The 121,144-nt window shown below is 41.5% G+C and overlaps 8 protein-coding genes and 3 non-coding genes across 17 annotated transcripts; 7 read left to right on the top strand and 4 right to left on the bottom strand.

Annotated features, from left to right (window-relative positions):
- The first annotated feature begins 28,647 nt into the window (after positions 1 to 28,647).
- On the top strand, positions 28,648 to 41,092 carry abcb6a (ATP-binding cassette, sub-family B (MDR/TAP), member 6a). Its single transcript, XM_035535056.1, has 20 exons — positions 28,648 to 28,808; positions 29,498 to 30,051; positions 32,918 to 33,058; positions 33,478 to 33,667; positions 34,295 to 34,387; positions 34,856 to 35,048; positions 35,168 to 35,289; positions 35,635 to 35,744; positions 36,176 to 36,241; positions 36,594 to 36,719; positions 36,914 to 36,990; positions 37,081 to 37,144; positions 37,239 to 37,324; positions 37,432 to 37,489; positions 37,759 to 37,863; positions 38,223 to 38,397; positions 38,862 to 38,974; positions 39,102 to 39,196; positions 39,276 to 39,344; positions 39,694 to 41,092. The coding sequence occupies exons 2-20, from the start codon at positions 29,527 to 29,529 to the stop codon at positions 39,851 to 39,853; spliced, it is 2,568 nt and encodes an 855-aa protein (XP_035390949.1). The 5' UTR covers positions 28,648 to 28,808; positions 29,498 to 29,526; the 3' UTR covers positions 39,854 to 41,092.
- An 86-nt stretch (positions 41,093 to 41,178) lies between these two features.
- Positions 41,179 to 45,823, top strand: cnppd1 (cyclin Pas1/PHO80 domain containing 1). Its single transcript, XM_027025800.2, has 8 exons — positions 41,179 to 41,367; positions 41,906 to 42,008; positions 42,307 to 42,388; positions 42,508 to 42,628; positions 42,892 to 43,020; positions 43,109 to 43,170; positions 43,572 to 43,689; positions 43,996 to 45,823. Exons 1-8 carry the CDS (start codon positions 41,305 to 41,307, stop codon positions 44,551 to 44,553), a joined length of 1,236 nt encoding a protein of 411 aa, XP_026881601.2. The 5' UTR covers positions 41,179 to 41,304; the 3' UTR covers positions 44,554 to 45,823.
- Positions 45,824 to 47,515: 1,692 nt separating this feature from the next.
- On the top strand, positions 47,516 to 52,967 carry prkag3a (protein kinase, AMP-activated, gamma 3a non-catalytic subunit). 3 transcript variants are annotated; one of them, XM_027025795.2, is made up of 12 exons: positions 47,516 to 47,662; positions 47,881 to 47,917; positions 48,141 to 48,247; positions 48,509 to 48,590; positions 48,683 to 48,741; positions 48,846 to 48,906; positions 49,210 to 49,264; positions 49,454 to 49,580; positions 49,925 to 50,090; positions 50,477 to 50,514; positions 50,790 to 50,936; positions 51,798 to 52,967. In XM_027025795.2, the coding sequence occupies exons 1-12, from the start codon at positions 47,645 to 47,647 to the stop codon at positions 51,801 to 51,803; spliced, it is 903 nt and encodes a 300-aa protein (XP_026881596.2). In that variant the 5' UTR covers positions 47,516 to 47,644; the 3' UTR covers positions 51,804 to 52,967. The 3 variants fall into 3 exon arrangements, with proteins under 3 accessions (XP_026881596.2, XP_026881594.2, XP_026881595.2); XM_027025793.2 differs by having other exon boundaries at positions 51,704 to 52,967; XM_027025794.2 differs by having other exon boundaries at positions 47,517 to 47,662; positions 48,846 to 48,891; positions 51,704 to 52,967.
- Positions 52,968 to 53,050: 83 nt separating this feature from the next.
- Positions 53,051 to 61,438, top strand: retreg2 (reticulophagy regulator family member 2). Its single transcript, XM_027025792.2, has 9 exons — positions 53,051 to 53,440; positions 53,925 to 54,028; positions 54,229 to 54,259; positions 54,720 to 54,849; positions 55,063 to 55,147; positions 55,766 to 55,903; positions 57,016 to 57,104; positions 57,727 to 57,862; positions 58,372 to 61,438. The coding sequence occupies exons 1-9, from the start codon at positions 53,190 to 53,192 to the stop codon at positions 59,100 to 59,102; spliced, it is 1,695 nt and encodes a 564-aa protein (XP_026881593.2). The 5' UTR covers positions 53,051 to 53,189; the 3' UTR covers positions 59,103 to 61,438.
- Positions 61,439 to 64,215: 2,777 nt separating this feature from the next.
- Positions 64,216 to 70,138, bottom strand: mdh1b (malate dehydrogenase 1B, NAD (soluble)). 2 transcript variants are annotated; one of them, XM_027025797.2, is made up of 9 exons: positions 70,109 to 70,138; positions 69,878 to 69,990; positions 69,611 to 69,745; positions 69,086 to 69,228; positions 68,101 to 68,615; positions 67,677 to 67,818; positions 65,984 to 66,159; positions 64,811 to 64,950; positions 64,216 to 64,630 (listed from the first exon to the last, which is right to left on the bottom strand). In XM_027025797.2, the coding sequence occupies exons 1-9, from the start codon at positions 70,128 to 70,130 to the stop codon at positions 64,583 to 64,585; spliced, it is 1,434 nt and encodes a 477-aa protein (XP_026881598.2). In that variant the 5' UTR covers positions 70,131 to 70,138; the 3' UTR covers positions 64,216 to 64,582. The 2 variants fall into 2 exon arrangements, with proteins under 2 accessions (XP_026881598.2, XP_035390890.1); XM_035534997.1 differs by having other exon boundaries at positions 65,984 to 66,111.
- trnal-uaa lies at positions 65,189 to 65,271 on the top strand. Its single transcript has one exon. It is a non-coding gene; the product is annotated as a tRNA-Leu (tRNA).
- On the top strand, positions 65,457 to 65,539 carry trnal-uaa. The gene has a single exon. It is a non-coding gene; the product is annotated as a tRNA-Leu (tRNA).
- Positions 70,139 to 70,398: 260 nt separating the features above from the next.
- fastkd2 (FAST kinase domains 2) lies at positions 70,399 to 77,823 on the top strand. 3 transcript variants are annotated; one of them, XM_027025804.2, is made up of 12 exons: positions 70,399 to 70,473; positions 71,351 to 72,022; positions 72,139 to 72,242; positions 72,344 to 72,452; positions 72,602 to 72,725; positions 73,274 to 73,413; positions 74,747 to 74,919; positions 75,203 to 75,366; positions 76,129 to 76,254; positions 76,523 to 76,604; positions 76,847 to 76,961; positions 77,567 to 77,823. In XM_027025804.2, exons 2-12 carry the CDS (start codon positions 71,396 to 71,398, stop codon positions 77,666 to 77,668), a joined length of 1,866 nt encoding a protein of 621 aa, XP_026881605.2. In that variant the 5' UTR covers positions 70,399 to 70,473; positions 71,351 to 71,395; the 3' UTR covers positions 77,669 to 77,823. The 3 variants fall into 3 exon arrangements, with proteins under 3 accessions (XP_026881605.2, XP_026881603.2, XP_026881604.2); XM_027025802.2 differs by having other exon boundaries at positions 76,027 to 76,254; XM_027025803.2 differs by lacking the exon at positions 72,344 to 72,452 and having other exon boundaries at positions 72,139 to 72,297; positions 76,027 to 76,254.
- Positions 77,824 to 81,847: 4,024 nt separating this feature from the next.
- On the bottom strand, positions 81,848 to 87,542 carry LOC113587232 (beta-1,4-galactosyltransferase galt-1-like). 2 transcript variants are annotated; one of them, XM_035535032.1, is made up of 3 exons: positions 87,338 to 87,542; positions 83,086 to 83,207; positions 81,848 to 82,958 (listed from the first exon to the last, which is right to left on the bottom strand). In XM_035535032.1, the coding sequence occupies exons 2-3, from the start codon at positions 83,091 to 83,093 to the stop codon at positions 81,869 to 81,871; spliced, it is 1,098 nt and encodes a 365-aa protein (XP_035390925.1). In that variant the 5' UTR covers positions 83,094 to 83,207; positions 87,338 to 87,542; the 3' UTR covers positions 81,848 to 81,868. The 2 variants fall into 2 exon arrangements, with proteins under 2 accessions (XP_035390925.1, XP_035390924.1); XM_035535031.1 differs by having other exon boundaries at positions 81,848 to 83,207.
- A 7,298-nt stretch (positions 87,543 to 94,840) lies between these two features.
- Positions 94,841 to 94,991, bottom strand: LOC118242779. Its single transcript, XR_004777033.1, has one exon. It is a non-coding gene; the product is annotated as a 5.8S ribosomal RNA (ribosomal RNA).
- Positions 94,992 to 102,252: 7,261 nt separating this feature from the next.
- Positions 102,253 to 115,515, bottom strand: LOC113587230 (GDP-L-fucose synthase-like). The gene is made up of 10 exons (XM_027025799.2): positions 115,380 to 115,515; positions 107,303 to 107,454; positions 105,355 to 105,469; positions 105,140 to 105,268; positions 104,934 to 105,007; positions 104,481 to 104,614; positions 103,187 to 103,318; positions 103,017 to 103,096; positions 102,606 to 102,705; positions 102,253 to 102,520 (listed from the first exon to the last, which is right to left on the bottom strand). The coding sequence occupies exons 2-10, from the start codon at positions 107,449 to 107,451 to the stop codon at positions 102,465 to 102,467; spliced, it is 969 nt and encodes a 322-aa protein (XP_026881600.2). The 5' UTR covers positions 107,452 to 107,454; positions 115,380 to 115,515; the 3' UTR covers positions 102,253 to 102,464.
- Positions 115,516 to 121,144: the final 5,629 nt, after the last annotated feature.

Raw genomic sequence — 121,144 nt, 5'->3', positions numbered from 1 at the left:
TTGCTGGTCTCAGAAATATTCCACTATCTGCATGTTACATTCTACTCTGTTCTGTTCTTGGACCTAAATTAATCACTAACTATTCTGCATATTCATTTCTTTTGTATTAATGTTTTTTTAAAAAGATTAATCATGCCACTGTGGCTGTGACAGTTCCTAATTAACATATGTAAATTTTGCTCTGGCATTATTTGTTAGTACACCCCCATTCCAGTCTGCTCACCTCAACTGTCCTAGCTTAGAAGACGCAGCCAGTTAAACCAGAGACATTAAATAATTTTAATGACAAATAATTATCCCTCTAAGCACTGAAATATGTAGCACATAGAGACCATTCAGTGTAACAGCTATAAACTAGTCAATAAGTGGTCCCTGCCCCTTGATGATGGGGTACCCAATCTCTGTGGTGATAGCATACAGGCTGTAACAGTAGATTCCAAACGCTACCATCTGTAGGAGTGACTGTGCCAGGCACAGCTTAAACAATGCTTTCCCCTGATGGCCTATTTGTTCCAATATGCAACTTCACAACACATTTAAAGGTAGCATTAGCATAACCATTCAAAGGAAATAATGGATTCCTGCAATCCTTCGCCATGGAAACGAAAATGGGGAATCCTGAGAGCGGAACTGGTTTTGGCGTTCATTATGAAGTCAGCCGTTTCATGGCAGGCACTGCGCTCAAGTTCATGGAACACTTGTACGACAACCATGACAGATGCACCAATCGTTTAAAACTGCTTAGCCCAGCACAGAGTTAATGGAGCTGATTTAACTGCCCAGTGACTAGAACCATTAAGCAACATCCCTTATGACACCCCTCAGTAGATGGATTTCCTTCATCTGCGTTTGCCCTTTTTGCTCAGAACCAAAATGAAACTCACTAAATATCCAAGCATTTTTAAGGCCAGGGCTTTTCGACAGAAAGCAAAATTGACACATACCTTGGTGGTTTCTGCATTGCAACAAATAAATCAGGGGATATTCAGCAGGGCCACAGCTGCTTAAACACATGCACAGTCAAATACAACTAGACCACAGCCAATGATAGAGTTGAAGTTTAGTACACAGAGGTCATCTACTTTTGGTCAATGGTCAAACTTGTTTAAAGTGCATACAATGGGCTTAGTGTAAACTAAATATCATTAAACAAAAATAATAAGTAGAAGGAGGGCCTAACCATGACTATGGTGTTATTGGGACATGGCCATATCTCACTCCATCTTCCTGTTTCTAGGCAGAAGTGTGCACTCTTAGGGTCATTCACCTGGCATGCAACTGTTGTTCACAGGAACAGAGAAGACCTGGCATCCCCTGTACTTCTGCTTAAACACAGATCAACTTCCCATTTCATTCAAGATCTACGGAGATAGTGGCTGGACTGCACTTCCCTCATGATAGTGCATTTCCATGTGTTATCAGGCCAGCTGGACAACACTCTTGCACTCTGGCTGCTTCAGCCATGCACAACATTTGGGTCTGATGTCATGAAATGCACACCAGGCCCACATGTGTGTCTGATGAGCTCCTGGCACATACACATGGACACATTGTGTGTGCACGTGTATTTGTTTGACTGCATCTATTTGCATATGCATGCATACAGCGATACACCATGCTGACATTACATGTGTCACGAAGGAAGCCTAGTGCAGCCCATTCCTCAGAGGCACTCAGCAGCAAAACCATGCAAAGATCCTTGTTGTGGAGCCTCTCACCTGAAATTTAATCAGCTCGGCTTCCCTCCTCCACATCTTCCCGGGCCAATCAAGCTGAATCAAATTTAGTTACTGCTGCCGACAGACACAGAGCCCCTTTGCTCGAATGGGGCTCAGTTATGGCTCCGTTACAGAGTGGACGGGTGTGAGCATGATAGCCTCGAGTGGGCAGGTGCCACTGGCTCATCTGTGTGCTGTTTACAGACCAAGGCTTCGTAAGCCAGCAGGACACATTTTCACTGCCCGTTTCCAACATGCAGTCTTCCAATACTCTGTATCTGGTCCCAGGCCACATCTTAGAGTTGTTCTTTTCCAAGTCTTCCCAATTCAGTGTAAGGAGTGCTTAGAAAGATACCCTGCAGGTTCAGTTATTAGATAAGTTAGTATTATGACATGATCAGTATTTACGGAGGTGTCAGACATTGAGAAATGGTGGAACTGATTACCTGGGACCCTCCTTGAAAATTGATTTTGGTTTCTAATTTTTATATACTCTGTTATTACAGAGATAAATAGTACCAGACTGTCTTCCATGATAAGTTCTGTTTATCTGTATTTTATTGTTGTCTTTCATTTCTCCCACCACCCCCACCCTTACCCCCGATTATTTCTATTCATATTATCCAACTTTATTTAACTGAGACTAAAAAGTCAATAATTGTGAAAATGCCTATGAAAGTGATGCAGAACACTGCAGACTACAAAACTATTGAGGTATGATCACTGGCCAATCAAACACTTTGTTATGAACACTCAACAGGGTCACAAAAAACATGTGGAAAAGAAAAGCTGCAAGTCGACTGCAAAAGAATTAAAGGTGAGGTTACCTGGAGTGCATTAATCTCCAGTGCCCCATATTTCAGAGCTACAACCTTCCAGGGTTGTCCAGAAGTAAAAGGTGTCAGCTGTTCAGAGACATGGCTAAGGTAAGGAAGGCTGAAACACAACCACCACTGAATGAGACAAAAGCTGAAGTGTCATGACTGGGCCAAGAAATACCAAGAAATGAGATGGACCACATGGGCAGGCGCATGGGTTGATTAGTAATGGGCACAGAGCACCAGTTCAAGTGAGGCACCAGCAATCTGGAGAAGAGATACTGCTGTGGCATGTTATCGTTAATGATGAGCTAGTTGGACCTGTTCTTGTTGAAGACTGGAAATCAACTCCCAAACTTACTGCAGGCTTCTAGAAGACACTTTGTTCAAGTAGTGGTACAGGAAGAAGTCATCAACATTCAAGAGTTATCTTTATGCAGGACAATGCTCTATCACATACACCAAGGTACATCGTTGCTTGGCTAGCCAGCAAAGGCATCAAAGATGACAGAATTATTATCTGGCCCCCTTCCTTACTTGCCCTAAATCCTACTGAGATCTTCTGGGTCCTACTCAAGGAAGAGATTTACAATGAGGGAAGATAATTCACCTCTTTGAACAGCATTTGGGAGGTTGTGGTGGCTGTTTCAGCTACAGCTGACTGTGAACAGTTCACGAAACCGGGGGATTCAGTGGATGGAAGGCTCGTGTCAATTATTGAAAGGAAATGTGGCTATAATCACTGAATAGCTTTAAAGAGCCAATATTGTTTTTTTGTTCATTGTTATTTTATCTTTGTTATTTCTTGAATAATATTTTAAGACATATAAGACACATAAATATAAATATAAACCAGTAAAAATGATTTGAAATTTAGTTTCCTAATTGTGTGGACTAAAAGTTACCTAGTGCACACTAATCATTTCCCTTGAAATAGACAAATCACACATTTCTTTGTTAAAGATTCTGTTTTGATATGAAATGAACATTTAGGTTAATCTGAAACCAGTTTGTGTGTGTGTGTGTGTGTGTGTGTGTGTGTGTGTGTGTGTGTGTGTGTGTGTGTATAAGATTATTATATTTTACTTTAATTTACTTCAAATTCATTTTTCTCAATATTTACATCTCCCAAAATGAGGGAAACTATTTTTCTAATGGGCTATTGTTCCATTACAATAAAGCCTGAATAAAATCTAACAATAAAGTCAATCTCTAACATGAAGAAAGACAAATATAACTTTTTTTGTTTTCTTCTTGACCATCCATGATATATTTACCAAAACATTTGGTATGTTTCTGATTATTCAACCACTAACTGTTCATTGCATCCTCCACAGCATCTGAGCATTTCATCACCCCAACTGAAAGCTGCAGAAATAAAGCCTGTCTGCATCCATGTTTTGAAAGGGCCATTGTGGCTCTGGGGGAACTCGTGTCGACAAGAATGGCATCATTCTTTTTCCCTACCTGCAATCATTACTCTTGGTCTTTCACCCATGCCAGAGACCCATCCCGAACAGATTAAAAAGAAGAAGGCCGGTTGATTGAGCGGTGAGATGGAAGTTGAGGTCAGAGCTGAATATTCCTCTGAAATCCTCAAACCTCCACATGATGTAAGCCATATGCCAGTGTCTTCTGAGTCTAATGCCCTGCAGCCTCTGGGCTTGTGTGCGTTTCCTAAATTTGTGCATTTGGTTTGTACAGGAAAGAAAAGGTCCCCGAAACTGCTCTTTCTGTGTGAATATACGCATGGACAGGGGAAATGGGACTCTGTATTGGCACCCCTTTGATTCTCCATTTCCTAAGTACATTAAGAACAGCCATGCGGTGAGTTCAGTGAGCCAACAGCATTCTGAGGGAGCCCTTGGCCCAACATCTCAACAAGCAGTGAGCTCTCTAAATGCTTTTGTGCTAGGATCATCACGTTCTGTACACACAAGAACAGACATTCTTCAGCTTCAAAGGAAGAAATACTCAGTCTGCTGATGTTCAGAATGGATTAACTTCTCACAACGACCTTCCCATTCAGACAGACTTCTGTACTGATTATTGTTAGACGTTCTCACAACCAAAGAAACGTAGATTAATTATGAAACATGTTAGGAATAGAATAGATTAAGATCAAGATTTCTAATGTTTTAAGGCTTTTGTCTTGAATGACCTAGCTCATTTTGCTTTCAAAATAGGGGACCTGTGCTTGACTATAGCCTATAGCTTATGGCTATTAAAATGACCTTGAGACTGACAGACATTTTGGCACCTTCGCTAACTTTCACCTGCACTTAATCAATCAAATTAATGTAGACACACACACACACACACACACACACACACACACACAAAAAAAAAAAAAAACACTCAGCAAGTCACATTCTATTGTTGTCATCTTAATTAAAGTTCATCACAAGTTTAAAGTTCAACACTTATTCCCAAATCTGAAGGTGTGGTCTTCTCAGAATTTGCAGAGCCATAGCCTCAACATGTCTACTCCTCAAAAGATCCACAGGACTGAAATTGTACCGTTTATCTAGGCCATAATGGGGATAATGAACATTTTGTAAACTCCAAAAGTTCACTTGGGATGAAGGTATCAGGAGTCTGCATGTGGAATTACCTGGCTATGCTGCTGCACAGCTGACCTTCAACACTCCTAAATTTTCCCATGTCACTCCACTATTCTGCTCACTTCACTGGATTCCTGTAGTAGCTCATCTCAGGCTTAAAACTATGCTCCCTCCCATGGCCATGGTGAAAAACCAAATCTGCCATTTGAGCTTCAAGTAGAGCCTGGCTGGACCTACCATCTCTCAAAATTCTTGAAAGACAAGCACCAAGTCTTTTCTCTTCTATCACACAGTTGGGGAACTAAACTTCCATGAAATTCATGAATAGTGGAGTCCTCCAGTGGTTGCAAATAAACTGAAAGCTCATGTCTTGGAAAATAACCTTATTAATCCTAATCAGTTAATTGTAAAGACTTTGCCTGCATGTGTATTTGTATTGTTTGTAATTGTTCTTAAATTGTATTTTGTAACATTGTATTGTAGCTCTCATTCTAGGTTTCAGCACTGACATTTTGATCTGGCAGTTTCAGTCAAGAGTCATTTTTAGCTCTAACCTGTATGTACTAGTTACTAGACTTTTGTAAGTCGCTCTGGATATGAGCATCTGCTAAATGCAATAAATGTACTTGGACACGGATGTGACAACATAAAGGAAAGATGAATGATTTTGATTGCACATTTTTATTTACATTTAATTAGCATATGTTACATTTGGGATGATATGTGTGTTTTAAATTGTATTTTAACTACTGACCTTTGATAACAATCAATTCACTGGCTATGACAGTGTAATTTATTCTGTAATCTGTACTAGGACAAATTCCACTAACCGGTACTGGAGGGCAAGAGTCTGAATGATGGAATTAGGTAATAAAACCCTCTGTCTGCCAGTGGCAGTTATTAAATGCACAACAATAACATAAACAGGAGCACCAGTGATAGCTGTGTATATCTTTCTTCCAGTATCATATTTTGGCATCAGTGTTAACCATGGAAACCCCTTGCACTTTTTATAGTCTTGCAACCGCACAGCCTCACAGATTCAACACAATGATGTTGACCATTTCAGTAAGTGTCACAGAAGTCCAAAGTCTGTGAGACAGGAGTCCACGGATTCGCAGTTCAAATTTTATTCGAGGAGGTCTGGTGCACATGCTTGGAAACTATGGCAACAGCAGGGCGAGAGTTGCATTGCTAATTACCTGACAGATTGCTGAAGATAACTGCCTAACAATGATTTGGACAATTACCGGGTATGTTTATAACTAAAGCAAACAAGGTAGCAGTAATTGCCATTATAGGAAGGCTAGCAGCAGGACTGAGATGAGCTTAAACTTGGAGAAATGGGACTGTTCAGCTTGGTGTCTAGACAGAGTGGTCTGGGTTTTTTATTAAATGTACAACTTATGCAACTAATGCATACCTCACCAGCAGATGGGCTAACTGGGAGTCTGCCATTTGAATGAACCTCGAGTTTTTCAAACAATCTATGACTCAGCAGTATCAAAAACAATATTTTAATTTTCTAAATCATACAAGACAAGCTTATCCAAACACAGTAAGGATGATTATCAGCTTAGGGCATAAATGAAAGCTTGTAACCTAAAAGCGAAGTGTAAATCTTAGGGTATAATTTCCAGATCATTCTGAATATGCCACATATAAACAGTATCAGAAGCTGCCAGTCCCAGTCTTCTAGACTCCCTATTGTAAAACACCTGATCCAGCTGACAAAGGGATTGATTATAGTCTCACTGGTTAAGGTACTTGACTAATATTAAGAAGGTTGCCAGTTCAAGCCACACCACTGCCAAGTTACCACTGCTGGGCCCCTGAGTAAGACCCTTAAGTTGCTCAAGACATAATTGTAAGTTGCTTTGGATAAAAGTGTCAGCTAAAGGCTGTAAATGTAAAAGACCAAATGAGACATAGCACAACGTTCCCAAAAGGGAGCCGTTCATCTACATTAACTTCCCACACAGCAAACCATGTGGGAGACATGCTGTCAATGAATTCAGTTCAGCTGCACAAGTTTGTCAATTCTCAATCCACTGTGCCAGTTTTGTCTTCAGCTACTGTAACAGGGCCATTTCATAGAAAGCATCTATGACCACTAAGCAACTCAAGTAGCATGAATGAAACTCATGAGAAGGAAATGTCCCACATGTAAATAGCAATCTAACTTCTATCCCAATCAGGATGAGGACCTAAGCTGGAGGGGAATGGCCATTGTAACTGCAAATATTATACATAGAATTTGTCAGGCCTGTAGGAATAAAAATACATTCACCGGTAGCGAGGCCCTGTGGAAAATCTAATGCTGGCCTCTGTTGTTACCCTTGGAAGAGTCTGGAAAGAGATAAATGACTCTTACAAACGGTTCCTTCCATGGTGGTGGTCAGGCATGGAGAGTGACTGGTTTAACTATTGATAAATGTGCAAGGATGACCATGGTGCTACTGTTCTCCTCCTTTGTCCTTTCCCCATTGCTCAGAGCCATCTGGACTTTGGCCGGCTGGGCTTTTGGGCTTTTTCCTGCCAGGGGCCATCGGGGTCCATTAGGGGCCCACTGGCAATTTCCTTTCATTCAGAGCCAAAGATGAAAAGAAAGTTAAAGAGAAAGAGGGGGTATGAGAAGCCCAAATCAAAGCTCATGAGTGTCATATGTATTGGATCCCATGCTGGAGGTGTTCAGGCCAAATGAAATAACTGAAATCACACAAACAGGAATTATATTCATCCAGACCATCAAGACGTGTGAAAAAAATGCTACCTAAGCAATAATAACATTTATCTGGAGTATTATTGCAAAAAAAAATCTGCATGCCTTTGATCAAAAGATTGCATTTATTCATTATATTACTATGAGTTAGTGTGGAAACCTTTGGCCTGAAGAAATATTAGAAAGCCTTCCACACACTTCAGAGGATGCAGAATGCAATAAACTGGGTCCACATCCACATCCAAGATCTATAATGTAGGTTAACTGGGACATTGTTACAAAACATACTCATCTGGTCACAGTCTGGCATTTATTAACCAATCCACAATGGGGCATTGAGTAAAGGTCTGGCTTCGTAAGGCACTAGCAAAACCTCTTAAGAATTCCACAGATTTCAAAATGTGTGTTTTCCACACTAAGCCTGGTGGACCTCCGGGGCATTTCAAAAGAGGAGTCATATCGATGGAGATTAGAGAGGTGCTGTGTTTCTCCTCTTTCATTCATTTAGAATCAAAGATGAAAGGAGTTCAGACTGAGCAGGAGGACCGGTGCTCTCCTCTCACGACCCCTCAGCCCAGGTCTTTGAAGCAGACCTCCAGCTCGCTCAAAGCTCAAAGGAGGTGGAGTTCGAGAGCTCCAAGCGACGTCATCTGTGAAGGGGCGAGGGGGGTGAGGCATGGAGGACATGCCGGTCAGAACAGAGGAGCGATGGAGGAGACCCTGGAGGTTAGGGAGCTGAATGGAGCTGGGGGTTACATATGGGTCTTTGACAGCTCAGAACAATCCATTTTTCTGCAGACTAATGGAGCTGAAAGACTCCAGTCTATTTTACTGTTTGCACAGCACTTTCCAGACAGATGTTTGGAAGATGCCTCCAAAACCCCCTGCTAGGTTTAGTGTTTTTTCCCTGCTTTTACCAAACTGAATCAACTCGTCGCCTAATTGTGATGATCTTCACAAGCCAAGCAAGGGGTGTTAGAGCAAAACAAAACTGAAAAAAAAAACCAGTACATGTAGTTTGACACCACCGAACTCATTTTCACCCCTGTCCTCACTGTTCTTAACTGATCTCCCAGTCACCCTCATAAAAGTGAGATCATGTGATAAGATTAAGGTTTAGTGGCAGAGTTTTCTGCCTGTCTCCTTCATGCCATTCGCAAATTCCTGACATTCCGCACGTGTTCTTATGAAGTTGTGGGAACTCTTTAGTGCAAGCTGGCCGGACTTTGCTGGAGCCCAGGGCCAGCCTCTCTGATGCCCACTTTAAAGCCTTGACTCTCATTGCACCTCCCTCCACCTCCTCTGTCTGAAATGTGACACTTTCATGATTAGGGCTTTTTATTCTGGCGGGCTTAATCTGGCTTTAGTGAGAGGAGCCACGGCCAGGGGAGGTAATGGAAAGGCCCCCTCCTCCTCCAGGCAGAGTCACAAACAAATTGCCTTGTAAAAAAGGAAGGGAGAAATATATAAAAAAGACATGAAATACAAAGTATATCCCTCCAGCAAATTGGCTGTCATTGGATTATCCACCATAAAGTGTGATTTGTTGTAGAAGACCCTCTCTCTCTCTCTCTCTCTCGCTCTCTCTCTCTCTCTCTCTCTCTCTCTTTCACACACACACCCACACATTCCCCACACACTAAGTAGCACATCCTCTGTCACTATTCAGTCACTGAACGCATAACTTAAGCTACAGCATGTTAGCATGTAGCACTCCTGCCTGTTAGTCTGGCTTATACACCATCACCAGCCATTTCTAACTATTGCACCAAAACAGACTCGGGATCTGTGCTTTTGCCCACGCTTGAGTCCTTCACCTTCGGTGACCATCACAGATATTTGTCATCACTATCTAAAGGTTACAAGATGCACAAATAATTAGCATCCTTCCAAATCAAACAGCATGCATCCACACTAAATAATAAGTGGCAATGTGAAACACTCATTAAATCAAAGCAGAAGGCAAAAGAACTTTCTCTTTCAGGCCATCACTGCCGGCCAAGCAGAAAGAACAGAGGATAAAAGTAGGCTAATTGAGTGCATTTGGAGGTGTTGGGAAAGAAAAGCTTTGTGCTCTCTTTCTCTCACTTTAAAAGTTTAGCCTGTGTTTCATTACCCCCTTTCCCTGAAACTGTTCCTTAGACAAAACACTTCATTCTCGTAAACTAACAGAGGCCTGATTTATTTATCACGTTCAAGTAGGCCAAATGAGAATCGAATGAATGTGGGCCATTGATTTACGGTTATAATTTCCACTTGTGGTAGAGGCCATCCGTGCGTAATTGTTTGGCAACCCTGAAGCAGTTTTGTGATTGATCAAAGCATTTATCAAATGTGCTTTCATGACAAAGGCAAATTGTGAATCTACTCACAAAAAAAGAGAAAGAAAATGAAACAACATGATCATAACAATGTATTGGTAACTGGTCAATGACCACGTTGATTAAGATAGGCTGTCTATTCATTTCATTCAGGCTCCAAGCTCAAAGAATTCAGCTAAAAAGCTGCATAGAACTTTCTGGGCCCCTTTAGACTGAGCTCCTCCATGTCAGTTATTTCAGAGAATCACAAAATTCCAGGACTCTGCCAACTTAAGAAGTGACTTTCTTACAGTGAAAAATTATTTTTCTGAAATTGGTTGGCAAGCTGTCTTGGAGATACATCTTCTGCTGGAAAGATCAATAACATGTTCTCAAAGGGCCTCTGGTCTTTGGAAGGGGTTTTTTAATGCGGTTATTCAAATCGCCGGTTATTATTAGACAGCATATCGAAATGTCAAGATCTTTAGGAGGCAAATGTCTCTGAAATGTCACAGGGGGCTTTTGTAGTTATTTCTCTCCTTATGTCTAGTATATTTTTAAGCAACACATTCATCTGTGAGTTTTGAAGTGAACAGATTGTATTCTGTTTCAGTCTGTTGACGTGTGCAGCTTGAACACCAAGCGAGTGGTAGCAGAAATGGTCACAAATTTTTTCTTGAAAACCGGAAGACTTTAGAGTAACACAGCTTTCCTCAGCTCCTTTTTGGTAGACCTGTCTCTGGCTGATTGGCCTGTTTCTGTTTGGATGGCCTGTCTCTGTTTTGTCAGCCTATATTTTGCAACCTGTTACCTTTTCTCAATAGCTAACATATTTAATGAGTCTTAGTCCACATAATCTACAGTATGTTACCTTCTTAGCACAAGTCTTTTTTTGCAATGTGTTAACACTTTCTCATTGTGTTCGCTCTTTTTTCACATTTTTTTCAAAGCAGTTTTGGTGGATGAATATAAAAACATAACATATAAAACATAACATACAAAAAACTTTTCACCCAGTGACAAATGATAACTTTATTACCTGTGAAAATAGGTGAACACAGTTGCTAAGCCTGAAAATCAGTTTTCATTGATTTATATACAATGTTAGAGGTGTGTGGCTCTTTCAGTAATGGCAACAGAGAGGTTTTCACACACAAGAGAAACTGGCTTAATATTTCCTTACAGCACTGCAAAAATGTATTGAATTCCCAGAGGGCATTTCCAAATGCAAGATGGAACAAGGGCAAAGTGCACAGAGGAGAAAGTGAGGAGAAAAGTGAGGAGAAAGTGAGGAGAAAAGTGAGGAGAAAGTGATGAGAAAAGTGAGGAGAAAGTGAGGAGAAAGTGAGGAGAAAAAAAACACAATTCATGATGTGATATGCCTTTGACACATTAAAATTATAAGATTATCACTCAATATTAATGGCAAAAGCACATATAACATTTGAAAGTTGACCAGGTTCATACTGATGCCTACATTTTTAGGGTTTTGTTTTTAAGGATTGAAAGAATGTATTCATTTGATTGAAGTGATATTGTTTAATAAAAGAGATTGCTTGTGCTGTGGGCTTAATGTTTTGTGAGTGTTAGAGCATTTGACAAACAATACATGCTATTTTTACCAGCGAGTTTATTTAGGGCTTACTTGTTGAGAAAATGTAACTTCTGTTAACTTGCAAATGTAATTTCTAAAATGTCAAAAATAAAAGCTGTAAAAAAAGGTTCTAAATCACTTTTTATCCCCTGTTTTTGCTGTGCTTACATCAGTGGCAGAAATCACCTGCTCTGTGACTTTTTATTACTGCATCAAGTATATCTGTGCTGTTCCATAACAAAAAACAACCTGGAAACACACAGAAAAGTGAACAGTCTGGATCTGTGCAGTGCCTCACCTCGTGTTTACACACATCCTCCAAGATTCCAAAACCCACCATCTCATTCCACACACAGCCCATTACAGAGATTTTCCACACAATGACATCATATTAAACCAGCTTCCTGTCATATCTGCAAGCATGGCCATAGTGATTTTATTACCATTGGTTGGGTAGACAGTGCCACCTATAGGCTGTCGTCAGTGATGTCTCCTCACCTGCATCTCAAAAGACCCTCGACGATCTCCAGACGCAGCGACAAAGGGCAATCAGTGGACAAACCCCCACATCCCAGAAACACTGTCATTCGGGGGGGGGGGGGTTGGGGGGTGTTTGAACACATCTGCTCCTTCAAAAGACCCTCTTCCTCATACAGGAGGTCTCGAAGGCAGTCATCTGTCCTATTGAACTTGGTTAACGAATGAACTCTGGCTGTCTCGCGCCATGACACAAAGACGCGTGTGTTCTATGGCTTTCATTAGACTCCCTTATTGACTCCGGGTTATTAGGCTTCTTCATTAAGCTCCACGGGTTTCATTATCATTTTTCATCAGGCGTAATACTGCAGAGACGGCCAAATAAACCAATAGCCATTAAGAGCGGAAAGGGAAATGATCTACAGGTCCCAAAACATACGTTGAATGCAATAACACACACACACACACACACACACACACTCAGGCAATTATAAATTCCATCATTCAACCAAGCTTATTGTGTTTGGTGATGTATTCCTGGCATACTTCGATGTAGCTAACTGTCCATCATGTCTGATTAGGTTGTCTTGGAGTAATCTCAAACCCAACTGAACACACACACACACTTCACATGGGGGAGATTGGCTGCAACTGTGATGGTCTACAGCTTTTTCAAGTGTACATGCGACATGTTACACCAGGCCTCGATGCTATTACAACATCACCCTTTTTTTTCTTTTTTCTTTTTGATAAATCAACGACAAGCTGTTTATTAAACAAACAGCAGGGTTTCAATTATTAATGCACAAGCCTCATAAAGCTCCTATTGTGGTCTGGGTGACCATGGCCTCTGGCTGCATGATTAATATATGACCAAGGGGCATGCTGGGTAGGGGTCGAGAGTGTGTGTGTGTGTGTGTGTGTGTGTGTGTGTGTGTGTGTGTGTGTGTGTGTGTGTGTATGTGTGTATAGAGGTTAGGTTTCTGGGGAGTCGGCACATGGTGTTTCTACACAGCAGGTGACAAAACGTAAAATTCAGAGGGACAAGGCCAGATACACAAATCCACTAACAGCCGGATATGGCTGGTAATGTTTGGTGTTGGTGAAAGTGAAGATTGGGGGGGTTTGAGGGGGAGTGATTTGTCTTTGTCACATTAAGGCATAGGGGGAACAAAATGGCTGCTGAGAACTGGCACAAGTATGCGTGACTTCGCTGCATCTCAGCAAAGAACAGCCTGTGCCTAATTAACCAGGACAGCAGCGTGCTTACTGGCAGTGAGTGCTGGGTGCTTAGTGCTTAGTGGCAGTGAGTGCTGGGTGCTTACTGGCAGTGAGTACTGGGTGCTTAGTGCTTAGTGGCAGTGAGTGCTGGGTGCTTACTGGCAGTGAATACTGGGTGCTTAGTGCTTACTGGCAGTGAGTACTGGGTGCTTAGTGGCAGTGAGTACTGGCTGCTTAGTGCTTAGTGGCAGTGAGTACTGGCTGCTTACTGGCAGTGAGTACTGGGTGCTTAGTGCTTAGTGGCAGTGAGTACTGGGTGCTTACTGGCAGTGAGTACTGGGTGCTTAGTGCTTAGTGCTTAGTGGCAGTGAGTACTGGGTGCTTAGTGCTTAGTGGCAGTGAGTGCTGGGTGCTTACTGGCAGTGAGTACTGGGTGCTTAGTGCTTAGTGGCAGTGAGTGCTGGGTGCTTAGTGGGAATGAGTACTGGCTGCTTAGTGCTTAGTGGCAGTGAATACTGGGTGCTTAGTGCTTACTGGCAGTGAGTACTGGGTGCTTAGTGGCAGTGAATACTGGGTGCTTAGTGCTTACTGGCAGTGAGTACTGGGTGCTTAGTGCTTAGTGGCAGTGAGTACTGGGTGCTTACTGGCAGTGAGTACTGGGTGCTTAGTGGCAGGGAGTACTGGGAGCTTACTGGCAGTGAATACTGGGTGCTTAGTGCTTAGTGGCAGTGAATACTGGGTGCTTACTGGCAGTGAATACTGGGTGCTTAGTGCTTAGTGGCAGTGAATACTGGGTGTTTAGTGGCAGTGTACTGGGTGCTTAGTATTTAATAGCAGTGCGTACTGGGTGGTTAGTGTCAGTGATTACTGGGTGTGTAGTACTTAGCAGCGGCTCAGCAATGCGGGGGTAGTGTGGGTACTGTGATGTAGTGCAGGGTAGTGCAGAGTAATGCAGGGTCTTCTGGGGTAGTGCAGGATGAAGCAGAGTAGTGTGGGCTCCTGTGGGATAGTGCAGGGTACTTCAGGGACACTTTTTTGTGTGTTTCCAGCACTGGCGAATTGCCGGATCTGAGCGAGTGTGTGTGGCCTGCCCCACTGGGACGCGTGGTGATGCATGTCTTTAATAACAGTCTGCTAGTGTGCCGCTCCAGCAGAGCAGCCGGCCCCTTCTTATCCGGCGGTCGAGTGGAAACCCGCTCACAGCTCACATCCCAGGGGCAGGGCCTTCCATCGGGTCTCCCTGGAATGCAGCTGGCATATGGGATCCCTGGTTGCTCCATGCCAGGGTCAATTTCATTTTCAACCATTTGTTTTTTTAGTTCCCTCTTTGTTGATATGCCTTTCTTTCACCCCATCACCATATTTGTGTAGTTATGCTTTTTTTTGCTCTTGGCATCTCTGATTGCTTTCTCTCTCTCTGTCTCGCTCATTCCTTCTCACTAACTTCTCTCACTATTTTTTTGCTCACTGCATCCCTCTCACCCCTCCTCTGTCTTTTTCATTTGCTGCTCAATCTCTTCTTCTTTTCTTTTCTCACTCACTCTCTACGTTTCTGTCTCTCCCTCTTATACTTTGTGGGCCCATCGTGCCTGAGAAGCAAAGAGAAACAAATTGCCACCAGGTAGTCCCAAATGACTTCACTCTGTTTTTTTTTTGTTTTTTTTAAAGACTCAGCCACTGAGCTTCGCGAAAAATCACGTGACCAAGCCTGTGCCAGGATCCTAAGAGGTTAAGTAAGGGCTCACGCTACCGCACGGAGAGAGCAGCGGCCCCCAGATCAGGCAGCGGGCTCGTAAAAATTGGGCGGTTTCACCTCTCGCGACGGGCACGCTTGTCAAGAGGCCCGGGCTCTTTTCCCAATCTTTGCTGGGCCCTCAGCAGGTACTGAAGAAACATTCCCAGGTGCACGGGTCACCCGCAAAGGCATCACACGGCAGGGTAAATCAAGTTAACGGCATGCGATGGTGCAGCTGTAGGGACAGGATGGGAAGTAACTCAAAGGCTCAGGAGAGCTCACCCATGCGTGGTTGGATTCCGGAGCCGTCAAGCGTATACACAGCTCTGCAGAGGATTGCAGCGGGTGATAATGAGTGCTGGCGTGAGTTCTGCGAGGAAGCACTGACTGACTCCATACCCCCCTCTCCTCTCACAGTCATAGCATTGCCCAAGCTTTGACACATGGCCTGAATTTTAGCATTTTGGCCCCAGTTTTATAATGGTGTACACGAGCATTCTGTTTTTGATATCCAGTATCTGTCCAAGGTCTGTTTGGTTTAGTGGTGCTGATGGGAACCCATTACCAGTACCCTTAGTACCCTGGCTCATGGCAACTGTTGTAGCACAAGCTGCAGTCAAAAACACATACTACAAGCTACATGTTACAAAAGTAGAATCCTGATTATGGACACACAGTTAGTGCATATGCAAATGCAATTTTGTACATTCTACATTTTGGATGCACATTTAACCTTTGTGGGCTAGAAGAAGATCTGAATAGCATAGAAAATCCCTATATGCAGTAGAATGCGGTTTTGGATCCTGCTTTTAAAAAATTCCGAGAAGATCTCACTGCAGCCCCTAGTGGCGGCAGAGGGCACAGCGGTGGTGACGCTCGGTTAGCGTGCCATGCAACGAGCAGCTGGCGTTTGTCGGCAGGGAGGAGACGGAGGGTCATGCGTACCTGCTTCCTGCAGTCCAGCAGATGTCCTCTGCTTTCTGGCACTGCCTAAGTCCACCTCCCCCCTCCAGGACCATATCAGCTCTCCCCTTGGGCCAAATTAGAGCCCATTACCTCAGCTACCCGCAGAAATGCGGAACCAGCTGATCTGAGATCTGCCTTGTTTGCAGGCTCCTCCATTGTCTCCTCGCAGCATGGCACGGATCCCAGTCAAATACAATACACCGCCTGACTAGCGTTGATTATAATGCCCCCCTGCATTTTTCTCTGGTGACTCCCTGAGCCATATATGTGCTGCAGGTTGAATGAGCTGGAAGTTGAAAACACGCATCTGTACACCCTGTAGATGCAACTCAACAATCATCTCAATAATCATTGCTGTCACAAATGTGAAAATGACATTTAGGATTTATTGCATGTTGTTATTTAGTGTTATCGTTTACAGCACACTGGTCCAGAGGAGGGTTACTGCTTTATATCCCTGTGCTCTTCAGCACTGTTGACAAGCACCTAGAGTGATGAGCGATCACTTATTGCAATCCCATCTGTGACCCTTTACCAGATACAGGGAATGTTTCTTCTGTCATCAAAGCATGATGGAAAGGGTGGAGTATTGAAGAAAGGGATTCCAGGACCAGGGGACGTGAAAGCTTCTGGAACCAGCTACTCGTGTTGCTCAGAAAAAAATATGTTCTTTGTCAACTGTAAGCCAAAAAAATGAATACAGAAATAATAAATAAATAAATAAATAAATAAATAAATAAATAAATAGGCATATTTGGGCTACCTCTACAGTGTAGTAAGTACATTCTCTGCACATGCATTCTGCCTCTGCTTCCTTACAGATGGTTAGTATTCAGTGCATCTATCCCAGGTGCGCATTTTCTGACTATTCAAGGACACTTTGAATCAAAGTTTGGCCGTGATTACATTACATTACAAATCCTGCTGACCTCAGCCCGTTCAGAGATTGTTCCTAAATGCTGGCTATAGCAGCAGCTATAGCCCCACTCGTTTTGTTTTTTTTTGCTCTCAGCAGAGTTGGAGAGCACTGGCTCTCTTTTTCATACCTTTGCTGAAATTCGAAGGGTTTCATCTTTCTGAAACAGATTTGGTGAAGAAGGGCAGTTTCCAGTTTGAACGCCCTTCCTATGCTGAGCAGTATGTATATAATTGGACAGTGATCGTGACTAGTATTAACTTTTCACCTTTCATTTGTGCTCATGTGCATGTGTCGGTGCTTACTTGACTCTCCAGTGACCAGTAACCAACAACCAGCTTCCAGCTACCTGAAATGGGGATTAAGCATGAATTGCTGTGATTCCTGGTTTAACCAACATAAATGCAAATACCCCAAAATAAAAGGTAGGATTCTGAATTTAACTTGTTTCATTTCATATCTAATCTGGAATACAAAGACAAAACAACCAGAATTGTATCACTGTCTAAATACTAATGAACTACACTCTGTTCCTTAATTGAAGACAGTGAGTAGCTACATAGGTTTCCATCTAAAAGTCCAGCGCAATCCTTTACAACCACTATCAACCTGTCTACCACCTTAAATTCAGGGTTGTAACAGGGTTGGATTAAAACTGCACTGATGGCCAAAAAGGGTTCCACATAAAGCAGTAAACCACACTGCCAAATATGTGGTTGCCTAGTACACCACTTTATAATCACCTTTTTCTCACTTTTCACTTTCTTATTCTTCCTTTGTTCTTATCATAACATCCATAATATCGATTCAGTTCTTTTGGCTACTTTTTCCTCTTCAACTTTTGAGCATGGCGCACAAAATTATTTTGATGGGGCTTTTTATATTTGGCGTTCGAGCCCCAATGGTTTGAGCACAGCTACAAAATGTTTTGTGCGTAACATTAATTAAAGGTTACAGTTTTACTGGTGGTAGTTAAGTGCAACACCGGCAAAAGAAAAAATATAATACTACCAACTCACATATATATTCAGAGGTTTTTAATGACAACAGACCTAGAGTTAATGCTAAGCTGCTCTGAGGTGCTCAGTTGAGAACCGATCCTGACGCTAACTATAATGCAAGCTTTTACACAGTGTAAGCTACACTCCGCCATAACATCAAAATGTCACTATTTCTGCATTCATTTTTACAGCTGGAGATATGGAGGAGTGGGGGGATGAAAAATACAGATGTCCCAACCTACTTGTCGTCATAATTAGATACAGCCCTGCCTAACGTAACTTTGCATCCCTAGTATTCTCAAAAGGTCCGGGCAGGCTTCCAATTCCAATCGGGAATGTCTGACAGGTGGATGCTAAGCTTATTTTAACTTAAAGGTCATGGCCCCGGGACAGTGAGCTTCAGTTTCAGTAGATGCCTTCAGACGTCAGTAAGATAGTAGTGGACAAGTAACTCACAACCTATACATGTCTGGGTTTGACATATCATGAAGTGATTATTAAGCTTCAAGGTACATTTGCCATCTTTAAGTAGTAAAGATTCATATACTTTCCTCTTCAGATCTGTGCCGCACTAATGTGATGTTTATCTTTGTCTTGTATTGCACACACAGGGTTTGTTTAGGTGGCTGTTTTTTTTCTCCTTGTGGATGTCAGTTTTGAAATTGGTTGCCTTGTTACCACATGTTGGGCTGAGGTAAGTAGAAATGACCAGTCCTTTGGCTGTTTCAGTGCTAGCTGTACAAGGAGAAGAGCAGAAGGTTTTCGTGCATGTTCACGCCTGTGCCTGGACCGTCTGTGGGAATCTAATGAGTTATTGTGGCCTGAAACAAATTTTCAACCTCAAAATTTAAGGCCAGCAGATGAAGACTTTCAGCTGCTTGCAGTCTGGGTTCAGAAATTGCCACTAGCCTGTGTTTATGCTAACTGCCATAAATGCAAGAATCTAACAAATCACACAGTCAACAAATCACACAGTTCATCCTTGTAATTAATTTTTCACTTTTCAAAAACTACACCTACATTTATTCTTGATTCTGGCTGGAATAGTGTCGAATGAGATTTACCTGCATTATCAGAACCCAAGATAACATCTAACTGGCTTATTTAATTTGGTTTTATCTCAGTTTTCTGCCCTTAACGCATTAATAAAGTGTCAAAAAGCTTTGGTTATGCTACAAATGGCTTATTTTTTCCCTCTCTTTCATGAATACCAATTTTGAAGGTCTATGCCTGCCATGTTCTCACCTTCTTTGGCTGAGGCCAAGCAAAAAGGAGCAGGCCCAGACCACTGGGACACCAGCCATGGCATAAGAGAAGAGATGCCTGGCTGGTTTTAGTGACTGCTTGGTCTGTGACTACGATGCATTAAACTGGTCTGAGATGAGGACTTAAGATGGGAGATTGGGCAACTTTAATATAGTAGCACTAGCCAAGGGAGAGCCCTGGCCACAAATCCAAAGAAACAGAGTTTCCAGTTCCAGTCTGGCAGACTACTAGTGTCTAAATCTTAGATATTCTAATGTTACTTTATTGTCAATTTTATTTTAGAGTTTTATACTTTTTGAGAAGCAGTTTTTGTGTGCCATGGTCTATTGTTGTTGTAATTTTTTATGACTATGCGAGATAATGAAATGCACATCCTTTCACAGCACTGTCGAGCTCGGCTTTTCCATTTTCAAACTAGCCTAATTTGGTGGAAAAACCATGAGCCTGACAACTCTGCAAGAAACTAACCAAACATCTTCAGTCATTGTTCAACCAACCATGAAGAGCATAGCAAAGAGATGGTTATTTTCAAACAGTTCAGCAGCTGTAGTGTAAGAGCCTGAGGAAAGCATGTAGTTTACCTTTGATTAATTAAGCTACAATTATTTTAGCTCTCAATATTGCAGTATTGCACTGCCACTTTCTGTCTTTTACCAGCCAGCAGCCATTGATTTTATGCAGTTGATACCTTTTATTCAATGTATTTTTATTTTTTTTTATTTCAACAATCACAGCAGTCATCCATCTTCTGCGGTATTAAACAAAACCCAAACGATTAGTACTAAAGTAACTTTCCAGTTAGCACTAACTGTACGAAACATGCAGCTTCACAGCATCAGGTATCAAAGGCTGTCACACCTTTTCAATCTTTGGTAGGAAAAATTAAGTTAATGCTTTACTACCTGAAACTACCTGACATTTTTGTATGATGGAGGCTGGCGATTTGCATACATCTTATTATGCACCATCAAGTACTACTCTCATATCAGCTTTGTAGCCTCTGGTGAGGCGTACAAAGCACAGAACATACACTGTAAATGTGTAGATTCAGTTTCAGGCACACTGTTGGATGAGCCTGGAGTGGCAACTGTCTACCTGACATTTTACCTTTTGTCCTGTCTGTTGACAAAACCAAGTTCAAGTTCAGGTTTGGTTTATTTGTCACATACATAGTCATACACAGTATAACTCGCAGTGAAATGGTTTGAGAGTGCTCTGTCCAAACTGAGGTGAAAAAAACAGAGGTGTATAGGGAAATATATATGTGTATATATATATATATACACAAAATATATTAACAATGTATGTACAATATATGTATAATGTGTTTATATACACAATGTACAATGTATATATGGATATGTATAAATGTATGTACACAATGTACAGTTCCAGCTGTAAACCAGGAGGAATACTGTCATCCTACCATGCAATAAATACAGTTACACGAAGACAATGTTCAGAAACTGCTTCGACGGATAACTTTGGTCCACAATTATCCACAGTTGTAGCATAGGTGACTGAATTACCCGCAGGTGTAGCGTCAGTGACTGAATTCGATCTAAGAATTTAGGCTGTACCTGTTGCTTTACCAAATGCTTTACATTTAACTTTGTATTCTCCATTTATGCAGCTGGGTTTTATTTATTCAGTATGTATTTTCATTTATGCAGATAAGGGTAACTACTTTTTGACTAACGACTCAGTAACTCAGTGTGCAGCTGTTTAACTCGTTAGTATTTCCCACGGCTTTATCTTCAGGACCGATTAACCTCCAGGAAAGCCTTGTCATTCACAGTTCATTATACGAGCACATGGGTTCATTGTGTACTTTAAAATGTTATTCTTGTACTGTATTTCAGAGGATGGTCTCAGTCCAGCGATAAAAGCAATGAAAGCCCTGAACTGTAACGAAGCTAACATGGGAGATGTCAATCATATCTCTTGCAGTGATGAAGAAAGACCTGTTGTAACCTTGTAACTTTCAAAATAATAATGCCTCTTGAGTTTGATTCAATGCTATTTTTTCAAGACACTAAAATTCCTTTTAAGGAAGTTTTACCATACCAAATCTATCAAGACACATGTGGGGTTTTAGCATTAACATGAATTTATTTGAAAATATAATGCCTTGTAGATTAATCTCTGGCCTGTATAACTGTCATAACGAATTACAGAAGGCTCTGTTCCAGTTTCTGATGGTGCAGGGATGACCTTTGTCAGTAAGCACTTTTGGCTAACCCGCTCCTGCCTCTGCCATAGTGTTGCCTCCAGGCTAACATTTCTGAGAGACGCTGCGCACAAACCTGCTGACATTCATCCTAAATGGCACGGAGTTCATCCCTCTCTGAAGGCCCATTACCTCACCTCATTTTCCACAACTGCAACGAAGAACACCCCTCCCAATTAACCTACCAAGCATTTTTACAGCATATCCAGTTTTGCATATTATTTTTTCCAGAAATACCATTTCGTCTCCAATTAGAACAGGAGACCTGTCACTTCCATTGGGGTATATTTCTGGTATTTATGTTTAACTTTTGGTCATTGACAGTCCCAACTAATGCTTGGCGCAAATTAGCGAAGGCTTCAAGAATATCACATGACTGCAGATGACTAGCGATGGGCTGCATTCGCCCAGCCTCAGAACATGACCCCTGTGGTCCTCACCGGGGAAGGCAGGCCGGCAGAGAAGAAGACAAAAGGCCCTCTGTCGTGGATGGAGACAAGCTGCCTGTCCCAGGCCATGATTAGCTCCCTTAATTAAGATCCGATTCAACAAAAAGAAGGTTGATAATGGAGGAAGCAATTTAATTATCATCCTTTTTCTGTCCTTACTTCCAGTCACTCAGGAAACAATTAAGTTCCTCTTAGTGTGCCTAATGGTCTTGAGTCCTGGTGACTCTGCCTTATTCTATTAATAACCTAAAAACCATGAGGGAGTTTCGAGCGCAGAGGACCTGACATCAAGAACCATGTAGTGGAGAGGGTGGAGATATGCTCTTTGTTTGTGTGATGATATGATTGAGGTTGTGTCCAAGCACATTGTCATTCTGGTTGAACCATTGTAGGATCAAAAACACTTATATTCATTAAAATTTTTAAAATATATTTATTTAATTTTATTTAGAGGAAAGGTCAACACTTTTGCATAAGTATAACACATAAAATATAATGTTTAGATGGATGGAGAGACGGACCTAGGAACAGATTGACGGAGAGATCTATCAACTTCACTGATCCCAGAGGGGATCGGTTTGGGTTTCTGAAAGTGCCAGCAGACAGAAAATATTGTGCTTGACTAGCTAAATGAATGACATGCCGGCGATCCACTGTTGTGAATGCTATTCTTCCTTACCTGAAGTTCATAGTATGCTTGTTTATTGAAACTTATGCTGGTGTGCTGGTGATGCCGTAAAAATGAGTTGAGAGTGGCAGTGGGATCCTGTCAGTCTGACTGGCCCGCTTTCTTCCTCTGAGAGCCCCATCCTTCCTCTGCGGGACAGGAAATCACTGGGACTGCAGACTGACCTATAAACCTCTTACTCGAAAAAAAAGAAAATAGGAAATAAAGAAAAAAGGCCAAATGTCCCAGGAGCCAATTGCCTGTTGTAAAATTTGTATGATTTAGATGACCAGTTTTTTGATTGTACAATAAAAATCCCTGCTATAACCAGTGTGAAAGTGGGATTTCAGGATTTAATGGAAAAAAATTAAGTTCTTTTTCACTGCTTGAGACCACATCTAGGCCACCCTATGATGGCCGATCGGAAAAGTATCCCAACTTGACTATTAAACATGTTTCTAATTCTTGGGTTTTCATCGCTTTTGGCCTAACCATTTGTCATCATTTTATTTTCATGAGAAAAACACCACTGCTCATGCAGAGTCTACCCATCTGTTGTAAATGTTAACAGATTCTAAATGTGTGGACAAAGCATAATAACAAAAACCCACATTGAAGACGCAACAAAATGTTTTCCAAAAGTGAGCATCGAGTGGTACGGCACGTACACGCTGCGGCTGCTACGTGCCGTACCGCCATCGCGCTGAGCCGAGCCGCGGCTTATAACCAAGACTAAGTGAAGGCACACAGGTAAGCTACTTACCGGATTAGCAAAATTGCTTTATCTCCAGATGAAGGCTCAGCATGCTTTCATCCCATTCATCATCCCATGTGATGTGGAACAAAGCAAGTGATGCTAAGACTCATGACACGCTGATATTGATATAAAACATATCGAAGGTTTTTTTTTTTTTTTTTTCAGGAACAAAACTCACGGCTTTGCCCTTGGGATAAAATGATCTCTGTGCCCCCACAGTAGGGTGGCGTGGGCGGTGTTGGTGGAGATGGGAGGGGTTTCCACTCATATGGTTTATTTGGACATGTCACAGACCGTGACCTCGGAACCTGACAGGCATGCAGCCGTTTCACCTGCAGGGTGTTCAGACGCATTGAGCTGTCCTGATGAGGCCCAACCAGCAACCTGAAAAAATAACGACAAATCCTAGCGCGAAACTGCTGTGATGCGAGATTAGAAACAATCGCTGTCAGCACTTCCACGTGGAAGGTGTGCTCACACTGTGATTCCAAAGCGGACTCTCCAATATCCTGTTTTTCAGTGTGAGGGCTAGCGTTCCGGGGTCTTGCTGTGGAGTTTTCTTAACAGCACAAATATTTCGAGGGTTCTCCGCTTTGGGGGGTGGAGTGGTTTTCCTGTTTACATTAAACTGCCAATATGTGCCGTTCCTGATCATGTCTGACATGAAAACAGGATCTTCTGTAGGAGCACCTATTTAACCTCTGTATTTATCTGTCTCACCCATAACTCCCTATATCTTTATCTCCTCCCCCCCACGTCCAATGACTTCCTGCCTCATTAAACAGACCAGTTGTCACGATCAGTCCCTTCCATCTTCCGTGTTCGGTGTGTTCCCTGTCTTATGTTAGTTCCATTCCATAGTTTCGTTTTGTCCTCACCATGTTTGATTGCGTACACCTGTCCCTCATTTCTAGTTTTGTGAAGTTCATGCATTTAAACCCTGTTGTGTGCCTTGGTCAGCACTGTTCATTGTTTGAATCATTGAATTTGTGAATGTGTTATGATTGTTTCTTCGTACTCTGTGCCTTTGTGTTTATCTCAGCCTTTGTGTTTCCTAGCCCTAGTTATAGCCTGCTTCCCCGTTTGCCTTCATGTGTGTGTTTGTTTTAAGTCATGTATCCTTGTACTCTCCGTGTTAGCTCTATGACCCTGGACTGCCTAAACGACTCTGATTTTGGATTTGCCCATAATAAATCTCGCTCCTCTCCGCACATGCATCCGCCTCGTTACCGCTCAACATCACACCAGTGTTACAAAAGTGAATTTATATACACCAGCTACCTTGTCAGATACATCTATCATATAGGGGTACAGTTAGAGTGTACAGCTCATCTGCTGCGAGGCACAGTTTGTGTCAGTCATCCTCTGGGGAAATGGAAAATTCTCAAACCAGCAGTGACACATGGAGAAGTCCCAGCAACACCACTGTGCCTAATACACTCAACTACCTCAGACCGAAGGCCGCCACATCATTGCTAATTCTGGGGGTCACGGCCAAAATAATAAGTGGCCCTGCGGTGGTCCTGCTTTCTGACTGGTGATGAACCAGGTGGAGGATGGCTGCCAATAAAGGCATGCCAGTACATATAACTGTACACTTACAAAATGCACCTATAAACTACAATTTCACCATTTGCCAGTTTACCATTTTAAGTGGTTTAATGACCCTGGGTGGGTTTTTGGGTTGTTGGTTTTTTTTTTACATATGTGAACATATCAAAGAAATATAGGATCTCTTTAAAATGATGTATGAACGAACATCTTTTTGTGGTTGGTATTGTGGGTGAAAATTAAATGAGCCCAGTTCGACTTGCTATTTTGCTTTGTAAATAAAGATCCCTGAGGTTTGCTATATATATATATATATATATATATATATATATATATATACCATGAGCTGTTAAGAGCAGCTTCACTGCACTTTGGTGTTGATTGTACCAGTCTCTGGAGTTGTACTAGATGGGTGGATCATCGTTTTTCCAGAAGATTCTTTCCTCAGCTGGTGCTTTGATAATGCTGTCTGGCATGTCTGTCCAAAATCTGATAGAGATGTTCAACTGGGATGAGAACTGTTGTCTGCGATGACCTGTGATGTAAGATTACAAAATTTTACATAATTACATAATGATACCATATAGCTATTTTACACATCTCTTTAGACTAGATCCTAAGGTTGTAGCACCATGGGACTCTTTAATATGGATTCATCTTTGTAATGAGAGGTTTATGCACTGCAACCTACTCTTCTAATCTGATCACGTCCCATATTCAAATTTACAGTCACCTAACGGATGATTTCTCATTTGTTTTTTTTTTTTCAAATGCACTAATGGACATGCATCATGATCACCCAGCATGTGCTTTCGACCTCAATTATCAGCCCTGTCTACAGTTGTCTTTCCAATAGATCTAAATGCAGATGTCACTTTAGTGCCTGTCTCTGATGAAACACTGGGAAGTTGTGAAGGCTTTATGGCTGAAGCTCCCATCATCGGAGCCCGGATAATAAACCCCTTTTCGAAGTCACTTTGATCTTTTCCTCTTGCCATGCTGATCCCAGATCAAGTTCACTTGGGACTAGCTAACATTTCTTTATACATGCCACTATATTAATTCAGTTCCATTCTATTGAATTGAATGTCTAATACCTATTGTAATACCTGTCCTTATTGTTAAATGCTATATAATTAAAATTGAATTGATTATTAATTTGATCAAGTACACCTGTCTGGAAGCATCTGAACTCACTATATTTCTCCATTCATTCAGATTCTTCCTTTTTTGACCCAAGTTTTCTCCTAGTGTTAGTAGTTACCACTTCTAGCCACTAGCCAACTAAGTCACTCCCATCACGTGACAACACCAAGCCTCCACCAAGGGAGGGTGGAGGCTAGCACGCTTCCTCCAATACATGTGTAGCCAGCCCATGCATCTTTTTGAGCGGCTGCCAGCATATCACTAGACAGTTTAACACACTTGGAAGAGAGCTCCAACCACCAGCTGCACCCATACGAGCAAACAGACACCCAGATTAGTTACTGTCATATTGGGAGATTGGGGGAGGGGTATGTTAGCCATCCAACCCACCCAGAGAGTGAGGCCACCCATGTTCTCATGTTATCCCAGCCAGGGATGGGTTTGACGTCACCAGTATCAAGCCATGATAGGGCTAGCACTTAACTCTAAGCCAAACAGGAGGCCATGATTTTCCTTTAATTTGCCACCTGCCCACCAATCAGATGAGAGCTGAGAAATGACTAGTATGCCTATAGCAAGAAGTATTTGTTAGAACATCAAAAGCATGTGTGAGTGTTAGAACATTAGTTTTAGAAAATAGAAGCATGTGTTAATGTTAGAACATTCCAAATATATATATATATATATATATATATATATATATATATATATATATATACATGTTAAATTTTGGTATGAAGTGTACAGTCTAGTTCTATGCTACATATTTATTTTGTAAGTGTTATACACAGACCTTTTACACATGGCAGTCCTTACCATTTTAAACAACATTTCCCACAATTCAGTGTTACACGCCTCAGAGAGTTCCTGAATACTAATGAGACCTCAAAAACAGTTACAGCTCATCTACAGTCCCCTTAAATGGTGTAGACAAGAGACCCATGCAGCTTACTTAAACAGAACTGAGTTCATTTACATTTTACATTTACGGCATTTGTCATTTACGACATTAACTTAAAAATAATTATATTTGGAAAAAAACTGTAGAGTAGACAACAGTGAGCATAAAATAACGTAAAGAAGATGTCCGACAAACTGGACGTGCTGTTGTGAAAACTATTACAATAACCTCTTCTCTTCCCTATATTTTTCATTTACATCACATCTCAGGCCCACATTAAGTTATAATTGTAAAACGTTAACCCTACAAATTTATATCATTCATAAAAATAATTAAACTTCAATGTGAAGGAGTCTGTTAGGTTTTACTATTTATTATTTTACAAAAGTTAAACCCCACTACCGAATGTTTAGCCACAGGCGGAGTAACACTGCCCTCTGCTGGATCTGTAGATTAGTTCTCTAGAGCGAAGCTGATTTTATAAATAAAAATCGGCTGAAAACATGGATCTGCTGAGCGTCATATTGTATACCGTTTTAAAAAGTGGAGGACATCTGGTAGATCTATAACTTAAATCTATAACTAGCACATGACGTTATACATCAATGCACCTCAACAAGGTTAAAATATGCTACTATCAAAATGTGTCGGGAACTGCGCATCTGTGGAGACTCAGAATGTGCAGGTATGGCTGCACTTAGGTGTGGGCTGTCCTAAATGACAAGCACTGAATGCCATTTGATTTATAAGTACAATTATATTTACTGTTTAGTACAAACAGGTCTAGCATGGGTTTCGACTGACAAACTGGGAAAAAACATAAGTCTTCTCCGCAGACTGTTGAGGCTGACAATAGATTATAAAAATCGATATATCATAACAATAAAAATCTTAATATACAGTGAAAAAGACTACCAAACGAGCTGTTCAATTTGACACAAAGAAACCACACAAACTAGTAGAATCCTAAGGTAAAAAATAAGAAAAAACAGCGTATTGACTTTTGTTTGTTTGTTTAGTACTGTGACAGTATACTATATTTTTAATATAGCACATCTTTATGCACTTTCAAACATTGGTAACGGGAAAGGGGATTGTGTGTTATTGTGTGTTTGCTGTTGTATCTCACAGCAGGTTATCAGAGGAGGCGTGATAGCGCATGAGATGATACATAATCCTAGCGCTCCCTCTATTGGTGACGGAGGAATATTTTTAATGTATATAATAAAATAACGTGGGTCACAATGTTGGTGCTTGAAAAGCCAAACAGAGGTGGTACGCGTTGTAAAAAAACAAACAAACAAACAAACAAAAAAAACCCTTTCTACCCATCGAATGATATGAAACGCTGCAGCTCCCAACATGGCATATAGGAATACACACGGCGACTGTTGTTTGTGTTTTGATTCTGTTCTGGAGTCGTCTGTTGAATCTGACAAAGCATTTGACAGAAAATAGTTTACCCTGGCGTATTCTCATAATTTGCCGTAAAGTTGTCCATTTGACTGCAGTTTCAGTGGTATCATTAAAAGGTGGACGTGGAATAAAAAAAGATTATAAAAAGTTCTCTTCAGCCTTGAGCGCTCAGGGTGGCGCTAAGACCCAAGCGGCTGGTTCTCGCTGGCTAAATAACGCTAGTGAGGTCTGGAAGCGTCGCACCGTTGCAGTGCGCAAGGTCAGAGAACGAGCTTAGTAGAAATGTTTGGCTGTAGTGTCCGTCTTTCTTGTAGCTATAATTGTAAGTAACTTTTTTTTTTAGCGTTACGGAACATTTAGCATCGAGTCGTCGAAGTCTTCAGTTTTAAAAAGGTGAGTATGATAGCTGACTTATTTGCTAGCTAATGCGAGTTTGTGAAGTAAAAGCCAGGTGATGTTATGAGACGACAGTGCGCCGATATGAAGTCTGACTAACTAGCTGCGTCTCCAGCATTATAAATATCCATTGTTTATACTTTAGTGCACAAGTCCAATTATTGTTGAATTTCTATTCCATGTTATTTATGTTGATGCCTGTCTTAGCTAAGTGGCTGTAGCGGGGTTGTTTGGTTCAATTTTCTTAGCTAGCCTAGCTGATATTGAGTTAGCCGGGCTCATTAGCGAGCTAGCGATAGTCGCGGTGATAACTTGTGTAATAGCTTTTACCTATAATAGATAGCTGACGCGTCTTTCTCTACTTACTACCAAATGTTCTAGTTAGTTAATTAATTAATTAAAAGTCTATTTCAAAGAAGTAACTTAGCTAAATAGGTGCATGAATAAAGAAACAGAAGGGAATACGGTGACGTAGCGAGTTCAAACATCTGAGTAGACTGTTAAAGACTGACTTTCTGCCCGCAGTCGATATCTTTGATTCATTATGGTGTTAAAATTGAGATCCGTGTAAATCTTTGATGGTGTAGAATATGAATAGTAAGTTGTATCAGGTGGTCGGCTGCTCTGTCGTAGCAAAAACCTGTAGTCCCTTTTGAATCACATTAACGCCCGTCTCTTTCCCTCAGGCTCCTGAAGTGCCTGCCACCTGGCCGTCATGGTGGGGCTGGTGAAGAGCTACTGCGAAGAAGGCATATCCATGCAGCAGGTGTGGGTAGAGGGCGGTGTGACACCGTGCTTCTTCTTCACCCTGGCACCATCCGTCCTGCTGAGCCTGGCCTGCTTGCTGGGTGCCATGCACTGTGTGCGCTATGTCCGCCTCGGCACCGACATGGAGCCCAAGTTTGTGCCACGCTCCTGCCTCTATGCCCTGCAGCTGGTCCTGACGGCGCTGCTCGCCCTGCAGGGCCCAGCATGGGCTGGGTGGCGAGCGGCGCAGGCCAGCCCCATGGCACCCGCTGGATACGTGGTGCTCTACGGCTGCCTGACAACACTGGGCTGGGCCTGGGCGGGCGCCTTGCTGCGACTGGAACGGTGCAGGGTGCCGACGGGCAACCGCACCAGGGGCCACAGCGCCGCCCTGCTGCTCTACTGGGCTGTGGCGTTTGCCGCCGAGAACCTGGCCTTCGTTTCCTGGTCGAGCCCTCAGTGGTGGTGGCGGCTGGAGAGCAGCCAGCAGCAGGTGGGTGATTGGGGGGGGCGTTCGCAAGCCTCTCTGTAGGCTTATGATGGGGTGCTGAGTTGGACCTAAATTACCGACTGTTGTTTTAGCAATCAGAGTAGAAGTGTTGAGAGCCGTTTGTAGATTGTCCTACCTTAGAGCCTTTTAATTTCAATTCCTAGTGATCTAAGTGTGGCTTCTAGTTTTTCCAAGTATACTCGCAAATATTTGTAACCATGTGCAGACATTTAGAAATGCTACTTAAGGCCCTTTTTGGTAGTGTTTGGTGCATCACATCCAGCTATGGCAGCATTTGATGGATGCTGCACTGTTACTGTTGTCTGAGACAAATTTTCCTCATAAGCTCATGTTCTAGCCTGGCACGCTGCACTTTTAGGGCCAGATTCCCAGACACAGATAGACAGCCTAAGATTAAAAGCAGTTTTTTAGTGATTCACCACTGGCAGTGCAGTTTAATCCAAGGCTAGGAATGTGTACTCATTAAGATGGAGTCTAGGGATACCATCATGCTAAAGCCCCCTTAGCTGTGGGGGTTTGTTTGTTTGTCTCTAAACTCACACCTCTTTTTTTCATGAGCAATTATTAAGCACTTGATTCTGAGTCTGTGTCAGAGCTATTTCTGCCGTTAACTAGCAGTAGTAAAATGCCCTGTATGCAGAAACAGAATTCTGAATTTGTCCTTTAAAAAGTGCAACCCAGACTCTTGAGTCAGTTAATGTATTAGCAAGTATAACTAAACTTTGGCAGCAGTGCTGTGATTCAGAGCTGCTTGGTAAAAAAAAGTATTTTCATGTGACCTTCAAAACTGATCCAGGGACAGTGGCTATAACATTGAAGAGTAAAAATACATGCAACTCATATGATAGATGACTAATCTTTGCGATTAGAGAGTGCTATATGATCAGCTGTGCCTAGATGAGTCAGCACATATTGGTCTATGTATTAATTGTGTAGTGAAAAGAATCAGAATAACTATATTGCCACGTATGTTAGACATAAAAGGAATGTATGTGCACACATGCATGATGTACTACAGACAGCAAGCAAGGGTACAGACAAGAGACAAGACGTAAAACTAAGGGAGCAATAAAAATAAGTATACAGTAACTAGATTAGAGAGTCTGAGGAAGCTTAATTATTACTTACAGTTATGTCAATATTATGCAGTTATTTACAGTATGTTACAGGGTTAATGGGGACAGCTGCAGAGTCATGCAGGGCAATGGCATTTTTGTGTAATAATATGTAAACAGTATGTTGCGACACGTGTCTTCATACTGCTGATTCATGGTCGCCTTTGCGGCATTCCTTCCCCACTCCCTTTGGGCACTCCCCATGGGTTGAGCTCTGACCAGTTAGATGGCACCGCCTTTCAGGAAGCCCCACCCAATGACACAGCAATTTACAGCAGATTTTGGGGACATGGCCAGTGAGCAATGTTGAACTTGGTTACTCTTATAAGTACATCCTGGCAATCTAAATTTCATTTGTTTGTAATTCACTATGGTTAATTGTAGTACTGAAAATCCTGTTATTTTGCAGCATTGTTAAAAAAAAATGAAATGCTGAAGCAAAGTCGCTGGAATTACAAGCCATTTTAAACCATTATAAGCCTTTAATCACCAGGTTCCTGTTATATAGCTGTAAATATGTGGCTGTAAATATCATGTACTTGACAACTCAAAAAAAAAAAAAAAAGTGAATGCGCAATATATTCTACACTCATTATTATGGCATACAATGTAAATCTAATGTGATTTACAGAAATGCATGGCTTTCCCCTTGGAAAACATTCTTATGCCGCTACAATTAAGATGGATTCTAGGGGTAACTTCAAGATAAAGCCCTTTTAGGTAGGGCTTTTATTTTTGATATAATGTGCAGTACTGTGTTTAAGTCTTTGGGCCCCACAAAGATGACATTTAAAGCTCTTTCTCAGGGAATAGCATCATGGTATGTTGATATTTCAGGCTGCTTCTTTTCAGTACGACTTCTCTGCTCTTTTCTCTGTCCAAGTGATTCAATTTTTAGTCTGTATAGCAGATTTACAGAGTGTTTTATAGAAAGCGGCAGTAGAAGTAGAAGAAGGAATAAAATGCAGGAGTAAGAATAAATAGTAATGTAAATCATTAATCACTGGCCAATTTAAAAGCTAATCAGAGCAGACAGGTCTTCACCCTTCTTTTAAATTTCTCTTGATTGTCAAGAGCCCTCAAATCTTTAAGAAGGGAATTCCCAAGTTTAGAGCCAGAGAAAGAAAAGTCTGCTTTGCCAATCTTTAATGAAGTTGTGGCAACATCCAGCATGTTTTGGTTGATGAATCTGAGAGCTCTTGCATCAGCATGCCTAAGAGTTCACAGAGGAGCAATGGGGCAGGCCCATTGAAACATTAAAAGTCAGGCCAACAGTTGAAGGTCGTTTAAAGTATCTTAAAGTCAGTTCTGAAAGACAATGCAGCCTAATACCTTTGCGCAGTATTATATCTCGGGCATGTGAAAGTGCAAGCTGATCACACCACAAAGCCAGAGTGCACTTAATCTGCTGCATTCTGTAACGCTAAATAATTCATGCTTCTCTTTGAATTAGTTGCTGAGTTATTCCACCCTTTTAAACAATAGTTGGTAAAAGCAGTTTAGAGAGTTGCATGCTAACAGCTCTATTCTCTATGGCTTGGTATTCAGTGTTAACAGCATTTTGCTCTATCAGTACTCCCTAAGAAACCCATTCAAATTTCTAAACTAAGTTTGAAATCCTGGGAACTGAAAGTCCACCCTCATTTACTGTAGGTTTCGAACGTGCACAACCAAAATGTATTTTATCATTTATTAAAAAGAAATGCTGTGTGTGTGTGTCTGTCTGTCTTTAGGTGGAGTTTATGTTCTGGCTCTTCCGTTACCTCAGCTCAGGGACACTGTTCTTCCTAGGCCTCAAGGCCCCAGGGTTGCCACGACGACCCTACATGCTCCTCATCAACGAGGATGAGCGCGACATGGAACATGGTGGACAGGTGGGTGTATACAGGTGTATGTGTGTGGAGAGGTGTCTGTAATAGCTGTGCTGACATTTTGGACAGTAATGAACTGTATGCGCTGTGTGACCAATAGCTTTACCAATGCCAACGATCAGTTAGCTGGCAGGCTGGTGTTATAGCTAGGGGTGCCGCAGTGCCAGAGGAAGACAGCACACACACAGATGCTAAAAATTACAGCTCTCACGTGTTAAAATATTCAATGCATGCAGAAAAACATTAAGCACTTTTACACACGGCACTGCTTGCAAAGACATAAAATAAATGGTTGGAATAATAGAAAATGCTAGAAATGTAACCAGTTACAGCAACAGGCCACCAACAGAGTTTTCATTCTTGAAGCACAGTAGACAGTTGCAAAAGGCTATAAGAAGTCTGTTACACTGTCTCTCTCACAGCCCCTGCTGGGTGCGGAGGCGAGCCCCCCCTCGGCCTGGCGGGACTTTGGGCGGAAAGTGCGGCTGCTGGCGCCGTACATGTGGCCCACTGGCAACATGCTCCTGCAGCTGCTCGTCCTGCTCTGCCTTGGTCTGCTGGGGGCTGAGCGCGCCGTCAATGTCTTCGTGCCCATCTACTATAAAAACATAGGTGAGCGCTTCTGCAGACACACCACCCGCCCTGGGCGAAAAGTGATGTGGTCTATTCACATTTTGTATATGTGTCCAAGCTGAATCTGATTATAAGTGCAGTGTGTTCGGAGTGCTGTTCCGTCTTGTACATGCTTTACAAGCTTGATTTTGGGAGTGAAAATCCCATTTTAGCAAAATTCAGCATATCATCCAAATGTCTTGTCTAGTAGGTATGTCATAGCTGTTCAGAATCACAGACCTCGAAGTCCAGGTAGATTTCTCAGGTGGCTTCACCGTTGTAGTAACTGTTAAGTTAAAGGCACTATACCTAAAAAAAAAAAAAAAGAACCAGCATTCAGAGTAGTTTAAACATTATTTTAGGGGATGTTTTGAGAGACTCTGAATAGTGTATGCCTTTTAAAGTTTATCACTGGAAGATTATTATAACTAACAGCAATTTAGAAAAATGAAACAAACTGGAGATTAGATGAATTCATTTCCAGACCAGACCTCTGACTCAAAGAACAGGTGGACTGGCAGGTTGTAGACAATAGCAGGTCCTCTGTGTGTGTGTGTGTGTGTGTGTGAGTTATTAAAAGTGTTGATGCAAGGGCCACCATCATGCTCCTGTTCTTATGTCACGCAGTGAACGATCTCACAGGCAGGAGTCCTTGGAAGACTGTGGCCACTACGGTGTGCATCTATGTTCTGCTCAAGTTCCTGCAGGGTGGTGGTGCAGGTGAGGGCGTGTGTGTATTTGGGGAATTTAACAGTAATTGGATCAATTAATTAAGTAATTAAATACTTGAAGGGGAGAAAAAACATAAACTTTTGATTTTGAACCATGGACCTCAATAATCAGATAAACTTCAAAGCAAATCCATATCCTGGGAGCTTCCTTTTCTCTTCTACTGTAGATTGACTACTTTCTATCTCTGTTGTTTTGCATTTAGCTGACGCTCTTTTCCAAAGTGACTTACAATTATGACTGAGTACAACTTGACCAATTGAGGGTTAAGGGTCTTTCTCAGGGCAACTTGGTAGTGGTGGGGCTTGAACGAGCAACCTTCCGATTACAAGTCGAGTACTTTAACCACTGAGCTACCACTGCTTTCTCTATTTCTATACAGAAAAGCACTTTAGACAAGAATGCCCTCAAAGTGCTGAAAATCTGAACGTTCCTCTCCCCCTTGTCCCTGGCCTCCAGGTTCTTCTGGCTTTATCAGTAACGCGCGCTCCTTCCTGTGGATCCGCGTGCAGCAGTACACCAGCCGCGTGGTGCAGGTGCGCCTGTTCGCCCACCTGCACTGGCTCTCTCTGCGCTGGCACCTGAGCCGCCGCACCGGAGAGGTGCTCCGCAGCATTGACCGTGGCACCTCCTCCATCGACAGCCTGCTCAGGTCTGACCCTCAACTGGCCAAACAGAAAATAGGACAAAACAAACGCTCTACAAATGTTGATTTGCATAGTATTTATTTGTGTTGTGTTTTTCTTTGTGATATCAAATTTTGCTCCACAGTTACATTGTCTTCAGCATTTTTCCCACCATTGCTGACATCATCATCGCCATCATCTATTTCATCTCCTACTTCAATGCCTGGTTCGGCCTCATAGTCTTCATCTGCATGGCCCTTTATCTTAGTGAGTACCTGCCTCCAGTTCCCCAGCTGCCTCCTCTTCCTCCTCTTTCCTGCCCAAATGGGGAAAAAACAATAGTACATTATTATTGTTGTTGCTGCTGTTGTTAGTGGTAGAATTATATTATTATATTGTTATTACTGGAAATAAATAATAGTAATAATTATAATTATTATTATTGTTTTTGTTTGTTTGTTTTTCCCAATTATTACTCTGATCTATTATTTTGCTATTGCCTCCCTGTATTTTCCTCAGAGATTTTGAAAGGACACATATAAAGCCCTTCAACATGCTTGACCTGCGCTGATCACTTTTGTCTTTTTTATTTCTGCACGTTTGACCCGGAAGCTCTCACAGTCATCATCACAGAGTGGAGGACGAAGTACAGACGTGACATGAACACGCACGACAACAACGCCAAGGCCAAAGCAGTGGACTCCCTGCTCAACTTTGAGACGGTACTGCATGAAGGTGCTCTCAGTCAGACTGGTCCACTGCTGTCCACTCATGTCTCCCAGTCCACCCCTGATCAGACATGTCACACTAAGGCCAGTCACACTAAGGCCAGCCAAGGCAAGAAACCGATTTGGCAAACTGAAACCCTGGCACTGTTTAAGGCCTTGCTGATGGCACCGTTTTAAAATTTCAGTAGGGCTGTAAATCCCAGTGACAAACACCCAGTTGTCTCGCATAGTCCTGAAGTCCTGTGGAATGTGCTGTATATTTTGTAGCGTGCCTGTTCACCGGTCTGATCTGAGTAAATGAAGGTTGTGGCACACTACACCCAAGTGCAGCCTGGGCAGAAGTTGGGGACCAAAGCTAAGGTGTAGCGAAGGCGCTAAGTTTTGTAGGTCATGGCATGCTCATTTTTGCTCATGATCGTCTGCAGGTGAAATACTACAACGCGGAGAGCTACGAAGTAGGCCGCTTCGAAGAAGCAATCCTCAAATATCAGGTATCACTACTCCATTTAGCTTTATTAGTTTACATTCATCTCTACTGACTCGTTCGTAGGCCAGCATAAACACTAATATGATGTCTTTTTTTTTGTTGTCATTATACCAGCATGCAGTGAACTTTGGTATGATTATCTTGGAAATAAAAAGTATTTAAAAAATATTTTGTATAAAATAAGCACAGCTGAGAGCAGTTTATTCTGATTGCATTTGATATTTTTATAAGATGAATATCAAATACTGGACAATAAGATTTTTTTTGTTTTTCTTCAGCTGAATTTGCTCACCATCATATTTGATCCATGTGTCTGTGTCTGTCTAATTAAATAACCTGTGTTTTGTTGTGCTCAGTTATTGGAGTGGAAGACAAACGCTTCCCTGGCGCTGCTGAACCAGACGCAGAATGCCATCATCGGCTCGGGTCTGCTGGCCGGCTCACTGCTCTGTGCCTACTTCGTCACAGAGGGCAAGTTCGAGGTACTCCTCCCTGCAAGCCCTCCAACCGCTGACAGCATAGTCACAGAGGGTAACAGGACCTCAGCCTCGTTTTGTGGATTTTGGTTTGCCCCAGTTGCTTTTCCAAGAATTGGCTCCACCCACTAGGACGTAAGGATCATTGATAAATACAAGATTAATTGTGTGTGCTCACCGGATTTGCATGGTGCCCACAGGTGGGAGACTACGTTCTGTTTGGAACGTACATCATCCAGCTTTACACACCTCTCAACTGGTTTGGAACGTACTATAGGTAGGAATTTCAGTCGGCTGCTTCAACAGCTGTTGGCCATCTTGTGTGTGTCCTATCAGTCAGGAAAAGTGTTCCTCCTTTATTCCTCAGAGTTATCCAGAGGTCCTTTATCGACATGGAGAACATGTTCAAGCTCTTTGACGAAGAGGAGGAGGTAAGGAAGATATCTTTATGGCCCACAAAATCAACTATAGTAGTTTAGGTTTTTGGGGGCTCATTTTCTTCCCCCATTCCTGATCCGGGCCTAGGTGAAGGATGACGTGAACGCAGGAAGCCTTCTCTACAAGCTGGGGAGGATTGAGTTCGACAACGTCTCCTTCAGCTACACGGAAGGGTAGATGCTCGCAACCTTGCCTATTCTTCTTCTTTCTGTAGTCGCACACATCAGGACTAACCCATCCTTTCTGTAGTCGCACTGACTCCTCCTCTTCACCCCCACAGGAAGGAGATCCTCAGGGGCGTCTCTTTCACGGTCTTACCTGGCCAGACCGTCGCACTTGTGAGTAAAAGAGACGCGCAGTCAAAGAAAATAGTCAATCTAGATACTGACTGTAGTGTCAGTAGCCACTTGATGATGTACATGTTTGTTTGTTTGTTTGCTTGTTATTTCTTGTTGGTTTGCTTGTTTGTTTTTATTGTGCACGTGCATGTCTACTTCAGGAACAGCTTCTACATATAATCATTTTCCTTTAAGGTAGAAGGTGTGCACTGATCCCAGATCAGGTGATTAAGTATTCACCATCCATTTTTTTGTGTGGGACTGTACAGGTCGGCCAGTCGGGCTCCGGAAAGAGCACCATCATCCGCCTGCTCTTCCGCTTCTACGATGTCCAAGGCGGTTGCATCCGCATCGATGGCCAGGACATCACCAAGGTGAGCAAGCTTGTCCCTGCCGAAACATGCTGTCATCACTGTGAAATTGAAAAGTTGCAGCGACTTGGACAGTGCTTTCAGCAAGGCAAGGGATGTGTGACAACCTTTATTCCTTTCTAATCACCACTCATGAAGATGGTTTGCATGTTTTTCATACATTATGCACCATACCACAAGTAATAAAATGAGGTGCGTTTCTGATCTGTGCTTGGTGTAAGGACACTTCCTGATATGCTGTAATCTCATTGGAAGTTCAGTTTTAGGCTCCAATTCTGTGCATGCATGACATTTCATATTGCTCCAGAAAGCTGGTGAACTGTTGATATAGCGTATGCCTATGTGCGCTCTGTTGGCCCCAGGTAAAGCAGGCCTCCCTGCGAGCTCACATCGGTGTGGTTCCGCAGGACACTGTCCTGTTCAACGACAACATCCGCGAGAACATCCGCTATGGCCGCATTTCAGCCACTGACCAGGAAGTGGAGGAGGCAGCCATCGCCGCTGACATCCATGACCGCATCCTGTCCTTTCCCGAGGGTAAGCGTCTCAGATAGGCTTTTTGCTAGAGCTTATTCGCATGGAAAACATAACATTTTGGCTTTACTGTTTCAGTTCTCCCATTTACCATGGGTAGCCCTCAAAAGTTAATGTCCCAGCCTTGCAGCGAGTTGAATGCACAATAGGTGGCAATCTTGGCAGTGTTAGCTCAATGGTTAAGGTACTCAGCTTGTAATTGTTAGATTGCCAGTTCAAGGCTCAACACTGCCAAGTTGCCACTTTTGGGCCCTTGAGCAAGAGCCTTAATCATCAGTTGCTCAAATTGCGTTCAATCATTGTTATAAGTTGCTTTGGATGAAAAGCATCAGTTAAATTCCGTAAATGTAAATCCAGTTTTGGCCTGGTGCACAGGTTCCAAGCACTGTATGAATCTCCAGTCTCATGTCAGTTTTGATCATAGTACGAGAGTGCCTAACTATTCTGTTGGGGTTCCCACTTCAAAGGCTACGACACCCAAGTGGGTGAGCGAGGGCTGAAGTTGAGCGGCGGAGAGAAGCAGAGAGTCGCCATCGCTCGCACCATTCTCAAGGCACCCGAGATCATCCTCCTGGACGAGGTAAGCAGCAGTATGGCTTCGTCCGTGTCTCTTTTTACGAAACCGTGATGCCCCAAACATTCCCACTCCCTCAGGAGCGCAGCGAAAAGGTTCCTTCGCCCACCACTCTGTCCTACTTTCTCAATAGGCCACTTCTGCGCTCGACACACAGACGGAGCGCAACATTCAGGCCTCGCTGGCCAAAGTGTGTGTCAACCGCACCACCATCGTAGTGGCCCACAGGTAAATAAAATGCGGGAAGCCAGCACAGTAACTTAGATAGATGGCTTGCGTGATGCCATTAATGGCGTTTCTGCTATAGATTGTCCACCATCATTGGAGCTGATCAGATCCTAGTTGTACGTGATGGCCAGATCGCAGAGAGAGGAAGGTAAGATGAAAAAGATCCGCCATTGGTTAACAACATGTTCCCAATAATGCTTCATGCCCAAAGTCACTATCAAATTTCATGCTCTGGTAAGAAATATACATGATATACCCAAGGAGATTTTATTGTATATTCCTGTTCTTTGTTATATGGTGTAAGTAAAGTGACATTTTTGACATTCTGTACTTTATTTGGGGGGGGGGATTAGATATCATTCTAATCCTGACATCATGATCTGTGCTAAAAATATTTTTCATGTGCTGAGATTGAGATATAATGGTGCATTGAACCGATCTCCCACGTCCTGCTTTGTGTGACTCAACCTCTTTCTGTGGCTTGTCATGCTGTACAGACACGAGGAGCTGCTGGCCAAGGGTGGCCTCTACTCTGACATGTGGCTGAAGCAGCAACAGGCCCAGGATTCGGACTCTGCCTCGGACACGGAGGCTAAAGACACACGGCCAGAGAAACTCCAACCCCCAGCACCATCTGTGGGCCACAGGAGTCACTGAGGGCTTTGATGCACACTACAGAGGTTTCTTGATGATGTACACCTCAGAGGGTTTAATAGGGATTGGATTTTTTTTTTCTTTTTCTTTTAACCCTATTTATATCTTAATCATTGTATACACATTTGTCCACAAACTGTTGATGAGTTTCATTATTTCTCTTGCATGTTGCATATACTTGTTTTTTATGAACAAGTTTTTATTGCCTTTCACAACAGGGATGATGGGGGAAGGCAGAGCCGTGACATACAATGTTCGGTATACACACAGATCGAACAAAGACAGCCAGACCAATTACATAATACACTTGAACACTACGATTCTTGAATAGACAATACAAATTCTCCCAGTTACTATGTGTTGATGGTATTGCTTTGTTAAGCTTAGCTGTAAGATATTCTGTCCAAGCAATATTTTGGAGACAACATTTTCAGAATCTTATGCATGGTCAATCCAAAGTCGTAAGACTTTTGGTAGCAGTAAAACCTGCTCTTGCGTCTGAGAAAACTTATTTAAATCTATACGGGTGTAGACGACTGCCTCTTCATCAGATTTCGAATGGACTGAACGAGAAATTCGGAATTCCATCAATGTTCATTGTGTGTGGAAATATGTAAGGCAAGTTTAAAACTTTAAATATGGAGGAAGCCAACACATCATTATTGATATTAGGAGAGAAAGGCGATGAGTAATGCTAAACACACATCTCCTTCTTGTGACTTTAGATTATTTCTTCATCAGAGAAATAATGTGCTTGAATATAATGCACATCAGTGCAATTACATCTACTGTGATTTCTAAACTGACAGTGCAGCTAGCTGTCTTTAAAAGTTAACAAACCTTGCAGTTAGCAGCAGTTACTGTTTTTAAACAAAATGTAGTGACTGCTCACAGCTGCATGCAAGGAGGCCGTACGGACTTACTGACAGTGTGAAATCTTATAAATGACATATCTGCTTTAGATTTGTATAATATGAAGTCAAAGAAATACTAAAAGCTTAAATGTATGGGTTCTCATCACATGTGTATTGCATGAGGGTAAAAAGATCCACAGATAATTTAATTTTATCTTTTGCTGTTATTTAGGAAATTACATTCTGCTCTCTGACAGAACAGTTTGAGGAGCAGGGTTTTTTGTGTGTAAAATGTTATTTTTTGCGAGTGGACTGTATCTATTACTGCCTGGTTTTGTACGTAATTGTTAAGATGGGTGATTTTATATTAAAATTAATGAAAACGTGACTTTCTTTTATTGACTTGTAGGGCTTCGCATTCTAACAGTTCTCTCAACTAGGGCACAACGAGTTGTAACGCACGCCTGTCAAATAGCGACTGGCGCGGTGCAGCCAGCTTGGTTAGGAAGTGCTGTGGACTGGAGGAGGCGCGCGGCGACGCCTTTAATGCATGTTTAACAGGGTCCTTAATCTTTAACACGGGTTTATTTTAGATTGAAAATGGATTTCGGCGACTTGTTTGATGAAAGGACGTTTCCTTTCTCTGACTTTCAGGAGTTTACGGTATGTATGTTTTTTGTTTTCGAAAGCAAATTATTCTTGGCAACCCCAGCTATGGCTACATTATTAGCTGACTAGCTAACTTCCGAATATTGATTATTGTTTATAGTTGTAAGTTATTTTTTTAGCTTAGATTTGTTTGTCTTAAAAATGCCATCAACAACTTTTCAGTATCCACTAAATTGAGCTATCTCAATTGTGATATTAAAAATGACCTAGCTAGGAGCATATATCAAGTTACTAAGTCAGTAGAGGCGGGCAACAGGCTAATTTAGACCGCTGCTTATCTGAAGGCCTTGTTGACGAGGGGTGACCAGCAGCACTCGGAGCTAGTTGGCAATACTACATGTCGAATTGTGTAAATACAAATAGTTTCTCTCAGACATGTTCATTTTCAGGAATCTTTTGATCAAGTTAACAGTATTCTGTCAGATAACGCTAGGTAGCCAGCCAGCTAGATTAGCTACTTAGCGCTGGCTATCTTACTGAATATTTTCTTTTCTGATTGACAATATTCCGATGGTCTTTGATCAATTTGTAGTTTCTCCCGAGGCATCAGCAACTTTCAGACCGAGTTAAGAAACGTTTATATTATGGTCTTGATCCAGACAGTTCGCTGGATGCACTGTCGTGTCCCGTGACAGGTGAGTGCATCGTTGCTATAAACAGACGTATACGTTAGTTCGAATATGAACCCAACTAACAAATATTAATATTTTCATCTCGCATATCGCTACTGTAAATACGTTTTTAGTAAACGTCTTTAGTAAAGAGTACTGTCAGTTGGTGACATTACTGACCATATACTGTAAATCTCTAGTTTGGCTACTGCTAGAATACTTTTATACAGTACACACTTTTATAGTTATTACAGTAGTGATCCAGTGGACCATGTCGGTTTTGTATACGATGCCAATTTACTTATTGACATCTTTACACTAGACATTGCTGTAGAACTCCTCCAGAAATCAGCCCCAAGTCCAATACGAAAGCTCCACAAGAAATACGCTGCACATGTTGCTAGGTGAGTGCCCTCGCCTCCCCCCATACGCACACGTGAAGTGTCATTTGCACTGTCAATTCTTACTTTATTGGTATTGTAATGTGCATCTATCCTCACGTCCTCACCTCTTTCCTTTGCAGAGAAGCATGCATTTCACCATGTGCTATGATGTTGGCCCTTGTTTACATTGAAAGACTTCGACACAGAAACCCAGAATATCTTCAACAAATCTCTTCCTCTGATCTTTTCTTGATATCTATGGTAAGCTTTTGGGTCAGAAAAAGGTCCAGTAGGATGGTGGTGTGGGGATGTTTTGTGGGTGGGTGGCTGCAATAGTATCGTCATGGACGGACCTTGGCAATCCTGAAAGAAAGATATAGTTTTTAATATTCTCACTTCCTTTTGCATTAAAGGAATACAAGCTAAAATATATATATTTGGGATTTGCCATGTTTAGGCAGCAGAGGGGAGTAATTTTTAACCTTACTTGGCCTTGTAAGTGCTCCTTTGTGCTGCCCCTGCAGATGGTGGCCAGTAAATATTTGTACGATGAAGGTGAGGAGGAGGAGGTTTTCAACGACGAATGGGGTACGGCCGGCAAGCTGGATGTCCACACTGTCAACACCCTGGAGTTGAACTTTCTCAGTGCAATTGTAAGCCATATTGATTTGACTCGGCCCATGTTCGCCATAAGATTACAAGAACAGCCTTCTCTAAAGCTACTTACTTATTGTATGGCAGGAGTGGAGCCTGTTCACTGAACCCAGTGAATTGTTCAGTGTGCTCAATCAACTTGAGAGCAGGTCAGTGATACAAATAAAACGCATCATACATTTGAAAAAAAACATACTGCATCTTTGATATTATTCCTATTATTATCTTATGTGCTATTGTTAACAAAACTATTATTGAGGTCCTTCTGTTAATGAAATAAACCCAGTAAGGGCTGGCTATCACCATGGTGTTTGTGAGTAAAGAGTGAAGAGATAAGCGGCATACCTTAGCTCCACTGACTGGTAACCCACCTGCATATGCGGTAATGCATGGGCTTAGGTTAAAATGCTCTAAGGGGCAATTTCATGCATATGCAGTGCAGTGATGAAATGGCACTGGAAATTCTTTGTAGTCTCATTTTAGCATTAATCTGGAAATCTGGACTTGTGCGTTTGGCTTCAACCTGCTGTGCTCCGTCTTTTTGCTACAGCATTGCAGAGCGGGAGGGTGTGAGACGCGGATGGTTGACCTACACCGATCTGTGTGTGCTGCTGGAGCAGGCCAACTGGAGGCTGGCACTCACCAACATCTACCAGCACTTTACCAAGGCAGGGCTTTAACTGTACACTGATGCATCCCACATGGAGAATGTTGTAATAGCGATTTAACCAGGACTGCATCTTCAAATATCTCATGTTTGTTCTGTATAATATTTAATTGCAAATTGGTAATTTTTTTTCCCCTTTGGAAGCTGATTTTAATTGTTCAGTAATAGGTAAAATAATTAAAACTGATTTTATAAAATTAAAATGGCTTCATCAAACAATGGTCAAGCAAAACCTGACCTCTGATGTGATCACACAGTTGTGTGTGTTTCTGTAAGCATTGTGATGACTTCAGTCTCGTCTCTACAGGTCACTTGCATGCTGGGCCTCCTCTACCTAACCAGTGTGGCGGGACTCATTGCCGCCTCAGCAGTGCTCCAGCAGCTCTGCCTGCCCCACTACAGCCAATCAGGCCTCAGCCCCATAGAGCCCGCCCTCCTTATGCGTCCTACCCCTGCCCACCCCCGCTGCTGCGTCCTGGTCAATGGCAGCCAGAAGCCCCGCCTCCCTATGGAACCAGACTTTCACAGTCCCTCCTCCTTTCCCCGGTCCCTCAGTCAGAGCCTCGCACCCTCCCTTTGGGCCTCTCTTCTCTTGGTTCTAGCCCCTCCGGATGCTTCGCGGGACGAAAGAGCCAACCCCCCATTCTCTTGCCGCCCGGACTACTTCCCCCTGTGTGGGGCTGGTAACGTCTCCAATGGCCGCCACCCACCTTGGTATGCCTGGCTCGTGCCCACATTACTCAGCGACAGCCCTTCGCTTCCTCATGCTCCCTTGATCCCTGTGGCTGCCCTTCAGAGACACACCTGCTGCCCGGAAGCCACGCTGCCGTTTAGCAAGGATCCCAGTCTGCTCATACCCAGCTAGGAACCTGGCTGCCGAATCCCAGTCACGGACACCTCCCTTAATGAAAAAGAAAACCAGCTTTTCTTTTAGACTCGCTCAGTAATGTTTCCTTCAGATTTCTCTGGGGTTTTGTATACTTAAAACCTTGTAATGGCTCTAACTGCACTTATGCCGCCCACTAGTGGCAATATGTTAAGGATACTGATAGTAAGGTACATATGTAAATAAGATGTAAATGAAGATTGATTTTGAGCATGTAATCGAGTGCAGACAAGCTACAAGGTGTCTTCATTTATGAAGCTTATGGCCATTGTGTTGTGTTCATAAATTGTTTTAAACTTTAAATTAGTTATGAATCAATCCATGACTACAAGTTAGCTTACCAGAAGTCCCAAAAGATACCATAGTTAATAAATGAGGTAAATCACATGCAATGAATGCCCTCACAATAAGTTCAGCTTGTATTGACAGTGATGGATGAATTTGGGGGATAAACCCTTTTTATATTATTTTGCATGTAGCACCTTCGGTTTGAGCCGAGATTTAGTTTTTCCTTCTTCAGTTTACCACATTTCAACATTTTTTGGTATTTTGCCTTTTGATACAAAAGATTTAGAATTTTATAGAATATTTTGCATCCTAAAGATTTTTTGCATCCTAAAGACATTAATTTGACTCACAGAAGCTCACACAAGCACAATAAAGAGTGGATGAGATTGCTTTAACTGAATTGGTAGCCATGGTTTGGAAGTGGTTGGCCAGTGTAGATCTGTTCCCCTGCTTGTTCTTCAGGAGAGGACAGTAGTGTTTGCTTCCAGAATTGTTCAGATGGAGAAAGTTTCCTATTGAGACTTTTTTGTGTGCGTTTGTTTTTTTTTTTAAGGGGGGTGGGGGAGGAAAAAAAACCTAGGATTGTGAAGAATTACTTAAATTGTTCCATTTTACTTTAAAAAATACTTTTTTGCCATCTATTACTATCTTATCTCCTGCTACTATAATAAAACCTGTGAGCCTGTAAACTAAGCGAACAATCAGTCTATTGGAAGAAAGGTTGGTGAGATTCGGGTGTCCTGTAAAGGGAAGTGAGGGAGTGCTGTGGATGTGATGCTGGCCTAAGGAACGCTGTATGTTAGTTTCACCTGCATGAGGTCCGCTGAATGTTTGGGAAATCGGGTCGTTATTGAGCCAATGTTTTGTTTGCTTTTTTAAAAATGGGATTTGTTTACAACCCTATCACATGGACCTCATTGTTTTGGTGGCATACACAATAAATAATTTGTTTGGGAATAAATTGGTCTAGGCCTATTTTTTTCATAGTACTTGTCAAAAGTGTTAGCTATCCATTTCGTCTATTTTTTAAAACATTGTATAAGGCAGTGGTTCTCAACCAAGTCCTTGGGCCCACTAGATGGGGCACAGTTTTATCTTAGCTGTACCAAACATTCAGGGTTTTTAATGGCTTGGGCCAGGTCATCTGATCTAGGATCAGTTACGCTAGCTGGTGAAAGTAAGAAAAACCAGATCCCAACATTGGAAGTTTTTTTGACAAGGTTGCAGGAAAAAAAAAAAATTGCAAGAAGAGAGTTGCACCTTGGTACAGCAAACATACACGTTCAAAACAATCTTAGAGCATAAATTGCAAAATACTAAATCAGAAGTATGTAAAACTTCATAGAAAAATAGCCTAATTGAATTAAGCATGCCTTGACTATGGCAAAATCATACTTACAATCCCTAATCTAATATCTGAAAAACAAGATCCCTATTTAAAAGACTGTCAAAGCTAACTGGAATCAAATCAATGGCATTCAGTCGCGTATCCCTCTGAAATGTTGCAGTGACACTGATTTTTTTTAATGACAAGATAGAAAATATTGGGGGGGGTGCTTCTTCAGACTCTGTTAATCTGCAAATACTTAACTGGCAGCTGCCTAGCTAGCTCAGATAAAGGACTAGGTTCCCTTTCCACAAGTTGTCTTGGGTAACTAATTTCTCGGATAAATTTCTGATTTGATTACTGTAACTGTCTCCTAATTGGACGCATTAAAGTTATTAAATAAACTCCAACTTGTACAGGATGCAGCATCCAGACTGTTTACAAGGGCAAGAAAGTTTGACCACATTAGTCCTGTTGTAACGATGGGAGGCAAGGCATGGTGCAGAGACGAGCCGTGGTCACACTATTAACAAAATATTGAACGAAACAGAACGAAGAACACTACACAGGGCAAACTCAACAAGCAGTTAAACAAGGTAGCCAGTATCTGCAACACGGATCAAAGACTGACAACCAACAACACTAAAACAAGGGTTTAACTATGCGTGCTAACAATGAACATATATATAGACAGGTGTGACAGGACCAATGAACACGGTAGGGGCGCAGCGCTAGACAGACACACAGGGAGGAACCAAGGAGGGGGCCGTGTCCTGACACCTGTTTTTCAGTTCTGCAAAGGTTCCCAGTTAAATTTGGAATTGACTTTAAAATACTTCAATCTTATTTATTTACTAGTTTTTTGCCGCCTGCACGTGCTTGTATTTGGCAACAAAAGTATGCATTTCTTACTCCTCTTTAATTTTTTTTCTAATATAGGCTATATTCCAAGGTCTGTGGTATACTAACCAGACTACTTTTTAATAAATAGTAATAATGCATGACGCTACAATACACTCAAGAAACCATTTATAGATGGTAAAACTAAGTCATCTGCAATCACGAATGGAGACATTCTGACCTATCTTTAGCCTCATATCCCAGAGGGCGCGAGCTGAGTTTAGATTAACCTGTGAGCGCTCCGGCATTCCACCAGTTAGCGGCTCGCGCGGGGTGTCAAACCAGCCTTTTTTAGACCACTTTTAACGGCTTGTGTGCACCAAACCGAAAATAGCTGACCTAACTGTGCGACACCGGCTTCCCAAACCCCCCCCCGTCAAACTCGCCCCTGACCAAAACGCCAGTCCTCTTTCCGCACGGCCATCTCTTCCTCGCTCCTAATATAGACCCTGCAGCTTTACGCGCAAGTGCGCTCGACGAGCGTGCTCAAATCAGACGGACGTGGTGGCGTAAACTGCTCGAGCACAACGCTATCGCGACATACGTGCACCCACCATGGAGTTTGTAAAGCAGGTAAGATAACGCTACAGCAGTCTAAAACATATCTGAGTGCGCGGAATTTCGATAATAACACAAGCTGCTCTAGAAATGACAAAAACACTACCAACACTACTAAAAACACCCGCTAACATCTCCTCACGTGAAGTAAGCTGTATTCGGCGCACGTGAACTTGATGAGTTGTGATGATTTAGGACAACTGTCCTTCAACTCAGCTTTGTTTCTTGGACAGGCGGTGCTTCCTGTGGACAGTGAGTTGAATAGTTCAGGTAGGTAAACCACAGCTCTGGAAGTATATCACAGTGTAGTCCAGAATTACGTAACTATCTGTTTACACATGCACTAGTGTTGTCATCTTCTCTGGTACTTTACATGTTTTGACCCACAGCCTTTCCCTCTGATTAGCCTATTGATATTTGTCGTCTTTAAATGGCTGAAATTACCCCCAAACAGTGCAAATATAAGGTGAGATGTAACCCTCTGTTCCGTCAGCTCCAGACTCAGCCGACGAAAACTACCTGAACTTTATGAAGAATCACTGTTGCTATGACGCTACTCCAACCAGCTGCAAACTGGTTATTTTTGACACCACTCTGCAGGTTAGTGTCTGCTGGACTTTGGCAATTTTGTGTTGTCGTCTTTTTTTGCAAATTTTGTGTTGTCGTCAGTATTGTACTTCCGTCTATTACAGTACTACTGACGAAGTTTCACCATGATACCTTTATGGCTTGTGGCATACTTAATATAATACTTCTTTTATATATATATATATATATATATATATATATATATATATATATATATATATATAAGAATGCTAAGCTAAGCATACTTAGCATGTTTTCCACATCCTCTCTCAGGTGAAGAAGGCCTTCTTTGCACTGGTAGCGAACGGTTTACGCGCAGCGCCACTCTGGGACAGCACTCTGCAACGTTTTGTGGGTGAGGAGGCGAGCAGGCCATTGTTTTATGTTTCCAAAAGAGCCACCAACCATTCCCCTAACACACTCTTTCCCATTGTACTGGCCACTTAGGTATGCTGACTATCACCGATTTTATCCACATCCTTCACCGTTATTACACGTCCCCAATGGTCAGTAGATAATAGCAGTTATGTTAACGTTCCTGATAGGACTTTTATGTTATCATGTTCCTCGGTTCCACAATAACGTTGGATTCTCTTTTTTCCACTTACAGGTTCAGATCTACGAGCTTGAGGACCATAAGATTGAGACATGGAGAGGTGATTCATTTCAAAGTAAATGAGCTGAACAATGTAGATGTTCTGGGGGTGACATGATGTATATGATCACTGCAAGAATGCTCTCTGGTCCCATGTAACGAGGATTGATGGGATCCCTGGCATTTTGGGAAGCCAGTGGGCCAGCAGTAGCTCTGTGCTCAGAATCTCTGCATGCGTTTCTCATGTTTCCTCCACATGCAGGTATGTGCTTATGCGTGTGCGGATTTGATACACTCGTGCCTCGGACGTGAGAGGACGTGCCTTACGATTTTTATTTGCTTCCTCTGCTAACTTTTGTCTGTCTGTGTCGGGGTCTAGATGTTTACCTCCAGTACCATGACCGAAGTCTTATCAGCATCAGCCCAGATGCGAGGTAACGATGTCTCACACCCCCTCAATGTCTCGTTCATAAAAAGAGAGCAAACTGTACTGTAACACTGCAGAAATTAATCTGTTTTATGTAACACTATATACTGAGAACTATATATCTGTATAGGAAATAACTATGGCCACCAGGCATTTTATGCACCAGGCATTTTATTCCCCTCCTGTCTGTTGGCAGCCTTTTTGACGCTATCTACTCCTTACTGAAACACAAGATCCACCGGCTGCCGGTTATTGACCCTGAGTCTGGAAGTGTCCTTCATATTCTGACACACAAGAGAATCCTCAAGTTCCTCTATATATTTGTTAGTAAGACAATCCCTGTTTCATTACTATTCTTATTTCAGCCTACCTTCCACATATGCAAAAATTATGTTGTAACAAAGTAATTGATATTATATACTTATCACATTAAAATTCAATGAAGAACTAGCATTTACGTTTTACACTAAGTTAATCATAGGTCCCTAACATGCTTTAAAATGTTTGTGTCAAATACAAAGATGTGTGTTAAATGTGGCATATATTAAAAAAAATAACCAACATATAAAGTCATGATCACATATTCTTTCACAGACATTTTTACATTTGTCTTTATATTTGATCCCTGTCTTTCTCTCCGTGATGCTGGATCTGTGCACGGCTACAGGGAGCTGTGGTTCCGAAGCCAAGATTTCTGCGGAGGAAGATATTGGAGGCTGGCGTGGGAACGTTCAAAGACATTGCCACGGTGCATCAAGACGCCACTGTCTACGACTCGCTCGCCACATTCGTGGAGAGGCGTGTATCTGCTCTGCCGGTGGTTGACGATGAAGGTAAGACTCGGGACTCAGAATCAAGAACCAAAGTCAGTGCGTGGCATTTCATAAAAGGGCATCTCTTCAGAAGAAGAGAAACAAACTCTGTTTTCTAGCTATTATCAAAATTTGACTATTAGGATCTTAGGTTTTAGCTCTCACAGGTAGAAAAACATTAAAGGGATCAAATAAAGACAAATATACTACTCTCATATTACTCTCCAGCAGTATAGTTTAGTTTTGCTGGTGGAAACCAAGGGACACAATGATGGGAGTAAACATGGTTATTTACTATTTTTTAAATAGCAAATCACACATTTTGGTGATATTCAGTAGGCTTTGCGATCCAGATTCTCACTCAGATCTAGTCACTAAGAGGCTCCCTAACCATTCCTGTTTCACAGGGAAAGTGGTCGCTCTGTACTCCAGATTTGACGTGATTGTAAGTAAACAACAGTGCCCATGGGCAGAACACTCACCCAGAAATGTCACAGTGCTATGTTCACAGTGCTATGGTGATAAATAAACTGTTAGTCTTTTGTATACTGAAAAGACCATTACTGCAATCATGATTTTGTGTATTACTGCCTATTTTTGCCTGTTTTTGTTCATGTTCACCATTGGCCAAAAATAGTGAGTTTAGGACTAAATTGCTCAATGTCACAACAAAGGTGGTGTTGAAGTGCCCTTTGACCTTTTCTCAACTGTCACACTTAGAATTTGGCAGCACAGAAAACCTACAACAATCTGAGCATGACCATGCGAGAGGCAGTGCAGCGGCGGCAGTGTTTTAATGAGGGTGTTATCAAGTGCTACCCAGATGAGATGCTGGAGACTGCCGTGGACCGGATTGTCGAGGCAGAGGTGAGCACGTGTTAGGCAGCCACTGATTTATACAGCCTGTTGAGGGGTAAAATCAAAATTACCAAATACTTTATCCAAGCTATGTAAGCTTGAAATATATCCTAGCTATGTAAGCTTCACAAATGTCATACTACATAGCTCTGTGCACTACGGTAGGACATTTTGACAAGGTAGGATAAATCATCAGAATACCCCACCACAGACCAGGAGTTGGGTGGATATGAGGGTGAAGCCCTTGGCATTTTGGCTCCTCTTTGTTTTATTGGTGCTTTGGTGAAAGTGGCAAAAACCGAGGCCAAACACAACAGGCTTCGTTCTCATATCAAACCGAAAAATCTAGCAAACAGCACCAGATACTACAGTTGTGTTTTGTTTCTATTTGTTTAACTGGTCTAAAATAACTAGTTAGAGGCCATTTGTATAAAATGCAATATTTAGCAATTTACAAACAGTGTGCTATTTTAGTACATTAACCCTAATCTACATAGTAATGTCTTCATTGCAGATGAGATGCAAATAAACATTAAATATCCACCTCTGCTTGAAATTATATTATAAAATGCTTACTATTCTGCAAAATAAAACTCAGGACCTCTTATGGTCCTGTTATGCAGCAAAACCATCTTTTGATTAAACTCTTAAAGTGCTCAATTGTTTCTAGGCAGACTCAGACTAGCACTGTTGGGGTTCATTCAGCGCAGAGTATTAATTCTCCAAGGATTGGGCTGTGTGGATATTTTGAGCTGATGTTCCTTTGTCCTACTCAGGTCCACCGGCTGGTCCTGGTGGACCGGGGCAATGTGGTGCAGGGAATCATCTCCCTGTCAGATCTCCTGCAGGCTCTGGTTCTCTCTCCGGCAGGCATAGACGCTCTACATTCCTAGCCAGGCATCTGGACAGCCCCCACCCCTTGGGCTCTGCCCCTTGCCCTCACATTCAGCGGCCCCTCCCCTCGAACACCGCAGGTAGGCCGCCACCTGCCTGTGCTTTTTTTTTTTTTTTTTTCACCTCTAGGGCCACCTGTAATCCCAGACCTCAAAAACGACACTTTCTTTGGACAATGTAATGTTTGGGACCCCTGAACATTGTCCTGTTCAGCAAGAGTGGTTGTCACCAGCATGAACCAGCAGGCTTCTACAACTTTTTTGTCTTCTAATTCTTTCATTACAGTATCATATGAGGCGAGTGAACTTTTCCCTAAGATTGCTACACTGAGAACTGGATTACTTTTCTTAAAACTGTCTGCACCAACAGATAATGAGTACAGTTACGGAACTTGCTGCCCTGCACAGTGCTAGGCAACACAAGCCTCTATGTAACCCCTGCACACACAACTGGCACTGGATGTGCAAGTGCCAGTGATCCTCGGGGGTGGGCGTCTGGGATGTGACCACGAGTTCCTTTTGTCATGGCAGGAATTGAATGCCGAACGGCAGTCATTGCGTGGTGAGTGAAGCCACGCAGCATGTGCTGAGACGAGAGACAATTGCTTAACCCTCCCCATGACTGCTGTTATCGTATCAGGTTAGAGACAGGCCGTGAGGTACAAAACTTAGTTTTCTTTTCTTCAAACATTCTTTGTCTGAGGTTTTGCAGAGAAATGGTATTTTCTAATTAAGTGCTGGCTGGTGTTTTGATATGACATGCCATGATGATTACACTGAAGAATGAAGAGGAACTTACGGGTATACAACTGTTTTTCACTGCAAATACTTTGTTTACATAGCTTTAGTGAAATATTGGCTTGCTAAGTATGTTATGACCTGAAATGTGAATGAATTAAAAAAAAGTTACTAAGTACTATTTATAAGTATTGCATAAGTAGTCTTTGTATATGTCTGGTATGGGCGATGAGTATTGCACAATAACAGTCTCAGTTACACTTAGTGAAACCAACCTCGTCACCATTCGTTATTCTAATGTGTTTTAAAATGCCAACTTTTATGTATGCTTAGTATGCTTTATGTGCTGTGCTTATTTCACGTTAAATCTAGTTTGCCCAACAGAAATAAATGTGCTGCTGATGTATTTTTTTCGGTGGTCCAGCAGATGTCAGTAAATCGACAGCATCCCATTCCCGTAGCGCAGTAAACAAGAGACACGTGACACAGAGAGCCTGTAATATCCGTTCCTGAAACGGTTGCGTGTGGGGGTTTTTTTTCCTCTCTAATCCATGACGGGAGTGACGACTCTACCTTAACCGCACACACCCCGTGATCTCCCAGCTTGCAAGGCATAACAAAGTGGAGAAAAATGGCGAGCGGGGAGGAGGCTAGGTGCCCCTCCGTTTCCCCCTCTCCGGTCGGCCTCGAGGCCTTGTTCCCGGCCGGCAGGGCGGACCGAGCCGGGGCGGACGCGAACCCGGAGCTCGCGCGCGTCCGCCAGCGGCTGCAGGGCTGGCTGTCGCAACACGAGCCCGCGGCGCTGTGGGTGCAGGGGCTGCTGGTTTGGGAGAGGCCTCTGCACAGCGTCGTCGGCGCGGTCGTGCTCAACACGGCGTTCTGGTAAGAGGCCCGGCGCAGCGGTTCACTGCAAAACGGACGACGTCGTAGCTTGGTGTTGCGTTAAACGACAGCGGTCGTTAATTCTCGGCGATGACGGCCGGTTGACCTGCGGACGATCGCGCTTGCGTCTCAGTTAGTGTCTTTCTCGCTTTTGCTAGATGCTGGAGTTCTTAGGTAACGCAAGTTCCTAACGTTGAGAACTGCAGCACTAGTGCGCTTTTCTTAGTGGTCCAACGTGACCTTTCCATCTGTAATGGATTTAGTTTTGCAGCATATTTGGTAATGAAGTCTGCTGTTCTTATGTTAGCTAGCGAAATGTCACCGGAGTACCGTTAACGCAGACGGTTAGCTAGCAAATGCTAAGCTATCCAAGCTAGCTAGATGTTTCCCCAAGCACATTTTATATGGAATTTACGTAAAAGTCGATTTCTGTCAGCGCTGTTGGTGTATTTTAATGCCTAAAAGCGGACTGCGTGTGTCTCAGGCTGCTGTCATCCACGTCCCTGCGCCCGTTGTTCGTCCTGAGCGCGTCCCTCCTCGGGTTCACTCTGATGGAGAGATGGAAAGACAAGCTGCCTAAGATCAGTGGTAAATCCACGACGTCGTTTCTTTTTTAAAGCTCTTATCGTTTTCAGCAACATCTACAGTTGCTTTGTAATAATCTGTCAGCCTGTTGCAATGTATGGCATCAGTTATGCTTTATATAACAATTAATATACCGATATAACTTTACTCTGGCCTGCTTTGCCGGTGTGAGTTTGCTTCTTTATTCTTTTCCTTGTTCACAGTGCGGCATCCTGAGGCATCTGAGATAGAAGGGTATGGCTCTTGTAGATAATGCGTGTCATGACTGCATGGCTTCACTGGTTATACATTTTAATAAACATCTAATATGTTTGAGTTTTGTATTTTTAGGGATCACAAACAGCAACCCAAACAAGGCTAAATCTGTGTACATCATTAAATTTGCCCACTTCCGTAAGAGAAATGTATCCACTGCTCATTGATGTTGCTTTAGTGGGAAAAAAGTTTTTATATTTTATAACATCAAAATATATCCTGTAATATAAGATGTTAAGTGACATAATATAAAATTTATATTATACACACACACTAAAACACATAGTAATAGATAACGACATTGGAAAGATACAGCATACATCCTTCATTTATATGTTTACGATGCCGCTGTAACATGGTTAGGATGGGACACGTTCGGTTGTATAAGTAATGGTGGCGGACGCTGACTGGTTGCTCTGTGCTGTGTTCGTGGCCACAGAGACAGCATGGGTGTGGAGCCCAGGCTCCTGAGCGTGGCTGAGCTCAGCCATCACCTGGCAGAGAGCTATCTGACCTGCAGCCTCTACATCCAGGAGGTGCTTCAGTACAAGCGCCAGAACCATGGCAAGGTGGGGACAGTGAACCCAAGACCACCCCATCTGCAACCAACAAACTGTGCCTTTAGCTTAAAGGAATAGTATGTGGGGGTGCATTTTGAACAAATCTTTCGCATACCTTGAATGTAGAGGTTCAGCTGTGACATTTTTGGTTTATGTAAAAGTGTGTCTGGTTTTCGCTAGTTTTTTGTGATTTGACATTTCGTGCCTCTGTTATGTGCTCAGTTTTGTGCGATGACGTGCTCCGGATGCCTCCTGCTAGCCGTGGCTGGTCACTATATCCCTGGAATCATGATCTCTTACATTATATGTGAGTGCCTGTAATGACTTGCTATACCTTCTGTACCGCCATGCTTATATAGGATGTATAGTCCTGGAGTTCTTGAATGCTTTAAAAAAAATGCAAATAATGTTAATAGTAATTATAACCAGTTAATAGATGGAACAGCATCCTTAGTCATAACACTGATAGTGTATATCTTTTAATACAAAATAGCTTTGATGGTGGCCATTGGATGAACTATGTAGAATGTGTGTAGTGAAAATATTTATGATTTCTAATTGATTAAAGGCTAATGAATCAATTGGCAATCATCAAACACTTTAAAAATGTTCACTATGCTAATGACTCATTATGCAGATTAGCATGGTTTATCCAAGGGATAGACAGCAGGCGGGGTGTTGGCCTGTGACTTCATCTAATATTAATCTTGAAATAATGATTGAGTAGTGAACTAGCTGCTCTGTTTTTTTTGCCACCCAGGTAAGACAAAACTCACACATAATAAATAAATAAAATTGGGGCCACAGTACCACAGTTGTTTGACACACCACTTCATCCATCGTGCTCTGAACATAGCAGTGCATAGCAGGGAGGTGGGTGAGCTGATGCTGTGTGTGTGTGTGTGTGTGTGTGTGGTGCATGCAGTGCTCAGTGTCCTGCTGTGGCCTCTGGTCGTGTACCACGAGCTGATCCAAAAGATGTACACAGGACTAGAGCCCATCTTGATGAAATTGGACTACAGCATGAAGGGAGACACCCAGCGCCGCAAACACGACAAGAGAAGTGAGATGCTTACACACACACACACACACACACACCCCACCACCCCCTCTTCCAGTGTTGACACCCCTCTATAGGTCTAGCCTGTAAGGCCACAGTTGCCAGCCTACACACCCAATACAATACCGTAGAATTCTGTCCACCCTTGAGCAGCGTTTTGTGTGTGTGTAATTACTGTAATGTTCATTGTGACATTTTTGCACTGTAGCAAAAGCTAAAGTGTCTGAGCCTTGTACAGTGTTGCACCCAGAAACAAGGGGAAAAAAAAGTAAAAATGATCAAGGTTAGGGTTAGGGTTAGGGTTTGGGTTATGTTTCTGTAACGGTTTATGGGCTTTACTTGCTCATAGGTAATCATGTTGTATTTGCTTATTGAGTGCCTTGGGAATATGATCTAAATTCCTTAGTTTGGAAGTACTTTAGTAAATTGGTAAATTATTGGATGTGTGGTATGTCTCTGTAATGTCCATAAGATGCCATTGTTGCAGTGTATATAGATCTGTATTACCTTGTAGACCTTCATCATGTAATATGTTTACATGCACTTTAAAAAAGTGGCACATAATCAGATTACGGCAAGATTCCCATTACAGCTGTCATGTAATCACCTTAATTGAGTTATTTTGATTGAGTTAAGGTTGAAGTCAGCATAAGCGTAACCCAGTTAACAGACCTGGGTCTCGATCTTCTGATTTGTGGTGACATGCATATGTATTAAGCAGATTCTCTGTTTTTATGCAGCATACACACAGAAAGGTCACAGGTTCTTGGTATGCATGTGTCTGAGTTTGAGTTGTCTCACCATATAAGCCCTGAGACATTCAGGGCCTCTGGAGTAGTGATACTTACGGTGACTCGCACAGGACGCGAGTAATGTATCTTCCACTGTCAGCATTCACCTCGCTGGCTTCCACCGTAGCTGCAACAGTGTGCAAAGAACAAAATCCCTAGAGTGACTGATTCCTTGCTTTGGGTGTGACTCATTCTTGGGGCACCCACTTTGCCTACATGTCGATTTGACGTTCAAGTGGAGCGTTACACTTTAATCTGTTTATTTACAGAAGTCAGAAGTAATGTAGTGATTAGACCGTTTAACGATAGTTGTCTGTCGCGCAGAGGTGAAAAAGGAGCAGGACGAGGGAGACGAGCCAAGAGCCGAAACGGAGAGCGAGAGCGAGGAAGAACTCTCGTGTTTTGCTCCCACTGTGAGTGACTCCCCCTGGCCTGAGTGCTAGGCTCCGTCCTGAAGTGGTGCAGTGATCATGGGTCAATATGACTCCACTCTCACCGCCCACTTCTTTACAAAAACACCTTGTATGAGATTACAGTCCATCTGTTGTCATGCATAAGAGGTATTAGTCATCCTCCAGCTCTTCATCACTGGTCAGTCTCCTCACTGCTGCGCCGGAAGAATGACCCAGCATGTAAATGAGATCCTGACAGCAGTGGTGTGATGAAACTGACCAGGGATGGATGGTGTAGAGAATGGCTGACAGATGGTGAATGGCCTCAGCTGGTCTACAGTCTGGAGCTGTACACTTGACACATAAGTGTACATAATGAAGGTGCCAGCGAGTGAGCAAGACAAGTTTATTTGTATAGTACATTTCACACTCAAGTGAAGTCATTTACAAGTAAACTCAAGATATGGGGGAAAAAGTGTAAACAATAAAAAGTAGAAAAGTTATATGAAATATATATGGAAGCTCCAAGCTATAAGTGTGATGTAAAAGCACCGTTCATTCACCCTGGCTTAATGCGGTCATGGATGGCCTGAAGCCTTACCATAACGCCACATGCTGACGGCTCGCTCTGGCGCCTGCTCAGGTGGACGTGAAGACCACAGTGCTGGCGATGGCCATCACAGATTCTGAGCTGTCTGACGAGGAGGCTTCCATACTGGAGAGCGGTGGCTTCTCCGTGTCCAGAGCCACCACCCCGCAGCTCACGGATGTTTCCGAAGGTGATTTTTGTTTTACGTAGGCCTAGAGTCCGGTTCACTTCCAGTGGACCTTCAAATTTAGTTGGCTGGAATATTTTTGGTTTAATAATGCAATTTTAAGCTGCAAAGTTATGTAGATGTGATGCGATTTAAACTACCAATGGAAGAAAAACATTGCTTTTTTCCCCCCATGTTAAAACTCTATCATTGGACACTTAAACAGTAGTCATTTCCTACTTAGTTTCATATTTGATCATCATTGGATCTTTTTATTAGAAGTAATAGGAATGCTGTCTCACTTTAAATTACAGCTGAAGTAACTTGGAAAAGAACTTGGTTGAAAGTTCTTATCCATTTGAGTTACCTAGTTACATGTTTGCCTTTGGTGAAGTTTTATAGCTGTTTGTTTTTTATGGTGAAGAGCATTCAGTGCCCTGCTACATTGTCAGCTTCCATTAATCTGTAGCGGGAATTTGTGCTTAAGGAAGTTTTGAAGTATTCCAACTGAATCTGTTTTACTGCTCTTACAGACCTCGACCAGCAGAGCATGCACAGTGAACCCGAGGAGAGCTTCTCCAGGGACCTGCCAGAGTTCCCCTCTGTGGATGAGTTCCCATCTATGGAGCCTGGACTGTTTCGCTTCCCACTGGGCGTATTGGGGGCGGCTCGAGCCGAGGGCACCGGTGCCGAGCCCACCGAGGACTCTCAGAGCCCTGCCAGCCTCCTCATCCAGCATCTGGCCTCGCCACTTCACTTTGTCAACACGCACTTCAATGGGCATGGGCGCCCACCTGGTGGGGCGGGGCCGGCTCCGGGGCCAGAGCCAGGGGAGGGGCGTTGCCCCGCCCGCTCACTGGAGGCCCTCAGTGAGGAGATTGTGAGCACAGCCATCTCCACCGTAGTGCAGAACACTCTCTCAGCCCTGTTACGCTCCTCGGAAGCTGGCGAGGGGCCTGCCATGGCTGAGTTCCTGCCTGCCGAGACGCCACCCTGCCCCATGGAGTCTCCTCTCAGGTCACCTGTCACGCCAGAGGCGAGTGACGAGGACGTGTCAGCCGAAGCAAGTGGTGAGGAGCAGCCGGACACCACGCTTGTTCCTGTGGAAGAAGAGGATTTTGAGCTTCTGGACCAAAGTGAACTGGAGCAGATGGATGAGGGGCTGGGCCTAGATTTTGACGGACAGAGAGTGGGGGATGTCCCAGCAGCAGCAGACACGCTCCCCAGTGGCCAGCGAGAACTGGCTGACCAGCAGGAGTCCTAGCTTGCCTGTTGTTCACACTAAACTGTCCCTTTTATTTATAGTCCATGTAGATATATACCATACACTGACATGAATGTTTTATGGATGTGTGTGAAGGTCATTTCCTGTCAGTTAGGCTATTTGTGTTTTATGGGGGATGAGATCACTGTGATTGGTTTTGGGCTTTTGTTTTGAGAACAGGTAAAGGTTGTTCTCAGGTGAACCTAAACAAACCGCAAGTAATGAAGTTTTAATTTTAATGCCATGTGCTTCTTATATAGTGCTGAGTGAAAGTCAGGATTTTGTCCTTCATATCCAGTTCTTACAGTTAAGTGGGCCAGTTTATTCAGACTTGGCACAAATCCTGAGTCAAGTTTTTCTTGGTAACAAACATTGCAAAAAATAAATGGATAAACAAATGAACAACAATAATAATTAACAGATATCACATAATCAGTGAGATCCTAAGATTAAATACCACAACTGTATTGTCTTTCCCACATCTTGGTTAATAACATTTTCTGATGATAATTGTTTCTTTCCAAACTTCTTGTACTTTACATAGGCATACTGGCCAGTGTGGTTGTGTGGGGTTTTGTTTGGGGGAGGAGGGTGTAGCGGTGGGGTCCTTGCCTAATCTGCTTCCGCCCCATCAAACAAGGCCACCTATGTTTCCTGCTCCCAAGAAATGGTCAGTTATTTCACGAAGCAGGATTTGTCTGACAGCTTGAGTCACAAGTTAATATTGCACAAATGGTAATGTTTTCTCTCCTATTGTGAACATGCTAGGCTTTTGATCTAGGTTGATCTAGCTTGTTGAGAGAACCTGCTTCTTGGAGTAACCATTTTTTCCAGGTCCCTTTTAGTCCCCATTCGAATACTGACTCAGCCTAATCTAAGAAGACTAAAAAGAAATTTAGGTGCATGCAAGCAAGCTAACCAGCCAACCGAGCTGAGATTATATTCTTGTAACGACTGTTCAATGATTGGGGAAGGACTGCTTAGATATGCAGATCCTTAACTGTCCTGGTCCTAAAAAAAATGCCACACTAGCAGTACAGAGATGTTTTACATAGCCATGTTAATATATACTGTTGCGTATATGTTAAGTGTTGGGAACTTTTTATTTATCAATATTGGTCAGTTATGAAGTAATAATCTACAGATTATTGTATGCCTTGCACAGTTGAAACTGAATTACTAGTAGCGTTTTATGTTTATATTAGGACATGTTCTATTTCAATCAATTTGGCATTGATGTTATTTCAGATGTTGCACAGTTCAAAGTTTAGCTATGAAGAATGTTGCTCAGGATGTTTTGTAGTTCTTCGTACTGTGTCTTGAGAAGAAATCCTGCACAAAATTATATCAAATTAAGTTCACTTGCTCAAATGAAGTCCATAGTTTTGTGTTGTTAAGCACCCACGGGCAGCTTGTTTATAATTATTTTTATAGTTGTAAGACTATTGACTGATGTAGGTGAAGACTTTGATGCACTATGAGCATAGTTTTGGAGCATAATAGATTTTGTGTTCATTACTCTGGATCTTGAAAGGCATGTTAATAACTAGTCATTACCTACACAGAGCACCCCTTTACTGCAACAGGCAGCACAACATGTAGGCTCTGTGCAAAGTCCAGTTGGGCATTGTCATGAAGTTGTGTTGTAACATAATGTATTTTAGTTTGTGGGTTTAACTCATGTTCATCTGCTCTGCACCTGCCATGCAGAACATGTCTAAGACTAAAATGAAAAATTTGCTTCCTAGTCTAATTTGTACAACGTTAATGTTACGGATGTTTCCAGCATGGCAGTTTCTAGTTGTTTTACCCTTTTTGAAGTGCCGACTATGAGTATAGGGACTGGATTAAAAAGACAGGAATCCCAGAAAAGGAGAATCTAAATGCTGCTTGAAGGTTGTATGCATCTTTGTAAGATGTGCTTGACAGTTGTTTTCTAGAAGCTGCCACAAAAGCGGCATTAAGCTTTATGCAGATGTATTTCAGTTGCACCTTCCCTATATAGTTCACTCATTGCTGCTGGGATACTAATAAAGATGGACTTAACACTTTAGTTTTTGGTAAACTTGTAACCATTAATGGAAAATTCCCACTATAAATATGACGGGTTCTAGCATTAGAAACACCTTGTCTTACTCGCCTGTGCTATGGTGCAAATGTAACTGAAATAACGGAGGCCATTATGATTCAGATTACCATTGATCATGTAAAAGCAACAGAAACAGCTAAAGCTTCTTTTTGAAACAATATTTTCTGAGAATGTTTGTGTATTAGTAGTTGTTTCACTCTTGCTTTCACTGCTTCTTGATCGATAAAAGGCACATCATTTAACAAAGGACTGTTGAACTGTTCTTTTCCTTTTAGACTCATGGACTGATGGCTGTCTTTGTCGTAACATGCTGCCCAAAAACAAGCATATTTATTAGGTATTAAGCCAAATGGAAGGAATGGTAACTTTTGTTTTTTTTTGTCTTATCAAAATTATTTAAAAGGGCACAGCTGACAGTTGTTGAGCTTTGATGCATTTTAAGTCAAAATCATATTTATTTATATAGCACTTTTTACAGCAGCCGTCGTCACAAAGCAGCTTTGCGCATGTCCGAGTCCAAGCCTGCATTAAGCAAGCCGAAGGTGACAGTGGCATGAAAAAACTCCGTAGAGCATGAGGAAGAAACCTTGAGAGGAACCAAGACTCAAACGGGCGGCCCGTCCTCCTCTGGCCGACGATGGTCACCACAATAGTAACATGCTAGACGAGCAGAATAAGTAGTGGAAGAGGAAAAAAATTAATAAATAAAAATAAAATGAAAAAATAAGCTATTGAAAAGACATTGAGCTGACGCTTTTATTGAAAGCAACTTGAGCAACTGAGAGTTAAGGGCCTTGCCCAGGAGCCCAACACTGCCAATGTGTCAGTGGTGGGGCTTGAAGTGCTAACCTTCTGCTTACAAGTTGAGTACCTTAACCACTGAGCTACCACTTAATGTCTAGCCTGGTTTTCTAGAAGTCCTATTCTCTTAGATGGTGTGGTGGGCTACAGCATGGGACATCAGGGGGTGGTGAGAGTAGCCATCACAGCTGAGATGGTTTGATGCTCAGTAACACCATGACATCAGAGGTAGGTGTACCTTCGCTGAAAGAGAGATTATTAGGGATGTCCAGGTATGAGGGTGTATAAATTAGGGAACTATAATGTGCAAAGCTGGACTCCAGCAGATATAGCTATGGCAGCATAGCTAAAAGGAAAGAGCCTGAACGAGCCATAGCTATGAGGGTACCCTGGAACATCAGCACTCTCCCACTCTCAGTCAAGAACTTGAGTGACAAAAGAGGAATTGACAGCATCATAACATCCCAGTTTACTATAACTCTCAATGCCCATGGTCCCCAAGATCTACACATTTCCTAAGATGGGAAGTAGTTAATAAAATGACTACAGATGAGATCTAGTAGTTCACTAGGTGTTCTCTAAGGTATCGTGGGGCAAGATAATTCAGTGCTTTGTTTGTCATTAGAAGTATTTTTATAATCAATACTAAATTTTACTGGGAGCCAAAGTAGCTAAGATAGCAGTGATGTGATCAAATTTTCTAGTTCTAGTAAGAACGCTGGCTGCTGCATTTTGAGCTAGATGGAGCTTGTTTATGCAATACAGCCAGATGCTAAGGCATTACAGTAGTCCTGTCTTGAAGTGATAAATGCATGGACTAGCTTTTCTGCATCATGTGAGGATAGCATGTTCCTAATCTTTGCAATGTTCCTGAGGTGGAGAAATGTGGTCCTAGAAATATTTACATGAGCACTGAATGAGACACTGGGATCCATAATTACTCCAAGATCTTTAACTGTTAGAGAAGATGTGATTAGAGAAGGAGACGATTGAGGTTCGTTGAGTAATTAGAGATAGACAATTCAGGTAGACAATTACACGATTCATCTAATTATCTAAACAGATCATAATATTTATAATGATTTTTTGGAATATTCAGTTGTCTTCTTGTAAACATTTCAAAACAGAAGCAATTCTTTGATGGATGCTGCTCGAGAGATTATTATGATCATAGAGGTTTTGGGGCCTAATGCCAATGCAGAGAAATCAGTTCACTGAGTCTAGAAGAGTATTAGAGTATGGCATTTCAAAGGTAAGCACCTGATTTCCAGCAAGGAACATGTTAATACGCTACAGTTTCTCCAAGCCATCATTGATAGTTTGTTCTCACAAGATTTTGGTTTAGAGCTGACAAATTGTCTGGCACATCTGGATCCCTTCATGTGGCCAAAATCAAGGGAGTCTCTTGTTCCAGCTAGAGAGAAGGATATCCATATTGAAAGCCAAGTAGAGAATTCAATGACAAGTAGGGAAGAAGTTCAGAAGAAGTAGAATTCAGAAGTTGGAAACTCTACAGTGAACAAATTGGGAAGATCCTCAAGGTGTTATTAACTGGCAAACTCTGCTGAGTGTAAAATAAGTTTCTCAGCTCTTAGTGACACTTCCATAAATACAAGGAATCACACAAGCAATCAACTCTGGAGTTTTCTTAAATGACATACATGTGCATGGCCTACACATTAAGATGTTTAACCCACACCCTTATATTCAGTCTTGGCTCAGGAAAACAGGAAAGGAGGCGCATACTAGAACAACTAGGCTACTGTCGGCTATTTCTTGAAAACAATTCATTCAAATTTGGTTGTTTTTGCAGTTTAATGTCTATACATAGACTAGAGAATGAAAGAATGTTGTGAAACTTTCATAGTGTTTACATACAACAAATGTATTCAGAAAATAAAAATGCAGTTTTTCCTGTTCCATATTAAGGATAAGACAATAAAAATTCTGATCAGTAAAAAGGCTGTACTAATTATATTCTTACAGATAAGCATATGAAGTTAAATGACTCCTGCCTATGATTCAGGGTTAGCCAGACATAAATATTTGCAATCCAATGAATATTGTGGATTTTTTTTAATGTGGCTAAAATTATAGAAATATGTTTATTGTATGTTTATTGTGTTTACAATTAATAAGTATTTTTCAGTAATAAAAACAGTGATGTGTTGTTTGGAAATATTTCAAAATATCTTGAAAGTAAAACAAACAAAACCTCACATGCATTTGTTCATGTTTGTGTATTAGTCTGCGATCCACAAGGGAGCGCTATTACCTATTACCACATTGGTTGCTTTTGTGCGCCTCCTGTAGTGTCATCCCTCACCAACCAGAGCTCACAGCCTGAACTGACAGCTTGAAAAGTCCACTCTCTTCTCAATCTTACAAACTGCAGCTTTAATTAGTGACTTCATCTAGCTGACCCTGTTTGTCTGAAAATAAAATGTTCTGCTCATTACTAGGCATAGGCATCATGCAGGGGCTTCTGGGGATGTATTACTTTTATTTTAATAAGGCTGGTTATTTTTAAAAATGTTTTAAAGACATTTTGTCTGGTTAATTCAGAGAGGCCGGTTTTATGACATCACTTTCAGGTAGTTGGATCCTTCTTCCTAACTCCATCTGCAATGTCTTTCTCCTACCAGACAAAAAGAAAGTAAGAAAATTTGTGAATACTCATTATCTGTGGTAATGTAAGGTGAAGCAAACATATTTATCCTTGATTTAGGATTCTTGTTAGACGCTTTTATATGCTTAGAAGATATTCAGATCTATTCTTAATCAGTAAACAATTTGTTGTATGTTTCCATGCACTCACCACCATGAGCTCATTAATAGCAATGTCCAGTTTACACTTCAGTTCATCGTCGATGGTGATATCAGAGTGCACAGACCAGGAGCCATGGCAGAAGCTGACAGGCACAGAGAAGACCAGGCCCACAGGAATCCCGAAGTGACCTGGAGAATCAGACATGGTAGTACTGGGGGTGAAACACTGGGATGAAATACTAAGGGGCAGGTCAGACTAGCTCTGGCAGACCTAGGGAAGAGGGTAGGGACTGCTTTAGGTTGCTTTGTTATGGTGGCAATGGTGGAAGCAAACTTTAGGGTAAGTTATTCGTCCAGACTATGAAGATCACCCAGACAGGTATTCATGGGTTTTTGTCTGTTTGTCTTACTGCTAGAAAACAAGCAAACCAGGGTGGCCGAGTGGTTAAGGCGTTGGACTTAAGATCCAATGGATGTATGTCCTCGTGGGTTCGATCCCCACTCCTGGTAGGTGTTACCTTTAATGGTAATGTTCAACACCAATGTTCTAACTAGTATTAAAAACAAACTTTAAGGTAAATTATTCCTCCAGACTGTGTACCTCTTCATATTAGAAACTAGGTGCTGCCATTATAACACATGGGTTTTTGTTTATTTTCTTGAGTGTCTCCAAATGCCAGAAAGAAAAGAAGCACACCAGGATGGCCGAGTGGTTAAGGCGTTGGACTTAAGATCCAATGGATGCATGTCCCCGTGGGTTCGAACCCCACTCCTGGTAGGTGTTGCATTTAATTATGATAGTCAACACCAAAAATGCTGTTTCATAACACTGAGAATATTTATAAGCTGGAAGCTGTCTTATTGTTCACAATCTTGAAGGACAACTGTTACAATGTATTACTCTTTCAGCCAAAACATATACAGAAAAGACACCTACTTATCAACATATACAAATCTGACACTGGGAAACAGGCTTTAATAAAACTAGTGTATAAATTACACCATAGATTTATTGACCAATTGACTTTTTTATGTTCAGATAGGATATCACTGTTTATCAATGATAATAGTTATTTTGGTTTGAAATGCCAATGCCACAGCTCATAGCTTGTTTCTTGTTTCTAGTACTACCGATTATAGCAACTCTCTTGAAGGTGCAACTGTTGAAACACTTGATCTTGTTGAATATGTTTGCATCTGTAAGCAGGTTTGCAGGTCTTACCTGTACTTGGTACACCTAGTGAGAAGATCTCATGATGTAAAGAACCATCATACCATGCACACACTACTGAGATGATTCCATTGCTCGCTGATATGGCTGCCGGCCTGTTAGTTCTGAGGGATATGGCACTGTGACGTGAAGAGACCAAAGTGGGGAAGTCGTCCTTCAACCACTTTCTTCAAATAGAAAATGTAGATGAAGATTATTTGGATGATCATTAAGAGATGAGCTTGGAAAGTATTTAAATTGGTGAGGTGGTTGGTTTACAAAATGTGTAAATTTATGAATCAAGGCATCTAACCAGATGGGCAGAGTCTGGCTGCTCGGGTGTACCCAGCTGGTTAACCAAGGAAATCATTTTCATTCATATGACATTTCCAACTCTGCTGGTATTACTGCAGTGCAGTACAGTTTTCCTTTTTTTCTGTCTAGTTGCACACAGAGCTAATCTACCTAAAATAGATCACCTCAGTTCACTTCAAAATTTATTTGCATAGTGCTTTTTACAAAAGTATCACAAAGTAGCTTTACAGAAATCAGCTGTGCTGGGAATTCAGGTCTGGGCCCCTAGTAAGCAAGTCCAATGTAATTGTTTGTAAATTGGGCCAGCCAAGGGTCCCCTCTTGAGTCTTGGTCTTCCCTTGGTTCAAGGTTTCTTTCTGAATCCATCCAGTGAGTTTTTCCTTGATACTTTTGCCACTGGCTTGCTCATTAGGGATCTGGACCCATACATGTGTAAAGCTGCTTTGTGACAACACCTGTTAGAAAAAGCGCTATATAAATAAACTTGACTTTGGCAAGGAAAAAGTCCCTAAGCACATGAGGAAGAAACCAAGAGAAACTGAGAGAAACCAAGGCTCAGAAGAGTAACCCATTCTCCGCTGCTTGACACCAGATGGCAAAGTAACAACATATTACCTCACACACTGTGAGGTAATCATCATTAATGATGTGCAGACCTCACTGACTTCAGACTTAAATGGCAAGCACTAGGTAAGGCCTCCACAAGGTACTATTAGCACATAACTAAGTCCCAATTTAATTCAAAGCCAGTTATTCCTATGCTTTCTTTTTTCAAGACAAAGTAAAAACAAATTGGTATGCAATCTAAATACATAGTTAATACAGGTACAAAACCTGACTTTCACATAGTGAACATGAGCTCCACCTACCTCATGTGAATTGAACTACCTTTAATAATACATGCTGAATGTAATCTTTTAAGGCATTTACAAAAATTAATTTCCCCATATTAACATCATATATGCAGTGACAAAGCCAGTCATTATAAGTGGAGCGAAAGCAGATGTAAGCATATTTATCTCATTTACACTGACATACAGCATTGCTCACATTTTTTTTTACAGTATTTAAATGTTGAAGATCCCCCTAAATGCATCACAGCACTGGGAACAAAATATTAATCAAAATTATTAAAACAAACAAAAAATGTTAAAACACATAAATAAATGTAAGTAAACAATCTTAATATAATATTGGTCTTCTTATTGATATAATAAGATTTAATCCCAACTAAAATTGGTACATGTTTAATTTTAAAGAACTTTAAAGAAATTTTAATTTAATTTTAAAGAATTTTAAAGAAAGATGATTTTTAACATGGCTTGGTAAACTATAAGACAGTAATGATGACTTGATGACTGTGCAAGATTTTTTGAGTTGTATAACTTACTGATCATAAACCATCTCCAGGACTGGGTGAGAGAAGCCTGCAGGTCCACAGATTGCCCCCTTATATCTGAAAACCTTAGCTCTCTGGAGGTCGATGTGGAAAGTGCCACTGATGTTGCCCCAAACAATGACATCAGAAATATCTGGCAATTTTACGAGAATTAAAAAAAAATATTTTAACTGAGACCAATTGCCTTGCACAAAGCAGTAAAATTAGAGGGTACATTTATTTTTTTACTTAACATTTATTTACATGCCCCGTGATTTAATAATAATTATAATTATTCAATAACATAATTGAATGTTATCTGTCCTGTGTCTCAGGCTCTTAATGTAACTGAAGTATGCTAGGTCAAGATGCAGCCCTCAAAGCCTAGTGATAATATTCAATCATTAAAAATCCTTCCTTTAAGTTGACTTCTTACCAGGGCTCTTCACTGCCAGCTTCTCTGCGAGCTGAGCCCTCGCCTGGCCCTCCAGTTGTGTTGCTATGGCAACAAAGCGTTTGGGACAGATGGAAGTCACGCTCTCGATCAGCAGTGAGCACTTTAGATTGACATATACAGTCCCTGCCACCAGCACTCGGACGTCAGGGTGCGCGTTGCCTTCCATGAGCTGCCCGTACAGGCGGTAGCGCTCCGCCACCTTGGTCAGCACAATAGCCTCACTGCTCCGTCCTTCCCTCCCATTGTACATGGGCGGCCCATCGTCCAGGAAGATGATGAGGCCGGCGGAGAGGAACGCCTGGCTCATGTCACAGTGGATGGTGATCTCATGCAGCTGGGCCAGGGCCAGATCCTCAACTTCCATTTTGAGGGCCAGCAGAGACTCTTCGGTGGCGTCCATGTCTAACAGGTGCAGGCTAATGGTGGGAACGGCCCTGAACGGCCCAGCGGTGAACAACAGGGGAATCAGGGTGAAGCAAGTGGGATTCAGAGCACTGCAAAGGTACATAAGACACACAAACATACTAATACAAATGTGAACAGCTTCACCATATTAAAGAAAACACACAAAGTAATAACTATCCCCCAGAATCCCTCTGCATCTCCAGAAACAAACATTTTAAATCTTTCTGCGATTAATTTACTGTGATCTCAATTTACTGATTTAATGGCCACTACCACTAATGTCATTCAGTGATACTATACTGACAGTATTTGTTTCATGTGAAGTAGTGGTTAAAAGAACAGTGACAATCATTTGTAAGTAATGATTTATTGGTTCACTGATCTGGTCACATGTCTAACCACATGACTTATTTTTATGATATATCATGTTGTTAGTCCTAACCTATGAGAAGCAAGACTGAAAGACTGTGAGCACTCCATATTGGCTACTTCATCTTCAGCCTTTAGTTTTGGTCTCACACCTTGCACACCTTCAAAGCAGTCTGCATCTCAATCTCACCTGCTGACCCAAATGTGAAAGGGTTTGAGGAGGTCACGCCTGTGCTCTTCCTCCTGTGCACACAGCTCGGTTGTCCGCAGGTTCTCTGATGCAATTTTCACCATCAGGTCCGTTCCCATATCAGAAGTGACACCATAATATCCCTGAGACAGGGGTGGGAAACAATTCTGAAATGCCAAGAACTGAACCCAGAAGCCTTAGAAAATCTGGTTAGTCAGAATGGGTGCAATTAATGATTTTAGATTAAGTCAGTGAGCTTTACTTTCTAAAGCCTGTTGTTATTGATAATACATGCTATGCTTTTTTTGCAAGAAAATATGTGAGTCCCTTTGGTCTGTGGAACAAAGACATCACATTTGTCTCTTTTTAACTAATTTGCCAGTAAAAGCTGGAACTTTTAAAAACACTGACATTAGCTACTCTCATAATTATTAACACAATAATTTCTTGGAGTCATTAATAACTATACAAGGCTTAATAACTATAATTAGGGTAATTATTTTTTTTACCCTCCAATGTGCTTACCTGGACATACTCGAGAAAATCACTGAATCCCCCGAGAAGCATGCCCTTGCCCCCACGATTGATCAGTTCCCTCCATATTATAGGACAGGTCTCATGTTTCCAGCCATTTGATGAACATGTGTCTTCAAGCCATTTCTGAGATATAAATAATATATAAAGGACAGCCTTAATGACACCATGCAGTACAAAAGTACAATACAATAGAGTCACGAGAGACTGTTACACTGAAGTCCAACTGAGCACCATCAGCCTTTGGCATGGTTGTACCTTCCAGTCACTGGGGTGCATACAAATTTTGTATATGCGGAAATCTGGCAGGACTCTTTGCAGTAAGTCAGCAAGTAGCTCGGCCTTAGCATAGTATGGACAATCTGCCTTTCCTATACAGAAAAAAAAAAAAAAACAGAAAAAACAAGAACTTTTATTCAGACCGTATTAATTACATATAACGCATAAATAGCTCATTCAAACGTGAAGAAACTACCGTTCCTTTCGGACCTGCTAGAACAAACTTGGCCATTTTTTTTGTTTAACTCAGTTGCTAGGTAACTGCTGGTGTTGCACAAAAGGTGACCGATTAGAAGCAAATTTCCGATTTGTCTTGTACCATGAAGCACTAGTTATATTTTTAAAATACCAGTTTCCTAATATCACTACAATACATTTCTAATATGAAAGTACACTTAGAGTTATATGGAAATATTTCAAACAATATGAAATATCGACTAGCTTTAAGACAGAACACTAAAATCTCTCAAAAGGAACTGTTTTTGATATTCAGACAAAGTCGGAAGTTACCGTAGGAGCTACAGATCATGGCTGCAGTCTGAAAATGTGAATGAAATGGGCTGAATAACTGAATGGTAAGCTTATTCCTAAAATATGGAATTATAGCTAATAAAGTTCAGCTTTTCATTAAAATGATGTGAGTTTTAAACTTCAGAAAATGCTACAACAAAGCTAAATATTAGCTATTATATTTGCTATTTAGCTAGCTATCTAGTTAGTTAACTATCTTAGGTTAGATAGCTTACGCTAACTAGATGTATAGTTAGTACGACTGTCAACAAATATTGAAAATTCGATTATACAACCAGACTGATAGACATAGTGAAATACGGGGCAAGCTGAAACGAGAGAATAATTCAGCATCAAACGTGGTAACATTGGCAGAGAGTGATTTGTGGCCACTAGACGACAAAACTGCGGAACTTTGACATACAGTTGTATGCAAACTGTGTTAGCCTACCAGTCCAGCACTAGCAACCTGACGGTTTTCACAGCTTGAAATAAGTATGTCCTGATGTCCGTTAACATTTTTTTTTAATGCGAGCTAGCGTTTTGTGTGTTCCAGCGCCAATAATTTAAGTAGCCAGCTTTCCCCTTTTTAATAGCACTGTAAATTTTCCCTCTGAATTGTGCCTTATATTTATTTAAACTACTGTACGGACTAAATAGATATTGAAGGCTAGAGACAGAGGCTTCATGCATTGAAATGGTTTGATTATTATTTTCCGTTTCAGGTTGAGGAAAAGTCAAAAGGCATGTTTATGTTGGAATAAATATATCTATACAAGTAGTTATGTCTCTAGCTGTATTAATTTGGCCTCCTATGGACATCATGAGCAAAAACAGATGTGACAGCATCTCCCGCTACATTATACTACAATACTACAAATACATTTTAATTTGAAGTGAAATGTGGATGAAATGAAAAGCTTTTTTGCTCTTTATTTCTAGGTCCCACTGCTTGGTTAAACCATCTTTCTTTTCTACATTGTCAACATGTATGTATTGAAGACAGGTGAAGAGATGTTAAGAGGGGTCATCATCTTTAGCAGGGTTATATCTCCATGGAAACAGCACAATCTACATTCACAGATTAAGCCTGTCATTCACAGCTGTAGAGATGATTGTGCGGTGCATCATTTACAGTCCCTGTTACAAGGACATGCTTTTAACAATGTGAGATATTTCTGTGAAGGAGTAACGCAGGCACCAAGTTTTGAAGGACATGTTAGTAATCAGTCTCGGTTTCAAGCTCATACTGGAAGAAACAAAGACGCCCCTGGAAAAGCAGAAGCGAATGTACCTTTCCACACTAAGCTCCAGGAATGTCTCTCCCCTTCCGATGTCTTGGACCTAATGGAGAAATGCACGCCAACTCATGGGCAAGTCAGCAAGAGCTTGACAAGGATGTGGAATACAACCAAAAAGATGTCAAGTGAGCAGAGGCGATTTGAGCTCAAGCTGATGTCCGAGCACCCGGTCTTCCAGTGTCTGTTCCAAAGGGCCAGGGTGCACGCCCCCCACATGTCCGCCATTGACCTGGCCTACACCCTGCTGGCTGCTATCAAGCTAGGTGTTTCTCAGCGCAGCCTTGTTGTGCAGACGTTGCTGCGTGTCCTACAGGTGGCGTATTGTGATCCTTTTTCCAGAAAAGCGACTCATATTTCAGTACTGCCTTTCTAGCTTGGCTTAAATGCGATTGCATAATTGGTTGTGTGCGCTCTGTTTTCTCTTCACAGGAAAGGCTGAATCAGTTTGATGAGAAGTCTCTGTGCATCCTTGCCACCTGCCTGGAAAAGATGGAAACTGACAAAAACACAGATGCGCTTAAGCAGGGTTTGAAGTATGACAGCCTCCAACAGCCGAAGTGGTCTAACTACCAAACGGCTGAAATTGCTGTGAGTGCTGTGACTATGTTCTTCAAAATACTCTCTGTGTTCTAAGGTTGCTGTTGGAAGACCAACTTCCGACGATCCAGAATGTGATGCTTCTACAGACCCTGATGCAATTGTTTGGGAACAATGCTCCGCCAGCCATGAGGCGGAAGCTGGAGGTTGGATAACCGTCTTGTGGGTCTTTATAGTAGACAAACAATTTGTGCACAAAGTCCTTTACATAAATATTGGGAAAATAAGCTGCAGGGCTATTAATATGTCATAGATATCTGTTTTTTTAATCATCAGCCCTTCATGTTTCCTCCAGGCAAAGGCCCTATCTATGGCAGACGAGTTCACTCTTCCCAATGCCCTGCACATGCTGACCACCTTGGCCACCATGCACTTGAATTCCAAGCCGCTTCTAGACATCTGCAGTAGGAAGATAGCTGGTAAATGGAGCATTTACCCTTTACCCTAAATACCTTGTGCTCATGCCAGCTTGAATCTAGTCCAACAAGCTTATAAGCTTAAAACTTGTCCAGAAAAGTGGTCTTCATACTACTTTTTATGTATGTATAGTACAATTGTTTTTAATTCACCATTTTTAATTTTGTCATTTTTAATGATAATTTTAAAGTGTTTTAAAAGGAACAGGAGAAAAAAAAATTTGTAAAAAGAAAAAATGTGTGTGAGCTCCTGTTTCTCTCGAAACGTGAACTATACTGCAGTCATTAGTATGATTTATATATAGATAGATAGATAGATAGATATAAAATCATGCTAATGATTAGCATGTAAATAATCACTGCAAATTTTTTTATTTTTTTTGCTCATTTGACACAACTTTTTTTTTGTTAACATACCTTCTATGATGGCCTTTTTAAATGAAACCCTAGAAGAAGAATATCGAGCCAATTTATTTATTTTATTTTTTTTGCAAGATCTATTATTGTTCCTTGAAAGATGCTGAAGTTACTGCTTATGCTTTCCCCACCAGACAACGTGCACAGTGTACCCTTTACCAGACTTCTGGCGTGTCTGAAGTCCTGCCGTGAGCTGAACTACAGGAACTTTTTTCTCTTCTCCTCCATCTCAGACTACTTGGCCAACACACTTAGCATGTGGAGCAACAAACAGGTCAGATGTTCCCATCCCTCTAGTTGGTGATAGGGCAGGGAAGAGGTACTACTGGATGATTTTACAAAGCTAGGTTACTTGAATTTTAAAAAATGAGCTAGATTCAAGTGGAGTGTTTTGAGTTTTTTGTTTTTAACCATAAAGGCCATACTGAATATTTCTAATTAAGTTCTGTGTAAAATCACCTATCGTAGGGATACTTATCCTTATACTTAAACCTATTTTCTTATTTGGTAACTTTTGAAACCTCCACTAGTTTCAACACCATTGGTCTGAGCTTTTTGTTTCTATACCAGTACAGAGAAAGTTCCTATTTCCGGATACCTGCTGCTATCATTTTCAGCTATGCAGCATATCTTGTCTCGTTGAGTTGACAGTATGTCATAACATGTCTGTGCCAGGACGAGCCCCCCTCTGGCCACCAGGGAGAGGCCTCGAGTCAGGCACACTACCAATCAGGCTTGATGCCCAACAGTTGTGCTAGGTCTATATAAGCCCAGTGACCCAGTCACTCCATGCTGTGTCTTTGCTAAAGTGTTGAGCCAAGCTCCTAGCTGGTAACTCTGGGTATTGAGCTCTGTGAGCCCTTGTGTTACACCTCTCTTCTGCTTTTCGAGGGTGTCTGTGTTTTTACACATCCCCTCCCTTCTCCAGTTTTCCCTCTCAAGTCTATCTCTCTCTCTCTCTCTCTCTCTCTCTCTCAAGGCTTCCCTTAGTCACTAAAGCACCTCCCTGTTTTCTGGTTTTGTTTGGTAAGTTTTAGAGTTTGTTTTTCCCCACTGCGTTGGGGCTGCTATTCTTCCCATGGCATCCTTTGTTTTCCCTTTTTTCCACACTTGGTGTGGTGTTTTTTTCCACCCCTTTTTCGTCCTCCATTCCTTTTAAGCGTGATGTATGTGCAGGTTGTTTAATGGCCGCCACAGTTTCGCGGGTGCTCATTTGCCTCGCAACGAAACAGCCGGGGTTTGACTCCCCACCTTTGTTTTTTTTTCCTTCTCTTGTTTTACCGATTCTAAGATCTAACTGTTTTGCACACCGGCTCACCATCATTAATGTGTGGTAGCTCACCCAGTAGAGTGTTGGTGTTATTAACTATCTGACGTGGGTTCGAGCCCTGTTACAGAGTCATAAATCACATAGGCAAGTCTATTATGAACTTTGCTTCCTTCTTTACTAATTTAGCCTCATAGTTCCAGTAAAAAACTATAAAAGCAAAGCTTGCACATACAGTTCAGTCAGATCTTGGCTGATTATGTACATTTAGTGTAAGGGGAAAATTATGACTACTTTAAAGACACAGTTGTTCACAACACCCCATGATAATGGTTTGCAGGTGATCTTCTTCCTGTTGGAGTTTGAGGGACTTGGGTTCTACCCCGTCGCCCTGTTAGACGCATTTGCTGGGAAAGTAATCCTGAATCCAGATAGCCTTTCATTCAGAGACCTTCTCAGCATCCTGAAGGCCTACTCATCTCTCAACCACGATCTGAAAGGCAATCAGCAAGAGTAGGCTAGACCTATCGATGCAGACCTTTTACACAACTTTGTACTAGATAGTAATGCAGTGCCTTTGACACTCTATGCAACTCTGTCTTATTATTATTTTAAACTTGCCAAATGCACCAGTAAAATGTGTAGCTATATATGTGACCACTGACTGTAGGTGCAAGTGTCTAATAAACCGGTGATTTGTTCATATTGTGCAGCTCTGCTTCTAGATCAGTTAAGGCATCCACAGCACTAATTCTGCCTTTGAGTTCCTGCTCTCTCTCTCTCTCTCTACATTCAGGTTCTTGGCTAACATGACCCGTGTGCTCGAGTCCTACCTCCCCAAAATGAGCAGCTTGGACTTGCTGAAAGCTGTCAGCTGCCTCAGCGTGCTCGGCCACTTCCCTCAGGCTCCACTGCAAGAGTTGCTTCAGGAGCAGCATCTGGGGGAGCTGCTTCAGAGAGGTCAGCATGCTGGCTCACTGTGCCTGGACTTTTCTTTTTTTTTTTCTCTCGTCTGCCTCATCTGTTCTCCTGTCTTCTCCTGGTTAATTATACCCTTATATATTTGTAGACATTTATTTAATGTTTATTGGTTTATCTCCTGTCAGTTTGTTCAGATGCTTTTTTGTAATTTAGAAAGATATTGCGGGTTCTGATTGGTCGTGAGACCCATCATTCAGTCTCAAAGCAAGGCAGCATATGTTAGCCCTGGCCATAAATCCACCTCTACCAAAATGAGACAATTCCTTGCTGTAAGTCAAGTACTACCAGTCACACATGGCATGTTGGAGCAATGTTAGCTGCTGTTCTGTGTAACAATACCATCTTGCTCCCTTAGCCTTGTAATTTAAAGTGGATCCCCCATCCTGGATCTCACAAATGCAACATTTACTTTTTGTAGGTCCATTAATCTTGAACCATGCTGCTAATGGCCTCAACCCATAGGTTGAGGGTTATAACGACCTCTGTTATAACCCGTAGGTAGGAAGGTTATAAGGGGTTATAACGACCTCTGTTATAACCCGTAGGTAGGAAGGTTATAAGGGGTTATAACGACCTCTGTTATAACCCGTAGGTAGGAAGGTTATAAGGGGTTATAATGGTCTATGTTATAATCTGTAGGTAGGCCATATACTGCACAAGCAGAAAGGAAGCTGTACATGCTCGGTCTGTGCTTGCGGCTGGACAGGCCTGCTCTCCTTCCTATGCTTGCTCCTCTGCCAGACCTCCACAGCGTCCTGTTCCCACACCAGCGCCCTGTCAACCCAGGCTTGGTCAGTGCTCTGAAGAGCCTGGTAGGGGAGACTGCTGTGAAGGACTCGGTTGTCGTGGAGGGAGTGTATTTCATTGGTAAGGTTCTCTGATCTTCATGCTAGCACAGACTTACTGTGCAACCAATGTTTCCAACATTTTTATTTAAACTAGCAACATTGTTTTGACAATTACCTTAAAATAAAAATATAAAAAGTTTTATTCATTCTGTGAGTTAAGGTCTATTTTTTCATGATCACTTGCAAATGACCTGATTTAGTCAGGAGTTTATAGATTCTAGATAGCCCCAAAATTATGTCGTGATTCAGTATTGACAGGTGGAATTTTGGGCTTGGTTCTGTTCCAGACTGTGTGATCACTTTGTCTCCAGAAGCAAAGGATGTCTGTAGCCCTTCTAAACACCCCAGAACCTCTGAAAAACCCCAGAGGTAGCTTCACCAGTGGCCATAAAGTACATAATGTTAATTATGACTGTAAATGAATTAACACATAAATGGAATGCAATATATAATGAGTATTATTATTATAAATATTACTACTACTATTACTAATTATTGTAATAATAATTTATTATGCAATGTGGCAATTTCATTTGTGTAGAATAGATATGCTTACCGTGACTTATCCTAACTAAAGTAGAATGTGCTATAGTCAGTTTTTATCATTCCAGGATTGCAGTGCTCTCTGCTACCCCATCATCTTTTTGCTTTGGTACGACCCATCCTCGCAGTAGCCTGGCCATAAAAATACGTCACCTCCAGATACTGGGTTATGAACCTGTTCTGGTGAGCCTTTCCCACAGTACAATGCATGTCCTTGGTTGCATCACCTTACTCTAAAAGGCCTATTGGTTATAAACACTAAGGACAGGCTACACTAAAGTAGAAACAAGCAGCTCAGGAAAAACACAAAGGACTGAGTTTCTGAAGCGGTGGGATTTTTATTTTTTGGTGGGTGTATGTACAGTTGTGGCTGTATACATATAAAGTTTTGAGACTAGCACAAATTTTGGTTTTCACAAAGTTTACTGGCTCAGTTTTTTTTTTGTCAGATGTTTATATGGTATAGTGAAGTACAATGATAAGCATTTCATAGGTTTTTATAACTTTTTGCTTAAACTGGATGTAATGAAGACTGATATTTACAGTGTTGACCCTTCTTTTAAGACTTCTGCCAGTTTCTGGGCAAAAACCTTACTGTTAATTATGAGAAGTCAATGTAGCCTAGACAAATGTCATCATAGGTATAATTTAACTTGATTATAAGAGATATTCATGGTAGTGCTTATTAGGGTTTGTGAATCTGAAAATCTGTCAGAAACCCTGATAGGTTGTACATGTGTCATGACACAGTTCTTTTTAAAAACAGTTCCTCTGCCTCTTCCCACTAGGTGCCAATCCATGAACTGGAAACCTGCACCAACCAGGATAGGATTAAGGTGCTGAAGAACTTAATCTTCCTGCACCAAGAAAGTTCAAGAACAGAAGATTAGATGAAAGTGGACTGAAGTGGATTAGATATCTTTGCCAAGCACATATGCAAATCATGTATCAGCTTTTGAACTTGTATCAATAAAACTTTGATTCTTAACATTTCATCATTGTGTATTAAGCTGTTCACCATGACTGAACAGACAAGACTTACCAATCATGTCATCTTTTTTTTTGAAAATGTTTGAGAGACATTCCTAAAGGGTTCCAACTGAACTTTAATCCTAACAGAAATTACAGCCACTACTTAAGGTCAGTGCAATCTACTCTCTTTAAATGCAACAGGAGAATTATGAGACAAACCGTTAGCAGCTACGTTCAAAGAATCCATACATTTAATGAAGAAATAGATCATATTAAAAGCAAGATTAAATACACAGAATTCTGACCCCAGTCTGCTTTTTAAATGCCTGTATTTAATCCACCAACTAAATTCTGCTCCACAAATGCATGGGTGCACTCCTGTGCCTTGGAGCAATTACAAGGCAGACACATGCTTAGAGGAGTGAGATTTATTACAGACTGTAACAAAGGCAGCCACCCTACACAGGGCTCAAACCCAGGGCTGACAGGAAGCAGACATGAGCTCTGACCACCAAACCAAATAGCAGCCAGAGCACCTGTTTAACCTTCCTAAGTGACAGTCCCAGTCACAGGGGCAATTCCAAAATTATAGTTAGGATCACAGCCAACACAAACAGTTCTGGGAAACATTGTAAACAAGAAACAAAAATACATGGAAACAGAAAAGGGAAGCAGACTACAATGAAAAACAAGACTTACACGATCAGAGGTTTGCACCAGCAACAATGTAATGTGAACACAACAGAGGCTAGGATAACAATCTACAGCAAACTTAGACAGTAAATACAGGGTATAGATTCATAGACTAATGAGGGCTTACAAGGAACAGGTGGTACAAATTAAAGGGAAACAAACGAGGGGCAAAACAAGGAAGCCAAGCAGAACAAAGTTAATGTAAATAAGTAAACATAACTTTGCATTGCTTAACTGTTGCTTCCTTATGGATAAAGCTTCCATATGCCACGATCTCATTATTCAAAACAAATTTGATTTATTTTTTCTCATTGAGACTGGGCAGCAATCTGGGGACCACCTACATCTTAATTTCATTTAATTATCTGGCTAAGCCAAGAACCCAGAAAATAGGTGGTGGTCTGGCTGCTGGCCACTCTTAATGTGTCTGTCTGTACTTTTCATGAGGTATCCTCATTTGAATATTTGGTGTTGAAACTAACTGGCTCTTCACCCTTGTTTTTGTTGATCTAACAACCATCCAAAAAAATCATCAGACTTTTTGTCAGAAATCATTGAACTTCTTACTCCAGTTCTATGTGTTCTATGTGGTTTTAATGTCCATTTGGACACTGTTAATTTTCAGCTGAGTTACTATCTGTGCTTGACTATTTTTCTCTGACACAGCAAGTCGATTTTCCTACCCACTCCCATGGTCACACACTAGATCTAATCTGCTACTCTGGTCTAGATATTACTTCTGTTACTGGATCACTAGTTGGTATCTCTGATCACAAACTTATTGAAGCCACTGCTAGCATCCCAGTGACTCAGTCATGCACCAAATCTATCATTTCTTTCTGTAATATTAAAGATGTTGACCCTCTCTCTTTTCATCTCCGGTCCTCTCCTCTAATGTCAGTTTCAAAACTATCCTCTCCTGATCATATTCTCTCACATCATATATAATGAGTCAAGCTCTGGTCTACTTGAACAGGAAGCACATCTCAAGTTTAGGCAGGATTCCTCTGGACGTTCGTCTCCATAATTTACCCGAGCTGCACGCCTTGAAAACCACAGGTCGGCACCTTGAGCGCTTCTATAAGAAAACTGGCCTTAATGTTCTTTAAAGTAATCTATTCTGACCACATGCTCAATTATAGGTCTGCTCTGAATACTGCCCGTTCACACTTTTCTGTTCTGTTATTAATGGTCCTGGACATAAGCCCAAAACAACGTCTTCATCATTTGCTCCTTCTGGTACTCTGTGGTTTTCTTCATTTCTTTACAGAAAAAATAAGGAAATTAACCAGTATTTTTCCTCTGCTGTCCATACATCAAATTACTGGGACCCCCTTCTCACTCCTGCTACTGAACAATTTTCTGCCTCCTCTCTCACCCAACCTTCCATAACTTCTGAGCATATAACAAAAATAGCTCTAGCAGGTAGCAGGTAGACAGCTGCCAACTTGATCCTGGCCCCACTCATTTTCTTAACAAGTGTTGTTCTGCTATTTCTGCTCTCATCTGTCATCTCTTTAATGCATCGCTTACTTCAGGTTATGTTCCTTCAGTTCTCAAAACCTTAGCTATCACTCCCATTCTTAAAAAAAACTTGGACTAGATGCTGCACTTCTTGATAATTACCAGCACATTTCCCATCTCCCCTTTTGAGCCAAGGTATTAGAAAATGTTGTAGCCTCTCAACTGCAGTCTTTCAGATACTCTGGCTCTATTCAAACCTATGCAGACTGGCTTCCACCCTATTCACAGCACTGGGACAGCTCACATACGTGTTCTCAATGATCTTCTTCTCTCTACTGATTCTGGTGACCTGAGTATTCATCTCCTTCTAGACTTAAGTGCCACTTTGGACACAATTACCCTAGCATACTCATCACCCACTTGTCAAACATTGATATTATTAATATGGTTCTTGAATTGCTCACCTCCTATATTTCTTATAGATCATATTTTGTCATCTTTGGTAGACACACTGATACCATCACTTAAGGTGTTCCCCAGGGATCAGTCCTTGGCCTTCTCCTATTCATTATCTATATGCTACCCCTTGGTCAGATTATCTACAGACATGGTCCCCATTTCCCCAAATGGTCCCCAGTTCCACTGTTATGCTGATGACATGCCAAGGCTTAACACTATCTTAACACTTCCTGCTTGTATCCAAGATCTCAAACAGTGGATGAACATAAACCTCTTAAAACTAAAGCCTGACAAAACAGAAGTTCTACTTATTGGTTCTAAATCCATTATTTTCTGATTTTAAATTAAATCTGGACAGCATCTTGGTCAAATCCTAATCTGCAGTTAGGAACCTTGATGTACTTTTTGACTCCTCACTCTCTTTTGAACCCCACATCAAGTAACTGGTTAAAAATACCTTTTTTTTTTTTTTTTTCCATCTCCGCAATATCACTTAGGCCCGTGCTCTCCAAAAAAGACACTGCAACTCTGGTTAACGTTTTCATCACTTCCTATCTTGATTATTGCAACTCTCTTCATTGGCATCCAAAAGTTCAAGTTCAAAATTCAGCCACAAGAATTCTCCTAGATGTTTGAAAATCAGCCCTCATCACCCCTATTCTATATCAGTTACACAGGCTCCCCATCGCTATGCACATTCAGTGTAAACTCATATAAACTGACTGCACCTATGTCGAGTAACTGAAACTCTAGTACTTATTGTAGAGTATTGTTTGTTATTGCACTTATCGAGCTTATATGTGTTTTGCACTTCTAGCCATCAGCACTGATCCCTGTATTTCAACAGTATTCTAGTTCTGGATAACAGCATCTGCCAAATGCCATAAATGCAAATGTTATAAATACATATTTATCATAATAATAAATGGGAGCTCTATGACTGTAATGTTTATAAATACAAGAACAACAAAAGATCCCTAAAATTTATTCTGTTACTGTCACGGAATGCTGAACACCCAGTGCTGGGCTCATTTGTTTTTTGTTATGAAAAATAGTCACCTCACTTACACTCATGTCTTGCTCCCTCCCTGCTGCCTAAACAACTACTTAGTGACTAATATGTATTAAAGAAAATACTGGCTGAAATGACTGATATCTGGCCTTGACATCAGTGAGGAATTTTATGGTGGTGTAACATTGTCTCTAGTACTAACAGGAGAAGGCAATGAATATACAAAAAAAAAAAAAAAAAAATTTCGTTTACATTTCCGTCGCAGCCTGCTTGAGGTTTTGGGAGGATGGAGTATATATGTGAGGTAGCAGGAAGGTTGACAGTAAAGGATAAAACTCACACTTAGTGTTCACAAAACATGCTGTATATGAATGTTGCTAAATCAGAATTGTGCATATTTTTAATTCTAGACATTTACCTACATTTATGACAAAGATAATACCACAGAAGTCAAAGAAGCATTACAGTGAAGGTCGTATTAATCTGTAATTTATATCAAATCAGAAGCCTGTAGAGTTTTATTAACATTTGATATCAGTTCTGCCTCAAAGTCCCACACCCTTGTATCAACAAACAGTTGCTCTTTGGTAAGATGTCCCTGTAGTGGTGTTCTCACATGAACAATTCGACACACATCAAAAGGTACATAATACACATCTCCATATTGTGCCAGGGTTGAGTGTACTGATGTTTGTACTACACTCCTTGGGTTGATGATCATTTTTCTGGGGTTAAAGACATCTTTTCTATCTGGTTCTCTATAAATGTGTTCCATAATATTGATGCCAGAAATATTTCTCCATTCTGGTCGACTGAATCGACGAGTCTCTTCACACTGTGTCTTGGGGAAAATGTGATTCTCAATAAGAAATACACCCACAGTTATGTGCTCTTGTTGAAGATCCTCCATCAGTAATGGAAGGTTAGCATGCTTATAAGGCATGATGATCTCATCAATGTCATTCAGAAGAACATATTTGGACTGATACATGTTTCTATAGATACACTCATTAAGAGTTACCAACTGGCCATAATAGTGGAGGTCTCCACCATGTTCCACAAAGTTCCATCCTTTAGATGGGTTAAGGAATTTATCAATAGGCCATGAAACAATCTCTACTATTCCTTCCCTCTTATAATGCTGTAAGAGTTTCTCCAGGTCAGGACCACAGCTCGTGTTGTAGATCACTATATGTTGCACACCTAGAAGTTTGTACATTTCCACTGTTTGTACAAATTGCAGAACATTATTGTAGCCTTCAAAAAGGTTGGAGATACAGACAGTGAAATTGAACTTAAATGATTTATGGGTCACTTTATTCTTTATGGGCAAGAGATCTTCAGTGTGAATATTTGAGATGTTTGCACTGGTTGAAATGGCCACTTGTGTTGAAATTTGAGTGTGCACGCCATGACACAGCATATCTGAAGCTGCAAATGGAAAGCCAAAATGGTCACTGTGTATCTGGACTTCGGCCTCAGCAGTCTGGCAGTCATGGTCATCATTACAGAAGATGCAGTAAAGAGGCTGCAGATTGTCCCTTTTGATTATGCTGATAACTCGAATGGCCTCATTGATTCTGTGATCAGTGAATGCAGACACCATAAAATGTTCTGAATGTTTAATGGATGTTATGGAATTTTTTGTGAAAAAAACTTTCTTTGATTGAGAACTACTCAACATAGGATATCTGTAAATAAGTGCACCTGTACATATATATCCACCAAAGTTTTGAACCAGGATAAAGCTTACAATCACAAAAAGAAAAAGGAAAACAAACAGCTTGACATTTGTCTTTTCCATTTTAATCCACTGCACAGTGTGACACCTGTAGAATAAAAAAACAACAAAATATTATGTATTTGCATTAGCACAAGCAGTTTTGTTTTTTTCCAAATATACACATCACTGGGATCTCCTTTCACACAAGTTATTTTTAAGATATTTAGATATTTAAAGCTTTTCATATTGGGTTTAATAGGAAAGTTCAAACAGAGATCACATTATACCCATTTTGTAATGTTTACAACTAACACCTGACTGGAGAGGGTAAAGCTTTACACAACACTAGAACTACCGATTTAACAGCATAACAGGAGAACTTATCACAAGGTAATTTGTTCATTTACAGGACTTTGGACACACTTTATATATGTATGCTACGTTTCCTAGGAGCTCTCAGTTTCCTACACACCTATTCAGGTTTTTCTTGAATAATCTGCATTTAGCCCCTATGTCTGTAGGAGATTCAGACAAAGAAAGTAGCAGGTAGCAAAGAAATTCCTCTCTAATGCAGTACTGGAAGACTAGTGACAAATTTTACTTCTAACATTCTAGCTTGATATTTAGTAAAAAAATAAAATGCGAGCACATTAGGTAAACCAAAATTGGTTTGATTTACTCCACAATACAGTGTAATTGTACTTCTGGATACAGAATGTAAGTGCTCTAAGTGGTATATAATATATAAGTGGTACTGTAATATAATAAATCTTAAAAAATAACACTTAATATTACTGTATAAACAAGTAGTGCATAAATTGTTTCTAAATAATAAGTTATATATTGTCTTGAATTGCCCTGACTATCCTGCAGGTGCTTATCTGTCTGTTTCAGTCTTCTCTTACTTGTAAACACCTTTTCATCCTCGTGTCTCATATAGAAAGAAACTAAAGAATTCTCTTTTTATTGTACCACTTGCCAATCCCACGATTAATCCTGTTAGTGTATAAATATGACTTCACATAAAGTAATAAATCACACTGCCATAAACATAGTCCTACTACACCTTTATATTTTTCATTATGCATACCTTTATTTTTACCATAATCTCCATAATGTCTAATTCTTTAAACTCCCTACTTCACTTGCAACCTTTTAAAATGAAACTTAAAACTGTGCACCTATTTTTTTTGTTTGCTTTGTTTGTTTTTTTGTTATGACATGCTTCTATAAACTGCTTTGGCTTAATTTAGACTGCTTGATTATTATTTATTAATTTCATTGTAATTAATTATACGATTACGTATACGAATTGTTAAATTATTATAATTCTTTTAATAAATGATCTGTTTATTTCCCTATTTATGTTTTGCTCATCATACACACTGAAATCATTCAAACTGAAATCTACATGTTAAATTAGTTTATAGTTTACACAGGTTTTGATCAGGGTCATCATGCATCCATCTGTTTTTGAGGAGGCACAGTGACGCCGTATGGGTGAAGGGTTAGGACGAGTCCAAGGGACTGTGACTGACAAAGATCCTAAAAAATTATTAGAACTTCAGGTACATTTTTTTCCCAATGTGCCCCAAACCCCGGTAGAGTCTCTGAAAGGGCACACATGGGAAACAGGACGGGTGGTGAAGCTCAATCTTAGGCAATAAAGAACTTAGTTCACACAATGCAACAAACAAAACTTAGGCAGCAGCAGTATTGACACATTTTACCCACAGAAAGTAGCCTAGACCAGTTGTACTGGTTCATGTGTATGTCCTGAAGGCAATCAACTCATCAAAAAATGTCCACAGCAGTAACGGTGACCGGTTATTAGTGTTCAGTGTAGCGTTAATCTTGCCCCAGTCTTCCCCTCTGGTGGTTGGGTGGTTATTTTGTTAGATTATCCTCACCCTGATTATCATCACCTGTCTTTTTTTCTTGGGTATTATTAGTCATAATGGTGCTATTGAGGTTTGTGGTTCTTCACAATCCCCAGACACGCACTTATGGATATGCCTATTGTCTATGCATTGTTTGACCTGGGACTGTTCTTACAGCTTCCGTTATTGGATTACCTGATTAAAATGATTAACTGTACTTGCAACCTCATTACATGTTCTGTTACAAGCCTACTGTTGATCAGAAATGTCAACAAAATGGTATAACAAGCACACTATACAGTACAAGTTAAAAGTTGTAAAAAGTTGCTTTTATATATATATATATATATATATATATATATATATATATATATATATATATATATATATATATATATATATATATATATATATATATATATTCCTGATTCATTTACAGGACTTTGGACACACTTTATATATGTATGCTACGTTTCTTAGGAGCTCTCAGTTTCCTACACACCTATTCAGGTTTTTCTTGAATAATCTGCATTTAGCCCCTATGTCTGTAGGAGATTCAGACAAAGAAAGTAGCAGGTAGCAAAGAAATTCCTCTCTAATGCAGTACTGGAAGACTAGTGACAAATTTTACTTCTAACATTCTAGCTTGATATTTAGTAAAAAAAAATAAAATGTGAGCACATTAGGTAAACCAAAATTGGTTTGATTTACTCCACAGTACAGTGTAATTGTACTTCTGGATACAGAATGTAAGTGCTCTAAGTGGTATATAATATATAAGTGGTACTGTAATATAATAAATCTTCCCCTCTGGTGGTTGGGTGGTTGTTTTGTTAGATTGTCCTCATCCTGATTATCATCACCTGTCTTTTTTTCTTGGGTATTATTAGTCATAATGGTGCTATTGAGGTTTGTGGTTCTTCACAATCCCCAGACACGCACTTATGGATATGCCTATTGTCTATGCATTGTTTGACCTGGGACTGTTCTTACAGCTTCCGTTATTGGATTACCTGATTAAAATGATTAACTGTACTTGCAACCTCATTACATGTTCTGTTACAAGCCTACTGTTGATCAGAAATGTCAACAAAATGGTATAACAAGCACACTATACAGTACAAGTTAAAAGTTGTAAAAAGTTGCTTTTATATATATATATATATATATATATATATATATATATATATATATATATATATATATATATATATATATATATATACATACACACAAAATTAAAATAATAATAATAGAATTAAACATTTAAATACATTTTAAATGCCCACTATACAAAGAGTTTTCACCCTACAAATATCTGAAATTGTTGAAGATTTCATAGGGGCCTCATGAACCTGGTTAATGATCACCAAGGACATGCAAAGTTGTCATCAAAGTAAAGCGAGGCTACTTAGATATTTGATAAAACAATAATTGTTTCACACACAGGACCCACTATCATTAGAGTGTGGTTGCTCACCCAGGAAGCTGTTGGTGTCATTACCTATCTGACCTTGGTTTGAGCCCATGTTTCAATAGGCTACATTGACAAGTTTTTAGTGTGACCTTCCCTTACATCTGAGTAATAGCAGGAAAATTAGCTCTTAAAATTAAATGAAATGGAACCTGAATGGAACTGGTTCAGAATTTCAGGACAGTCTGCCCAAAAGGGTTCAGGATGTGCTTAGTGCTAAGGAAAGTCACACTAAACACTGACTTTTGCCTGTAGAAGCCATTTCATGTTTCATTTCATGATTATACTGGTCATTATACCATTGCTAACACAAATCGCACTAATCGTCACTAAATTTTCCACATTCTAAAACATCAATTCATTGCACACATCCTGCTTTCTCATTTTTCTCATTTAATCCCCACAGGTGTCTGAGTCCAGTGCTTTGCATTGATGGTCCCTGTAAGCCTGCTTGAATCACTCTCTCAGCTATGCTACTTAAAGCATGCTATGCTACTTGTGTCTGTCTATTTCTTGCAGCTCACTCCTGTCTCCTGGCTTCAAGAAAATGTCACAAATATATAAGCCCTTTGTTATATTATGGTGTACATGGTGCCAAAAAATGACATTTTACATTGTTGACGAAAATGTATGCAAGAATTTATAGCACGATTTTAATTATCTGGAAGTGTCACCTTCAGAAGAAAATACCAGTAAACTCCTCATTATGATGAGGGTTTAAAATAATGCCATGGGAGGATCTATAGAATCAATTTTCAAATTAAATTAAATATAATTAACTTGGCAAAGTACTGGAGGAGGTATAAAATCCACCCTGGTATTAAATAAATGTAAGTCACTTATGAAACAATATTAGCAATTTAAAAAAGCCGAGAGTTTTACCTTTTTATATCAGTATATAAGTCTTCAGGCAAAACGTCCACAAATTCCTCTAGGAATCCTTTTAAAATTTTACCAAACCATGATACTAAAGGCAAAACATTTTTAACTGTATTATATAGTTAACTCACACAGAGGCACTGCTGCGTGTGACTACCACTGCTTTTAGGTGTGCCTGGAATGAATGACAAACTGAAACAGTGGACCAGGCAAGTTAGGGCAGGGGTGAAATGTGTTGATTCTGTATTTCCCAATGATGTTGGATCACACTAAACACAATGGAAACAAAACAAACAATGAGGAAAAAGGTGACCACAGTGGTATGGAAAGGAATCATCATTTGAGCATGAATAGCAAACCTTGACATTTGTATAGGAATGAATAATTATATTAATCATGAAATAATTACATGTTCCTCACATTTTAGCCAAGAGCACATGTTTGTGTTCAATTAAAATATCCAAGTCAGTGAATTCATTGGGCAGTTAATTCAATTACAAATAAAACAGATTTACCCTTTTGTATTTTGTGGTTTTCTGGTCTGCTCTTTCTGCTTTTGTTTTTGGACTGTTTTGGCTTCTCTTTGGGTGTCATTTTGCACTGGTAATCTTATGGTGTTGGTTTTGACCTTGGTCTGGTTTTGAGCTATGCTTTTGGATTGTCCCTGAACCAGTAAATATGTCTGGATGTAAAGTGTCAGTGTGTTAGCCATAACTTGGGGAAAGGGGAGTGAGTGAGATACGTTGTTTTCTGTCCTCAGTCTTTAGCAGCTTTGGGTAAGTGTGGGGTGGGGTGTAATGGAGGCTACAGCTCTGGGGAAGAAGTTGTAACTCAGTCTATTAGTGTGTGTCCTGATGGTCTTGTATGTTTTGCCTGGTGGGAGGAGGACAAACAGTCTATGACCTGGGTGGGTTGAGTCCTTAATAATGTTGCTCTTATGTAAGTGGCTAGCATAAAATGTGCAATGATGTTGTCTTCAGTAATTGTCTTGAAATCATCATCAATTTTTGAAATATTGTCTATTATATAGTCAAAAAATAAATCGCATTTGGCCTCAGAGAATTGTGACATATAAGGGTGTTTATAAAAGTTAGATTTCTTGCTCTATCTCTTTTTCATCATTTGTTATGAGACAATTTACTGACAGATTTTGGATTGATTTTTAACATTGTCTGTTTATCAAGACTAAAAAGATAAGCAGAATTTTTACTCCATTTTCAAGTCATTTTGCCTTTGATCAGACAAACAGCCCCTGTGCTTTAATTACCTATTACTCATCTAAATGATATTTTATAGAATTTAGCTGTAGTTTTTCAATCACATTCAAATCTGGTTTCTCACATATGTATTTTCTTAACTATCTTCAGTTTTTTCTCCTTTCCACAGCAAGTTCCTTACCAACTTTGATTGCAATCATTGTCACATTAATTTTGAACCATTCCCAATAACGTATAGCAGATTATCTAAACACTTTACCTTGTGCAGTCAAATTACTAATTTAGTTGATAAGGTTGAATTTTTTATGTTTGCTATTAAATTTCCATCAACCCATCAAGCTTCTTTGGCTTATATTTGTAAGGGTTGGTGCCAGGCTGAGGTCCCCTCTGGCCACCAGAGGGAGGCCTAGAGTCAGGCACACCACTAATCAGGCTTAACACCCAACAGCTGGGCTAGACCTTATATAAGCCCAGTGATCCAATCTTCAGTGTTGGGTTTTTGCCAAAGTTCTGAGCTGAGCTCCTAGTTGGTAACTTCAGGTATTGTGGTCTGTGAGCCCTTGTGCTACACCTCATTTCTTGTCTGCGAGGGTGTTTGTGTTTTTACACACCCTCTCCAGTTTTCCTTCTCGAGTCTGTCTCTTTCATGAGGCTTACCTTAGCCATTCAAGTTCCTCCCCATTGTCTGGTTTTGTTTGGGAAGTTTTATTTTGGTTTTCCCCAGTGCATCGGGGTTGCCATTTCTTCCCGTGGCGTCCTTTGTTCTCCCTTTTCCACGTTCGGTGTGGTTTCATTTTTTCCTTTTGTTTTACCTGATCCGAGATCCAACTGTCCTGCACACGGGCCCGTTGTTGTTAGAGTATGGTTGTTCACCCAGTAGACTGTCTGTTATCACCTAGCTGGCCTGGGCTCGAGCCCACCTTACAATATTCTGCCTAACAGTCAATGGTCAGTTAGTGGTGAGGTACTTCTCACAAGAAAAATATTGGTTTCTGTGCTTGGTTTGTTAACCTGCAGCCTAGCTCAGGAAGGATGGTCTGTGGAGGTCAGCCTGTAGCCTAAGCTTGTGCACCAGCTCTCTTGATCGCTTTTGCTTCCTTTCGCTACGGCGCCTCTGATGCCTCGCACGTGGGATGATGGTTATTTCACTAGGCTCGTCAGGAAGCAGAATCTCCAGTGTTGGAGTTCAGGCATTCAAGGGTGTAATCCTGACATCGGTTCCTGATTTTGAACAGTTCGGCATATCCATAATGTAAATGTTTGTTGAGTGCTTGAACAGGACTTGAGGAGACAAGACTACCTACCTGGGACTAATCAAGCTTCATTTGTGGTGAAAAAACACCATAGGCTATTCTACAGTATAAAAAAAAGGGAGGAAAGATATGCAGATGGCCATTGTGATGTGTTTCATGTATGGTAATTGTATGAATGGGTTTTTCTGTCATTTCCTTCTGTACACTGCCACCTAGTGGTTGATTTGAGTGTAGTTAATGGAGAAGGATGTTGCTAAAAACCTGTTTCATTCTGAAGAGAAAAGAAGCCTCCATTGCGGTTTAGCAATTTCTTAATACTCTGAGCCATGACTTTCATACTGTATTACATTAGACGCTGTGTTCAGCAGTTTGTCACAGTATAGTAAATTTCATAGTGAACTTTTAATGATGTAACATTGGCTTATATATATTAAGTATTGACACAGATCCATGCCACAAAAGGCTATTAATGACTTATGACCTTTTAGTTTAGATGAAATCTGCCCAAGTTTGGCTTTTGAAAAGCAGTACAGACTTTTCTGTCCTAGCACATAGATGGTGGAATAAACTTCCTCTGGCTCTCCAGTCAGATTTAAGTTCTTAAACACTGATTAGACATCTGTATTTGCAAGGACTTGTGTACTAATGGTGTGTTTTATATAAGGCTTATGATGGCATTAAATGTTTTAGTCATTTAACAGGTTTTGTGCCTCCCTACCAGTAGCCTCTGTCTGGCTGTGGTGGCATCCACATGGACTTTTGTTTGCATTTCTGTTGCACATGTTCTATGTTTTGGTTTTATACCTTGCTCCACACAGGTGGTGTTGAGTCTTGTTTGCTGTGTCACTCATGTATCATTTATGTTGCTCCTTTATGCTATTGATATGGTCGGTTATTGATCAGATCATTAGGTTGACTTTTTAGTTCCTTTTTGGGCATACTTATGTTTTATAAAAACCATTCAGACTTGCATTTGTCTCCTTTTTGCATTTTCTTCACATTTGACAACTCCAAAACAGTGTAGTCAAGATGGACTAAAAAGTATCCCTCTGATGAAACTTTGACCTGGTCAAGGTAGAATTTCTCTCACACCTGGGCTAAGGACAGGTCCCTGGACCCCTATGGCACCATGATGTTGAGCAACAAAGGTCATTTATAGCATCTTACAACACTGGCTTGGCTTTCTGCAGCTTAGGTGTCATAAAACCCAGACTGGAATGTGGAAAGCTCTTACCAGCCTGGTTATACTTCAAAGAACTGTAACAATAAAATGCCATCAGACTCAAAACCTTATTAGGACAACTAACTTTTCCAACCAACTGCTTAATGTAAACAAATTGTTAACCACTCCTAGTTGTGTTTACTATAGATCTTATTTTAACCAATTGGACAATATATTAAAATCTGTAGTTTGTAACTTCTAGGAAATGGAAAAGAATATAGGTTGATTATTCAGTTGCTCCACACATCCTAGGGTTTGTTTTATGAACATCATTCAAGACCGGGAGGTAGAAAATGGTGCAAAATGTATGATTTTCTTTGTTTAATTGATTTGAGGTGGGTCCTATCTCCTCCTGCATTCTTATATTTCCAACAGGAATTCCTTTCCCCCATTGTGAACGCAAAGGCTTTGGAATATGCATGAACCAGGCATGCCCTGTCCCACAACATATACCTGAAAAGTTCTACCCCCTATACAACCCCCCCAAAGAGAAATCAAGACTCTCATTTTTCTTTGAACAAAGTCAATATCCTCTCACTAAGCAGACTTGAATCTCATGTCTTAGTTTATTTAGTTTTTGTTAGTTTACTCATTTCTTATTGTTTTTCTTTTTGGATTTTGTTCATCACAGCTTATATCAAACTCCTCTGGCTGTGTTGATTAAGGTGGAGTTCCATTGTACTTCACTGGCCTTCATCTCTCATGCACTGATGGATTGTCCATTTTCCACAGCATTGCTCATTCATCAGAACCACTCGGATGTTTTTACATGGTCGAGGCAGCGAATCGTAAGATCAGGTATTTCCATTTTTTACCTTACCAATTGGTATGAATAGTAACTTTATTGTTTATACATATAATTAGGTCAGTATACTCTTTCCTCTCATCTGTGATACAGCCTCCTCAATCCTATAATTAATTCTCCTTCTGGCACAATGATGTCCCTTTTTTCTACTGAGTCTTCTGTTATACTTTTAGTCATGCTCTTTCACCACGAATCTCATTTTATTAATCAGTTTGTTGGTCTTTGTTTGATCAGTAAAATGCCCAGTTGGTCATTTCCACAGGTTGCTTAAAAAAAACTAAAAATAAAACAAAACAAAACCCCTTTTTTTAAAAAAACTTTTCATTCTCTTTTCTTTATTAGCCTAGTTAGCTACTCTTTATCCACCATGAATCCTTTGTTAATTTTGGCTTGGTTGCATTATGATTGTTATATTGATTCTAGTGAACTCGATACTTCTGGTCATTAGTAGAACCATGGTCAATGATTGTCATGCATATTTTCCTATCTCTGCTTATTCAATAAACATACCTTAGTTATGTCTGTGAGCCAAGAATGATATTGTAATGTTTGGTAAATGAGAATCACCTATCAAATTGGTGACTTTCATGGGTTAAGACTGAATTATTGATCATTAATAAATAGTTAAAATTATTACTGCGATGATTCATTGCAAACAGGATGCGGGGAAGAGGCACGATTAAACTGACATTTATTGCACACACGATTACTACATAAAACAACACTCGCGCTCTGTACACCTTAAACACCAACAACACCTACTACAACACAAGAGACATGTATGCACTCAAGACGATTGCACAAAACACAGAACAGGTGGACGACACAAGAGGGCGTGGTAACACAGACGAACATGACGACAGTTACAGGAACACACACTAACTGGGACGGACACAGACACTGAGGTGAACAAAGTGACAGGCATGTTTAACGTAATGGGGACAGGCACTACCCCACACAAATTAGTGGGGGGGGGACCCCAGCTGTCAGCTGGGTCAGAGGCCAACCAACCTGGGGGGGGAGTGTTCATCGCTGGCTCCATTGGCGGCGGCTTTCCTCACCCTGGGTGCATGCGTGGAGGGAAACACACTGGCTGTGTGCGGTTAAGGTACTTGAATTGTAATTCGAAGAGTGCCGGTTCAAGCCCCACCACTGCCAAGTTGCCGCTGTTGGGCCCTTGAGCAAGGCCCTTAACCCTCAATTGCTCAAGCTGTACTCGCTCATAATTGTAAGTCACTTTGGATAAAAGCATCAGCTAAATGCCATTACCCGGTGCCGCTGCCATTTTGCCTACCCGAGGCTTAGGCATAGGTCCTTGCCCTAGGGGGAGGAGTGTCATCCTCTGCCAACGATGCTGCCTCTCCATCAGTCACCTGAGGCTGCTTACTTGTGCCCTGGGCAGAGCCTTAGATGGAGCTTTGGGGCTCGTCCTCCTCAGAAGGTGACACAAGAGGTGGCAACACAAACAAACACACATGAAGACTCTACCCTACAAATTTAACAATGTTCTCCCCTAAATTCCAATGTATTGTGTTTTTCACAAAGTTTAGTTGTGTGTGTGTGTGTGTGCGTAGAGACAACGAGTCAGATGCATGGGTGTTTGCTGTTTGTGTTTGAGTGGTAAGTGAAACAAATTCCTTTTTCAAGCACTGATGGGAAAAAAAAAAAGCAGTTGAACCTGAAGCCTGAGATTCATCTGTCCCAAGAGATGACAGATGACAGGTTTTCCAGCATTACAGGAAAAGTGGCCTCTTGCATGGTAAACTGGATTACAATTATCATGTTTGTCACCAGCTTTCCCTCTTTGGTTTCAGCAACATGAATAGAGCTAAAATAGTGTATTAAAAATAAGTGAAAATGTGCAAGTTTTTGTACATTTATAGTTTTAACTAAAATGATATTGCCACCTAACCTTAAATATATGTTTAGTTTCTAAAAGTCCAATGTAGCAGCTTCCTTATATTCACATTATCCCTCTGTATAAGGGGAATACACATTCTCAAAAATACATGTTCTCAAATACACAAATAAGCAATAGTACATTACATATACATTACATTTATGGAATTTAGCTTATCCAGAGCAACTTACAAAAGTGTTTTGTCATTTACTCTAGATAGTCAAGTTTGATGGACTTCTCGGCGCTTTGCCGAGGCCCGCGAGGAGCCCCGGCGGGGCAGATCCGAGGACCTCATTAAACCATCCAATTGGTAGTAGCGACGGGCGGTGTGTATGAAGGGCAGGAACTTAATCAACGCAAGCTTATGACCCGCGCTTACTGGGAATTCCTCGTTCATGGGGAATAATTGCAATCCCCAGTCTCCATCGCGAATGGGGTTCAGCGGATTACCCGCACCTCTCAGTGTACGGTAGACACACGCTGATCCAACCATTGTGGCACGTGTGCAGCCCTGGACATCTAAGGGTTTCACAGACCTGTTATTGCTCCATCTCGCATGGCTGAACGCCACTTGTCCCTCTAAGAAGTTGGATGCCGACCGCAGAGGGTCGTGTAACTATTTAGCTTGCCAGAGTCTCGTTCATTATCGGAATTAATCAGACAAATTGCTCCACCAACTATGAACGGCCATGCACCACCACCCACAGAATAGAGAAAGGGCTATCAATCTGTCAATCCTTTCCGTGTCCTCACGCTGCTCGGTGAGTCATGGGAATAACGCCACCGGATTGTGGTTTGGCATAGTTTATGGTCAGAACTATGACGGTATCTGATCATCTTCGAACCTCTGACTTTCATTCATGATTATTGAAAACATTCTTGGCAAATGCTTTTGCTTTCATCCGTCTTGCCCCAGTCCAAGAATTTCACCTCTAGTGCCACAATACAAATGCCCCCGGCCGTCCCTCTTAATTATGGCCCTGGTTTAGGAAACCCACAAAATAGAACGCGAGTCCTATTCCATTATTCCTAGCTCATTATTCCCTGCCGGAGCCCTGACCGCCGACACCCCTCCCGCAGCGGAAGGCGGCTCCGACAGATAGGAATAGTGACCCTCAGACAGGAACAGCCCCGGGATGGACCCGGGGCTGCAATGTGCGTTCGAAATGTTGATCAATGTGTCCTGCAATTCACATTAGTTCTCACAGTTGGCTGCGTTCTTCATCGACGCACAAGCCAAGTAATCCACCGCTAAGAGTTCTACTCCTATTTTAGGCTCAGTTAGGCCTTTCACCATGACAAAAACACAGGTTTGAGGTTACACAAACAAGTCAGGTGCCCCCATCTGCAACTGTTGAAATGAGCATGGGGTTGCACTTTCCCACGTGCCCCACATCACAGACGGGTCAGTCTTTAAACTGCAGCTCTCCATGTCTGCCCCATCCACGCGAAAGGGGGAAACTCACCCTAGGTACCTGCTAGGGTCCCCCTGAGACTCTCTGGAGAGAAGCAGGGGAACGGGTCGGCAGACGAACACAGGAGGACCATAACCTGTCCCACGAAGAGCAGCACTCGCACCCCTTAACGGGAACGTCCACTTGTCAGCAAGTAGGGACGGGGAGAGTGACAAAGGACACAGAAATAGGAAAACCCCTCGCGTGGACAGAGGCAGAGGCTGTGTGAGTGAGAAGGAGGGTGGGACGGACCCATGATCCCTGTTTTCGCAGGTGCTCTTCTACCGGCATGAGAGGAGAAACCAGCTTTTGCCTGACAAGCAGGGATGGCGAGTTTTTTGAACGACGCGTCTCACGCGTGGACCCAGAGACTACCGGGGTGGGGGAGGACAACACACGGAAGAGGCAGAGGAAGAGGTGGGAGGGACTAGGCTCCTCCTTTATGCCTTCTGTCCAGCCTGACCTACAACCGATCGCGTGTACCCCAAACCCTTTCGAACCTGGGCCTGATGGGGGACGGCGAAGTCGAGATGGGGAGGAGGCACGCCGGGCAGCGCTACCCGTTAATGATCCTTTCGCAGGTTCACCTACGAAAACCTTGTTAAGACTTTTACTTCCTCTAGATAGTTCACAACATCCCGAAACAAGTATAATATGCTTCATCTTGAATACATCCTAGTCAGTCAATACATTAGAATTCAAGATACCATTGAACTAGAATACAGGTATTGAAATACAGGGGATCAATGCTGATGCCTAGAAGTGCAAAATACATAAGCTCTATCTCAGACAACAATCAGTGCTATAAACAATATGTACTAGTTAACATAGGAGCAGTAAACATCAGTGCAATAAACAATACTCTACAATAAATACTAGAGTTTTAGTTAGTCAACATAGGAGCAGTGTCAGTGGTCATTTAAATAATCCACAAATAGATGAGTTTGAAGACTGCAAGGAACTCTGCTGTCTGGACAGCAAGCAGAGGTTCGTTCCACCATCTAGGATCCAGAGTAGAGAGTTTTGATGCTTGTCTTCCATGAGACTTGAAGCATGGTATTTCAAGCTGAACTGTACTTGAAGTTGGGAAGTACTCAAGTAATGGCTCAGGCTTTGACCATTGACATCATGTATGGAGGGGCTGGTCCATTTTTTGGCTTTGTAGGCAATTATCAAGGTTTTAAATCTGATGCAGGCAGCTACTGGAACGAGTAATTGGGTATCATCAGCATAGCATTTGTTATGGTTAAAATAACTTATCTTGTTTCATATTTTCCATACAGATATGACTTTTCCTTCTCTTTTCACTAATTTTTGTTTTTCACTGGTGTGTGCAGGACACCAAATTTCATTTTATAGTCATTTTACAATTAAGTTATAGTTGGCATGCATCTGAAAAGCCTCAAATGAGATGTGCATGTGCACCTGTCAGTGTTAATCCCATTAAATCATTTATGGGTTTCCCATTTTCTCATGATGATGATTTTTACATGATTTTACATGATGATCAGGACAATTGCCTTTTTCGAATGAAAACATTTAAAAAAGATAAAAGCTAAACAAATCATATTTACCTCAGTGAAAATATGCAAGTGAGGAATAAAGCGTATATGCTTTTAATGCTATTTTGTTTCTTAATCAAAGCTTTCAAATATATATGAAGTGGGTTCACCCCCATTCATTTCTAGTGCAACCTCTGTGATTTTTCTCAACATGGAACATAAAAGAAAAAGAATGAAAAAAGAGAAAACCGTCACTTTTGGCACCTCCTAGCATCCATATTGTCATGGTTACCTTGTCTGTGTCACAAACACGCCTCTTGCTACTGGTCACGTGGTATGGCCCGCTGCGTGCAGTGGGATTCACATTATTTGTAACTACGCCCTCCTTGATAGCACACACCTGCACATTACAGCCTTGTGTATTTGTTTTGCTTCTGTGTTTCGTTATATATGTTTTTGTTTCCGATTCTGGATTTACCCATAATAAAGCTCTCTCTTCGCTCCGTATGTGCCTGCCTCATAACCGCTCATCTTTACAAGAAGACTTTATAAAAGAAATAAAATTGTGTAAAGTCACTGAAAAAAAACAAAGTGCTGTTTTGTAAAGCTTAGTTCCACAAATGCAGAGAAAATAAGAAATGGACAACATTTAAATGCCTACTGCATTCTCAGAATGCTTAATTTCTTAGTTCCTAGAATTAGTTACAATATAGCCAGGGGGAAGAGCATTTTCCAATAAAACACCACCAATTCTGCAAGCTAGTTGCATTTTGCATTTACACACTGTGTTGTAAAACAGTAGTACCATAAAGAGGCAAAAGCACATGAGGGTAATATCACAGAATGCTTCCCCCGCCACGAGTCACATGGTATGGCCTGCGTGTGCAGGGGACTTTGTTGCCACGCCCTCCATGATGGCACGCACCTGCACAGGGTTAATGTTGAGTGTATGTCAGTTTGGTGTCAAATGTTTTAACAAAATGATTGTTTGATGCCTCTTATTGTATAAAAAAAAAAAAAGAGAATAATATTATTATTCTGTAACACCTACGGGTTAATAACACATTTTATTGAAGTCTTGATTTTGATTTTACTATTGATGCAGTGATGGGTAACATGACTCCAGGTGCCCTCCATGATGGCACGCACCTGCATGGGGTTAATGTTGAGTGTATGTCAGTTTGGTGTCGAATATTAGTGTCAATGAGTGTGTAGCTACTGTTAATGTAACCCAGTGTTTCTCATTTTATGTTGTCGTTGTTACTGTTTATTCTGTTTGTGTATTCCTGTCTATTAGTGTTATTATGTGTGAGTGCCATGAGTATCCTTTGTTTTACATCATTACATGTTTCACACCGTCAAGGGAGCATGTACGTCCTGCTCAATGCCCTGTGGCACTCAGGCCGTAATAGGTAAAGCAACCAGAAACACAAAGTAACAGGCAGACTCAGGTTGATGCATGACAAACAATAGCTAGAAAGGCTCTGAAGCTCAGAAACTTTATCCAAAGCAGAAACAAAACTTTGCAACAGGGTGCATAAACAGGGAAAACAGATAGGGAAATGAGGAACAGATGAACAGGTGTACACAGTCAATATTCAGATGCGCTGGAAAAGTGCCTAGTTGTGAGAAGTGAGGCTGGTGAAGAGTGTTGGATATTGTAATGCATCTTACACAGCAAAAGTGTCCATGCCAGCATGCAGTAAAAGACTAGTACATTTGGCATTGAATTTACAAGCTCTTATTATGAAAGGTACATAATTTATTGTTTTAATGAATTTACCCTTGGTTTCAAATTGCATACTCTTTGTGTAAAGGCTCAAAAAAGTAAATATGTATCAAACTGATTCTATAAACATCCTTTCTGTCCATGCGTTAGTGTGGCTTCTGTTCTGAGGTTGCTGTAATTCTCCCACTCACTCTCCACTGTAACCTTTCACTTAATAAAGTTTACCTAATAATGTGAATTAGGTGTTACAGACCCCGTAGCCAGATCCTGGGCATGCCGCTGCTGCCTGCTGATTTCACTGCCTAGCCCACATTGTTCTGCGGGGTTGGGCCACCCTCAGGGTAAAACCCTAAAACTGCCCAAAGGGTTATCTAACCAGCCCTGCAGGCTGGCAACAATGTAATAAACAGTGCTCCAACAGGGTATGATTAGAGCTTACTGGGAATGCCGAAACTCATAGAACAGGTGCCTAAACCACAAACATTGAGCCACATGCTACATTACATCAAAGACCGACAAACATACGACAACACACGAGACATATATATATATACACACACTCAAGACGATTACAGACAACAAGGATCAGGTGGACAACACAAGAGGGAGTGGCACTACCGACTAACACACACACACACCGAGATGTTTGAGGAGGAGGGAGGGGCCGTATCATGACAGAACCCCCCCCTCAAGGGCATGACTCCCGGCATGCCAGCCTAACGGGCTGCAGACCCGAGACCAACGCCAAACGGCAAGGCCAGAGGATCGGGCAGTCCACCATGGGCCGAGCGCAAGCAGGTGTACGGAGGGGAATACTGGGACTAGGACAAACACAGATACAGGAACGCACACTGTGAGGGAAAATGCTTAATGCTTGCTTAAAGGAGGAAGTAAGGAATATGTGACCTCTAAGTGACCTTTGCCCTCAATTTGACCAGTCTGCAAGAAAGGCGAATAGAGAAGTCATGGAGTATGAGAGTTATCGCTTAACTGTTGCTGGGCAGGGGTGCAGCAGCAGGGAGTATCAACTTGTTTTTAGCAGGAAAGAATGTTCAAGGACGGTTGGGAGGTCTGGCACCTGGAGTCATGAGATTAGCTCATGAGAGAACAACGGGGAATGGTGGCGGTGTATGAACTCATGTGAGAGAGAAGTTTGAGGCTTCTCCCCCTCGATGCATAAGGGACAGAACCAATAAAGCTCACTCATCTGCACATCTGGCTCGAGTCCTATTGATTTTTCCTCCACAATTTGGCATAGTTGGCAGGATTGCACAGCTCTGTACCCTGCAACTGAGAGGGAGACATCCGTGAGGAAAAAAGATAAATATCCTCATCTCCTAAACCCCATATCTGAAGGCAGAAAGGAGTTCCAGAGGCAGGATCCGGATTGCTGCAATCGACCGTAGAATGAACCAAGGGTAAGGCGGATCCAGCGGCTGTTGTAGGGAGGTCTGGGACCTTGAGGGTCTGGGACCCGGCGCAGTGTGACGACACTGGAGCAAAATGTGTAGACTCCAAAAGGTGGACTATAAGGAAACAGTGGCACCGGAGTCCCCTCCCGTCGACAGACACGAGTGGTCAAGAGTCGACTCTGACGAGTCACGGATCAGGGCCACTTGGGAAAGTTTGGTTTAGTATGGAGGATGACAGTGTCAGCGTTGTGCAGATGACTGAAGCCAACTGATGTAGAGTAAATAGTAAATAACTTTCCAATATTGGTATGAAATTGATTGTTTGATGCCTCTGATTATGTAGAAAAAAAAAAAGAGAGAGAGAATATTATTATTCTGTAACACCAACGGGTTAATAACACATTTTATTGATGTCTTGATTTTGATTTTACTATTGATGCAGTGATGGGTAACATGACTCCAGGTGCCCTCCATGATGGCATGCACCTGCACGGCGTTAATGTTGAGTGTATGTCAGTTGGGTGTCGAATGTTAGTGTCAATGAGTGTGTAGCTACTGTTAATGTAACCCAGTGTTTGTCATTTTATGTTGTCGTTGTTACTGTTTATTCTGTTTGTGTATTCCTGTCTATTAGTGTTATTATGTGTGAGTGCCATGAGTATCCTTTGTTTTACATCATTACATGTTTCACACCGTCAAGGGAGCATGTACGTCCTGCTCAATGCCCTATGGCACTCAGGCCGTAATAGATAAAGCAACCAGAAACATGAAGTAACAGGCAGACTCAGGTTGATGCATGACAAACAATAACTAGAAAGGCTCTGAAGCTCAGAAACTTTATCCAAAGCAGAAACAAAACTTTGCAACAGGGTGCATAAATAGGGAAAACAGATAGGGAAATGAGAAACAGATGAACAGGTGTACACAGTCAATATTCAGATGCGCTGGAACAGTGCCTAGTTGTGAGAAGTGAGGCTGGTGAAGAGTGTTGGATATTGTAATGCATCTTACACAGCAAAAGTGTCCATGCCAGCATGCAGCAAAAGACTAGTACATTTGGCATTGAATTTACAAGGTCTTATTATGAAAGGTACATAATTTATTGTTTTAATGAATTTACCCTTGGTTTCAAACTGCACACTCTTTGTGTAAAGGCTCAAAAAAGTAAATATGTATCAAACTGATTCTATAAACATCCTTTCTGTCCATGCGTTAGTGTGGCTTCTGTTCTGAGGTTGCTGTAATTCTCCCACTCACTCTCCACTGTAACCTTTCACTTAATAAAGTTTACCTAATAATGTGAATTAGGTGTGACAGACCCCGTAGCCAGATCCTGGGCATGCCGCTGCTACCTGCTGATTTCACTGCCTAGCCCACATTGTTCTGCGGGGTTGGGCCACCCTGAGGGTAAAACCCTAAAACTGCCCAAAGGCTTATCTAACCAGCCCTGCAGGCTGGCAACAATGTAATAAACAGTGCTCCAACAGGGTATAATTAGAGCTTACTGGGAATGCAGAAACTCATAGAACAGGTGCCTAAACCACAAACATTGAGCCACATGCTACATTACATCAAAGACCGACAAATATACGACAACACATGAGACATATATATATATATACACACACTCAAGACGATTACACACAACAAGGATCAGGTGGACAACACAAGAGGGAGTGGCACTACCGACTAACACACACACACACACACACCGAGACGTTTGAGGAGGAGGGAGGGGCCGTATCGTGACAGAACCCCCCCCCCCCCCCCCAAGGGCATGCCAGCCTAACGGGCTGCGGACCCGAGACCAACGCCAAACGGCGAGGCCAGAGGATCGGGCAGTCCACCATGGGGCGAGCGCAAGCAGGAGTGCGGAGGGGAATACTGGGACTAGGAGAAAGACAGATACAGGAACGCACACTGTGAGGGAAAATGCTTAATGCTTGCTTAAAGGAGGAAGTAAGGAATATGTGACCTTTAAGTGACCTTTGCCCTCAATTTGACCAGTCTGCAAGAAAGGCGAATAGAGAAGTCATGGAGTATGAGAGTTATCGCTTAACTGTTGCTGGGCAGGGGTGCAGCAGCAGGGAGTATCAACTTGTTTTTAGCAGGAAAGAATGTTCAAGGACGGTTGGGAGGTCTGGCACCTGGAGTCATGAGATTAGCTCATGAGAGAACAACGGGGAATGGTGGCGGTGTATGAACTCATGTGAGAGAGAAGTTTGAGAGTGCCACACAAGAGTGTGTCGCACTACCAACTAACACACACACACACACCTAGACATTTGAGGAGGAGGGAAGGGCCGTATCGTCATAGGAAGTGAAGAAAAGCAGATCGTAAATTAATCACAATTAATCAGTTTTATTATCAGGTTTATTAATTCATTACTTTATTATTTATTAAAACTGTAAAAATGACCCAAAGTCAATTAATGAATAGGCAAGCGCAACTTTGAGGAACATCGAGAACCAAAAACCACAATCGCACCTTTATGACTAAGAATACCCTCCAAAAAAGACACTCCTCCTATTTAATGACCCTCCCAGGACATTTAGTGTTTCTCAAGATCACAGACATTGCATCTTTCAACGTTGTATTGTCTCCTGTACTCTCTACTAGTGTATTGGCAGAATCCTCATTTGCGGGCTTTGTCATGGTTGGCCGCAAACCAATTGCAAGTCTCCTTTACAGCTGAAGAAAGAAGGTGTTATCCTGAGTACTGTGAGTATCTGAAGTAGACATTTTGTGTGCGTTTGTTGTGATTGGAGATGTTTACCTGTGTGGAAGGGTGTGAAGGTGAAGTCTGGACGGTATCGGCGGAGTTTAGCATTGCTTGCTGTTTTCTTCATCTGACCATCGGACTTGCTGGTATCGTACTGAAGAAAAAAAGTCAAAGACCAAACTGCCAGTCTGTGTACTATACTCTGGATATGAGAACCAATTTTCCATAACAGAATAAAAAGAATTACAAGAGGGGACACATACAATGTTTACAATATTACACTACATCAGGAGGGACCAGAGAAATCACTCAAAAATCTGTTAATCTATTATTTTTATTAGTTTTATGTGTTGTTGTAGTAGTTGGAGTTTCGGGATTAGGATCAAAATTATTTATTTGTGGTAATAATCATATAACCAAAAAAAATCTTCACTGATCTATGTGTGAGTATGCCTGAAAGGATACAACCACAGGTCCTGTGAACTCAAAGGCTCCAACAATAGCATCAACAACATCCTTAATGCTAATTTCATCCTCCTCTCCAACTGAAACAGAATGTGTGATTTAGAGAGAAAATACACAGAGAGATTTAATTAAAATATTGCTGAATTGTGTCATGTGGAGAGATTGACCACCTGATAATATGATGGGCTCCACCTCGTCATATTCTCTCAGCACCCACAGGTAGAGGCGAGCCAGATCCAGGGAGTAGATGAACTGCCGAAGGCCACTCCCAGAGCCACACACCTCTAAAGGTGTCCCAGTCACTAACATACACATGAATGCACAAGCTCTGGTGAGAAACAAAGATACTATGGAAACATGGAAAAGACATTTTGGGTAAAGTATAAATACAAGCTTGAAATAGTTATATATTATAATGATGGCCCTATATATTGCCGTGGTCGGACAAAAGCCTCTATTTCCGAAACAGTCACTTTACTGGCTAAGAAAAAAAAAAAAAAAAAACAAAAAAAAAAAACGTTCTAAACGTGGCATACATGTATGAAACTTTCAGAAAATGTAAATGTTTACAACACTGAACCTGTTTTATACTTATTTACAAAAATACATGTATATTTAATTTATACAAGGTATGTGGAGTTACAAGGCTTGGTCATGAGAATTCTTTCAGAGAACCCTTTTGTGTGACTTACTGCTACTAAATTCTAGCCTAAATGAGGTGGCCATAAAGGAAGCAAAACAATATGTATAAATGTCAAAAACAACCAAGAATATAATTTTACCCTAATTTTCTCATTCTAATTGTTAACTCACTTTTTATTGTTTAAAGAACACAATAAAATCATACATAAACTCCAGTTTGAAATAAATCTCCATTGTCAGAAATGCATAGCTGGAGATCAATAATAATGAGACAACCAAAATAAATATTTTTTAAAGTTTTCTTTCCTATTTTTAGTATAATATATACTTTTAATTTTTAAAATGAAAGGAAATGTGGTAAATGGTAAGAAACTTAATTTTTCATTTTTAGATATTTAACTTTATTCATACTCATTAATTTTGGACTAGCTCTGAAACAACTCTAGCATCTCACAATCCTGGAAAACATTACAGATTGGTAATTTATCCTCTCTACAAACTGAAGTGAAATCTTCACACAATGTAAAAGAGCAGGCATTTTCAAATGGCGGAAAAAAGAAAACTATAAAAACTGAGATATGATGTTGAAAACAATGATATAATAATGATAATGTGTTATGCTACACTGGTTTAGTCCTGAGGCATCAAAGAAAATAGAAGACTGATAGCAGTTTCATTTCATCTTATTCATATAAATTTTAAGCAGATTTCTAAATTAATTCACTTTGCAAGTTAAAATTACATATTTATCCTGTAATGTGGCTACTATATTAATTAGTATAGAGAGTGTCGAGGGGGTGCCTGTGTGTGTGTATTCCCTACGTTTTGCTTTGTAGGCCTTGTGGACAAGTGCTGGCAGAACATGGCCATCTTCTATGCTGAAGTTGTCATGGGGACCGAATATATTTGTGGGGATTATAGCAGTGTACCTCCGTCCATACTGCTGAAAACAAGCCCTGCAACACATCAGTGTTCCCCAAACACATTAGAATACAGCACATTATCAAAATCAAACAGACTGTAGAGATTAGTGCTTTTCTGACTGCAACATGTCCCAGTATACTTTGGATTAATCCTAAATAGTAGTAGCATACCTGCCTTGTAATCATAATAATAAAATAATAATAAATAATAATAAAAGTGTGTTGTATTGATTGTAGGAAGTATCATTCTGGATTCCTTCAAATAAAAGGTTGACAGCCCTGCTATAAACAAATTAGTAACTAGTAACCACTGATCATAGGGAGACAGGAGTGTCTGTATACAACTCCTCACCTGTTGTGGACATCAACCATCCGTTTGGCATAAGCATAACCTGAGTTAGACCAATGAGGAGGACCATTGTGGATCTGAGGGAGAATAATGAACATGAACAGTTTGGTGTATTATTTATTACTTAATGTCTTATTTTTTTGTGTGTTTGCTAGGTGAACACTCCAACACGAGGTCAGGATGTTGAGAACGATGTTGAGAGTGTTTACCATAGTCTCATCAATGGGGTAGGTGGTTTTGTCTGGGAAGATGCATGTGGACAGACAGGAGACAACTTTGACCACATCGAATTCATGAGCTGTGTGCAGCACATTATCATTGATGGCCACATTTTGTCTCTGAAAAATGAAAATGCAGTCAAAACACACTAAAACAAAATAATTCGTATATTTGCCTATATAAGTTTATGTGTGCAGTTTGTTACCCAGAAATCCAGGTTCTGTCTCAAGTGCCGGAAGAGGCCACCCACCATGGCCGCAAGATGGATTACATGCGTGGGATGATGTTTCTTGAAAATAGCCCTCGTCTGAGCCGCATTTCTAAAACAAGAGACAGCAATGTACTGCTCTGAGAAAACCTCCAGTTTTCATCACAGGGACACACCACAAGCCACTTAATAGACACAATAAAATATCAATGTGCCTAGACTAAAATTAATTCCATTAACACTTAGTTAGGGATGACTCTAATTGGAAATTAGATTCTAATTCATTGTTGTTGAAAGTGAATGTGAAATCAGTTTTAAGACAGTTCAAGACAACTGCTCCAAAAAGGAGAATACTGCAATCTGAAGACCTGTGTCAGCAGGGCCAAGAAGCATTTGTCAATCATTTATTGGTACAATGAAATTTTGTCTCCTCCAACCTTTTTTATCAAAGGTTTTACAAAGGTCTCAGTAGCTATCAGTGTCATTATAACTAGATCCACTTGTTTTTCAAGATGAAAATACAACAATATAAAATTCATACAGTATCTAAATTAACCAATGATCAGGACAAAAATAGATCTCAGATTACTCGAGTTTTATTAGTAGAAATTAGAAATTAGAGATCACAATTCATCAACAGCTCCAGCTCCCAAGCTTCTTAAGAGAAAACCATCTGGATCCCTGGATCTTTCTGATTATCCCAGTTTTGATCTTAAAATAAACCATTCCGCAACAGTTCTCCTTTTTTAAGGAATAACAAGCACTGGTTCAGTCTGGTTTCCAGAAGAATCTTGGCACAGAATCTTCTTTCATTCTCTCTTTTCAATGTATCATTCATTTAGAGTGCAACACCCCTTATCATTCTCCCTTTAAAACAAAAATAACAAACCCTAGGGTTTTTTGTTTTTGTTTTTGTGCAACTAAAAGTTACTAAAAAGACCTTGGTGTTACCAATGTTGCTAATTTATTATTTGATTTCTATATGAAACATCTTTAAAGCTGCACATTATTTTAAGAAATATTTCCAAAATAAAATGAATGCTGACCCTACATGATACTTTCTAAATATGTTTTCATAACTTTCTCTTTCTCATCCAGATGAGACTCCAGGATCCCAACCATTCAATTTATATTATGGGTTAACAAACTAAATGCAATTATTATTGTTTTTAAAAAAACCTTTGTGCATGAAATTAGAACTATAGAAATAGATTTCCAGTGCCAGCCAAGACATTTGGACAATTGGTTATAAAGTTCTCTGGTACCTCAGTGGTTAAAGTACTTGACTTATAATTGAAAGGTTGCTGGTTCAAACCCATTCCCAAGTTTTCATAATTGTAAGTTGCTTTAGATAAAAGCATCAACTAAATCTAAAATGTTAGGCCACCTATCAGCTACAGATATAAAAGACGCATATCTTAAAATTTTCTTGCACTGTATTTTATACATTTGTCATCATAAACTCTAAAATTGAATCTGTCTCATGGAAATCATTTATGGTATTTAGCTGACACTTTTATCCAAATCGACTTACAATTATGACTGAGTACAACTTAAGCAATTGAGGGTTAAGGGTCTTGCTCAGGGGCCCAACAGTGGCAACTTGGCAGTGGTGGGGCTTGAACTAGCAATCATCCGATTACAAGTCATGTACCAAGCGCGGGCTTGAACTGACACAATCAAATAAATCACTTGATAGCAAATTACTTAATAAGCATTTTACAGGTGCAATTGGCATGATTGGCAGCTGTTTCAAAAAATGGAGGCCCCTTAGACGAAAACATAGACGCCTCACTTGCTTTATTTATTTACCCACTTAGTCAGCTACAGTCATGCGCCAGCAAAACATAGCTTGTGCGATCTAAGACAGATAAGACATTGCATGTGTGTTCACTGTTTGGATTATTGTTTTAATAATTCTTAAATTTGAGAAACTGAGACTCACGTTAGGTCGGCATCTTTGGAGGACAGGAAGATCCACTCCTCTCCTTCTCTAGCACCCCCTTCCTCCATCACTATTCGCTCAATGGCCTTCCCCACCAGACCGCTGCCTCCTGTCACCAGCACACGCTTTGGCTCCATTTTCCCCTCCATCTGCTGGGCAAAGGAAGAGAAGCAGCTGCTTGTAACTGCATCCCAGTCAGCAACAACTACCAATGCAAAGTATACCACAAGGGGAACCCAAGATGGTCAGATGCATTAACAAGCAGAAAGAAAGATGCATGTAACTTTAATCGTGACCCCTCCTGCAGCACAGTGAGGGTAGTAAGTAATGCTGAAAGTTTGGTTTAGTTTGTCAGTAAGTAATATAGACAATGACCCAGGTGTTTTTGTCAGTAAGAAAAGGAAAAAAATGAAAAACAAAAAACTAGCCTCCCATGGTGATTTGGGCAGTTAACTAAGCACGTTTGGTTCAGAAGTCACTGAACCATCATTCTCAACTTCCAGTTCATAACTGCACCCAAACAACTCCACATAAACTTCAGCTAAAGTAAGTCTCTTCCTGAACATGATGTCTGAAAGTATTGCTGATCAAAGTGTCTACTAAAAAATGTCCATGATTGCATATGTTTAGCCAGTGTCACAGGCATGCGCTCCAGATTATCTGGTTAGAGCGTACCAGGGGTCTATTCTTTGCTCATTGCTCATGCTCACTAAGTATGTGACCAAACAAGCTAAGTGAGCTGGAACTAGGAACTAATGTGCATTGTGTGGTAACTAAAGGCTTGCATCCCAGAAACACTAGCTGAGTAAAGGCTCTATATTGTCAAAATTAATACTTTTTGTGTTTTTTTAAAATGTGTTTTAAAAATGTACCGCAGTCAACTCATAATTGCTGCCTATTTAGCATTAGATTGACTAATATATTCCATAAGTAAAAAAAACAAAAATGTGGCATTTACCTTTCTTTTTCTTCCTTCATTTTGAGAGCACATATTGCTAATCATCACCCACCACCCAACCTTTAAAAAATTATGCTCACTGGGAATTGTGAAAATAAAATGAAATCAGAATGACTGGACACTGTGTATGCTTTATTTATTAATTGAAATGTTATAAATCCGCTGCAACCTCAAATAGTGTAATTCATCCTTTATGATTTAGGTACAGCTTGAACCACTGCCCCCGTCTCAAGACTCTTCTCTTTACTAGCACCCAGACAGTACCATGAACATCTAATTCCTGTCTTCAAACATAGACTGATCTTTTTAAAAGCATTTGATCCTTAGACAGCAAAAAACCTTGCATGTAATGTTCCTCATTGTATTCTTTCTGACAGTGTTCTAGCTGCTCAGTGGTATCCTTAGACTCTGGCCTAATGCATTAACATAAAGATTTCTTTCATAGAAACAAAGTGCCAATGTAAGTCACTCTGGACAGGCGCTGTCAATGTTTATTACTATTATCATTAAAGGTTTCCCCTTTCCTGCCCCTTTATTATTAAGTTATACCATATTGTCAGTTTACAAAATTGGATTTTGACTTTTTCTGCCTGACTTCCAAGTTGGATAAAAACAGTGTAAGGTATCAATGTCTGGAGCAATAAAGCTTAGGTCAGTAGACTATTAGTGCTTTTTCAAGGGCACAATCACATAATAGTACAGTATTGGCCAGTGGTACTAAAAGTCCTCCAGTTTGCAGTCAAGTCACTCACCAGGAGTACCCAGTCAGTCTTGGGACTCAACAAACTAGGCTACCTGTCACCTTATGCATAGGCATAGAATTCACAGTCACCATATCTGTTAGAAACTATTTTAATTTTAGTATGAAATTTACACACTACTTCTGTTCCACATATTACACTAAGTTTTGCTTCTGTGAATATTCATAGTTTTTACAGGTTTTTGCATAAGGGTAATATTAGTCCATCAAGAAGACTTGACTTGTGGTATAATCTAAAGATTCCATACAACATACCACACAACGGTGCCCATCTGTTCAGTTAAGTGTGGGGAAGAAAACTAAATAAATAAATATGCATTCACCACTCCTACCTGTATGTCCACACCTTAACAAACAAGGCCATGTTTCAATCGAACCAGCCATTGGTAGGATTTCTCCATTTCATCCACTTCCACTATTTGCCAGTGGTGCATACTGTACAGGAGTTTATCCTCCCATGATAAACTCCCTGCTTCTCCTCAATTTCATCCTCCTTAGGTTTCTGCTGTCTGAGGTATTCACTAAGCCCTTCATCACTTGGGGCCATAATTCTGGAGTACTCTTGGATCTTGGTTGTTTCATTTTGGATAGTAGCTCACTAGTCCTTGGCCCCCTGTTTAGTGTATAGTCTCAGTGTTTAGTGTATAGTCCCTGAGGGGGTTCTGGCAGGTACAGAGTATCTCCTTAGTAAATCCCATACTTGATGGTGACTTAGGTCTCTAGAGTTGGTCTCTAGAGTTATCTTCCACAGCCTTGTTGAGTTTGCGATGAAGGCTCTTACAGTTCTGTTGATGTTATAAAGCCTCAAGCATTTCAAGATCCTTGTTTCAGGTATTGAATCACAGGTTTCTTGTAATCAATCCAGGCGGTACACAGATTGGTCTGTATGGTCTAACATCTCAACATGGTGCTTGGCTCTCTGGCATTTTTGCCAATGCCTTTCTGGGCCCTGCTCATTTATTGAGCCATGTGACTACTCATCTTAGGAGCTTCCATGTTGTGCAAATGCAGGTTATCGGCCAGTAGTTGGGTAGAACTTCCCCTTTCTGGGGGTTCTTTGGATCAAGTCAGTCTGGCCTTTAGTTAGCCATCCAGGGTGGTTATCAGCTGATTCATTTGTGCTGTCAAGTGCTCATAGAGAATGGTTAGCTTATTCAGCCATTAGTTGGGGCATGGGGCTGCCCACCTCTTTATGCTTGAGACCCATTCTTGGACATCTGCGATAATTACTGGATCCTTTTCAGGGAGGTTGCTGTGGTCTACTCTCAGGTTCACTAACCACTGGGTATTGTGGTGCATTGCCACCTTCTCCCATATGCCTTTCCATTTTGGTGGGTCGGTCCTTATGTTATTACCCTGCCACCGAGAATAGTTTGGATGACTCATGGGAGAACATCCAGTTTATTTTCTGCTTCTCTTGTTTATCTCTTCAGGCAGGCAGACAGAGATGTTAATCTTTACTTGGCAGTTTCCAAGGCCTCAGGGATGGACAGCTTGTTGGACTTCTCAGGTACTTTCACCATGCCTTTCTGCATTTCTGATAGCTGGCTGATTTCTCTACATGTGATTTTTATCTTGGATTCCAACCTCCTTCTCCATGGAGAATACTCCTTGATGATGTTCATCTTGTAGCCAAGCACTTCAAGTATCACTGTTGCTTTCAGTGATGGTCACAGTAGTGATTGTCTGTAGTGCTGCATTCACATCTTCCAGCAGCCTTTCAGGTACTTCAGTTGGATTTTTTAGATTTTATCTTTAGTCTTGAAAGTCCTCATGTCAGCAGCTCCTTTGTTGAGCTTTGTGGATGGACCCATTAGGTCTTGGGTCCAAAGTTTGGAGTGTTGGAATGATATCTCCCCTTTAACGCATCATCCTGGCTCCCCCTTGCCATAATACCAATCTATCTCTCTCCTGTGTCTGCCTCTTGCTTTGTCTCTGCCCCTATGTCTATTTCTAGTGATGGTCCTTCGTTTGTCTCTTGTTCTTCTGTTCCTGCTTCTGGTTTCTTTTCTGGCCACTCCTTGGATTGCTCCACACTTCAGGAGTCGCACATTAGGGGGGGGGGGGGGGGGGGGGGGGGGGGGCTATTGTCACGCCCACAGATCGGCGCATCCCCTGTTTCCCTGGCAACCTATTCACTTCCGTGTTTTCCAGTTTTTGTGTGTCTCCATGGTTCCCTATCTCTTCCCCCTTTAACTCCATCTATTCCTAATTTGTCCCTAATTGTGGTCCTATGTAAACCTTGTTCCTGCATCTCTTGTTTGTTGGCCATTGTTTTGCTATATCCTGCTTGAGTTCTCTAGTTTACATATATTTTCTCCCTACATTCCAGGTCCAGTTACCCTCTCTGGCTTTGTTACTTTCCCTGTACATGTTCACTAATTTCCTTCTGTTCACTAGTCTGTTATACTGTCTCTCTGTGTTTTTTTCTCTGCTGCTTTCCCTTTTTTTTATTCGCTTGTCTGAGTCTGCTCTCTTTAGGTTTTCTCCACTCACTTCGCTTCTGTTTGTTTTCCACTTTTTATGTATGGAAGTGTTATCTGTTTTTCTTTTGAGATATGATTACTTTTTTTTGGTCTTGGTTGTGGTTTGTCTATCGTGTGTAGCCTGGTTCAGTGTTCTCCCTGCATGTCCTAGTTTTATACCTCTTCATTGTTCTCCGTTAGTCTTCCTTAATGTTTAATTCCCTTGTTGCCTATTTCTCACCCTCACTATTTTTTTGTTCTGTTTGTTCTTGCCTGTTTGTTCTTCATTCTATTCTGTATTGTTAGTCTCCGTCGGTTATTAAATGTATTATTTATTTATTCAATTCAATCTGTTTGGTTTGTTATGGCTTCCGGAGTTAATGGTGTCAACACTTCGCACATGTGTTTGCTCTCCACCTCCCACCCATTACACCAGCATTTTGACTGGACATGTCCACATTCTATGAACATTAATTCCCTGTCACGGGATGCGCTCCCCCCCACAAGTCACGTGGTTGGTCTGCCGCATGCAGGGGGGTTCACCCTTATTTGTAGCCATGCCCTCCGTGATAGCATGCACCTGCATGGGGTTTAACTTCTTGTGTCTGTCTATTTAAACCTCTGCTAGAGTGTGCATCATGTTGGTCATTGTTTGTGTGCTGAAGTATGTTGAACATTTGTGTAGCCAATGTTAAATGTAGCCGTAGCCTATGTTTAGTTAAATGTATAAGTCATGTTCGTCCGTAATGTTGTGTGTGAGTGCCATCGTCGCAGTATGTGTTCTATGTCAATAAATGTCTTTCACTATCGAGGGAGTCTGTGCGTCCTGCTCCATGCCCATTAGCACTCGGGCCAGCGGCAATGTTACAGAATGACCAACCACCACAGGACACCAGCTTCCTCAGCAAATGATGGACTTCCTAGTGGGAAGGGCATAGGCACCCCCCGCGCTGCCGCCTGGATCCCAGGATATCGGGGAGAGGAGCATGACCGAAATCTGCGTCCACTCCAGAGGTGGAGGGGAACACCCCCAGGAATTTCTTGGGGGATGCCTTAGGCTACCAGACATGGGCCGAGGAGTAGCAATGCCCCACAAGGACCATAAGAGGGCGGTTGGGTGGAGCCAGCAGGATCTCAGGATGGCAGCAGGACTGGAGGGGTCTGCCCAAAGCCTCGGAGGCAAACCGCCTCTGGGGCACTCCTAGAGCAGCTGGGAGAAGGAGGACTGTTCGGGGGAGGAGCACGGCCGGAACCAGGGTGGAAGGGCACCCCTGCATGTCCGTCAAGGCCGGGGACACATTTACAGTGCCTGTGCTGACAGCAGGTGCTGCAGCATGGCGCCTGAAGTGTTTGAGTGAAGGTGCCTCTGTTTGCGTATGTTTGTGGCCATTGTTTGTTTGTAGGCGCATCGCTTTGTGGGGAAAGCATCGGACTGACCCGAGAGAGGTAGGCATTGTGCCTTTCTCCTTGGTTAGTGAAGGTTGCCCAGGTGAGAGGTTCCTGGCCCGCCTTGTGCAGGGTGGGCACCAGGCATGGCTGTACTGTGTCTGTGTGCGTGTGTACGGCAGCCTGGAGTTCACAATCCCAAAAAGGGAAGCGTCAGGAACCGCGTCCCTAGGGCAGGTTCGTCATCAGGGAATTCCTTCCCCCCGCATGTTATGAAGAGTTTTGTCTGTCTAGTTAAACCTCTGCTAGTGTGTGCATCATGTTGGTCATTGTTTGTTTGCTGAAGTATGTTGAACATTTGTGTAGCCAATGTTGAATGTAGCTGTAGCCTGTGTTTAGTTAAATGTATAAGTCAATGTTCGTCGGTAGGATGCATAGAACACATACTGTGACAATGGCACTCACACAAAACATGTGTGAGTGCCATTGTCACAGTATGTGTTCTATGTCAATAAATGTCTTTCACTATCGAGGGAGTCTGTGCATCCTGCTTCATGCCCATTGGCACTTGGGCCAGCGGCAACATTACATTCCCATTATGTCCAAAGGGAGATAACAAAAAACGACATTTCTCTAGTCTTTATATTCTCTTTGTTAGTGTAGTAAATGAAAAAAAAAATTATCTTCATTTTTCTGAAAACTTAAGTAGACAGTGTAACGGAGCTGCCCGAGTACCGACGGGCATGGAGCAGAATGCACAGCCTCTCTTCACTTGGACAAACATTTATTACACACAACACTGCGGCGCTCACATATAACATGAACGATGAACACGAATACATTTAACAATGACGAGACAAGCCATAACATCATCATGTTACACCAACAATGACCAACACGCTGCACACAATAACAAGGTTTAATATATTTTATATACATAGACAAGACAAGGTGCAGGTGTGTGCAGGTATGGCCACAAACAAATATCCTCCCACTTCACATGGCACGCCAAACCCCATGACTCACGGGAGGCGTGCGTTCCATGACAGACAATACTACTCAGTTGTGGAACTGTTGCATAAAATAAGGAAATGTTTTAGTGTTATTGTCGCATAACATAGGGAAGATACACAGAAAACTGTTACTGTAATTTGAATATTAATGTTCTATAAGCAAAAACTCATGACACTGTCACATAACGAAGATAAGTAACTGTCAGAAAATATACTCTGGGTTGATATGAAATATGTAGCGTGTGTTATATTTGTTACATTAACAGGCTTGTTTAGCCTACATAAAAGCAGCTCAACTCAATGGATTTTGAAAACAGGTGTTGTTTTTGGAGAATTATTTTTAAAATGTCTGCTGAAATAAACTGTATGTAATCACATAAGTCATCACAAACAACATTCAACAAAGCAATACCAGATTTGACTTTAAACATTATGAACAATCAGATTCCATTTTGTCATCAAATTTATAGTACAATTTAACTTGAAGTCTATGGGACTGCCAGAATCAAAATCTTAAAAAAAAAGGGAACCTTTGGCATGCATATATTAATGACAAAGGGTTCTGTCCAAGTTGGCACATTATAGGTGGATAAGCAAATGTTTCAAGAACAGATAAAACTGATTTCCAGTAAGTAACCATCCCATGTTTTTCTGTTGTTGTCTAATCCTTGCCTGTTCTCATTTGGTGCTACCTTTTAAAATATATATTTGCAATCTACTTCACACTGGAGAAAGTTGAGCAAAGCTACCCTGTAGAGAAATCTAGTTTGGTTACCTATAGGTACTTAGAAAAATTTAGTTCAAACTATATTCTTGGGCAAAAAATGGCAAAAAACAATATTTAATTAAAGGTTCTAAGAATAAATAATTGGCCAGAAAACAAACAAGAATTTTAAAAAAGCACTAAGACTTGTGCCACCACTTGCTAATCACAGCTCAGTGCTGCAGTGAAGTGTTGGAGGAAAAAGCTTAAAACAGGGAAATTCACTTACAGAGTCATCTTGTATACAAAGATCAAATCATAAAAAGATTAAGTGTTTTAAAGTCATATTAACATGTCTGGGTGTTGTAAAAACAACTGTTGTAAAAAGTACTATATAAATGCATTTTAATGGACTTCAAAATTTTGCAATTATTTGCTGTTGAGACTATTAAAAGTTTAATATATGTTTGGCCTTTTTTGTCCATGAGTGTACTTTATTAAAAAACAAACAAAAATTAATTGGTGATATTTATGAAAGTCCAGCCCCTTGTGCCATTTGCAAAACACATGAAAGCTGTTTGACTAGTTCAGACAACATTAGTTAGTATTAACATATTAATGTCAGCAAACAACACATTAGCTCGTTAATGACATTTTTTGATAGAGCATAATTGTTGTCAGACCTAACGCTACAGACTTTATTTAATTAGCCTCATGTTCACTGAATTAATTCCTGACTGTAACATTAAAATATGGCTAACATTGCTAAATTATATAGATATTAATACTCACCTTTATATGTTCTCAGATTGATGTTTGACGTCTTGCAATGTTGTACTTTTAAACTTGAATACCTCACAAAGTTGATTTCTTTTTGGAACTTGTCACCATCAAGCATTTGCTCAGGTATGAACACAGTGATTCTTATGCTCACTCACCAGGTTGTTTATCCATGACGTTATGATAAGTTGTGTCATGTTACGGCCCCTCCCCCCAAATGTCTCCCCGTGTGTTTGTGTGCATGTGTGTGCACATTCGTCTGTATGGTCACGCCCTCCCTGTGTTTTCACACCTACTCCAATGCCTTGATGAAACCTTTCACCATGTTCGTCACTTGCGGTGCTGAGGTTGTCTGGGAAGAAGTCCAAGTGGGAATGAAGAAAATGTATCTTAAATGACATGTTGCACTTCATAAATTTGTATGCCTGAAGCAGTCAGGTGCTTTCTAGTTGCCTAGAAAGCTGCAAACAACATTTTTGTAGGCTGCCCTTCTTGAAAGGCAGTAGTAGTTCAGTGGCTAAGGTCTTTGACTTGTAATCAGAAGGTTGCTTGTTCAAGCCCTTTTACTGCCAAGTTGCCACTGTTGGGCTCCTGAGTAAGGCCCTCAATTGCTCAAGTTGTACTCAGTCATAACTGTAAGTAGCTTTGGATAAAAGTGTCAGATAAATGTTCTGCACCCTGCAGAAGACCATCAAAGTGGCTATCATTCATCATATCTTGGATTTGTGGGCCAATGAAAGCACTTTTTTTTTATCTTGGCATCACTTGGCAGCACTGGAAACATCTGCTGCAGATAAGCAAAGGCCTCACTTTGCTTATTCATTGCCTTAACGAAATTTTTCATTAGCTCAAGTTTGATGTGCAAAGGCGGAAGAAATATTTTCTTTGGATCTATGAATGGGTCATGTGCAACATTCTTCTACCCTGGCACCAGTTTCTTGCGGGGAACTTTCTGCTGTAATGCGAATCTCTTGCTCGACTGTTCCACTCGCAAAGGAAGCAACAATACTTGGTGTAACCAAGCAGCAGAGCCAGTAGGATTGCAACTACCTTAAGATCACCATACAAATTCCAGTTGTATCTCGAGTACTGAATGTGGTTCAGCAGAAGCTGCATGTTCTCATACATTTCTTTCATATGAACGGCATGTCCAGCAGGTATGGAAGGATAAATATTGCTGTTGTGCAGCAAAACAGCCTTCAAACTCAAGACTGATGAGTCAATAACAACAGGGGAGAGTGCTCCTGGAAAGTTTTGGGGGGGCCCTGGGTGTAGTTCAGGGGAGGACTCCGCGGAGTCCTACAGGCCCCTGATGGACTATGAGAGCTCTTATGAGGGTGAGCAGTATCCAGGTCTGGATTCAAAGGGGTCCTATTATGCCTACGGGGACTACAGGGAGAGCTACGAGGAGTATGAAAGGAATGAGGGCCATATGGATGCCCAGTTGACATTGAGCAACAGCTGCACATTTGACTTCTGAATGCATTGCCTGGGCATGTCTTCACACCATGCCCAGGTGGTTGGTGAAAAGTGAAAAAGAAGTGAAAAAGAGGTAAAAAGAAAAAGCCATAGCGATGGGTACTGTAAAGTTGTGGGTTTTTTTTAGATTTGCATACAAAAACAAGCGTGGTTCATGGAATCTGTGTCAGGCTACCAGAGCGTGGGACTTATTGTTTCTATTAATAATAATAGAAGAGTATAATAGTAATAGAGAGTAAGATGGCGCCGGTGAGGTCGGCTGCCGTCACGACTGCTCCTTCCACACCTGGCCCTTTTTCGCTCTTCCCGCTACCCCTGATTTCTCTGCAGCCCTTCTCTACACACCACGACGCGTATCTCGTACAGCAGAGATGCCCTTATTTCTCTTAATCTACATAGCACTCACCTCAAGCTGTCTGTAACCCCGGACCCAAGATGGCCGACGGAGATCCTGAGGGAAAACAAAGGACGCGGCGCAAGGAAAAGGCCTCGAGGGAAGCGAGCCGGCGTCAGGAACAGGCTGAGGGCTCGGGCACACCGAGCTCCCTTACCTAGCATCCTGCTAGCCAACGTTCAGTCTCTGGATAACAAGCTCGATGACCTCCGGGCCAGGATAAAGTTCCAGAGGAACATTCGGGACTGCAATCTCCTCTGCTTCACCGAGTCGTGGCTGAACCCAGCGGTACCAAACCACACTATCCAGCCGGCCGAGTTCTTCTCGGTTCACCGCATGGACAGGACGGCAGATTCGGGGAAGTCGAGAGGTGGCGGAGTGTGTGTGATGGTAAACAACAGCTGGTGTAACAATGCCAATGTTGTTATTCTCACCCGCTCCTGCTCACCCAACCTGGAGCTGCTCGCCCTCAAGCTTCGTCCTTTCTACCTTCCCCGGGAGTTCACTTCGTTCATCATCAACACCGTGTACATCCCACCTCAGGCTAACATGGACACTGCACTGTGTGAACTTCATGAGGCTCTCACACAGTTTCAGACACAGCACCAGGACACTGCACTTATTGTGGTTGGGGATTTCAACAGCGCTAACCTCAGTGCCCAACCTTTACCAGCACGTAACCTTCCCCACTAGGGGGAATAGGACACTAGACCACTGCTACACCCCATACAAGGACAGTTACAAGGCACTAGCTCATCCACCGTTTGGTAAGTCGGACCACGCCGCCATCTTCCTCCTACCAAAATATAAACAAAGGCTGAAACGGGAAGCTCCGGTTCAGAGGGAGGTGACGCGCTGGACAGACCAATCGGTGGCCGCTCTGCAGGACGCTCTGGATGACGCGGACTGGGACATGTTCCGGCGCAGCACTGATGATGTCAGCGAGTTTACGGAGGCAGTAGTGGGGTTTATTGGGAAACTGGTGGACGACACGATCCCAAGAATCACCACCAATAAGTTTTCCAACCAGAAGTCCTCAGTGGACAGAACCATCCGCGAGGCTCTGAACTCTCGCACTGCTGCCTACAATGCGGGGATAATCAGCGGGAACATGGACGAATACAAGTCTGCAGCATACGGAGTGCGCAGGGCGGTGAGGGAGGCGAAGCGGCGCTACGGGAAGAAACTAGAGACACAGTCCCTGCAGAGTGGCTCTAGATCCCTGTGGCAGGGACTACGGATGATCACGGACTACAGGAGCCCACCATCTGGACTGATGAGTGCGAATGAGTCTCTGGCGAACGAGCTGAATACATTCTTTGTTCGCGTCGAGGCTACATCTAGCAGCGCCAATGCTAACGGCGCTAGCGCTAACAGCGCTAGTCCAAATGGCACTATCGGCGCAGCCAATGGCACATGCGCGGGGCCCACCATAGAACAGCGCCCTCTCATCATCACGGAGAGTGACGTGAGGAGAGTGTTTAAAAGGGTGAATACCAGGAAGGCGATGGGACCAGACGGTATCTGCGGGAGGGTCCTCAAAGCCTGCGCAGATCAGCTAGCCCGGTATTCACCGACATCTTCAATCTCTCCCTGACGCTCGGTATCGTCCCGTCCAGCTTCAAGCGGTCCACCATCGTCCCCGTCCCGAAGAAACCTCGACCCTCTGACCTCAATGACTACCGCCCTGTCGCCCTCACATCAGTCATGATGAAAACTAGTCAGAGACTTCATCACATCTTCACTGCCAGCCTCCATGGTCCCACTGCAGTTTACATACCGCCACAACCGCTCCACTAACGATGCAATTGCACATCTGCTCCACACTACACTGGCTCACCTGGACGAAGGGAGGGGAAATTATGTTAAAATGCTATTTGTTGACTACAGTTCAGCATTTAACACTATCATCCCCTCCCTACTCACTACTAAGTTGGGGGATCTAGGACTGCATACATCCCTGTGCGACTGGATCTCCAACTTCCTAACAGACAGACCACAATCAGTACGGGTGGGCAACTGCGCCTCATCCACCCTCACCCTCAGCACTGGAGCTCCTCAGGGTTGTGTCCTAAGCCCCCTGCTCTACTCACTGTACACCTACTACTTCACAGCCACTTCCAGCTCCAACATCATTGTCAAGTTTGCTGACGACACCGTTGTCATGGGTCTGATCTCGGACAACGACGAGAGGGCCTACCTGGAGGAGATTAAACACCTGGAAAACTGGTGCCAGGAAAATAATCTCCTCCTAAACGTCAGTAAGACAAAGGATCTGATCGTGGATTGCAGCAAGAAGCAGGAGCGGCACTACCAACCTGTGAGGATCAGTGGAACCATGGTGGAGAGAGTAGATAGTTTCATGTACCTTGGAGTTCACATCTCGCAGGACCTGTCCTGGTCCCGCCATACCAACTCCCTGGCAAAGAAGGCTCGTCAGCGTCTTTACCACCTCAGACGCCTAAGAGACTTCAGACTGCCCTCCAAAGTACTGCGGAACTTCTACACCTGCACTATCGAGAGCATCCTCACGGGGAACATCACAGTCTGGTTTGGGAATAGCACCAAGCAGGACAGACAAGCACTCCAAAGGGTAGTGCGTTCAGCAGAGCGCATCACTCACACGGAACTTCCTGACCTGCAGACCATCTACTACAAGCGGTGTCAGACCAAGGCCAGGAAAATTGTGAAGGACCCCACCCATCTCAACAATAGACTCTTCTCTCTGTTGAGGTCAGGGAGGCGCTTTCGCTTCCTGAAGGCCAAGACAGAAAGGCTGAAGAGGAGCTTCTTCCCACAGGCCATTCGGGCCCTGAATCAGGGAAACTGATAAACTGTGGGGACCACCACCACCATGTAACATAACTGTACATCTGTATATATAGATTTATACTCAATTACCTTGTTACACAACAACTGTAGATATGTTATTATACAAAATGGATCTGTACATTCTGTAGATTGTGTACATATATACCCAACCATATACATTGTACATTGTGTATATAATCATAATATACATATATTGTACATACATTGTTAATATATTTTGTATATACATAGAATGTATATATTTATCTTGCATATATATATTTTTCTCTATGCACCCCTGTTTTCTTTTCCTCAGTTTGGACAGAGCACTCTCCACCATTTCACTGCGAGTTATACTGTGTATGACTATGTGACGAATAAACCGAACTTGAACTTGACCTTGAACTTGAAGAAAAGTATGACTAGCTGGCCTTGATAATATCGAAGTAAATCTAGAGGCTCATTTTTCTCAGATTGTGTTGAACTTTTCCGCACTGCCTTTTGGTTTTTTAAAAACTGTTTTAGTGTTTCTCCACAGAAAATTCTGCTTATTAGAGATTTTCTTAATTTTTTCAGGTGCCAGAACATCAGGGCAGAACTAGTTACATTATAGCCATGGGGAAAGGCCTTATCCAAAAATATCCTTCAGTTATGGAATAACCTGTTTTGCATGTTAGTTTGGATTCACACACTGTATTGTTCAGACTCAAAGAGACCATTTCTTAATAGAGGACCCATAGTCTTAACAAAAAGCTAATTGCATAGGGCAAGCCTACAAAATTTTACCAAAGACAATAATAAACCACAATATGCATTTACCCTCTCTCATTCACTTAGCAGGCTTAAGATCCCCTTCAAGGGCTAGTAGCACTTCAGCAGCATTCGGTGCATCATAAGAGTGGTGTCTTATGCCCTGTGTCCACTGAAAAGATGTACTATTCACTTTGTTCACATCCAGGTCTCTTCCAGTTTTTCTCCTTTACTCCGACCCAGTCCATTGTCCCATCACAGATTTTCATGTTTGTTGGCCGGATTTGGAATAAGACCCACCCAGAGCAGGGATGTCACGTGGTTTGGCCCGCCGCATGCAGTG

This window comes from Electrophorus electricus, chromosome 16, assembly GCF_013358815.1.
Source record: "Electrophorus electricus isolate fEleEle1 chromosome 16, fEleEle1.pri, whole genome shotgun sequence".
NCBI lineage: Eukaryota > Metazoa > Chordata > Actinopteri > Gymnotiformes > Gymnotidae > Electrophorus > Electrophorus electricus.
Note: the sequence above shows the minus strand (reverse complement) of the source record. Positions and strands in the feature narration are given on the sequence as shown.

Bases quoted from the DNA above. Each gene is read 5' to 3' on its own strand.
- abcb6a (XM_035535056.1), top strand. From the start codon at position 29,527: ATGGTGGGGCTGGTGAAGAGCTACTGCGAAGAAGGCATATCCATGCAG. The intron at 35,290-35,634 runs GTGAGTACCTGC...TTGACCCGGAAG, and splicing joins CTGCATGGCCCTTTATCTTA to CTCTCACAGTCATCATCACA. The intron at 37,490-37,758 runs GTGAGTAAAAGA...GGGACTGTACAG, and splicing joins CTGGCCAGACCGTCGCACTT to GTCGGCCAGTCGGGCTCCGG.
- cnppd1 (XM_027025800.2), top strand. From the start codon at position 41,305: ATGGATTTCGGCGACTTGTTTGATGAAAGGACGTTTCCTTTCTCTGAC. The intron at 43,021-43,108 runs GTAAGCCATATT...ATTGTATGGCAG, and splicing joins TGAACTTTCTCAGTGCAATT to GAGTGGAGCCTGTTCACTGA. The intron at 43,690-43,995 runs GCAGGGCTTTAA...TCGTCTCTACAG, and splicing joins TCTACCAGCACTTTACCAAG to GTCACTTGCATGCTGGGCCT.
- prkag3a (XM_027025793.2), top strand. The intron at 48,907-49,209 runs GTAAATGAGCTG...GTCGGGGTCTAG, and splicing joins GAGAGGTGATTCATTTCAAA to ATGTTTACCTCCAGTACCAT. The intron at 50,091-50,476 runs GTAAGACTCGGG...CCTGTTTCACAG, and splicing joins GCCGGTGGTTGACGATGAAG to GGAAAGTGGTCGCTCTGTAC.
- retreg2 (XM_027025792.2), top strand. From the start codon at position 53,190: ATGGCGAGCGGGGAGGAGGCTAGGTGCCCCTCCGTTTCCCCCTCTCCG. The intron at 53,441-53,924 runs GTAAGAGGCCCG...CGTGTGTCTCAG, and splicing joins GTGCTCAACACGGCGTTCTG to GCTGCTGTCATCCACGTCCC. The intron at 54,260-54,719 runs GTATGGCTCTTG...TCGTGGCCACAG, and splicing joins GAGGCATCTGAGATAGAAGG to AGACAGCATGGGTGTGGAGC.
- mdh1b (XM_027025797.2), bottom strand. From the start codon at position 70,130: ATGGCCAAGTTTGTTCTAGCAG. The intron at 69,746-69,877 runs GTACAACCATGC...TTTATATCTCAG, and splicing joins TGCACCCCAGTGACTGGAAG to AAATGGCTTGAAGACACATG. The intron at 68,616-69,085 runs GTGAGATTGAGA...GTACCTTTGCAG, and splicing joins TTTCACATTTGGGTCAGCAG to TGCTCTGAATCCCACTTGCT.
- fastkd2 (XM_027025802.2), top strand. From the start codon at position 71,396: ATGTATGTATTGAAGACAGGTGAAGAGATGTTAAGAGGGGTCATCATC. The intron at 72,726-73,273 runs GTAAATGGAGCA...TTTCCCCACCAG, and splicing joins CTGCAGTAGGAAGATAGCTG to ACAACGTGCACAGTGTACCC. The intron at 75,367-76,026 runs GTCAGCATGCTG...TATAATCTGTAG, and splicing joins GGGGGAGCTGCTTCAGAGAG to GTAGGCCATATACTGCACAA.
- LOC113587232 (XM_035535031.1), bottom strand. From the start codon at position 83,182: ATGGAAAAGACAAATGTCAAGCTGTTTGTTTTCCTTTTTCTTTTTGTG.
- LOC113587230 (XM_027025799.2), bottom strand. From the start codon at position 107,451: ATGGAGGGGAAAATGGAGCCAAAGCGTGTGCTGGTGACAGGAGGCAGC. The intron at 105,470-107,302 runs GTGAGTCTCAGT...CTCTTGTTTTAG, and splicing joins TCCAAAGATGCCGACCTAAC to AAATGCGGCTCAGACGAGGG. The intron at 105,008-105,139 runs GTAAACACTCTC...ATTCTCCCTCAG, and splicing joins ACCCCATTGATGAGACTATG to ATCCACAATGGTCCTCCTCA.